Source organism: Colletotrichum orchidophilum, assembly GCF_001831195.1.
Source record: "Colletotrichum orchidophilum strain IMI 309357 chromosome Unknown Scaffold_150.1, whole genome shotgun sequence".
In the NCBI taxonomy this organism is placed as follows: Eukaryota; Fungi; Ascomycota; class Sordariomycetes; order Glomerellales; family Glomerellaceae; genus Colletotrichum; species Colletotrichum orchidophilum.
The window spans coordinates 1-104,560 of record NW_019173106.1 but is presented as its reverse complement, the minus strand read 5'-3'; the positions used below and the strand labels follow the sequence as shown (position 1 = coordinate 104,560).

Here is a 104,560-nt window from a genome sequence, read left to right as displayed (position 1 = left end):
TCCCAAACTCTTCTGATATCTCTTCTTACAAGACTCTTCTTTTCTTCCCATCTCTCTTTTCCATTCTCTCCCTCTGCCTCCTTCCTCCTTGTTCCCCTTCTCCTCGTCGGAGCCGCACATACCTCCCCCCCCCCCCCCCCCCCCCCTTCCCAAACTCTTCTGATATCTCTTCTTACAAGACTCTTCTTTTCTTCCCATCTCTCTTTTCCATTCTCTCCCTCTGCCTCCTTCCTCCTTGTTCCCCTTCTCCTCGTCGGAGCCGCACATACCTCCCACCCCCGTTTCTATTCCCATCTCATCAGGACTGACCACCCCCGAGGCACATCATCCCGCCCATCGACACTTCAGACAGTGCCTGTCGCAAGCTTGTCCATCATCGCGAATCGCATCGCGCCAGCAATCACCAAGCTTGTTTAGTCGCCAACCAGTTCCTGCGCAGGGTCATTCGTCGAGCTTTTCTACCTTATTGTTTTGCAATTGACGCCCCGTCTTCAACGACCCCTAATTCATTCGACCTCAAGGCTCCACCCCGAGACCAAAGGCGCCGATAAACAATCACCATCATCCCCTCGCAGCACCTTGACGGTCTTGATCTGCGAAGTCGAAATCACCCATCATTCGCTTGAGGTCGAGTTTGGGTCGTGCTGGTTTACAGCTGTGTGCCAACAAAAAAGTTATTTCCTCCGGGCTGGACTCGATTTAAGTCTCAAAATCCAACAAAAAGAAACTAGCAACATTCCCATCACCGGGCTCATCCATCAGGGCAGCGCCTTCAATCAGCTTTGCGAATCTCCGTCTCGCAAAAAAAAAAAAAGGACAACTCCACAACATTTCTTTGACTCTCCGTCACCTCTGCAACACTGCCGAGGCGAATAACCCGCGCGATCTCGCTCTCGATCCGGTCAGACGCGACCGACACCCGTCGTCAAACCCCATCACAGATCCAACAGGATGTACTCACAACATGCCGCCGCGGGCATGGCTCCCCAAAAACCAGAGACCTTCATGCTGAGCACCGAAGCCCAGCAGGCGTTACCCCATGACGCCCAGGTCGCTCTGCAACAGGTTGACAACCGTAAGTCAAAGATTGGAACGCCAATTTTGGGACTTCTCAATTGACACATCTCGCAGTGAAATACTTCCTCATTTCTGCTCCTGTCGATTGGCAACCCGATCAGTACATTCGCAGATTTCTCCTCCCCACCGGCGAGTACGTTTCCTGCGTTCTGTGGAACAACCTTTTCCACATTTCCGGAACCGACATCGTTAGATGTCTCTCCTTCAGATTCCAGGCTTTTGGCCGTCCAGTGAAGAACTCCAAGAAATTCGAGGAGGGCATTTTCTCGGACCTGAGAAACCTGAAGTCGGGAACTGATGCGTCGCTCGAGGAGCCCAAGAGCCCCTTCCTCGATTTCCTCTACAAGAACAATTGCATTCGGACGCAAAAGAAGCAGAAGGTCTTCTACTGGTATAGCGTACCCCACGACAGACTCTTCCTCGACGCACTCGAGCGGGATCTGAAGCGAGAGAAGATGGGTCAGGAAGCCACCACTGTCGCCGTCAGCGAGCCTGCTCTGTCATTCCAGTACGACTCGTCTCAGTCGCTTTACGAGCAGCTCACCAAGGCTCAGCAGGCCAACTCCTCCTCTTTCAACGCGCAACAGGTCACTTTTTCCCAGTCCCAGTCCACCTCGCCAATCATGAGACCTATGGACAACATGCCACCCCCGCAGATGATTCCTCAATCAGTTGCTCCCATGCAGGATGGTATGGAGTCGATGGTTCCGTACGGAGCGATGGGCATGCCTCAACAGATGCCTCAGCAGCAGATGGTCAAGAGGGAACCCGATTTCGCCCGCGTCCAGTACAACCAGAATGGCGTTCCCATCACCCAAGGCCATCAGAGACACACTTCGATGCCCGCCTACGGCCTCGAGTATTCTCCCGCCCCATCATTCGTCTCCTCTCAGTATGAGGACTACAGCAACCGGGGAATCTCCTTTGAGCCCATCACACCACCCCAGCAGGCTTTGGGCATGGCCGCGGAGCCTGCCTACATCGCCAACGAGGAGACGGGTCTTTACACTGCCATCCCCGACCACATGGGCGGCAATGTCAACGGCCTCAACGGCATGATCCAGCTCCCCCCCTCCAACCTAGCCGGCCCTCAGTTCTCGAGGGCCTACGGCTCGAACAACGTCTACTCTGTGATTGAAGGATCCCCGACCTACAAGCAGAGGAGGCGGCGTTCATCCATCCCGCCGTCAATGTCAGCCATTGCCGCTGCCACTGCCCAAGCGCAGGCACAGGCTGCCGCACAGCAACACCAGCACCAACAACACCAGCAGCAGCACAGACCCTCGGATCTCCGGCGGTCGGTCTCTGCATCTGTCGGTCCTGTGGCTGAAGGCGATGAATCTGCAGACAACTCCCCACCCGGCCTTGCCTACAGCAGCTCCGCCATGTCCATGGTAAGCCAGCAGCACAAGGAGATGCTGGACCTGTCTCGGCACGGCACTCCGCTGTCCACTGTCGAGGGCAGCCCCGCTCTCAACCCCATGTCCCTTCAGCAGCCAGACTACTCCCACCTCCAACACGATGATATGTCTGGTGATGGTTCTATGAACGGCGCGCCCCGGCCTGGCATGCAGGGCCCCAACGGCGTCGTTCGCAGAGCCCGCTCCGCGACTGTCATGGAACTTGGTCCCTACCCCCAGAAGTCCCACTCCTGCCCTATTCCCACGTGTGGTCGTCTCTTCAAGAGATTAGAACACCTCAAGAGGTAAGAACCAGACTCGATTTTATTTGTGATCAACCAACAAAAAAAAAACGACCTGCCTGAAATCTGACCAAACCTTCCAGACACGTGAGAACACATACACAAGAAAGACCCTACATCTGCCCTTATTGTAGCAAGGCATTCTCCAGATCAGACAACCTAGCACAGTATGCCCCAATTTTCCTTCATCTCGTTTCCTTTGTCATTTCCTTTGTCAAGAAAGATGTATTGTGGAGCGAGACCCCCAGCGATGAAAACCAACGTCCAAACCGCCGCGCCACAACACAGAATTCATCATCACTACTCAACCACCAACTCGGGGAGAAACAATCTCGTCGCATAACATGGACTGACTTTGATGTTTCCGCAGACACAAGCGTACTCATGACCGTGGTGAGAACGGTGAGGCTGCTCTCAACTTCTCCGGCGAAGAGGAGGAAGAGTATTCTGGCGAGGACCAGCTCGGTTCGCTGGAGCAGGCATCGCCCAACTCCGAGAACGCTTACGTTACCGCGTCGCTCAACGGCGTCGCCCATGGCTCGACGCCGCCGACATCGAACGGCATGGCGCAATCGTTCAACAGCTTGCAAACGCTCAGCATGCCGATGACCATCAGCCAGCCGACAGTGAATGCGAGCGCCATCATGTGAGAGACGGCACCTCACGAGCTCAGGCTCTCGTTATGACTGGAGTTACGTTTCCTTCGACACGGTGTTACTTAGAGGGCGGCATGGCTATGACAAAGGTTCGGAATAGGTCAGGGACGAGTTTTTCTTCATCCATCCAGAAGATGGATTTCGGCACGCGTTAGCGACTGGACAATTGTTCCTTTGGCTCCCGGCGAATTTTTATTTTTCAGTTTCAGTTTCATGTGCTCAGCATCGAGTCTGGCCGTTGGTCTCGGACACCAAAAGGGAACTCGCACACATAGAGGTACGTACGGAGAGACTGGGAAGATCTCGATGTATGGGCCGTACCCGTCGAAAAGGGAGATTTTATGCATGAGCTTCGGGTCGCAATGCGAAGAAGAGAAACGACTCGCACATGTATATATAGTTTGTTTCTTTTTTCTTTGTGCTGGAGAGGCATAGTCGGGAAGAGCACACTTGCCAGAAGGCCAGATGATACCAGGGGAGGAGAAGGCTGTCCAGCAACTCTTCAGAGTGCTTGACAGGGCTTGCCACGAAATAATAAGCAAGAGTCTCGAATGTTGATTCACATTGACTACAATTTTCATTCTCATGATGCTTCCAGTATTCAATTGTATGCGCGTGATGTTTGCACGTACTTGCCTCGGAATAGGTTTGCAACAGAGATGCCCTCGGCATTGGGTTGACCATCAAACCGAAGTGATTACTCTCAGACTCGCTCTGGCGTAGCTATGGTGGAAGTCAGGCAGAGCATACTCCGTAGACATTAATGTTTTGCATGACGCTCTGTCTAATTCAAATATGAGTCGCTGCCAAGATTTCCTACAATGCCCATCTCGTAGACGCAAAGGCTTTGTACTCTTGCGGCGTAGTATGAGAATCTACCTACCTCCGCGAGCCCCTTCCACCACCACCACTTCTCCCGCCCCTTCCACCACGACCTCCACGTCCACCGCGTCCTCCACCACCACCACCACCACCACCACCACCACCTCCCTCGATATTCTGAACATCCCTTTCACTCAACCTCAGCTCGGCGCCCCTCATCCTCCCGACATCAAGCCCGTCCAGGCCCCTCTGCCCAAACCGTCCGCCGCCGCCGCTCTGCTTCCCCGCCGTCTTCTTGGGCGCCTCCCTCTCCAGCACGATACCATTCTCCCTCGCCGTCCGTCTGCGCTTCTCCTCCCGCGCGGCGGCGTTGGCGGCGATGCCCTTTCGGAACGCCATGGGCATCTTTTCTTGCGCAAAGATGGACTTGACGCCCGCGACGCCCTGCGCGCCGGCGAGGGACTGCGTGCGCAGGTCCGTCTGGCGCTGGCGGAGTTTGCCTTCGGAAAAGGTCTTTGACGCCGAGGTCGGGTTGGAGAAGGGGGTGACGGCGTGCCGGGCGAGGAGGTGGGATTCGGAGAGGAGGCGTTGAAGGGCCAGGTCGTTTGCGAGCATGGACTTGTCGTTTTCGTCGTCTGGGTCGGTGGGGGGTTGGGAGGTTGAGGGGCTTGGGTCGGTTTGAGAGGGGGGTTTGGAGGACTTTTTTTTGTTCCATTGTTAGCGAGAGGGGGTTTTCCCTTGGTTTGGCTTGGCTTTGTGCGAGGGGAGAGAGGGAAGTAGAGGGAGACGCGGCATACCATAAAGGCCTTGAGTTCGCGCTTGCTCATGCTGGCGATGGGCTGGGTATTGGATTTCGTGTGGTCCACGACCTCGATGACGGGGTTCTCTTCGACGTCGTCGTAGGGAATGTCACTGTCGTCATCGTATTCGCCTTCTGTTGAAACTCTTGTTAGCAAACGGTCTCTATCATGGCATTTGGGTTTCGCATCCAGCGATGCGACCGACGTACCTTCGTCGCCAGAAAGACCACTCCACTCCTCCCCCTCTCCCTCCTCTCCGTCGGCACCCTCGTCCTCAAAGACGTCTTCCCCGCCGTCAACCGCCTCCTCGTCACTTCCGCTCCCGCTTGCGCTTCCACTGTGCTCGTCATCATCCTCGTCTCCCCCGGGACCAGCCTTAGCCTTGCTGCTCTTCTTCCGCTTCGGTGCCCCCGCGGCCTCGACCGGTTTGAACTGAGCCTCAAAGTGCCGCCTAAAAATCTCTTGCGCATCCAACATGGACGTGTCCTCCTCTTCTTCCTGTTCCTCCTCTTCGACCCGTGGTGCCTTTTTACCCTTTTTCGCTTTCGTCTGTAGGGCCGAGGTCTTCTTCGTCACGGCGGCGGTGGGTCTCTCGATGCCCTCGGTGCTCTTCTTCTTCTTCAGTGCTGGTGAAGCAGCAGTCTTCTTTGACGCCGTCGCAATCGGCTTGCTCGTCTTGGAAACGGATGAGGAGGGCGCCTTGCGTTTTCCGAGGACCGAAGCCATGTTTGCTTTTTTTTTCCCTCTTTTTTTCCCGACTGTGGATGGAGAGACCGAACTTTCTTCTGCCCTTGTTGTTCTCGATCTGCTGCTTTCTGAAAGAGGAATCAATTCCAAGGGGAAGAGTCCCAGCTTTTTGTTATGATTGAGAGGGTTGACGTTGTTTCGTTGTCGTGCTGCCCTTATTGCAGCGCTGTTTGGGGGAGGGAAAAAAAACGTGAATCTACCTAGAGAAGAGTGAGTACCTGCCTACCTTATCTTGACAATCTGGAAAATTTCAGCGGGTCTGAGAGGTCCCTCTTCTCAGCCTCGTCTGGTCTGTGGCTAGATGGTACCTTCTCATTGGCTGTAGCCTCTAGTACAACCATAGGGACCGGGTCAAAGAGGCCAAAGCTCCCGTCAGCCTTGGTGGGATACCCAAGTCCTGCGCATTGGATGCGACAATGCCCGGACAGTTGAACAGTGTAGACTACATGAGACTTCACCTCCCACCTCTAAACGACATGAGATGAAAGAAGAGACACATGCGCACAGCACTTGATCTCTAGAGAAATCAAATGACGAGAAGGGGTAAAGGGGAAAAAAAAAAAAGAAACTTCCTTGGTCTGACACGCCCTGTGACCTGAACTATTTCTAGTCCCCAAGTGCCAAGAATAGCTCACCTCCAATGGACCAGATGAAACAATCACCTGGACAGATTAGTAGTCAGTAGAGCCTGTCTATGGTTCATCACCTCTGATACCACGTCAATTACATGCCAACCAAACCTCCAAGAGTGTCCCATCTTCTTTACACCTGGGCAGTAATCTGACGCACCAGCCAAGCGCTCACACACCATGCACCAAAAAAACACGGAGAAGAGAACAAAATAGGTACTTATAACACCAAACTAACTCTGCTTGTGACAATCACTGCTTGCTATCCATCCCAAAAACCCCGTTTTCATCACATCTCTTGATCCCCAGATGCACACACCCCTTCTCTCTCTCTCGCACTCTCACGCCCCTGTAGACCCCCTTGGCTTTACATGATCTAGGTCACACGACATCAGAGGAGATTTCTAAGACCGCGCAGCTTCAAGTTCCAGCTCCAATTGTCTGATCCTCTCGCTCTGGTCCTGAGACCCGCCAGCGTTGACCTTGCGCTTCAGCCCCTCCACTTCATCCGACAGCTTGCTAATCTTGTCATTTTGCTTGCCGATGAGCTTGGTTTGCTGCTCGAGCATCTGTCTGATCTGATCCAGGGATGACTCAATGTGAGTTGAGGATGCAGGTGAGTTGGCGGATGCAGGCTTAACGGGCGAGAGTTGTGCGGGAGGTGACTTGACTCGAGCAGGAGAGGCGGCCTTGATGGGGGAAGGTATCTTGGCCGGCTCGGCACGGACGGGGGTGGGAGCCACAGCAGGGGCTGCGGCACGCTGAGCTGGTCTCTGTACCTCCTCAAAGCTTGAGTTGTCATCCTCTTCCTCAGGCTCAGCAGGCTCATCATCCTTGAACTTGTTGGCCATGTTAGACATGGAAGCCTGCTGGTCCTTCATAGAGGGAGGCGGCGAGCGTGCCACTGGAGTGGGTTCCGGAGCGGGAGCGGGAGTGGGCTTTGGCGCAGGCTTTGCAGCTGGCGGAGGGGCCGAGGCGATGACGGGCGGCTTATAGTCGGAAGCGATCTCCTTCGGGGCAGTACCCTCGTACACGCTCTCCAAGTCGATCTTGGATGGGATACCTGTCTTGCCATCGAGCCAATCCTTGGCGCTGACGGCAGGCTTGAGACCAGTAGCAGGGGGGAAGATGTCAGACTGGAAAGTCTCGGCTCTTCTGGGGACAGTGAAGGAGATGGGCTCAATGTAGCTGTCGTTGACCGTCTTGTAGGCTCTCATGACCTCATTCTCGTGTACCTAGGCAGCGTTAGAGGTGGCCTTTCAGATATTTCAGCATGCGCTTCCTGGAGTCGGCTTACGTTGATGCCACGGCGAGGAACGAAAGCAATGCCTCTCTGGGGTTCGGCGGACTTGTACTCGCTCAGGTATTCGAACTTGTCGTTCTCGTACTCGTAGTATCGGATGTTGCCGTCGCTACAACAGTGATTAGCACGACAACGACTATACCCCGCTCAACGAACCACGTACCCCTTGCCAGCAAGATATAAACAGTTGGATCCGTCATCTGTCCGGAGTTTAGCAATCGTCCCTGACGCGGCGTGAGCCTCCAGAACTGACCCCAGAAAGGCATAATAACACCAGAGATGGAGTCCAGCATGCTGAAACCTCCAATCGGCTCACTGCGACCAGGCTCCCACAGCGCCAGCTGACGCTCGCTCATGCGCGAAAAACCAGCCGTGGCGAAACGGTTGTGCTCGCCCATCCAGACGGCTCTGCTATTCTTGGCGCCCGGGTGGCCGGGGGCCTCGTGGACCGGCTTCTCGGCGCGCACATCCCACACGCGGATCTTCTTGTCGCGAGACGTCGTCACCAGCATGGAGCCACTAGCGTTCCACGACAGGCTCTGCACGATGTCGTTGTGCTTCAGTGTGTGGGTGGGCGAGCCGGTGGTGATGTCCCAGAGCTTGATCGTGAAGTCGCCGGATGCGGATGCGAGAATGTTTTCTGCGGCAGGGTTGAACTGGACCTGGCCGACCTTTCTGTACGCTGCATGTCAGCACCATGGTCGGAGACTATATGTGGACAAGGGGAAAACGAAGGTCGCGGGCGACGAACCGCGAGTGGCCAGCGAGCTTGCTGACGGGAGAGACATCGGCGGGTTCCTCAGCGTCGGTGTAGAGGGTGAAGTTCTCGGGAACCTGCCAGAGGAAGACCTTTCCATCCTCAGATCCAGAGGCAATCACGCGGTCGTTGAAGGGATTCCTAGTAAGTGGCCATCAGTATTATTGTCGCGTGCGCTCGCCGTCGTCAGGAAAGGTGCGCGCAGGTCGCGGGTCGCGGGGTTCGGCGTACCAGTCGGTATCCAAGACGGTGGCGGTATGACCTCGAAACAGCGGAATCTGGTCGGGGACCTTTCCCTTCTCGCCGAGGGGAATGACAGCAAAAGCGCCGCCGCCGCCGGCATCCCAATTGACGGAGAGGTAGTCGGGGTTGGCCTGGAAGTAACGAGTTTCTGGTCAGCCTCTCTCTTGTCTCCTTTCGACCCCGGTCTCCCCCCTCCCCCCGTCAATTGTCTCGGGAGGAAGGCAAAAAGAAGCAAAGGAGCACACCCCTTACTTACCTTCACCAAGTTGGTGTCCCAGGCATTTCGGCTGATATGAAGATTGTCGTAGCAGAACTCCTTCCGGGTCGGCTTGCCAAAGACATGTCCTGGACGAGAAAGAATCGGGCGTCAGCAAACAATTCGTCCCAGCGCAACGCGGCGCCATGCGACAAAAAACACCCACGATATTTCGACGCTCGCACAAAGCGGCCCGCCATTGGGGATGATGTATGGTTTGGAAGACCCGGGTGGCGGGAGGTAGGAGGGGAAGGGGTCGGTAAAAAAGAGGCAGACGATATGCAATGCTGCGTAGGAAAAAGCGACGTAGCCTGCGATCTCGTGGTGATCCAAAAGGGGAGGATTCGGTGTAATAAGATAGCTGGGAGCTGTTGCTGGCGGGCCCTTCCAAACTAACGACCTAACGGGAGGATGAAGTGGGTGCTGCCGCCCGCCTGCTGCTACCAATCCACTGCAATTCAGGTAGCAAGCAGCAATCCATTGCTTTGGATGGGTACGTACCCACCTGCAATTCGTCCCGCTGCACATTCCGGATGGATACCTTGGTGAAACTCCCCCGGCCAGCTGCGCCCTGTGGCTTCCCTCCTCCACTGACGAGAATATCAATGGAGCAAGGGTCCAGCAACTTTATGCACATCACGACGCACGTGATGCATTCATTTGATCCTCACCGAGGTGAACAGGGCGAACGTGCTCACTCTCTCGTGGGCATCATGTAGGGAACTATCCAGGAAACCTTGATCTCACGATATAATTGCAATAGCCAAACGTAATGATAAAACCTCCCATTTTAGTACAACATGATACGTACAATAAACGGGCTACCCGACTCCTAGAACGATGCTCAAAAGAAGCCGAGTGCGAATCTAAACAACAAGCTCTCAATCTCCGGAATTTCCTCCATCGCCATCCAACCCATGCCCAAACGCCATCCTGTCTGCCAGATTATTAGATATTGAGGCAAGGGCGCACGCACTCCAGCAGACACAAGCCATCGCAACAATGGGCCAAAGACACATGATTATGTGATCACGAACTCCAGGTCCAAGAGAATCATAGATCATGTCGTGTCCCCCATTACTTCGTGTCCCCTACTCGTGCCGGTCATGCCAAATCATGAAGAAGAAAACAAGGGGTATTAGTTGAATGTGCTCTTCGTCCGCGAGTGCACCCGTCGGCCCTCTTGCCGGCGTCGCAGCGCCTCCTCCCTCTTGAGAATGAGCTCGCACCATTTGCCCTGCTTGCGAGAACCACCAACATCGTCCTCGCCGTCGCCACGAGTGCCGATGAGGTCGGTAAGGGCCAACAACCAGCCTTGCTTGTCTTCAGCAGTGTCGGCGTAGAAGTCAATGGTCTCGCCGTTGTTGAAGCGGATGCGGAAGCCCTCCTCAACGAACATGTATCCTTCTTCTTCCTCAGCAAATGCTGATCGCCGACGTCTGCCGCCCTTGCCGGTCGTCTCCCGTTCCGTCAGGGCGCGCCGGTCGTCAATCAGCCTCTTGGCATTAGCCAGGTTGATCGTGGCCCGAGGTTGACGGGTAGCCTCATGGTAGGCCGTGAGCTTCTGGCCGACAAGCTTGAAGTATCTTCGACGCCAGTACTGTGGTGAGGTTAGCACGTGGTCGGCACGAAGCGAATATGATGAGGAACTTACAGGGCAGTCGCCACCCTGCTGGCTCAGGTGACCTTCCCAGTTCTTGGCAAGGCGCTCTTCAGCAGCCTTAAGCTCTCGGATACAGGAGTTCATGCTCTTGGGCATGTCCTCCTCGGTGGATCCCTTGGGACGCGGCACGAAGAGCAACTGAAGCTCCAACTTTCCAATCTTGTAGGGAGCACGGCGAACAACAGCAGTGTTGCCACGCTTGCTCTTGACGCTCGAGGCGAAAGTAGCCTCTTCAGTCGCCCACTCGTTGAAGCAAGCGACGTCGACGACGTAGGGGCGACCGTAACAGCGTGACTCATGCTCCTTGAGGCACACATACGAGCGAGCAAAGCTGCCATCCTCAGCCGCAAGCGGAGACAACAAGTCCCAAGCGGTAGGCGCAACCTTCATCTGTCTAGCCTGGGCCGCCTTTTGCTGCTCAGCGGCCACCCGCTCCTCCTCTTCGCGCTGGCGCATCTCCATCTCCTTGCGCTTCTTGGGGGACGCAAACACCCTGCTAAAGGTAGACGTCTTGGGCTTGCTAGCCTTAGTAGGAGACTGCACGATCACCTTCTTTGCAGGTGCGGGCTTCTCCAGCTTCACGTTGAGGGTCAGCTGGAACTCCAGGTCGTTGGGTACCACAAGCTCAAACTCCTGACCGACAGGAGCATTGCGAGCAAGCTCAAGCCAGGCTGTCGTGACACAGTGAACACCGTTGTCAAGCGTCAAGCTGAACCAGGTTCGCTCGGCTAAATATTGTCAGTAATCTGGGGGTGGAGACAAGGTAGGGTGAGACGTACTTCGGGGCATAGGCAGGTCGAGGTCCTTGACTCCAAGAACCTTGACAAAGAGGCGACCGCGCTCGCCGCTTTCCTCGGTTGCAAGCTCAGGGTTCAGGTCTTCCTCGGCCAAGGGGTTCAGAATCTGAGCGTTGCTCTCCTGTCCGGGCATGGGCGGGACAGGACCACTAGTGTTGGCGCGGCGTCTGATGCTCTTCTGCCTGGGTCTACCGTTCCAGGGTTCGACGGTCCATGACTGAGGGCGGTCTGTCTTGACGGGGGAGTTACCAGCGGATCGAGTCTTCCACATATCAGAAGACTCCTTGTCGCTCGCTGTAACAACCTTGGTGTTTTGGCGCATGAGGTAACCGCGCTGGTTTTTCTGGTTAGCATTCTGTAACACTTTCTCTGCTGAAATGACTTTGCTCGTGGTTGCGGTCGGCTTAGACGCTTGTCTGCTGGTACTACCACTTGCGATACTAGGAGATTCAAGTACTTGTTGAGAAAAAGCAACCTTTTGTTGTTCAATGACCCGATCGAAATCCTGATCAAGGCTGAGGCCAAAGTCAAGATCCAATGTGAGGCTGCGCTTCTTGAAGCTCGAGCGGCGGTCGACGAACTCTTCGTCATCGTGGATAGTGGGTTCTCCCTGCAAATCCCTTGAGAGCCTGTTGCGGTGGCGTTCGGGAATGGCTGGAATGTCGGGCACCTCGCGACTAACTTGGCGCCGGGCTTCCCTCATGGCAATGATGTCAGAGGGTGTGTTGGAGGGTCTGGTCTTTAGCTTGGATCCCGAGGCTTTGATTGTTGCCTGTCTCTCGGGGATAGCAGGAGATTCCAAGGGAGGCTCATCGAAGATTTCTGATTCAGAATCGGACATGGGTCGATGAATGACAGACTCGGGCGTACCGGGCTCGTCTTCATACTCCTCATCCTCTGGATCGCCCCAGCCGGAGCCGTCGTAATCAGGTTTAGAGAGGTGCTTCGGGGTCGTGGGCCGCTGCATCTCAGCCTGGAAGTCTGTCATCTTTGGCGGTGGCTGAAGTTCTTCGACTTCTTGGGCAGACGGCTCGGGGGGTGGAGGAAGCATGAACGACTGCATACCCTTGGAGAATTCGTTGTCTCTGCCCTCACCCCGGAGTTCAGGGAGGCTGTGCTTGCGCTCAGAGGTGACGTCGACGGGTGCATCAACTTGCATCTCCGGCGATGGTTCCCTATCGACCTCGGGTTCGGGTTGAGACTGCACGCGAGCCTCATCTTGGGGCTCGCTTGTAGGCTCGACAACCTCGTCAGCCTTCGCCTCGGTTGTCAGCTCCCTCGCTGAGAGGCCAGCCGGAGACTCAGCTCTTTGCTCGGGTGGGCTGAAAGCCTTGTCAGACTTGAGCTCCAAAGGTCTTATCTCTGAGGCCAAGTCAAATGACTGGAAGGGACTAGCAGCACAAGGTGTGAGGATGTCCTCGTTGACCTGCGTGACTTCGGGCTGTCGTGCCGGTCCGTCAGAGTAATGACTGGCAGAATCGGCATCGTTCTCGTCAATGTCAGACCGCGCATAAAAGTCTGTGATAGACTCAGTGTCGGCATCCGAAGCCTCGTCTCTGTGAATAATGACACTGCCCTCGTCGCTAAGCTCAGAGATGTCATCCAGAATGGAGTCCTCCGTTGAAGGAATCGGGACATCCGGGTCGAGAGGCAGGGGCAGACGACGCTCAGGACTGGGTCGCTCGGGGCTAGAGCTGGGCGCGGGGGAGGAGAAATAGTCGCCTCCCTGTTCATTGCCACCGCCATTGACGCGACGCATGATGGATTCGCGGGTGATACGAGTGGGCAGCTCGTAGTCCTCGAGAGCAGAGATATCTCCAATGGTATCGTCAGCCTCGTCTGCATCGGCGGAGATCATGCTAGAGTCCGCCGTCTCGGTATCGGATGATGGGCTCTGGATTTTATCACGCTGAGCGCCACGACGAAGTCTTCGCTCCCTCTGCTGCTCATTGGCAGATTTGTGATCATCCGAGAGCATCATAAGCTTCAGTCTCTCTTCGAGAGTCATCTTGCCATTGCCAATGCTCTGGATTTCATTTTTGCTTGCAACTGCCGGAGGCGGCGGCGGCAAGCTGCGGTGGGTACCCACCATTCTCTCAGCAGTTGCAGACAGGCCGGGGGAAGACCGAGAGTCGCTGAAGGCTGGTGAGCCGCGGGCCGGTGAGCCTATGCCGGGAAGAGGAGGCAGAGGGCGGTGGTCCGAGGTAGACGAGTCAGATCGAATGTGTTCCGCGTGACCAAGACGAGGAGGAGGTGCATCTGGCATAGGGCTGCCATCGAACGGATCTTCCATGCGCTCGGTAGATTGTCTCCAGTCATCAGGGCCGACGACAGGAGTCTTGTCTGTGTCCTCCAGCGACGCATCGAAGCTATCGCCCTCGATATCGTGATCGCCAAAATGGTAGTGTCCCTCCTCGTCATCCTCGTCTTCCATGGACTCGAAGCTGCCCTCGCGCGAGTTGGATCCTATGGAAGAGATATCTGGCGTGGCCATCTCATACTCGTTGATTTGAGGAGGAGCCGCGTCGAAAGTGACGCTCTTGGCGTGGCGATGAAGCGACTTTCCAGAAGGAAGCTCGCGATCGTCGAAAGAATTGTCTGCCGACCAAGTGCCGGTCTCGGGGTCAAAGCTGCTCTTGAAGTTGCTTCTTGAGAGGGACGACTTGATAGGGGATCCTTGGTCTTTGCCCGGGCTGCGCGGCGGGTTGGACGGGTTGGCTTGCATTGGTGTGGAAGCCTTTGTTGGGCTCGGTGCCGGGCTGTAGATGGGGATACTCGACTTGCTGTTGTTGCGTTGGTGACCGAGGCCTCTGTTCAGTGAATCAGAGGATCGGAGGCCATTGATAATGGTTGTTGTTCCGTCATACGAGGGTCCCGAATGCTTAGCGAGGGGACGCTCGATCTGAGGGACTTTTGTGGGATCGTATTCCTGCTTCTGCTCGAGAGCGAGGATGTTACTGTTCTTGACGCGCGAGGCTCTCTGGAGACGTTCAATAGAGGTGCGTCGGGTTGGCGAAGGCGAGCCGTGACGTGCGCCGCCGTATAACCCACTGTTCTCGGTGCTGATGGAGTCCAGGTTGCGCTTCTGCCAAAACAGTCTAGGGGACGTAGTGGTCTCTAGCGGGGATGACTGGAATGGAGAGGAATCGGTGTTGAGGGTCATTTTCTATACGACAGCTGTTAGTCGAAATTCTGGACTGGGATTGTGTCTCAGACACGGTCCGCTTACCTTGGAAGGCTGCTTCCAGCTCGGTGAGTTCCGTCTGTGGTCTGAAGGAGAGAGCTCGGAAAGGGGGCGAGGGATGCCGGTGTTTGCTTTGGTAGGAGGGGGAGATCCCGTAGTGCTGCTGCCTTTGCTGATGCGCAAAGGATGTACCTGGAGGGAAGGTGAATGTTAGTCGCGGTAGACGCGATGTCTAGGCAACGCTGCGAGTGAGAACTTACTGGATCCTCAGAAGACGCCATTTTGTGTGATGTTGTTGTGACTGCGCAAGCGCATTGGGGGGGAACAATGGCAGTAAGTGGTGATGGCGATCACTACTCGAAAGAAAATCCAGGATAGAGCAAACTCTGTTGCGGTGCGTTCCGGGATAATTGCCGCAAGGTTCGGAGCGGGTTCGCAAGATACACAAAGGGGAAAACGCAGCAGAAGGACGTCGTCTGCTAGAATGAATGTCTGACTTTTTTTTTTTTTCCTCAGTTGCCTCTCGGGGATGTGTGCTGTCAGATGCCGGTTCGGGTCATAATCGAAGGGTATTTCGGTATGGGTGGTGATGACTGGAATGGGCAGAGCCGAAGTTTGGGGATGCTGGGTGCCGAAGGGAGGAGGGGGGGCAGCGCAAAACAACAGCAACACACACGAAAAAATTAAATCAAAAAAGGCGATGCCGCCAAAGTGCAGCAACAGGTAATGGGATAGCGTTCCTGACGGCGGTCGTGGTGAGAAACAACAAGAGGGTGAACGGGACGGTGTGTTGTGATGCGTCGATGTGGTCGAGTGTTGTTTAAGGGCAGCGGGCGTTAGGAGTTGAGGTTGAGGCGGGGGCCCGATGATTGGTGCGCAGAGGGGAAGAAGTAAACAAACAAGGAAGGCAGCTCTTTGTCGGTGACGTTGCTCCTGGCGACATTGTGTTTAGTGTGGTTTTTGGCGTGGCAGGGGTCGATAAAAGACCGGGTACGTACCTTGGACGGGGGAGTTGGGACGAGGGGTTGCTGGCAAGCCGCAGCCAGGCGTGGAAAATGGACCACTGGGGAGAGGGGAACGGCCGACGACCGGGGTGGTTTTGGGCGGGCGTCTGCTGCACGTGCCCACTCTTTCTGTGACGCCGCTCAGCGGTTTACGATGCAATTCATGATTTTCGCGAGCGAGTAATGGCCAATCGCTGTATCTGTGCCGACGACGACGCGTTATCTAGCTATTACGGAGTAAAGAGGAGGAAAGTAAATATCTACCAAATATCCAGTTTTGATCGTCAGTCGCTGTAGCGTCTGCAGGGAGAAAGGCAGAGGCAAGCCAGAAAAGCAAGCATCCGAGGCGAAGGAAGGGGACCACTGGCGAGAAAAGGAAGGACAAGAGAGAGGAGAGGTATGGTTACCAAAAAGAACCTGATTTTTCTTTCTGTGCGCGCAAGCACTGTACTATGCACAGCACCATAGTGTGTGCTGATTGCCCGAAACCACCAGGCTTACGCTCCTTGTCTGATTCCCCCCGTCAATGTTGTTGTCGAACCATGAGAATTCTCCGGGCCAACAGCAGCTGAGGACATGGGTTCTTGCAGCTGTTGCAGTCCAGGTCAAGTCATCATGGTGACTACCAGGTATAATGCCCGAGTATCCGTACTTACCACGGAGGAGTCGAGGCCTTGCCCTGGACCTGGACAGTCCACGCTTGGTTCCCGCATGTCGTGCTTCTCTCCATCGCATCGTATCGCACAATCCCATCAGATGGTGGGTTTGGTGGGCTCTGCACATTTTAGCCCGTCGGCTGGATATCGATATGGAGCTCGTTGTTGCTTTAGACGTTCCCCCTCTGCCCGTGCTCGCCAGGGGTGGGCTGTGTTATGACTTCTCGTCATCCAATGTCACTCTAGGTTACGAGGAGAGAGGCTCTTGTTATTGTGCTTGCGGCCTGCTTCTGCCACTGATTGACCATGCAACTCTCCGTACTTTCTCGTTGTCAATGTTGTTATCGTTGCCTCTGGACCCATTTGGCCAACTGCTTATTGGTCACCGATTCGTATACAAACAGAGTCTATAAGTACTTTGCATGTGTGTATAAGAAAACGAAAAAGATCGCCCGCCGCCCGGACTTTGCTCCTAGGAGCTGCACCGTCTGGTCCCCGCCCCCGCCGGCGCGAAGCCTTTTTTTTTTTTTGAGTATATTTATTGTTGCTCACTGACATTTAATACTAGCTCCCTATCTAACGTCTCTTATACTATTCACTAGTTTATACTCTATACCACCACGTACGTAACAAAACTTTATTTTTTTTTTTTTTTTTCCCCTTTGCGAGAATGCCGTCCCATTGTGCAGCGCAATTGACTTCCTGGTGGTCCTGCCAGATGCGACCCAGTTTCCAGAAGACGGGCTCCGATCCATGTATCCTCATCCTCCTATCCTCCTCCTCCTCCCCCCTCCTTCCTCCTCATCTTCCGACCCCGTCCACAAGGGCCAGGAGCACCCTGTTGGTCCCCCCTCCTCTTCAGCCCCAAGAGAGGAGTAGCCGACGCACACCATCGTGCAGGGCACCTTCTCTCATGTACGATGCAATATACGTACATGTTGAAATAAGTTTATGTCGCGAATCGCCGCCGCCGCCGGGTCCTGTCGGCACGCAAGAGCGAGAGAAGAGGAGAGAGGAGAGGAGACGTTGGGGACTAGTGTCTGCCTGCGCCGACATCGCGCGTTTTGCACCACTTCCATGAGTCCATTAAGTCTTCTTGTTCCTTTGTCCTCGCTTCTTCTAGTGCGTCCCCCCACCGTTGCTCGTCGCACTGGCTGAAACAACATCGCCGTTCGCCTCCAGCCAAGTTGCACGGCCGCCCGCCGGATGTGACGCCTTTCATCCCGATCCAGCGAACGTGAATTGCCAATTCCTATTTTATTTACTGTTGAGATCTATTCCACTCAACGCACTCCTCGAGCTTGACCCCGTTGCCTCCGAAACAGTCCAGCGCGCTACCAATCGTCAGGTCCACCTTACCCTTACTCAGCTTCTTCACCATCTCCAGGTCCTCCAGGTTCCTGCCGCCGCCGGCATACGTGACGGGCAGACTGCACCACTCAGCCAGCCTCTCGACCAGCTTCTCGTCGATGCCCTTTTGCAGACCCTCGTTGTCTGCCGCGTGGATGAGGAACTCTGAGCAGTAGGGCTCCAGCTGCTTGATGGACTCTGAACATAACCATCAAATTTCAGTCAGACACAGACGCACGTCGTATCACCAAGCGGTGCCGCTAGAACATACCTTGATTGACCTCCATGTCCGTGATCGTCTGCCACTTGTTCATAGCCACAAACCAGCTGTCATCACCGCGCCGCCGGCAGCTGAGGTCAATGACAAGCTTGTTCCTGTCGCCTCCCAACGCTTGCAATACCGCATCTAGCCTCTCCTGGCTAAACCGTCCGTCGGGGAAGAGGTACGACGTGATGATGACCTTCTCTGCGCCGGCGTCAACCCACTCCCTCGCGTTCGTGTCGTTGATGCCTCCCCCGACCTGCAGCCCGCCGGGCCACGCCTTGAGCGATTCCCGCGCGGCCTCGGTGTTGCCGGGCCCCAGCATGATTACATGGGCCCCGGTGAGGTCATTGTCCCTGTACAGCCGCGCAAAGTGTGCCGGCGGGTGCGTCGACACGAAGTTGGTCTTGAGCTCGGCCGTCGCGCTGTCGAGGGTGCCGCCAACGATTTGCTTCACCTGCCCAGCGTGCAGGTCTATACAGGGGCGGAACCGTGTCATTTTGGTGTTTTGTTGGCGCTCTTTCTGGTGGTTGAAGAAGTTCACTCACCCAGAGTTCCACGGTGCGTCACTGCTTGACCCCTCCTGTTCAATTTTGTGTGGATGGTGGGGTTGCGATTGCGGTACCGGCCTAACTTTGGCGGATAGTCGTTCTTTTGTTGTGAGGTTTCGAACCATTGCACATGGCTCAAATTCAGTCAATGGAAATCATCAATCTAGTGCCGCTTTCCAGTCCCGTTATTTAAATCATCTTCAAGTCACAATGCATTTTCCTTAGGTTGTGCTGAGTACTTCGTTGGGAATGTCCACAGAGGTGTTATGTCGGTACTTCGGCCGAGTCTAATCCAGCATTGACCCAAACCCAATTATAACCATCGAGCTACCGAGTTTTTGAATTAAAAGAAAGTGATTCCCCAGTGAAACGGAAAAGTCTTATCAGAGTAGTTGCCTGGCTACCGGGTCACTGTCTGTGCCTAGCAAGGTCATTTGCGCAAAATTCATCGCAACATCACAGTGAACCGCCAGCTGATGATTCTAGTATTCACTGTCAACCAAATCTTTCAACATATCCGGCTGTGTGTTCTAGTGGTTATGATTCCTCGTTCACAATGTGAACACTTGAACTCCGAGGAGGTCGCAGGTTCGAACCCTGCCGCGGTCACAGTAATCTTTCTTTTGCCTTTTTACACCTTGAACTTTTTCCTTACACTTGCTTGCAGTTTGATATTCGGTCAGACAAGCGCAATACCGGTTGCCCCAAGGTTCAGGCGCCGATGTCATCCGTCGTACCGCGGTATAAATACCTGCCTTTCTTTGCATGACATTCTTGCTTCTCAAGAGCTTCCCATAATTTTGTCCACGAAAGTCGACTGCTTCAGCTGCTTCGTCCCAAAATCAGCACAAGACAGACAGGATGATGATGCAGGCGTGTTGTCTCTTTGCTGAACGCAATCATCAATTCGCCAGCAAGGCCCGTCGTGCTCATCCTGCACCATTATAGAATCAAGGCCTGGAGGACTGGAGATGGATGGGCAAATCAGGCGACCAACCACCAGGGAGTTGCGAATTACATCCGCGGTACCTTAAGTAGCATTGTGGAAGCATGGCAAGTGGGCAGCGTCTACCGTATCGCCAGAAATGCATTGCCATGCCAATAATCGTCGGCTTCTGAAGCGTTGCATACTTGCATTTCTGCTATAGCGATGCTCCTTCGCCTCCTTTGGAGTGTACATAGTGCTATTTCAGCTTCGTATCAAACAAGGCAACTGGCATTTGCACATGGATGGGGTTTGAGGTTGGCAAAACGGCTCACTGTTCACACTGACTGTGTATTTAGGTGCCAATGAAGTGTTTGCAACGTTGCTGAGGGGCTTTCGTGGTATGCACATGATGGTTTTCTGCTCGACGATGAAGCAAAGAGGTCAACGAGGACTAGAGAATTTCACCTCAGCTTCGAGCACCAAACCTATCGACGAGCCTACAACCGAAACTACGAGTCTGACCTCGAACAAAGCTAAGCTAGAAACCTAGAAACCCCAAGATTTAAATCAGCGAGTCCAGCTGCACACTGGAGATACGGTCCATCATCCTCATTATTGTAGCTTTGTTCACGGTCACTGCCCTTCTATCAAGGTATGAGAGAAAGCCACTGGCGACATGGTCCTTTTTCGTCACCTTCAACACAATCATCTCCATATTGGGCACAGTTTCTCGGATTACTCTTGCGTTCGCCATCGGCGCCTGCTTACTTCAAAAGAAATGGAACTGGTTCAAGCGGAAGGGCGATTACATGATAAGTTACGACAGTTTTGAGGAAGCAGGACATGGCCCCCAAGGAAGCGCCCGTCTTCTACGGTGTATCAAGCACAGGTAAGATGGTGTCTTCCAGCTGTGGCTATTGGGCTAAACGTGATATAAAGGCACTAGGTATCTCTTGGCGCGTTGGCAACCATCGTCTTGCTCGAATTCGAACCCTTGCTCCAGGCTGTCGTCAAATTCTACGAAAAAGAAGTCGAGTTAACCCAGTTCGATACCATCGCATCCATCGGCACGACAAAGAGACTCGACGTCTGCAAGGCAGGATTCAGCGGCGGCAGCCCTCTCCAGGTCATCCAATTGCCAGGACCGTGGACTATAGTCTCAATGGAACCAATATTCCTTGAGTACGATATCGGCTCGCTTTCCCCATCTGGACAGGATTCAATAACCTCAACTCTCACAGCAGCCAGCAGCCTTCCTTCGATTGCGCAATGGGACACTGTACCTGGACTACTTATGATTCGTTGGCGGTTTGCAGCGCTTGCAGCAACATCTCAAGCCATTTGGTGAAATCCATGGGTAACGCTGTCGCCTCGGACAGCGCTCTTACAGTTCCTTGGTCGATGCAGAGTGCATTGTTGAGCCCCAGCGAAAAGCTTTCTTATATCGAGTTCGAGCTGCCGACGATGAACATGAACATTTCCAATTTTGATGACGGCAGCGGGCAACCAGTCGAGCTCACAGCTCAGACTACAACGCAGCCCGGGAACACTCTGTCCTCCCAAGACTCGAGGGTATTGATCGTCTCGTTCGCCACGGTGAAAGCAAACACAGGCACCCCAGGAAACAAGAAGCAAGCCGGTGATGCTACTGCCTTTGAGTGTGCCCTACCGCTCGACCGTCACAAATGGTAGTCTGGAAGAAAAGTTACTCGCCTCATACTCGATTCGAAACCTCAACTCTTTCTCGTACGCACCATCTTCGTCACCGCAGACTGTAGACAAATATAAAGTCTATGACGAGATATCGAACTAAACCCTCGACTACAACGCGGTCAGAGACATGCGCCGAACGGATCTAGAGCTCAGCGTGCCGTCCCACGAGAACGTCGGGTGTGAATAGGCAGGGACGACCTGTTGTTCAACATCTCCCAGGCCGCCGCCGCGAATCTGTCGAGTGCGTTTGTGGAAAAGTTTGCCACGCGTTCCGGGTCGCTGGCGTTGAAGCAGCTCGTCTATCTGACTTTTGACTTACTCGAGGCCGAGCATCCTCTATAATCATCACTATCGGCACATGGGCTGGATGCAGAGACCAGGGAGAAGCTCAGGTGGGTGGAAGACATTTCAAAGCAGGCTAGGCGTGCCAAGATAAGCATGATCGACTCTGCATCTGGGCCCGAGCTGGGATTGTCCAACAGTTCGGACTCGATGGATAAGGCCTTCGGGACTCGAGTGACGGAGGAGAGCCTCATAAAAAGGAGCATTAGATTAATCGGTAGACTTGGGTGATGAGATTTGCTTGGAAATGAAGACCTATTCATAGTGACGGAATCCATTATCAACAATATTTTTCTCGTTTCGATTTAAGTACACTGGACTTGCTATATGAGAACCGACACGCCCCTCAACTGAAACCATCACATTGATAGTGATTATCGTGACCTCAATGTCTTGGCTCATAATGAAAGGCACTGTCTCCGAGAAGGCAAATTGCCATGAAACCGGATGCAAAGTGCCCGGCACCAATTGGCATCTCCCATGTCAGACAATGATCTGGCGGTGCAAACGTTGCCAATGAACGCGACAAGTCAATGGGGTACCGCAATCTTGAGAGACCTTTGTGAGTGTCGATTTGGGCTCATGGAAAGTCGGATTAGGAATCCCACATTCCTTGAGTTGAGCTCAATCACATGCGGATAGGTGGACTATTTCGCACTGAAATGAGGAAGTTCCGTAATGGATGACCCTTTTCTGACTCACTTACTGCTACGTTTGACTTCTATCGTTCAGCGGCAGCCCGGGCACTCAGTCTCACATGCCCCAAGAACTCGGACGATGAGATGTAGGTGAAAGTTGGTGCATTGGCAATCGGCGTGTGCGGCCGGTGAAGGAGTGCTCTTCAAATATGAACGGCACGACACAGTTGTTAAGTCCATTTAAACGTTCAAACATCAGTTCTCTTCATCATACAAAACCGCAGATATGAAGTTGCTCAGAGTAGAATACCCAAAGAATTTACCCCGAGATCTGGACAAAACGTAAGTTTGATGAAGTAGGTAACTTGTGGTAAGCTTCCGCGGGGTTTGAACAGCGAGTATGGGCACGTCTCATAGAATGGAAAGGGTGAATTTTCCGCCCAGGCTAGGCAATTGAGTACGGTGTACCTCTTGATCGTGTGTAGGGGAGAGGGATCTATAGAGGAATGTTGCCGTAACTGGCGGGTGCCCGGCTCACTTTGACTACCTACTAGGTACTTAATTACACTTGGCAACTTCGAAACCAAGACTCAAGAACCACCATGTTGTGCTAACAATTGTTAGGTACTAGTCGGGAAAGAATAGTCAGAGTGCTGAACTGCCAACGAGTGGACGACGGTGGTCTCCATACGAACCGTTCCGGGATTCATCATCTAGCGGCACTTGGTGATTATACTGCTACAGAATACTACACGAGAGAGTAAGAAAGAATTGGGGCAAGGTAGGAAAATGGGCTCACGCTGTCCGCTCGAGTCAGACTCGCCGCGTCACCTGAAAGCTTCTCAAGGTCAAGCACACATCGTACGACTACATGGAAGGGTTGGCCAACAAACTCTTGGTGACTGGGGCCACGCCTGACTATATAACGTCTAGCTCTAGCGAATGAGTCGGGCTTAATAGCGTGAGACTTAGGTAGAACCACAAGAAAGACTACATATGGCACAAAATGCAGCATGATCGGTCGAGAATGAGAAGTAGCCTGCTAATCCTTGAAGAGCTGTCTGTGCTAGTTTCGATTTAATGGACTGAGCTGAGAAGAAGTTGCTTCATTGAATGATGAAATATCACCATCTCGAACTTCAAATAAGTATCCCAGCGCCTGCGCCATGTTTTCGACCTTACCATGAAGCCTGCATTGAAAACAACAACTAGCTTGCTGTTCAGTCGTCATTCCTCAGGTGCAGAACGTAGAGAAGGATACGAGAGGTTGGGGTAGAAACCCTGGATGAACGCGGCGAATCTACGCGAGCTCGTCGACGGTTCTACGGCTGCTCCCAAATACACAACACAACGAACGAAACAAATCGAGGTCAAGCTTTTGTACTGTATCGCGGAGATGTACAGTCGCATGTAATACCGCTGCACAGCATTCCATTCCCGATGCTAAGAGATGATCTCAGAATATTTAGGGACATATGGTCCAAGGTCATGACCACATCGAGCATTGGCGGCAGGCCGGAGAGCGTCGGAGTTTAGTCCGAGACCGCCCCCACAGTCTCTGCCATAGAGCTATCATGGCGACGATCGGCGCCTGCAGATAGCCCATCTCTTGCCGTGGAACCTTGACCAGAAAAAGGAGCAGGCCAATGATCGGCCCAATCAGAAAGCTGCCATTGCAGTCATGCACGACACAACCGTCCAGGAAAGTCCCCATCACAGAAACGCCGAGAAGAAGCACGCCATCAACATAATTTTCCGAAAATTCATCGCTGTATCCGTAGGGTGGTAGCACTCAAGCAAGGATGAGAGTCGTTTCCTAGCATCGGACGGTCACACCCAGAATCATGGGAGCGACCCCCACCGTGGGTCCACCCCCGACCGCCGAGAGAGACCGGGGACCCGGACTCCGCTCCGAACAACACCGGCATCGCCGACATTTGTCATTTTGCCCACCTCGCCGAATCGTCCCTCCCATTAGGAACACCTCGCAAAGTCGCGGCAAGTCTGCAGAGCCGGCCGAAAGAGGAAGGGTGTGAGAAAAGTGACTATACGCCGTGGTAGGCCACAACGTGGTGGCATTCTCAAATCCAGATCCCGAGATGGGACCCTACAATCATACCTCGACAGGCTCATCACATCCCGAGAACCGGTTCTCATGTTCCTCTCCAGATCCCCCCCTCCTGAAAGGCAACACCTTGCAACGCGTATTTCAAATCGCAAGGTAACTGCCCGAGCAGCTGGCCCGCTCTCCAACCCTCCAAGAATCCTGCCTACACAGTAGGCAGTAGGAATGCAGCCTCCGCTACAGTCGACCTGAGTATACGATAAACCGAGACTACCCTATCTCGCATCTCTAACCACATCCCGCCCCTAGTTACGGACAAAGACCAACCACGTTTGTCCCTATCACACCTATAATTAAGAAACCATTCTTATCTGCCCAGCACCCAAGCAAACCACCACTTTAGCCTATCCGCTAGAAACATCGTGCTGACTAGGCAAAGTCCCCGACAACAGCAGATAAGTGCCTTCCTTAGGTATCCGTATCCGTAGGCCCATACCTACGGTAGGCATAACACGACTCGACGTGCCCCGCGCCTCACGTCATCACACACAATCACATACAATCTAATCCATCTCATCACACTACGAGCACAAGACCAGACCCTCCCCCCGCCCTGCCCCTCCATCATCGCTCGCTCGCTCGCTCGCTCACGCGGCCGCGGCGTCAAGTGCGCTTCAGCCGCCGCATCCACCACCCACTCCCATCGGTCACCTTGCCCGTATCCTAACCCGATCATGCTCACCTTTTGCCCAGCCCCCCAGCCCACCCACCCTCTCACTCACTTACATGCCACTGGTGTACACACCTACATGCGCACACCTTTCTTCACCATCTTTGATGGAAAGTTCCACCAGGACATTCCGCCGCACCGTACCTACATTACGTGCCTGACTTGCGTGATACTAGTCCCGGAATCCGGCATCACACACCTTCACGGAGTACTGGAACCTGCGTTAAGCTCACCGCCCCCGATCACTGGTACCGTCGCCGCCCATTCGCTCGTCACCATCGTTGTCACGTATTTCGGGTTCGAGACAGTGTCCGGCCCTGGTCCTCCCCCACCCTTCCTCCAAGCTCCGCCTTCATCACCTTCATCACCTTTCATCACGAGACCTCGACACGTTCTGAGACCATCCGTCATCGCTCGCCAATTCACCCCCGTTATGATACTTCCCTCGTCCTTCCGTCACCACCATCTCACAAGACAAAGTCCCATCACCTGCTCAAGCACATGACTCGGAAGAAACAGCCTCACTTCGATATCACCAAAAATCGAACATCGTGTGAACAAACTGCTAACCAAAGGTGACAACATCTGCTTAGAAACCTCCTAGAACCTCTCAAGAGGGAACCCCCACTGCCGAAATCCTACCCATAAAAACCTGTCAACGTCATCAAATGTCCCGACTCAATCAGCATCGATCGCATTCAAACCGGGTCGCCGAACAGAACAATGGTCACGATCCAAACCCCCCCCCCACTCAGCGCATTTATATCTGCCGCTAGTCCACTGCCGTAATTCTTCCGCGCCCGCTGAACCGCGAAAAGTACACGGAACCAACGTCTAATTCAGAAAAGGCATGATTGAGCAGGAATAGGGAACCCGTGAAAAGACCTTTGATTCAAAGTGCCGCATCAAGTTAATGGTCCAAAACCTCGGTCGAGGCCCGCGGGTTGAGATTGCCCCCCCCCCGGCCCGGCCGTCCCTCCTGTCAGGCACAGAGGCCAGCAGCCATCTATCTACCTACGTTATCCTCCGGCCTCTGACCTCACTTGGTGTAACCCCAAAGTAATCAAAATCCTTTACTTTGCACAGGGAGACAAGTCTAGACCCGGTCAGCCAAAAAAAAAAAGCGGCACAGCAAAGACCTCGTCAACAATGATGGTCTAGAACCCGAAACATACACACATGGCCCATTGGGTGTGTATGTGTGTGTGTGTGTGTGTGCCACGTACTATGGAGATGCTGTTGCATCTGTATATCCGTACGGATAGTTAGGTCTCTACCAAAAAAAAAGTCCTAAACTAACCCCCCGCGGGGAAAAAGTGAGCACCCCAATCACAAACAAGTAGACACTCTTATCACGGCATTCCCAGAGTTGCCTTTCCGTGAATCCCTCCCCTACTGTCGTCACAGCTCGCGTCGAGCGCGTGCGCGTCTCTCCATCTCTCACTCGTCCCGCTGACTTTGCACCGCTCGCCTCCCGAGTCAGTGCCGCACATCGCCAGGCCCCGCCCGTCCACTTCACGATCCGGGGAAGGCCGCACAAATGTGAAGAATAAAACGTGATCGACGTGCTAGGCACGTCCGGGGGAGCAACATTGCATAGGGTGAAGCCCGAGGGGTCTCGCATGTGTGGATCAGCCGATTGGATTTTGTTCATTTTTCTTTTGGCCGTCTCCGAGATATTCCTCCCACCCACCTGGGCCTTCCGCTATTGACTCGGCGGCGCCAGCACATTGTCATTCAGCCAAGTCGACTCAAGCAATTCTCACGCAGTAGTACCATCGAAGTGAATGACCCATTTGCTTTGTTCATTTGATTATAGTCCATGGCCCCCGCCGAGGCACGCTGATGCTAATTGCTGAAAACAAATATGATATTGACCCATTCGGAGGAGGGGGAGTACTGTATCCGCCATGAGCCTCCTCTGGGCTGAACTATAAACGTACGCCCGAATACTAGATCCGTTATGCCCTTAATGCTAGCTATTCCCGAATCCGTAGATGCTTGTCCTTCTATGTATGCTCAGATGGCTTTGAAGAACCGTCATGTGAGATGATGATGATGATGATGATGATGATGTGCCCCAACAAGATTGTGACAAAAGATAATGGAAAGAAAACAAGACCAGATCCTGTCAAGAATCACCCTCCCAAACCCAAAACACGGAGTATTTCGTAGAATTCCGTGTGTGTTTGTGTTGGGTACGGCATACCAAACGAGGTTAACGCGAACCATGACGGGATTAACCATCCCCAAATCGCCTTACCAAATACCCATTAATGCCCCATGCCACCGTGTCAATGCAACCCCCAACTTTTTTTATGATCCTGCCCGGATTTCCCATCTCTCACATCGCCGAAGCCATGGCGTTTCGCAGTCCAAAACCCTTGGCGAATGCGCAAATGAAGCCCCCGCAGCTTAGAATGCTAGTCTCTCCGCCGAGGCGCCATTCTTCGTTTTTCGTGGCGTTGGTTTGCGTGGGCCAAAAGAGGAGGAAATGGCTGGTGAAAGGTGTGCGGATGAGTCGGAAAGGTGACAATCCGGATGCCAATTTGGTAGAGCCTGAGATGGGTCACCTCCCCTTGTCGGCTCATTGCCTCCGTGGTTGCCCCCGCGTGTGCTCGAAATCGACGCTAACCCCGCGCTCTGGGGATGGGGCGATACAGGCGAGTACGAGTGGGAGACCCATCGAACCCGCCGCGCGCACGCACACCGTCATGCCCGTGGGGTGACGAGGTGTCAGTCCCTGCCGTGCGGTTGTGTAATGGTTGACTGAACCAGGTGAGCGGTGGTGTAACCTCCCGTCACAGTCCCCCGTCTGGCGGTGGTTAGCGACCGACCATGGGCGTCACCAACTCGATGCTTTTCGGCCTCGAGTAGCCCGGCCCAGTGGGTCTCCGGGTCGGTAGCGGGCGGTCCATGCCGCTGGAGCTGTAGTTGTAGGCGTAACCATTCGCCGCATAACCTCCGTCGTACGTGGCCGGGAAGAAGCTGTTGCTGCCGCGGTTGTACGATGTGCTGGGGCTGTTGGTGCTGCTCTTAGTAAAGGGCCATATGCTGGCGTGCGACGATGTGGGGGACGGCGGGCTTGGGGGTCGGATGCTGAGCGACCTCAACGCGGAGATGGCGGACGAGTATTGCGCGCCAGTGGTGGCACCTGGTGTTGTGGGCGGCGAGAAGTGCATGGAGTTCGGCCTTGACGGGGACGCGCGAGGAACAATGTCTCTCGGCTCGGGATTGCATGCGGCGTAGAAAGGGTAGTTGCCCATGTGCGGTTGGCTGTGACTTCTGCCAGTTGATGCGGTTTGCTGATCATGCTTGCGGCATCTGCGCATAGTTAGTGAGTCACTGCAACGTACATCTGTCCTAGGACTCGTTGGGGTAGGCAGCTTACGATTCTGAGCAGTACAGGAACTTGTCGTCTTGAGGCACGAATTGCTTTTCGCAAGTCATACTACCACACGCGATCAGTTAGCAAAATTGTCCAGTCACCGTGGGAAACATTGGCCTGAAAGGGAATCGGGTCCGTAGACACCCATCGGAAGCACAGCAACGCGCCGCGTTGGGCGTCCGTCGTGACACTGCAGAGCTCCTGAACGGGATGACAATCTGCAACAAAGATTGGATGATGGTGTTGCCAGACGGCATATTGCGGGGTTGGAAGGCTGGAACATGGCGGCGCTGAGGAAGCACAAATGAATGTTCAAGTTGAGGAGGGGGAGAGCGGGAGGGAAGTTATGAGAATGGAACGTGAATAGACGGAAGATAGACAAAAGACGGTAGTAGCAAACTCACCAAAATTGAGGGAAACTCTCCCGTTCGTCGTCCCACGAGTCTTGCTGTTCCCGTTCCCGTTCCCGGTCTCTGGGGTTCTTGCCCAACTTCTGGGGAGTTTGGCGTCTGGTGAGAGTCGACGGACGCTTGCCGTAGCGGGAGGGATCGGTAGCCGTGACAGTCTTCTCCGTCATGGAGGTGTTGCCCGACTTTCTGCGGCTGTGATGCATTGTGAAATCTTTCTCTTGGCGGATGTGCGACTGAGAAAGGGATCCAAGGAAGGGAAGATCGAGAGAAGAAATCAACAAGCCAACAATGCGACGAGGTTGGCAGGGGTTCTTCTTGTAGTCTATCGCTCAGACTCTCGCAGCTCACTCCCACAGGTAATAGGTTACCGAGTCCTCTGTTTTGGTGCCTGTATCGGTGGATGGACGGCGGGACGAGATAAGCGGGGAATGGCGGGTTTGGTGGAGGGGTAGCGCCGTTCTATACCCCCAAGAAGCGAAAGATTGACGACCTACAGCGTGTAGTGCCACTGCAGTTGCGAACGTCCGTCCTGTCTCGGCCGTCGGGTTTGGCAGAGGCGCTGTGAAGCAGTGTCCGACGATGGAACAAGATTTCCGGCCCTTGCTTTTCTTATTCCCCTTCTTTTCTGCCGCTGTGAAAATTTTTCGCAACAATCGGTGAGATCTGGATCTAGACTGCCTGCTGGCGGCCTTTGTATGGGAATGCAGGAAATTGGACCCTGCTCTCACGCGTTCGGAGTGGCGAATTCGACGCCCTGGGTTGAGTACCTGTCCGTAGAACAAGGTGACAAGGTAGGAGGGTGGTAGCGTAGGTAGGTAGAACGAGCTGTGGTGGTCTGGGCTGTGACTCCGTGTGTCTTGTCCGCCCGCTGAAGAGAATTTTTCTTCTTCTCTGGTTGTTAGTCTTCCCCCGCAGGTCAGAGCGGGTGCTGGGGGGATTAAGAAGGGTCTCGAGCTATCGCAGTGTGCAGGGGACGCCTGATGTGGTATGCCTTATTTCCAGTAGCTAAGGCGTCTTGCTGATGGATTGAAAGATAGCGGCGGGTTAGCCTGGGGGGGTGTGGGAGTGGATATGTATATTTGGCCGAGAGCTGATAAGTGATGGACGCCCGTGGGAGATGGATGTGGTGCGGGTTTGTGACCGTGACCGTCGCCGTGACCGTGACTGACACAGTTCTCCAAAAGAAAACTTGGAGAGAGCCCGTGTTCCCCCCTATTACCTATCAGGCCAGTCGGAAGTTTTTAATGCAATGGACAAGTCTGGAAGAGAGACAGAGAGACAGAGAGAGAAGAGAGGTGTGTCCAGGGGAGGACGGGATAGGACAGGATGGGACGGGAGGTCAAGGGGATTAAAGAGGCGTGCCGCCAATCCAAGCAGGTCTGATGTGGTGCTGCAAGCTTGCAGGAAGGATTGACCGGATGTGTTTTTTCGAGAGGGCTAGCTCGGCTGAGGAGAGACTGAGGAGAGAGTACCTGCGCTGACGGTTGCTATTACCGTGCTAGGTAGGTATCTGGTGAGACCCGGCGAAGTGGGTGGGGTGAGAGACTCAGAGAGAGAGAGAGACCGGGGTTTGACTTGCACCAGCGCGTGTTTGTTCTCGCTCCAGGGATGACCGGGGTCTGCAAGTCTAGGTACAGTTGGGAACTAGGAGCCTAGGAAGTACTCTGCTAGGTGCTGTACAGTGCAGTGCAGTGCAATGCTTGCTGCTGTCTGGGTCTCTGGGGGAATTAATTAAACAGCTCGTAGGAAGCACGATGACGCCAGACTTGAGAGCGAGTGCGGGGACCAGGGCTGGCTAGCTCCAAACTGGCCCGTTGTCCGTCTTCCGTTCGGGGGTGGGAATTTGCGAGAGATGGATGCGATTTGTGTATCAGCAAGGCGAAAGCCGAGCAGCAGGTGTGTGGGTTGCCCGTATAGGTACGAAGAAGTCGAGAGTCGACAGAAGGGACGACGACGGTGGTAGGACGTATGTATCCAGTGGATTGAGACGAAAGAAAGTGAACTGACGTAGTGATTACTGAGTCAAGACGAGATTGTCGAGAGAATAGGAAGGTGACAGGTGAGGCGCCTGGAACCGGGCACAACTGGAGTCGTGAAATATATGTCTTGCTGCAGGAGGCGCGCAGGTGGTTCATTAGACTCTTGCGTAGTAGTGTTCAATGGCTCTTTTTGAATGAATGGAGCCCGCTCAAGTGTGACTCTTTCCGTTGCCGTCCTTATTACTTGTCACTCCCTTGCAAGTTGAAGGATGGATATGTTTTTCTCTACCCTCTGTAAACTTCTCAGCCCGGTACCCAAGTATCCGTACAGGCAAGCCGCAAAGACGCAAGGTGCCTCGGATTGACGCAAGGACAGGCAGGGCTGTGGGCTCGCCGAAAGCGGAGATGTCGCGGTGCGGACGGACCTCCAGCCTTTGAGCTGGATGAAGCGCCGCCGATTCGTCCGTCGTCTCAACTCTGCCGATGACAGCAGCGAGAATACCACCCAAAACGCACAGAGTGTACGGTACTCCGTACCGCGCTGTAATTGTGTGTGGTTACAGGTGTAGCAACGACAACCGGAGACCAGACACCCTGATGAACCGAACCCTCTCGTGCTGGGAAGGGTATGGCGCGGCCAGTCTTGATATGCCTGTGTCCCAACCGAGCGGTGGGAAGCAAGGGCAGCAACCTAGGAATGGGCTCTGGCCTCTCGCTGGCTAGTCGCTGCTCTGTACGAGGACTGGCGGGTTGGCTCCAGCGTGTGAGACCGGAGAATAAAATGTCGTTCTCTGTACGGACAGTCTGTGTGTAATAATGGGTATGCAGCCGTGTCTTTTTTCGTATCCCGAGCTAATTTGGCGTGAAATTCCTTTGGGAAAATGTCTTCTTGCGCAATTTTTTTTTTGTTTGGATTAACCCCCCGTCTTCAATTCTTGTCTAGCCGCCGGTTGTGTTTTTCTTCTTCACCGACTTATTGACGTGGTTAAGAAAACGGGTTCGCTAGCGGAAGGGAAAAAAAACTGCCTTTTCTTTTCAGATCGAGAGTCTAGATCGGGGTCCAAGGTTTATATCGCCGTCGCCCCCTCATAGTCACGGGGATTATGGCATCACAGGTAGCCGGGCCTCTAGCCTCTACTACAATGTATGTATACTTCGTAGAGTGGAGAGGATGGCAGACCTGCGCTGGACGGGGGGAAGCCTGTCTGGTTCCCTCTGCGGGCGGCTCACTCGTTCCAAGAAGAGTAACCCGGGACCCCTGTCGTCAGCGACTGTGTGAGAAGTTGAGAAGTCAGAAGAGCGTGTTGCGTGCGTGGACGCAAAGAGTGGTGCTCTGTTGAGGTGGGGATGTGGTCAAGACAGACTAGGTACTTGGCGAGACGAGGGGGATGTGCGGACCAGGGCAAGCCACAAGCCGCAATACCTAGACCAGGCAGGGCTTTTAATAGTGCAAATATGGGGAAGCCCAAAGAGAGGCAGAGGTTGATGCACGATGCTGCCGAGAGAGTCTGGGGATGAAGCCAAAGGTCCCTAGGTACCTTGCCCTGCGGTTTATCTGCCTCTGCCGCCTTGTACCTCATACTGTACTTTCCTCGGTACTTTTCTTTACGTACATTCCTTCCCTCTCGACGTTCTCGGGCTCGAATTATGTAAGGCATTGCACCAGTACCTTAGTACGTGCCTTACTTATCCCGGACGGGGCGGCAGGCGGCAGCGGTGAACGGTGAATGGTGAATTCGTGGCTGCAATTACGAATCTACCGGTACCTTCCGTGCTTCGTTGGTGTGCTTGATGGCCAAGCACCCTCCACCATTACATGATCGAAACTAGAATGTCAGCATGTCAGGTACAGCTGCAAGAAGGGCATAACGGAGTGCACCCTCAAAGACACCACAGGCACCGGCACTACAGGCACCACAGGACCCTCTCTGAGACGATCATCAAGGGGGACTGGGCGGCCCTGCACCTCTGCACGGAGTACCTGCTGGACACAGGATGACAAGACGCAAACTCGCCAGGTACGAGTACTATAATTTACCTCACCTATGGGAAGCCGAGGACAAGGTGCGAGCGACGTGAGGTGAGGGGTGACCAGGTGACTGGCCATGCGAGAGCTAACACGAGCCAGGTCTGACGCGAACGAGGGGGGCTCAGTTGTCGTCGACCGATGGCGATGCATCATTTTCGCAATTCTGTCATCAGCTCACCCCATCGGTCCTGGTGCAGCGGTGCCTCTTTCATGCCGCCCTGAGCCTTGAGCCCTTGCTCATGTGCCGAAGCCCTATTTTTTTTTTTGGCGTCTCATTCTTCTCATTTGTTGCGCCCGTCTGTAATATCGCACATGTACATTCATTGCAGTACCAAGCTTGCATCATAACGACACCTTGTTAGCTAATAAGTCCAGGATGGGATCAACGTAAAACTAACTATTGCGCCTTATGGAAGGGAATCGATGTAGGGAACAGGCAAGAAACATTGCCTGTGTCCGGACACCTCATGCAGCGGACGCTCGAAACCTCTACGGCCTCGGTGCGGGCTGCCTCAGACACGCAATGTACCGGTCCACGTCAGATCGAGCCAAGAGGTACATCACACGCCGGACCGTCCAAAGTCCTTGGACGAAAGAAACAAGCACTTGATGCGCGTGGAGACACGGAACTTCCTGCGGGAAGAGAAAACGCAGGAGAAGAAAGGTACAGAGCCGCCGCTAGAGACCATCAGAGAGGATAACCCGTGAAAATGAGACTTTTTTTCTGAGCCAGTGAAGCGATCACGATCTGTTGGTTTCTGCTTTATGGTTCCATCCGCATGAACACTGCGACTGTACAATTCCAAAGGACCGCCGCCGTCTTGGGTGCAGCCAGTCGTCTCGCTCTGCTGTATGCAACATGCCTTGTTGCGTGCCCCGTATTATGGAGAGCTCGGTCTGCATGACCAGCCAAACAAGACACGGCGAGCGTTCAGGTACCTTGCAGCGGCAACTCACTGATAGGTACACCGATTTCGATGGCCGTCTAGCCCGTGTACGTCGACAGTACTCACTAACGAGATCAGAGCCAATGTGTTCTTGGTCAGCTTCTACATCGGGGATGGCCATTGAGGTATTTCCTCGTCTTGCCTTTCTACTCGCATCTGCACCGCCCTCATGTCTGTTTCTCCCGTTCCTTGATTTTTGAGAAACTGGACACGTCTCCAGTGAGTCCAGACCAAGAGTGGTGAGCACATGCCACGGCTGTCTCTGAGAAGAGAACAAGCATGATGCAATACAGCACAGCACGGAGGTACGGATAGAGAGGGCCGCAACACAGTCCCCGGTTTTCTCACTTTCGGCACGTCCCCTGGATCAGCATATGTTGCAATTTTCTACAAAGGGCACAACATGTTGGCTACGCCACTAACCCACGGCTCGAGTTAAAGTCCGGCGGTCGTTTGAGTCGGGTCGAGGTTGAGTGGAATATCCAATACCACGAGGTTGCTACGCACGCAGCAAGAGCAGCCGAAACTCAGACGTCTGCTACGTGCGGCGGCCCTGTTGTGGGCTTTTGCGGCTGCGACGGAGGAACCTCCTAAGCCTCCATCGAGTCCATCCCCCCGGCCCCGGTATTTCGTGATCCATACGTTTTCACATCACCTCATCCACTGCCCTGAGCACGTTTCCCCACGAATGGGCCCTGAGAAAGAAAAAAGCCACATTCGGGTGACCAAGAGGTCGTGCAGAGTTCGAAACAAACTCCACCGGAAGGCGCAACTGTTACTAAGGCACCACTGTAGAGACCTCTGACCAACATCCCCGCGAGCCCCACGCGCCCCAGTGCGAGAGGCTCAGCGGCTCAGAGACTTCAACGAATAGAGGGAGTCACCGCAAGCCGGATTGATTTTCGGCGGATGGCCCATATCCACATTGAACCACCTTACATATTACAATGAGCACATTTTAGCCCTTGGGCCCTTGGAGGCGTCATGGTCCCGAACGGCGTTGCGAGCTTGAAGCGGTCCGGTGCCATGTTCCCAGGTATGGGTAGATGTTGTCGTCCGTCCCACGTACTCAGCACTCCCTTTCCCACGCCCTGCGACCCGTGGAGCCTGCCCGTGGACCCGTGGGACCTCTCCGGCCAGCCGCGCCGCCGCCCGCCGCCCGCCGCAAAACAACTTGCTCCGGTTTTTTTTTTTCCCTCCCTTTTTATTTCCTTCACCTCCACAGAGTACAGAGTACAGACTACAGAGTAGCAAAGATACATATCATCCCTTGCTAGTAACAACAACATAATAGCAATGACACAGACAGACTCGACGCAGGGACGACAACCAAAGAAAAATGGGGATATGGGCAGAAATTTCCAGATTCCAGAAATTCCAGAGATTCCAGACCCTAGTGCTCGCAACCCCCTGGCAGACTAGAAACGACTTGAGAAAAACTTAATCCCCATGAGAAAAATGAGTGGGCAAACTGGAAGGATGACACAGCCCGGAGCCCCATCGAAAGGGTATCCGCTTGATTCCCTCTATCCCGGCTCCGTTCTCTGCAAGGGCTTCTGTTCAGAAGTCTCTTCACCACTCAAGGACTCTCTGCTTTCACAGACTTGTACGGCGGTGGTGGGCCTTTCTATGCCGCCCCTTACCTTGCCTTGTTAGTCAAGTCTACAGCGGCTGTTCCATCCACGTTGAGACGGTGGAAACTTGACATGAACGACGTCCTTCCCGACCGTCACAGAACACGTGTTTCCATCACGTTTGGTTAGAGAAATGGTCCATTCATGTTTTCATGTTCACGGTACCACAGTATCAATGCAACATATCTGCCTTGTTCCCTTGCTTCTATGGCGAAGATCCCAACCCATCGGGCATCGGAGAGGGCAGCCGACGGAAAATTTTCCTCAAGACCCCTCTCCTCCTTGCTCCCCGGTCCCCGAGGTGCCCAGTCACTGGTCAGTTACGAGTCTGTGACGGCAGTGAGTTTGATACTACTACATAGTACGGAAATGTACACACGAGCTATGGGGCAAAGGCATGGTTGAGCTACTAGCGGCTTGCTACAATCTACAGGCATGCGGGGGGCTCTGTGTCTGTACGGATACCGTTGAGGACTATTCATCGTGTCATCGTAAGTTTCCTCGTCCCATCTGTCACAGCCTGAGAGGATCGCATCATTCGAAATTCGTCAACCTCAACCTTGAGAGACAAATCAGTTTCTCTAGTTCCGATGGAACGCGGCATCCCACTAGTCCCCAAAGTATGCAACGTGGAAAGTCACCGGACGCCCACTTCAGTCGTAATTGTTCCCCGCCAGAGAAACACACCCGTCAAAGCCGCCGCCGTCGTCGATCTCCTCTGCATTAACACAAGCAAAGCTAAACAGTGCTCGATGGACGACCGACCCTCCCGCCTAGTCCGCAAAGCAGCAAGGTACTCTGTAGGTAGGTATGCTCTTGATACGTAATACGGAGTAGTTGGCCCTTAGGAGGGATAGGAGTAGGCGCAGGGGTACTATGTTGGTATGCTCATGCACGCTACGTCGACCGCCGTTGGCTAAGCAATTCTCCCCAGTTCTTACTAGGTACGTATGGCCGCTATATGGCGATTCCCCCGTCTAGAACCAGCGCCCAACACACGTGTCTTGGTGGCTGGGCTAAAGACGGTTACTGTGACACATCAAAACGGCGAAGGACAGGCCATCGCATTGGAAGTTTGAAACGGCGGGAGCATACCTAGATGCTCATCCATCTGTTCTACCCTGTCGGTGTTGAAGCTTTTGCATCACCTCAAGAATGCGGGGTGTGTTGTGCTGCTGTTCGAGCACAACTGCCGCTCAAACTACCTACTAACGGACAATGATGGTGTTCCTACATATCCGTACCTTGTCTAATGACACGCCATCGCCACTCGCCATCTCGTCACATTTCGAAATGCCAGTGCCTTTCAAAGTAGACATAACATGCGGCGCTACGGCCCTCATCATGAATCGCAATTGCACGACTGGCGTGGCCGCCAACCGTTGGCTGGCCAGTCCGGCTCAATCACACACGAGAGTGAAAAAGTGTTCGGACGCATTTCGGAGTGCTGTGTCGTAAGGCAACGCGCAGAATCGTCGTGTCGCTCTTCGCCCTGTCGTCGACATGATCGGGTGTCTGATTGAGTCGCCTGCAACTCGCAGACACACAATGTAACCGGGCGTACTCTTTGTCAGGTTCCAGAACGACCAAGGTGGCTGGGACGTGTACCAGAGGCATGTTTGCGTGTCGGCCTGTGATTTGAACTCAAGCTGCAAAAGGACCGGGCATCTCGAGACTTTCTCTTGCATGCTAGTCATGGACAGAAAGTCTGCGTGCGTCCGGCGGCATGCACTTAATCCGTCGTCCTTTTCTGCTCCTGCTCCGCGTGGGGGTGTGTTGCTCACGCTCATATCATCCGACCAGAGAGTTTGTTCCATGTCGATGATTTGGAGGTCTACGACCATATCCCACCAGCTTGGCATGGGAGGGTTACCTCCTACGCATCCCGAGATTTACGGCGAAGATGATAATGCTGGACCGGGATCCTAGATATTCTCCCTATTGGCAAACGTCACAACTTTTTATCGCAACGACGTGCCGTTCGGCATGCCTCTTTGGTCTGTGGCGGCAGTCTCCCAACATGCACGCCATCAGCTCTCAGGTTTCAACCCACGCTCACAACCGCCCTTAAGCTTCGTCACAGGCGGCAGACGGCAGACGGAAGACGACATGATATCTTCTGCCCATGCGAACCATGGCCAATCTATCTTGCCTGCCCTGGCCTTCTTCAGCTCCGGTGTCTGCCACTATCTGTGACTTGCTCCGGTGCCAGCCCACGAGCGCCCGCCATCAAGGTGAGCCGAGCAGCCGCGCCGCGCCTTACAAGCCCGTCCTCCCCTCCTCACCTTGATGGATCTCGGTCGCCTAAACACCGAGCAGAGTGGAAAACGGGCCAATCCATTTCGAGCTACCTTACGGAGTACCTAGACGCCTAAAATTCACAGACTACTAGGCAGTATGCGTTTGAAGCCATGCCATTGGTCGTCGTACGCGTGCTGACGGGTTTGCCTAGCAAGCAAAGCTGGCAAAGTCCTCGCTTACAAGCTGAAAGGGTTTTTGGAAGCCAAAGCTAAAAAAGAAATTGACAAAGAAATCTCGGCTTCAGCTCTGCGTACCCGCCGCACCCAACTCAATGAAATGACCCAATCGCTTCCACATCTCGTCCCACGCATCGCAACGCCGTTGGATGCCATACCATTCATCACACCCCCAAAACAGGATCGGAGACTTTCGGGATTGCAAGAGAGAGAGAAGAAGAAGAAAACCCCACGGACTGGTGGGGTTGACCTAACCTCCCATGACAGGAACCCAGAACCCTTTGGACGCCATCCTGACGAGGCAAGTTCGGTAGGGGGGAAAGCTCATGCAAGATAACACATTTGAGCCTCTCACAGGTTCGCGAACCGCACTCGCGTCTGTCAAGTCTCATCTCGGAGCAAACCCCTTCCCCCCATGTGCCCCCGTTCCAACTCCGTGGCCAGAACTTCGCGTAAATGAGGACAAGCTAGGAAGAGAGAGGGGGGGGGGGTTGTTGTTAAACGTGGGCGAACTCACGCAGAGTTCGCAAACCAACGGGGAAACCAAACGTGGAGCCTGTCCCGCCCGAAGCCATTCCTCATGAAGCTCCGGTTGCTCAAAGAGCTATCCCGTCTGCGGGTTCTGGGGCCGAAACGGCTCGGAATGTCTTCGGGCCAAAGAAAACACAGTACGACATGGACGCATCGTGGGCCACGCGTGGGTGCGACGACGATGTCTGGTTCGCACACGATTTAGAAAAAAAAAAAAAAAAATGGCCTACCTACAACAACGGAACCCTTGCTGTTCGTTCTTATCTATGGAGCTTTGCGGGCGGGCGGGAGCGGAGGCTTGCGGAGCGGACGAACCCAACCGCAAGAAGCTCGTCGCATCAAAGCCCCCCCCCCTTCCCCCTGTCCGCACATGGGATGATCCTCGACCCGCTAACCTTTTCCATGCTTTCCGGGGTCCATCCATATCGTGGGGGCCCTGATTGTTCATAGGTTTGACAGTAGCTTTTCCCGTGCAAGACGGGAAGGAGAGCTCTCTGGCAGACCATGGCCCTACCTACTGCTGCTGCTGCTGCCGCCTCCACGCTTCCGCACATCGGACGGAAATCTTGCCCCAGTCGCCGGGGCTTTGCTCGGGTGCGGCTCGGTGATGAGATATCCGTCCCAGGAGCTCTCTGTCCCGCGGCCCAGGATGTTTTTCGCAATATTGCCCATCCATTGCCATGTGGCGCTTAAGTGACTCGGACTTTTCTGGTGTTTGTGATAGTATGTTCATTACTATTGTATTATCTTCATGAATTAAACCCTCCTCGTTATTATATCCCTTCATTAGTTATTTTCATCTTGGTCGTCAAGTTGTCCGTTTCCCTTCCTCATTATGTCCAATACCCCTTGTCAAGAGACCGTTCGCCTCCATGAATTGGCCTCCCTTTGTTATCAAAAATATGTACGATGAAGTGATAAATCGAATCCGGTGGGTGCAAAGTCTGCCCCCAACAACAACTGCTCAGCCCGTTTCAGCCTTGTTGCAGGCCTTTTACGCGGTGTTGTAGTACATGTCAATCTCCTTGATCTTGAAGATGGCATCGGCGGAGACGGGCGGGCCGGCGCTCCAGCCCTTGTCGCCGTTGGACCAGTTGTTGAAGACCCAAGGGCCGGCCTGCGTGGGCACGCTCTTGGTCGTCTGCCAGGTCTGGACGCCGTCGACGAAGAAGCGGACGACGCCGGGCTGCCAGTCGATGCGGTACTCATGCTCCGTGGCCGTCGGGTTCGACGGGGCCAGGACCGAGAGCCACGACTTTGGCGAGGCGGCGCTCGTGGCCTGGTTCGCGAACCAGACCTGGCGCTTGCCGGCGTTGCTCTGGGACGAGGCGTCTGAGAGCCACTCAATATCCGTCTCTTGTTGGTCGTTCTTGTAGAAGAAGATACCTATCAATGATGTGTTAGTCGTTTAAAGTCCTTTGGTAGTGAGTGTAAGAGGTTTTGCAGAAAGAAAAAAAAAGACTTACCATTGCAGACACCAGCAGGCTCGGAAAAGATGGCGACGGTCCGCACAGAGGCGTACTTGATGTTCTGGACCGTCGTGACGACCTCGCCAGCCTTGTACGGCTTGACCTTTTGACCGCCGTCGACCTTGAGGTTGAGGTAGCCGCCGTTGATGTACGCGTTCTGCGTGACAAAGACGTGCGTGTTGCTGACGGGGTAGCCGCTCACGCGCAGGCCGTCGGGCACCTTGGCGCCGTTGGCGAGCTTGCTAAAGTCCCAGTATAGTCTGTTGGCGAAGGACATGTTGCCGATAGTGAAGACGTTCTTGACGGCCGTGACCTTTGCCGAGCGCTGGGGCATCGGTGCCGGGGCTGCGGAAGCGCAGACGGCCAGGAGGGCTGTCACGATGAGGGAGGCGCGGCGAGCCATGTTTGTAGATATACCGAGACCGGGTGAGAGAGAGGATGAGACCTGGTGAGGAGGGTGAGGGATGGGAGGATGTTGTTGTGTGTGAGGGTGAGGCTGTCTGGTCTATCCAAGTATCTCAAAATGGCATCCGGGGCCAGTTGTTTACTTATAACATTGCGTACCTGGGCTTTTCTCTTTCGTCCCTTGCGAGAGCATCACTTTTCTCTCTTTTTTTGCCCATATGCGCTGCCGTTCGTTCTACACGCAGAACGGCATGCACCCGCGGCGGACGACCTACTGGAAGAAAAGCCACCCTCGACGCTTGTCAAAGCCGCCGGTCTACGCCGCGACGGCCGTACGGGCCAGATTCTCACAAGCGCCTCGCGGCAGTGGCTTTCGGTGGCTGATGGGGCTCTTGGATGGGTCAAATCCCGACTCGCCGGAAGAGGGCTGGTATAGATGTGATGGGGGGAGGGACTAGTAGGGTTTTTTGTTTTTTTTCTTCACTTACCTTTTACCCCGCCATGTAAATCAATAGCCAGGTGCGGTGATGAGAAAGGGCATGTTCCCGTTCGCGAGCCTAGGCCTTGTAGACCAGACATATCTATAGAAATAAAGGGAGTCGAGAGGACTTAGAGAATGTGGGAGAAACACGGAGAGAGGCAGGACATCCCTCGCATAACTTCAACGGCTTCGTTGAAGCTTGACATGAGTTACCTAACCATTGGGATGATTTGACGCGCCTACCATAGTGTCACTGAGAACCTCTACAGTCTTTTCCAAACGCTTGGTAAGGTTATTGGCCACGGCTTCCAGGCCTCTGGACGTGGCGTCGCGTGTCTTATGCTTGCGGCTCACGGCAATTGGCATCCGTGCCTCGCTCTAGGCGGCGGCCGATGCGGGTGCGAGTTGGGCTCTGGGACGGGAATCCGATCACCGCTAGCCACTACAGTCCAGAGAGGCGGCGGCGGGATCGGGTTGGATAGGCGTTTTCTTGGGTTGTGGTGTTGGTTTGGTGGCCAACGACACATTCAGCCTGGGTTCGAAAGAGCCAAGGCCCATCCATGAGTGTAGCTAGCGTTGAGCTAAAGAGCTAAAGAGCCAAAGGGGGATAACCTCTTCGTACCCCGATTTTCTCTCTTCGGCCGGGATCTGTATAGGCATAGGAGGTGTCTTGGCTGTTGGTGTTGAGCGACTATGTCTGCATCCGGTCCCCTTGAGCCGCCGAATGCGGTCCTTCGAGCTTTGCACGTCGTCAGCATCGTGAGGGGTTCAAAGGGACGGCGATGGCGGTTGAAGAGAGAGAAAAGGAGAGGACAAACGGGAGGTGTCTCTGCCCACATGCCGTTGAGACATTCTCACTTTGATCTCCCTTCCCCTCCCCACCGACCTCTGAGAGATCGCACCGTGGTCGTTGAGACATTTACACAAAAGACAGAGGGCAATGTCCCTGGCACGACAATGGAACCCACAGTCAGTCAACGCGCTTCCCGACGTCGGCCGCCTTTGCCTCGCCCCTCTGGACCCTGCGATTAATTGTCACTCTCATTGGGGACTGAGACATACGGTCTTGGACTCCCCGCTCTCGCCGGTGCGGCTTGGCCCAGGTCCCTTCCAGGTCCTCCTCCTCGCTCGGTATTACATCATATAGAGGGGCGGGGGGCTTTTGACTACAGTAGCTCGCGGGACTGTCAACTAATTTTCCTCCGGATTGTGACTGAAAATATGTGTCCATGTCGGAAGAATGAGAGCTGCGGCAGCTGCCGGTGGGAGGATTCGGAAGAGAGATCTAGACTCGGATAGCGTGAAGGAGTGTTTTTTTTTTTCTTCATTGGTTTACCTTTCATGGAATATGCCATTCGTTTGTTTTGATTCTGATCTGCGCTAGTCAAGTTGTACAGTAAACGCTCCATCGGAACGTTATGACGACATGCCTTCTCAAGTTTCCTTCACTTGGAGTCGTCTCCTAAAGGGTAGAATACATACTAAGGAAGAGGCTTTATCTTGTTCCCGGCCGATAGGTGACGACACTGACGGCGCCACATCTTTTGACTACCTGGGACGGCTTAATTCTAAATGTCAGCCAGCCCCAAGTTTGCTCTATAACCCGTCACTATCACGGATCTACTCTTAGGATTTTCCAAAAGTGATGGTTGAAAACAACATGGATATATGGGTGCGGCCCAAGGTCGGAAGATCCAGCTCGACTGTAGTCAGTTGAGCCTTTTGTCCTTGCACGGATACAAAGTAGGTATTCAAGTTCATCTGTGAGCCTGTGAGATGACCCCGCCCGTCCGGCCGGAACCCGGGAGCAGGGTCCCAGGATCCATCCCCATCACCCCTGTTGAACAAATCTCCTTCACTCTCATATCCCAAGCTCCAACTGTCCCGACCAACAGTTCCGAACCAATAATAAACCAAATTCAAGAGCACAGACTTCACCGAACTGGTGGATAAGATCCCAACCCCGGGCAGGACGACTAAGACACAAATATAGCGAGCTTTCCGATATCGCACTCGCGATCTGCTTCAACGAGCGAGAGCGATATCGGGTGCTCCTCCATCCAGGTTCGCAGAGCAAGGGTCAAGAGACCGTTGTGTGCCTGTGAGATAAAAGTCTACGAGAAGTATGAACTGGTTGGTAACAACGGAAATCGTTTCTCGGCGCCGAAGCACATGGCCGCCCGCTGGCCTCCCCTCTCACGGTGGTTACACAGCATTGTGGGACCCTTCCCTGTTGACCGCTACAATCTCCTCGAAGGCACGGGTATGGTCGTAGTTGTGGATTTTCGACTCGGCGCTATCTGTATTGCTCCATGCATGCTTGCAGTGACGGAACCATGGGGCCGGTGGGTTCCCCGTGGAATAGACTTTCACGGTACGTTCATAATCACCACCAGGTTTCTTCATCGGCCGTGACGAGCAACCGTCCCTTGGATATGTGGCATACTGTGTCAGTAAAGAGAGATTGCGAATATCACAGGTAGTTAGAGAGAGAGAGAGAGAGAGAACTGGCGGGCAACAGTCTACAGGCTCATCATATCGCCTGGACTCTTCTTGGGCTCGGGGACATGATCGCGGATAATAGCCACTGTTCAGCCCCGCGGCTACCGGCATGCATGGGTAGGTGTTGGGGGCCAGAGGAGACCGCATGCGGACAAGTCACGCGACCTTGGCTACTGTTGATGTGATTTTGATCATCTAAACTAAAGGCTAGAGGTCACAACGCGTCGAACGTTGCGGCCGCTGACGTTGTATGCAGTGTTACCAATATCCAGGGTACCAGTCACAATAACGGATGAAGGGACTGACACTATCCAACTTTACAACGTTCTTACATTCGTCATTCTGAACCTTGATGGTTCTGGGACCTTGGTGTCTCAAGCTTTCCGCTGCTCGGTGTGCAAATAGCCCGACCGTGATCTCAACTCCGTATCCAAACTTCAAGTGGGAATCGTGGTAAGCAAAGGACAAAACTGATCAAACCAAGAAGGCAAACACTGAGGACTCTTTGAGTCTGTAAGCAACCATGCTCTTCCCACCCTGCCCAGTATCGTCGCCGATATGTCAAGTTTTAGGCTAACTAACCAAAGAACACACCACGCGCCTGCGAAACAACCCTATCTGTTGTAGTATGTCTGGTGCTCCTGCCTCGAACTCATCTCCGCCCGGTCATCTGGGTCCGCACTGAGCTCCTGCGGCTCCTGCGGCGGTGGTTCGTGTCGCACCTCGGCCGCCGTCGGCTGCGGTGTCTTTTGGTCGCCCCTCGCCGGCGTATACTCGGGCAGCGGCGGGCTCACCCCGGTGGCGACCTGCACCATGCTGACCTGCGGCATCCACATGTTCCCGTGGGCGTCGTACTGCGGCTGGTTCAGCAGCGTTGTTGTCTCGGGGAAGTACGCCTGCTGCGGCGGGTACGACGCCGTCGACGAGATGTTGGTCAAGGTCGTCGTCCTCGCCAGGGCCGCCGGCGTCGGCGTCGTCGTCGTGTAGGACGGCTCTGAGGGCAGTTCTACCGGCGGCCCCATGTGCGGCGGTACCGTGCGCGCGGACATTGGATGCGGTGACTGCGGATATGCGGAATGGGGAGGAGGCGTGAAGGGAGACGGGCCATATGGCGGCGAGTATGGCGATGCTGCGGGTGGCGACCACGCTTCCGACATGCTCTGGACGTGGTATACATGGCTTGGTCCCGGCGGTGATGCCCCGGTGTGGAATCGCTCTAACCGGCGCTTACGGACCAAGAAGAAGCATCCCATGGCGAGTGCGCCGATCAATACTGCAGCCCCTACCGCGATGCCGATAATGGCACCCGTAGAAAGGTTTCTTGTGGGAGTGGAGCCGCCGGAGCTGCCAACATCTCTTGTTGGCGTACGGCTCGGGATACTGGCCGTGAGTGTGATGAGGAGGCTGACGTCGGTGTAATCGAAACCGGCCGCCGGCGCAGTCTTTGTGGCGCCACCATTGCCGTTGCCGCCTACAACAGCAATGACCTCGTCCGGTACAGCGTACGTTGTCTTGTTGGGCTTATATAAATCCCAGACGACTTTGCCAGCATTCTGCTTTCCGAGGTCCACGTTGTGGGTTCCCCATTGCCCGGGTGAATCGCAGTCTTGGGAGAGCGGGAAAGTGCCTCCAGAGATGATCATCTGCGCCCGGCCGGGGACGATGTTGCAGGACAGGGAGTGGTGGGGGTAGTCTCCTGTCCCGTTGCGGCCGATGGGGTACATCTTGATCCAGGTAAAGGTCGGGATCGAGAGGATGTAGAGGTCGTCGAATCCTGCGCCAAGTACTCCTGGGATATTGGCGCCGCCGTACATGTAACTGGGCTATGTGTTAGATACGGCATAGGAGGTGACGGCGGACAGACTGTGCTTACATGTTGTAGGATGACTGGTCTCCCGCCCAAGTCACGCCCGCACAGAATCGTCGCCGCATTCCAGGAATATCGCCTGAAGCTTTCTGCGTGTACCACTTGCTGCTGAGCACATCGTATATGAATATTTGGTCCATGGGTTGGCCAATCGCGGCACTGCCGTTGGCAGACAAATCCTGGATACCCCCAAAGTAGATGAGCATTCCGCCGTCTCCGGCGGGGATATAATGCAGACTGCCCTCGGCGCGTCGTACATTGTCAGGACTACACAGCCGTCAGCTTCCCATATAGATTCAGTTGGCCAGAGTCTCGCTTCTTACCCAGTGCTGTTGGAAAAGCTGTTGGTGTCCATGGTATATCTCACCAAGCCAGTCGTCGCTACCCGTGGACTGGTACCCCATCCAGAGACGGAGGCGTTACTCAGCCATCCGCCATAGTAATAAGCCTCGCCGCGGGTGTCGACAGACACTCCCGCACCGTAGCTCACCTTGGAAATCAAAGCCCCCATGCGGGATGGCCCGAAAGAATCCCATTGGTTATTTAGGATATCATAGCCATATAGATTAAAGGGCATGGGGGACTCTCCCGCATTGCGCTCCCCGCCAAACAGATAGAGGCGTTTGTTGACATTGTCAGACCAAAGGGCACCGCCGGCTACGTTAGGAATAGATCCATTCTTGGAGAGGTTGGCGTAGAGCGGGGGCATGCCCGAAGCCGTAGACGAAGATAGATCTTGATAGAGCAGCCATGTATCTGAGCGGATTGTCAGTGAGAACCGGATATCGTGGTACGGCCATGATTCACGCAATGACATACTTGAGTAGTTGGAGGGAAATGTTGAGAGAGGGTTCCAATTTATGAGACCGCCATCGATGAAGAGCTTGTTATCGACAACGGCAGTCTGGTGCCCAAAACGCCGGCAAAAGTCGGTTACGGGATTTTGCTGCGCCAGAGTTGACACCGGGAGCAAGGAAAAGGCGAGAAGTGCCAGCAAAGGACTGGAGAATGCCATTGTGTTGCGTGATCCGCGTGATCCTCCCGCCAGCGGTATGTTGATCTTAGTCTGTCCGTGTACCAGGTTTCTGGTAATACTCGACCGTCGGTTGGAACGGGTCGTGCGCATGGCGTGTTCGACCGAGCAGGGGAGACCGAAGCAAGACGACAGGTTGAGAGGATGTTGATCGAGACCTCCCACTATAATGTATGTCTCGGGGAGATAGAGTGGGCTGTTAGTATACTGGAGGGCAATGATCGTCTAGTCGGCTACTTTGGGCCGAATATAATTACGGAAATTCTAAAAGGGCGGATGGAGGAAGAGGAAAGAGGAAAGCGACAGCAAGTAAATCTTGACAGAATATTGATTGTCAATGCCAAAGCTGGTTTACTGGGGAACGAAGGAGAAGGAAAGCTCAAACAAAGAGACGAACGGGGGGCTCCAAGAATGGCAAAGATAGAGAAACAGAGTTCGGGCTTGTCAACATGTCGCTTGTTGAACAGTACCAGTGGCAGCGTCCGGACCAGGCCGGATCCAGACGAGCTGGCGGGGGCTCCGTTCCAGACCAGAGCCGGACGGGTGAGAAAGCTGGGCCTCTAGTCCGAGGTCCGAAGCGCCACGCCAGGTCACGATTAGCTAAATACGAGTCTCGGAGACATCTCCTAGAGCGAGCCATCCTACAGAGACATTTCTAGCGACCTTGGAACTTGGTTCAATGGAAACGGCTCGTAGGCGTTGTCATGGTAAGCGAGGCGGCGTCCAGAACGCTATGTTTGCAAGAATATCAGATTCGTCATCCTCTGTAAAGTGATGTAGAAGCAGGGAGAAGCTATAGCGCATTGGAGATAGTGGAGAGTATCAGCACCCTTTCTCGACACGAAAACGGCGGAGAATGTGATGTGGAGTTGGACGGAAAAGGGAGGCGCTTGAGCTTGGCTTGTCGTGACTTGGCCTAGAGACCCATTGGGATGGCAGGCTTAGCGGGACCTGGTTCAGCTTACCCAAGGCTAGTCTCCTCTTGGTTGGAACCTTTGGCAAGCCACATGGCATTTGAGCCCGCTTTCGGCTGCAGGCATGGCAGGGCTGAATGGGGAAGGGCGTTGTAAAAAGTGCCAACCAGATTCGCAGGTTAGCTAGAAGAGGAGCAGTGCCACGTATATCGAGGAACATATCGAGCAAAGGAGACGTAAAGAATCCGCTTCTTAGTTCCCGTTGAGTGAATGCATAACAGCAGTGGGTATTCGGTATTTGACGGTGGAATTACCCTGACGGGGATTTTGGTATATCATTATCGATTTCCAACACTTGATCTTGGCCTGATTCCTCTCAGTCGGGTATCTTCCCAAAATATACACCCAGACCTTTTATATTTGCCTCCCACATGAGAGCCCAGGCGCTGGGCTCCGATCGGGATGAGAGTGATCCTCTAATACCCTCATGAGTCGGCTACCGAAGAGGCGAGACCCGCGCGACTTAGCAGCTGTGAGAACTGCTGCTGCAGTCCTTCGTCCTCGAGATGATGCTGCGCAACGAAACGGAAAGAAGCTGTGCTATGTTTCACCAAATCCGTTCCGAGCAGACGGCGGAGAATCGCTTCGGAACTGTCCAGAACAGAGGAGTGATTTGCCTTGCTCCAGCACCGATTCAGTGCTTCTACAGCAGTCTTCACATCGGAAGCAGAGGAACCCTCTCCAACCCAGTGGCCCTCTTTCAGCCCTAGCTTAAGATATCTCGCGACTGCAGGTAGCTGGAATGCCTGGGCAGATACGATCAGACAGATACCGCAGAGACCCTGGCCAACAGGCAAACCCTGATGTTCCTGGAGGGCAAAGATGCTGTTAAGAAAAGGCAAGAAGTCGGCGAGAGACTGAAGGTTTCCCTTCGGGTCGGAGAGAAGCTGAGATAATACGAGAGTGATGTCTTTGTCGGCTTGATGAATGAGCTGGAGTCCCTTGTCGCCATGTTGCAGTAGGAACTGGAGGTAGCGCTTGAGATTCTTGAGATCCTGCAGTCGTCGAATGAAGGAGCGAATGTCCCGTTGTCGCCTCAGTGGCGAAGACGTCATGGTGGACCTTCTTTGGAGCAGCCAGCTTAAAAAGTTCTTGTCGTCTTGAAAGGTGGTTGACGGAATTCCATTCTTCCAAGCAACCGACCTCAGAACACCGAGAGCTTCATTCTGATGCGGCCATTCCTCTGTTTGGCGTTCGTGAACTCTCGGAGGGCCTCTCAGAGCAGCCGTCATGATGTCGAGATCCGTGACCTGCCAGTGTTGATGCCAGGGATCGCCGGCGCTGACCTTGGCGAACCTTTCGCTAGCATGTTGGCGTTCTTTTTCGAAATTCTTGATTCGTTTCCACGTGGCGTCGATCTGGGGGTTCTGCTCCCATTTCTTCCGCTGAGCGGACATTTCATCCGCGTTGTACGGCCGTGCGATTGGGTTGTCCCAACTGTCCAGGTCGAGGACCACATCTGGCACTTCAAAAGGCTGCCATGAGTACGGTACTTGCGGATCTGCTGGCCTCTTCTTTTCGTGGACCCGCGGCCGCTGGCGAGCCAGCAATGATGTTGTAGTGTGAAAGCAGGCAGCTGTCGCAGTTGTCGCGGTTCTGCTAGAGGCGCCTGCGGCTCTCAGTGGCCGCATGGCTGAGGTGTGCGGCAATTCAGTTTCCGATAAGCTTCGTTCGCTTTTCAGAGGCTATTCACGGGCACGCGACGTTGCTCAGAAAAGTCGTCTGATCCTGGGGAGCCGCATATGGAGAGGGGGCCGTGTCGAGGTAGCAAGATGCAAGGGCACTCTCGGCGCAGGGGTGTTGGGGCAACGACAGGGATGGCCCGGCCGCACAGCCACGGGTGTTTCTTGCAGGAGTCCGTTACCCGTATGGATCCTGCGGGGGAGCGGTGGTGGGTCGATCTATTCTTCCGACCTCCAGCCACAGCTGTCTCTGGTACCAGCCACACCACCAGTGTTGAGGGAGAAGACGGGATAGAAGTTCGCATCTGTTAGGCAATTCGGCCAAGACTAAGAAATCATTACTATATGTTATTGAAAACAAATTTTCGTACTTAATTAGTCAGCAAATTTACATCGCTGTCTCGAGTTCAGCTTCTGTTTGCGATATTCGTTCTGGAGGAAGATGGTCAAAAAATTGTGGCGTCCAACGAGCGAGAAGACAGTGGGGTCTCCGGTCACGGGCTGTGGCGCTGGCTGGCCGTCTTTTCGGAGAAATGTCGGTCGAGTCGCTCTTGGACCTGCCGTCCCCCAATGATGTCCTACTTTCTCGTCACTTTACATCCCATACCTACAGCCACCAAAACCACACATCGCGAATCCCAACTAACCCACACTCGTCTATCTTGCGATCAGCAACCCTTCAACGTCACGAAACATATTTGAAATGCCTCCCTCAAAGAAGAGAAAGACCAATACCGGTACCGCCGCCGAGGAGGAAACCAACACTGTAGCGCCAGCAAACTCTGCCGCGCCTGAAGAGACCGAAGCGACAGAACCCGGCACGACCGCGAAAACCGCACCCGTGACAGCAGAGCCGACAGCAACATCGCAGCCCGCAACAGAAGACGCTGCGACAAAATCACAGGACCGCATGGCGCGCTTCAAGGCCCTCAAAGCCCGCGCCAAGAACTCATCCGACCAAAATCTGAAAGAGGCGACGCTCGAATCACAACGTCTCGCGACAGACCCCAGCCAGCTGACGGCCATTCACCGCAAACAGGCCATCGCGTCTCAGAAGCTACTCAAGGCCGACATCGAGGATGCAGGTGGTGACTTTGAGCGGAAGCGCGCATGGGACTGGACGATCGACGAGAGCGAGAAGTGGGACAAGCACGTGCGGAAGAAGGAGGCGCACCGCGACAACAATGCTTTCCAAGACTACACTGCCGAAAGCAACAAGGTTTACAAGCGCCAGTTGAGGAATATCGCCCCCGACATGGAGAAGTACGAAAAAGACAAAATGGCTGCCATCGAGCGCGCCGCTGCTTCGGGTGGCCTCGACATTGTCGAGACCGAGGACGGAGAGCTTATCGCGGTGGACAAGGACGGTTCCTTTTACTCGACAGCCGACTCAACCACATTTGCACAGAACAAGCCGGACAAGGCCGCCGTGGATCGACTTGTCGAGGACCTCAGGAGGGCGGAGGCGAACAGACTCAAGAAGAGAAAGGACCGCATGGCACAGAACGGCGACGATGGCGACGTGACATATATCAACGAGAAGAACAAGCAGTTCAACCAGAAGCTGGCGCGCTTCTACAACAAATACACTGCAGAGATTAGGGACAGTTTCGAGCGGGGAACCATGATTTAAGCGCGGGCGTTTGGGATAACACAAGATGATCGGATTGGAGGACGGATCTTCAATCCACAAGAGGCTTTGCATTGGGGGGGATGGTACAGTCTATGGCACATTACAAATACACTTCTCATGCATCAGAGCATGGTTTTTCTCCAGCCTTTGGTTGCCAACTCCTCCAGCTCGGGGACCTCAATCGGGCCCTGAACCTTGACATCATCAAGTGCTTCCACTACTGCTTCCGCGACGGTCTCGACTGGTAGAGGCTTCACGCCGCTCGCGCCCATGAACCCGCCCAATACCCCACCGGTCAGCCTGTTGAACAGGGCACCCGCGCCGGTCATGGCAGCCAGGGGCAGTGTGAACTTTCTCGAGCTGTCGTACATGAAGGGCGGCCGCGGGAAAATGCCCCGCATCCGCGGGAACTCGCTGGCGATGGTGCTCTCGGCCTCGCGCTTGGTGGTGATGTACCGCGCGGGGAGGACGGGTGCCCCGCCGGCGGCGGAGACGTAGACAAAGGCCTTTGCCTCCTCGGCGCTGGCCTGCTTGGCCAGGGCGATGGCGCTGTCACGGTTCATGATCTCGTACGAGAATTGGTCCTTTGGGTTGGGCGGCTTGAGATCCCCGCCTTCCTCGGCGGAGGTCTTGAGGGGATCAACGCCTCGGTCTTTGACGGGGGCGAAGGCCTTTTGCAGGCCCGAGATGGGGGACTCCTGGCCGGATACGACGCCCTTGTAGTCGGCCTCGAGGAGGATACCCATGCTGTGGACGACGAAGTCGGCACCCTTGAGGAGAGGGGCGTAGGTCACCGGACTGAGCATGTCGGCGCGCTCCCAGGAGACTTTGTGCGACCACTGGGGAGGGGACGGTGATGAGGTCACGGCGGACCATTTGGGCTCGCCTGAGCGGCTGTCGGGGGGCGTGTTAGAGGCTGACCGATGAGAGCCGTCGCCGCGCCGTGTATCAAAGTGTTCACGAGGAGAATGCATACCTGATGGAAGTGACATCCCAGCCTCTGGCGACGGCGTACTTGCAGATCCTAGACCCGAGGAAGCCGTTTCCTCCGCATACCACCAGCTTTTTCGCTACGGCTGAAGTTGACATGATGAGAGAAAGTGAGATGGACGGGACAATGTGTGAGATAGAAGTGAACCGAGCAACCAATTGGATGAGAACCAGCACCGGTTGGGGGTGACAAGTGCAGTGAGGCGAAGGAGGAGTGAGCCGGATCGACGGTGATGGAGTCAATTGAAATGCCGACCGGGTTCGGCGCTAGTTCATTGCCAGTTTTCTTCCGAAGGTGGTTCGATGCCGTTCCGGACGCGAATGGAAAGCTCAAAAAGTCATGAAATCATCACCCGCCCGGAAGCTCCCCAGCTCCCCAGTAAAACTTGCCAGGGGTCCTCTCTCTGTAAAGAGTTGCAGCTGCCTAGGTACTTGGGTTGGAGGGGCAGCTACTCCTCCAAGCTCCCCCATTGGCGCGGCGGGAGGGAGGGTCAACCTGCGAGGTGGTGGCTGCAGCCTCCACTATTTCGTGTGTGCTGAAGGTCCTCTCTTACTATTCAACCTGGTAGAGGTTCCCGAGATGACTGCTTATACTGATAAGGTTTGATGCTCTCGAAATTTAGGCTACACTGGTTCCTCGTTCTTCTAGTCATTCATCATGAGGGCTCCTGATTAACCATCAGAAGGTCCATCAATACTGGTTAGGATGAATAGCTTTTGCTCCCGAAAGGGGCCTAAGCAACCGGCTGATGCCTTTGTCAAAAGCAGTGGAGAGACAGACACCATAAGCCAGTTGCGACGCTGCAAGACTTGATTGGCAAAATTTTCTTCACCTGTAGCACCATCGGACGGGGACTCTTCTGGCGCACGAGTTAGGACCGCCTATTCTTAACCCTTCACGTCAGGAGATCGACCCCGGCTGGCTTCTATTTTTGAAGGTTTTGAGCTCGAGTTCTACCTGCGGCCCTCTTTTCTTTTCTTTTTCTTTCATTTCACACTTGTTATAATTCACTAGAAGCATTCGTAAGAGTTGGGCGGCAGGCTCTGCGATGCCGTATATAAGTCTCGCTTCTTCTCCCTCGTCGGTCGAGTTTGGCGCCCTACACTGAAAAGGCTGGTAACCCGCTGGTTCCTGCAGTGGACATATTTTGGTAACCTGGAAGGACAACCTAACCTTGGAACCTTGCAGGCACTCAACTACCAGGTGTTGGTGCTGCTCTGGGAGGAGCATACCTAACTCAGTTCTTTTCGGCAGGGGTTGACCCGAGAGTTGGACATTATTGACTGGCTCAGTCAATGGCCCACTTTAAACTTTGTTGTAATGCTGCCGATGCCAGGAACCATTATTCTTGCCGTCTTAGCTTGAGAACCATTTTCTAGAACCATTTCCTCCCCGCTACACCCCTCACAACCTTACTCACGCACTCTTATTCGGCATTGACCAGAACGCATCGCATCGCGCCAATAGACTATCTTTAATTCATCATCATGGCGCCGCCCAGCAGCCTCGGCAAGCGCGTCAAGGGCACACAGATCAAGCGACCCTTCATCTACGGCACGACTGCCCGCCCTTTCGACCCCGAAACCAATCCCAAGCCGGAAGGTGTTCCGGCAGACCACACCCACTCATGGGAGGTCTTTGTCAAGGCCATAGACGATATCGATATCACATACTGGATTCGGAGGGTTCAGTTCAAGCTACACGAGTCCATCCCGAACCACGTGCGTAGTAAGTCGTCCATGAACTGTGGCCTGTCGCAATCGTGCGCCGGCTAATCATGCAACAGTGATCGACGGCGAGCCGGGCAAGCCGTTCCTCATTCAAGAGACCGGATGGGGAGAATTCGAAATCACCATCAAAATATACTACGCGACCGAGTCAGGAGAGAAACCTCAGACGCTGTACCACAACCTTCGTCTTCACCCGTACGGACGAACCGACGCGGAGAAGGAGCAGATGCTGCGTCAGAACGATGGAGAGATCCGCGCTTGGGCCTATGATGAACAGTTGTTCAACGAACCTTACGAAGCATTCTACGAGGTCCTCACCTCTGGCACGCATCCCAAGGGCCACCCCATGGGAAAGGGAGGCAAAGGCAAGAACAAACCGATCCCGGCCTTGCCGGAGAAGACCTCAAACGTCCAGGTGGCGTGGGAGCGCAGCGCACTTCTGCCTGCAGTCAACAAGCCTGGTCAGCCGTTCAGTCTCGAGACGGAGCAAATCGAGGTGAAGAAGCTCAAGGAGGCCGAAACCACAGCCAAGGGAATGGCCAAGCAACAGCTGGAGATCCTCAAGGAGAAGGAGGCGCAGCTGGCCGCGCTCAAGGCAGAGAACGCTGCTGTTGCTGCTACGGCTGGTTAGAAACCGCCGAGTATAGCAGCTAGAAGACCTGCACGTAAGGTGACCGTGGCGACCCAGCTGCTTGCTTTGTCCAGGGACGAGGAAAAGCTGCGACGCGTCAAGGCAGAGCTGGAAGCCATTTGCAAAAGGGCCTAGGAGCGCAAACTTGGCGAACCGTGCGAAGACACGAGGCTGATACTGCGTATGGGATTCTTGCTGTTAATGATTGTAATCCGGTCGCGATCTTGGCCTCCCTTTGAGCTCTGCCACGCACTGTGTTGGCCCAGGCTGCGAGGCGGCGGCGAAGATGCCGAAGACGATCAGATGGACTGTGGCAGCTCACCCGATCGCCGTCAAAGTAGTGCGCGCCTTGGAACACCAAACCCCAGTGGCAATAAGGACATGGATGTCGCCATGGATGATGACGACTACCGCCTCGATGGAGACGACATTCGGAATGGCTCGACGCCTACGCAGCACGATGGCGTCACAGCTTTGACAAGGCCTCACGCTGAGGTCGATCGCGGCTCTGGCGATGATGCAGTGCACACCGGACTAGGACGAACATACTGTCTCTTCCACTCACACTACCCCTTGTCGGCACGCTCCCAATGTCGTTTGACACCAAACAGCAGCCTCGAAGAGATGTATCATTGCGGTACTCAAGTTCACGACTTCGCCTCATTGGGAAAGCCCGACGCCACAGAAGAAACGATATCACGGCATTCGCAAACGAGTAGAGACGGGCCAGATGTGCAAATGTCAGATGACACTTCGAGCGCGTCCGCGATACTGAGCCCTCCCGCACCACCCGATTCCACGCTCACGAAGCGGCGAGCATCGCCGACAGCAGAGGTGTCTGAGAGGAAGAAGGCAAAGAACGATGCTCCGACCGATGGACAGGGCTATCTAGGCTGAGACTCTGGCTAGCACTGCTTATACATGTCACATGGGTAGCAGCGCAACCGGAGAGGTCCCTTACCTCGACTATGAAGTTTCGTAGCGATAGTGGCACGATGGCAAGCGATGGAACAAGTGTGCATGGTAGATGGGAGTTTTTGATTCTTCAGACATGCCTAATCGACATGCACTTAGCGCCATGAAACTCGTCTATGAGCCAGGCCGAAAAAGTCGCAAGTGACAAAAATGATATCCACGATATTTCCTTCTTCCATCACCGCCTTCCTCCTCTTCCAAAAAAGGAATCCTGTAACGCAAGACTTCTTTCCCTTGTGTTGTACACACCAGCTCTACCCATCCGGTCCATCGAGGAGGTTGTTCGGTGGGGATGATTCGCAATAATTCAGAATGACAAAGGAAACAAGTTTGTTATGTGTGTATGTGTGTAAAAGTTGCCCGCCCGTCGTAGGCAGGCCGTTTGGGTGTAGTATGCCGATGACTTTTGATTCCGCGTAAAACAGCCGCCCTTTTCTCTCAAAAGGAAAACTGTTTGGTCATTGCGTCATCGCGTAAACTAGCATGGTTGGTGGCCTCTTTCTTCATCCCAACCCGAGAATCCAAAATAATCAGAGAGGCCGTTTCTCCGATTCAATTCCATTCTTTTTTGTATGATGCCCAGTACCCCCCCTTGTTTCCCTGTCGAACGCCATGTGGTATGTACACATTAACACTAAGTGCAAAAATGGAGGAGGAACAGCTGTGCCATTCTCATCCACAACCCAGAAAAAAAAATGAAGATTCCCCCTAACGCCATGCGAGGAGGAAGTGATGGAGCAGACGGAAAGGAGATGCAGTCCAGCAAAGTGGATGTATGGTGAGGTTTGCACATTATGTACAAATCACCTGTGATGAGCAGGTGATTTAGGTTGATGCCTCGTAGGCTGGTGGCGGGATATCTTCCCGCTCGTCCCAGAGGTTTGGATGGCGGCTCTTCTCGTCATAGACGCGACGAGCGATTTCGCCAGCCATCTTCATGATCCAAGCCTGCTCATATATAGATGACGGCTCAGACGGCACACCTTGGCGCGGCTTCTCCGCGGTGGCCTTCTCCGTTTGAGCTCGGGGTGTATTTTCGGCTTCAGATTCGCAAGTGCCGTCGAGCTTGATAGGCACACTAGGGCCATCCTCGGGCGCTGTATAGAAGTCCGGCTGCAACGGAGGTCGAGTGGGCAGCCGTGTCCTGTCCAGAGGGCTGAAACGAACCTTGCTAGGGGTCGATTCTGCCAGATTTGCCAGGGCTTCCTCGTCCTCGAGGTCTTCGGCAATGGAGCTGGTCATGAGAGGCTCAGTTGAGGGACCAGCCACGGAAGCAGAGTCGGACGCAATTTCTGAGAAAGTCTCACTGCCCTCGGGAGTTTCGCCGGCCTGGCTCTTTGCACGCCGGAGATTGACAACTCTTGTCTTCTTCTTGCGACCAGCGTACGACTTTGACCTGATACCGGCGCCCAGGGATAGACCAGTGGTGGCCGAGTTGAGGCTCACCATTGAAGGTCTGGACGGGAGATGGCCGTGAGCGGCGCTACCAGTATCAGAGAAAGTGTACGTGGTAGAGGTTCCATGGAAGGAGTTGGTCTTGGACAAGCTAGGCGTTGCTGTCGGTGGCGTGCTGGTTGGTTCGGACACTGCAGGTCCAGTCCAGGCACGGAACACAACATCGCGAATGCCCGGCGTGAAGAGAGAAAAGGTGCGATGGGAATCATTCAGCGCAGCTAGCCTCAAGAGGTTCTTCTGCGAGAAGAGCGACTGGACCTCCGGGCCACCCTCGAGAGATAGTGAGGAAACCTCATTGGCGTCGAGAAGGTTACCATTCGCATCGACGGGATCCAGAGGAGGGCTCGCCAGTGGGTCAACCTCGGCTTCCTCAGCGTCCTCCCTGGGTGCCTCCTCTTCCTTTGGCAGCGCATCGGGGCACCACAAGCGTAGTGACAGCCTGTGGATTATGGCGGGAAGCTCATCCATCATCAAATTCCTTAGTTTGGCCTCGATGGTGCGCTGTAAATAATCGCGCACAAACTGGATCGAATCAAAGGTCGAGGAGACTTTGAGCGACTCGAGCGGGTCATTGCGGAAGACCAGGGTCAATCCCTTTTGCCTTGAAAAGACCAAGATAATGAAGGCCGAAAGCTTGATCTCGGAGAGCGTTATTGACAACGGAATAGTGAGACCCGATGCGGCGGCCAGGGGCTGTGGCGATGTGAACCCCGGCTTGGCGGACAGGTAAGTGTTCATTGGATTTGCCTATTTGTTGATATATTAGCATTGCTATGACGCACGTCCATTTCGTTTCGCCGGAGCCAAAGATAGTAGTAGCCTGGGACGCGGATCCCGGCCAGGTAATTTCGACATCAATGCAAGCACGCAGGTAGTGAAGAAATGTTTGGTGAGGGAAAAACAAACACCGGGATGATTGAGCTAACGGTAGTGCAAAGCATCTGAAAGGGTGGAAATGGTTGTGGTTGGTGGAATGATGATGTTTTCGGAGGGGAGCATCACTTGGTGCTGTCTCGGCTCTCTGACGGAGGCCACAGGGCATTCCAAACAATGGTATGGAACCGTGATCGCGCCGCAGAAATGTCGGGGGCACTGTGATTGTCGTCGGAACAGGAATGATTCCGAGCTTGTGAGTATGTGTGATGTCGTGGTGCGGGCGGTGGTGAGCTCAATGCAGGCGGCTGCGAACCCGAGCTTCGCCTCCGGAGTTTGGGTGCAGGGAGGCGCCTGCGGGATGGCGAGGTGACGAAGAGGGAACCAAAAAAAAAACCGGCATACCTGAACCCTCGTTTTCAGAGTCAAGAAGGCGTCGCCCGAGTAGCACATCTTGAATATGCCACGAAATCTATCCTCTGCAATATCGCCGATCTCTAGTATTTCCAATTCCGGGGGCACGGAGCCCAAGTTGAACTCGGTAACGAGGATGTCATCGACGATAATCGGAGGCTTCGGGGATTTATTCAGGGCGGTGGTGAGCATTTCTCTGGCGCGCTGGTAGAAATCGGCGTCGGCCGTGAGCGGCGACCAGTTGAAGTTGAAGGCCATGTTGAAATGGCTTTAACTGCGGCCAACCATCGAAGGGCAAAGCGATGCAGGCCGTTCGGCCGGGAGTCGATAGGGAGAGGCCGATGAGTTGGTGATGTCTAGTGATGTGCTTCGGGTTCGATGACGAAAGGTCTGCGTCGATGGCGGGTTCGAAGGCAGTAGTAGAATGAACTCGTTGAGGAGCAGGTGCAACTATATGATGAAGTCCAGGGAAGAAATGTTGGATGGTTTGGGGCGGGAACGGAGGGATAAAGAAGGAGGGAGGTGTCGGGATGTAAATTAACCTGGAAGCTGGTGGTGCTGTCTGTGTAGCGGTAGACCGTAATGCGGGTGCGCGAGGTGTGCGTTCTCCGGCGAATGACGCTGGTCGGGTGCTACTCTGTATCTCCTTCTCCTTCTTTCGCTGCTCGGGAAGCAGAGGGAATACTCGGAGCTAAGTGGTGCGTGCGGTGCAGCCTTAGCGCGAAATTTTTCTTCCACCTGCAAAATTTGTGACAGCCTTTTTTTTTTTTTTCCTGTTCTCTTTCTTCTCGTTCTGTTTGGCTGTTTTCTAACTGGGCGGTGACCAGGTGCTGCAACAGATGCGACTCCTTGCTGGGGCCAGCTCCTGCGAGTGTCGCGTGTGGTGCGGGAAAGGGCAACTGGGTGGGGCCACCAGGAGGATGGAGCGTGTGCCAGCTTGAGAAGGGGGGGCGCTGAGCTGTCGGGTGGGCACTGACTTCCTCTGAATGGCGTGGGGCTCCCACTGCAACGGCCAGCAGTGTGACGGGCGCCCCCCCAAAGCCACGGCTTAAGTTTTTAAAATAAAAAAGGGAGGGACCGGAAGGCGGTGGGTACACTCTCTCCAGATTCGAGAGTTCACTGCACCCTCGCCCTGCTTTTTCGTGGACACACTGCGCACCTAGTGCCGCTGGACTGGTTGGCTCATTTGCATTTTGCTTGTGGAAGTTGCAAGTGAGCCGGACGGTCGCAGATTAGCGGTTAATGCGAGTCACCCGAGAACCTCCATAAGCCGTTCAAGGCAAAGTACACACTGCCATCTGAAGCCCCGAGGTATCACGAATGACCAGCACGAGACTCGAGAGATGCGCCAGCCGAATCCCGCACCAAGCCACCGGAACGAAAAGACAGTGGCCGATTTAGAGTTGTATCCTCGTTTCCACAAGCGCGAACCGTCTGGGGAACCGGATCGAGTGTCGCAAAGACTCTTCAGCGAGATCTGGGCCGGCCGTCATTTCAGCCCTTTGGGCCTGTTCTGGTCGGGGTAAAAACCCGCTTCTACGGTGGCATTGCGTCGTTTTGGTCTCTGATTTTTGGTCCGTTGCAGCCCGGGGCCGATCACGAGCGATGGGTTGTCAGCAAAGATGGGACGACATCGAAAGACATGTGGTGGATGTGGCCCGACATCAGGGCACTCTATTGCGGAAAGCGTACCCTGGCAGTCAGACAGGCCAATAATTGCAACAAAGATCAGGGCGTTGCTTCTTCCACTGCCCGTCCCATTTGGGAGGATGCGCGTGTACAGAAGCTGGATTCGGCAAACAAGATGACATGGTCTTGTTGAATCCATCTGCAGCCATGCAAATAGGTAACCCGTCATATCAGCATCCATTATTATGATGCACCTCGGTTTACACTTTACAGATGGATTATTCGTATGGAAGCGTTGTTGCCGGGCCGGACTGGGCTGGGTAGGGTTGACTGGGGGCAGAAGATCATAACATCAAGACGCTCGAATCGCTCTCGGGTCCATCATCCTGTCCGTTTTGCCGGTCTGCGGCCCCGTCCCCGCCGTGAACTAATCTTGGCTGACAGATGTGGTCTTGCGGCTTGCCCAGTGCTTCGGCTTCCTTTGCTTCTCCTTCCACCGCCTGTTTCTCTCTTACACCTTCCCCTCCTACTTTCTCCACGGACTATCACTCCTCCAGCCCCAGTCCCTTGAATGTTTCTCCGTAATGATCCGCTCTTCGGAGGAAAGTAGCCAACGGACGACGCCGGCCAGGGAGAATACGACGCCATGAGCTCTGGGCTCTTTGAACTTTTAAAGGTCTGCCGCCGGGCGGGGTTGGCCCTGACACGAGCGGGCGAGAGCCGCGAGCCTGCCCATTCACGCGCTGCACAGGCCAATTTTCGGTCCTCCTCCGGCTCAGTCCGGCCGAAGAATCGCGCGTCGCCAATGCCGCACCCAATCTGCACTCTTCCTTTTTCCTTCCCTGCATGGGGGCAAGCCGCACTCACGTCAAGCATGTGGGTTTGACGCGCGCGCCGCACCAGGCATTGGATGAGGAGTTCTTGCTAACCGTCTGGACCCTCTGGAATTCTGGGCTCCATCTGCAACCAGCACATGAAGAGCAATTCAACGTCTCACAAGATTCTGGGGTAAAAAACTTATGTAACACTCACTGGTGGCCCTGCGGTAGCTTCCTGTCCAACGCTCTCGCAAAGTCCAAATATGACAGACGAGCCGCGACTTGCGGTGGGAGGAATCATTGGCTACCCCGTCAGCCTCTCCCGCCCCAGGGAAGTTGCCTGTCTGCTGCCGTTGCTTTCTTACCAATAGCGTCAACAAAAGTAGGAACTCACAACTTGCCCAGCGCCAACTTGGCCAACTTTTTGCTCCACTCCCGAAGTGGAAAGTCTGTCGTCATCCCGGGATACCGCTGGCTTTCAAAGGACACGACAAAGGCGCAAAAACACAAAAGGGAGAGCCCGTTGCAGCACAGAGCAACAAGCACCAGATGGAGCCTCGTCGCCATCGCTCCCTCATCGAAAATCGGTCTTCTTACCAAGGGGGATTATAGATCGCGGGCAACGGTGCGCGCTCTTTCGATACTCGACTTCGGCAACGCTAACCAGACAACCACGAGTCGGCTGACGACGTACTCACAACTCTCGGGTTCCGTCCGCTCTGGAACGCCCTCCCAGTCTGTCTCACGTGCTCTCCAAGGTTGACTGACCGTGTTGTATCTGCAAAGGCACAGAGCCAGATCAGGCAAGAGCGGAGGCGGGAGCGAGAGGGTTGTTGGCGTGAGACACCACCACTCCGGGGAAACTACCCTCGCAAGCCTCGCTAGACCAATTGCTGCCACCCGTTGCGGCAGTAAGCCATCTTAGTTCAGCCGGGAAAAGACACATTCCTTCCACAGTACCTCTTTGCAACTTGCCATGAGAGTCTCTCCTCTTGTCACAAAAACATCATCAATTAGTACGCGAGCCTTGTGAAGCCATCCGGACGCCTTATCAGCCTCGCTCCAGCCGGTCACCAATAATATCTCGCCATCTTCAGCCTTTCATCCGTATAAAAGAGTCTACACTCACTGCCTACGTCAGACCTTCCACCTCGGCCACAGCCCGCACTTCACTCCGCTTTCCTCATCATGGTCAAACTCTTGATCCCACCCACAAAGGCCAATATAAGGCCAACTGCAGATATATCTTCCCGAGATGTCCCTCCTGAGCATAGCCCAGCGTCGGGCAAGGTCTTCAATATGGGGGTGATTGTCACGGGCAATGATGTTCACATTAGTCCCTGGACACACGCTATTTATGTCGGCGAGGGCGCCGCTAACGTTCTATTCATCCCGTTCTTATATGCCAAGCATGCGAGGCAGGACAAGAAAGACAGAACTGAGGACGACCTATTGACAAGTGGGTTCAGATGTCTCATTCATGCCCCGTCCTGTACTAGTAGTGCTGATATCACTTAGAATACCTCTTGAGAGTGCCCAAGCAACCCAAGGATGGCGATAAGCCATTCTATCCGCCACTGGAGCAGTGGGAGTATTTCTGGAACACCATTGCTCCTCTCTTCACCTACCGTGCGGATATGCTGGCGGACATGAAGTTTGCATTCCTCCCGAAAGATGCTGTCAAACACATGCAGAATGTACTAGATGCGTTGAACAAAGCACCGGCAGGAGCGAAACAGCGACCAGCCAAGTTCCGAGATAACAAAGTCATGAATCAAGCAACGGCGTGCTTGATCGAAAGCATGCGCGCGCGGAGCAGCGACGAGCGCGTCGTCGAATTCAAGCCAAAGTGGCTGGCCCAGTCGCCATCTGCGCCAAAGACGGCCAATACCTGTCGGTGCTGCGCCCTCGCGGCCAAGAAGTTCACCGATTCCAAGGACGCGGGCAGCGGCCCGCGCTACTACCCGTGTCCCCTCTGGCTGGATCCCCAGCGAGTGGCGCCCAAGGGGAAAGAGGAAGTGCGTCAGAAAGCTCTCGCTAGCTTGTTCCAGTACAGCATCTCTGGAGACAATAAGCACGCCGCCACCCTGTACGGCCTGCTGGAGAAGACGTCTATCCTCACCTTGCTGAAGAAGCACCAGACTCAGAAGGATCCCCGCGGACCTTTGAACGCGAGCAAGGATGACGAGGGCTTTAGCATCGCCATGACGCTGCGAGACTGCTCTCTCTACATGCGATACCGCGTCGAGAAAGACGGCCCGGGCGAGACTGTGGTTGCGGATTCCTTTGAAGCCAAACTTGCCGATCTTGATAAAAAGAACGTTTCTTGGAAGTTCAAAGAATGGCAAGACAAGGAGCGCGCCTTGATCGACGAGGGCTGGTACACCGGCCGCGGAAAGATGGTGAACTGCGCCCTCCAGGGCTGACTTGACGTCGAAGCAGTTGTACAGTAGTGTATACGTAGCGAATCAGAGCGTAATGTAATTTTTAAAACACCTCTTCCCGGGCTCTCCTGACCCGATCAGTTTCGACCCGTTTCTCTTAACTAGCATTGTCTTTTCTTCAAGAGATGTCCTAGAAATTTATTCGTCCATGGTCAACTATTATCGACTGTATTTATGGTTATTCTCATATCCCATTCTCATGCCATATATCCTAAAACGCCGCCTCGAGACCAATACCGTATGCCAATGAAAGGAAAAAATGGACCCTTACGCCATACACATGCAGATACCCTTCCTCACCCCTAAATGCCGCCGGCCGTGAAGCTCAGGAGACTACCCGTTGTCAACCCAGCAACGAGGCACAAGCCCATGAACCCGCCCGTCGCCTCCCGCTCGCCGTCCTCGACCCACTCGCCCGCGGCCATCATGCAGCTCGAGCCCAGCCACCCGTTGGTCAGACCAAAAAAGAACTGCACGACGACGAGGTAGAAGAAGTCGCTTTTGATGACGGCGCCGCGGCCGCCAATGTTGCACAGCAGGTACAGCGGCAGGAACCCGATGCGGGCGAGGCTGACGCCGAAAAGCGCCGCGGGCCGGTGGCGCAGGGAGAAGGGGAGGATGGTGGCCATGCGGCCGGACAGGTCGCCCAGGTTCCAGGCGAAGAAGGCGAGCGGGATAAAGGCCGCAGGGCGGAAGAGGACGCCCGTGGGGGACTTTTCGTCGCCGGGGTACCGCACCGAGACGATCTTTCCCGTGAAGACGGGGAAGAACATTGCGACGGAGAAGCACAAGAAGATGGCGCCGGCGAGCCAGTGCAGCTTTCTAAGGAGGCGGAGTGGGGAGACGACCTTGCGGGCGGCGCGCTCGGCCTCCTCGACCGAAGTCAGGGACTCGGCCATGGTGTTGACCATGCGGGCCTCGATGATGTGGTTGTGCCTGCGGACGAGGGGGATGAAGGCCAGCAGCGCCGAGACGGAGACGACGACGGCGGCGAGGAAGTAGACGAAAGCCGAGGAGCTCGAGGATTTGACGTCGCCCTCTGCGTCTGTGGACCCGCTTCCGTCCTTGTCGGGCACCACGAGGACGGTGATGACCTGCGCGATGGGTGGGAGGACTCCCGCTACGCCCTGGCCGGCCATCAGGGCCTGCATGTACTCTGGGCGACCAAAGGAGGCGGCGAAGGCGAAGGCGCCGTTCTGGATTAGCCCCGTAGCCCAGGAGCTCGAGGCGACCATGATGAGGATGAAGGCGAGGTATGCACCGGGGGAGGCGTTGAGGGCGATAGAGGTGGAGGCTGTGAGGAAGGAGAAGATTACGCAGTTGAGTATGAGGGCGAGGTTGATGCGGAAGGGGTAGGAGGCGGTGTATTGAATGTTCGTGAGGATCAGCATCGCGGTGAGGTTGGTGAGCGTGGAGACGGTGAGGATGGCGGATTGGAAGTTTTGGGAGATCCAGACATCGGATTGGAAGCGGACTTGGAAGTAGGGCGCGGCTGCGAGGAACATGTTCCTGGCGATGGAATGTGTTAGCAAGCGTACTCTAAACATCACAAGAGGCTTGAGGCAAGGAGGGGGCAATGTTCACGTACCATGCCCATAGCATCGCCATGCCCAACCAGGCGAACATGATATACTCTATCCATGAGAACGGCACCTCCTCCGGGTCTTCCATGGTAGGGCCGACAAGTTCCCGGCCTTCCTCATCCAGGGGCTCATAGTCTTGGCGGTCCGGCTTGTTGTGCTTCCCCAGCAGTTCCCTGATGCGCTCCATCTTGTCCTTTTCGTCTTCCCGTCGAGAGTAGCGGCGGAGAAGAGAGATGTGATGGCGACCCTGAGTCAGCTCTGGATCGGTGCCGTCCAATTCCGTCGAGCTCCGGGTATTCGTTCTCGAATTCGTCGTCCGTCTCCTGTTTGGAAAGAGAAGCGCAAGTGTAGTGTGTTGTCGGAAGAACAAACTGCGTGGAAGGCCGCCGAAGCTAAGAGTGTCGGTTCGTCGTTAAGATTTCCCGTCAGTGTCCGCCCCCTCCCATTCAAAGTTCCCGAACGCGCCGGCTTGTTGGGGCCAGTTGAACAAGGCTTGAGCCGTACACTCTCCGGAGCTCTTCAAGATGTTCGTATCACGAGGGCGCACGTGTACGCAAAGCAATCCAAAGCAATGTTACTGGCCTTGGGGGGGGGATGAGTAGGAGAGAGACAAGCAATCATGCGCCGCGTTCACCGGATCGCCGTCATCCACTCAGATGGGTGGAGAAGTCGATGACCACGCGCCGAGCATCTACAGATCTGGGCAGCTGGGGTCAGGCAGGCCGCAGGCGTGGGGGTTTGGGCTGATTACCTCAGCGAGATCCGGCATGCGTCCGGGCCCAATGCGGGTCCCTGCGCCTGCGGTACAACAAGCTTACTCCTAGGCGTTGTAAAGCCACTACGCCCTCACTTCAGCTGGTTTCAACGACATTGGTCGACGCACCCAGAATGAGAGGGGGAAAAGGAGAGTTGCAACTTCTTACGTATGCATTGAGCCGAAGCCATCGACCTACTCGGAACTGAATATTCACACAAGGATTTAGATCCTCAGCCTTACCAAGCCATAATCCCAAAGGGGGTTGGGCGTTCAACAGCTGGATTCTACAGTCTGACACGCAACAGCAGCATCGCGACATGACAGCTTCAGGCCGTCCCGAAAGCGGATCTCGAACGAACTCACTGTCATCGACCGCTGCATTGCACCCCTGTTGGCAGCGTAAAACTTCCCATTTCGTTGCGAGCTGAGAAGGCTGCGGTGTTGGAGGGCAATTGGTGAATGAACCCGAGTATCCGAGCTCGCCACGTGGCTATGCGATATCAAATGCCATTATCAATTAATTGTCATGCAAAGTGAAAGTCTGAAGATGTTTGGAGTCTGTTTGCCTGGAGAAAGGAGAGAGCCTCTCGTCTCCCTCATTCGGCCACAAGAGGGCAGTCTGCACGAACGTCGACGATTATCCCTAGACCCTAATGACACGCAAGATTTCAAAGATACAGAGAGGTGACTTGAACCCCGTATACTCAATGCCACATCGGGCCAGACCAGAGTTGTGCTTCAGAGTGGTTTCGCGACGCCTTCGCTGTCACACATACTAGAAATACTGACCTAGGCTAGACTTGACGACCAAAGGACTTCATACGAAGTGTACGAATGAACGTTCAGCTTCAGAGCTGTCCTTCAAAATACGCTCAAAGCATGGAGTTTCCGCTCACTATACCGTCTATTCTACAATGTGCACGACTCGATCCACAACCAAACGAAGCTCGTCATCCTTGAGAACCGGCCCATGGCCCTCCTCGCCGTCGTGGTCCACGTCCAGCCTCTGGTCGCCACCGCCATCATGAACCATCTCATTCACCACGAATTCAGGCTCGGGGCAGACCTCATGCCGAACCGCGAGTGGGACAACTCGGCCAACCTGCTGATCCAGTTCGCTGCCAAGTTTCTCAAAATCATGATCATCGGCTCGCTCACGACCATGATCTTAACCTTTATCCGCCGAGAGGTGACGCTCAGTCAGGGAACGCCGCTAGCGGTCTTCTTTGCCGGCAACAACTTCAGCTCATCCAAGTTCCTGTGGTCGGACGAGTTGACGGCCATGATGAGGGACCGCTTCTTGACCGTCGAAAAAGGTCTTGTTCGTTTCCTTCCTCATCATGTGCTACGTCCTGGCGGTGATCATGGCACCTGCGACGGCTGCCGTCCTGACTTCCCCCAACGACTGGTGGATGAGGGCGGTTCGTTGGTGTACATTGATAAAAAATTGTACAGACGTCTTCCCCATAATACTGACGCCGACGGACAACATCGACGGCCACGTGTGCGAAGGGGCCGGCGACGTCGACTGCCCGTCTGCCGGCTAGGACTCACTGACGCATCTCGTGAGCTACCTCCCGGACCAGGCCATCCTTATCGTTACCTAGACGTCGTACATCCGAATACTGGCACTCTTCCCACTCGCCACGCCGGAATTAATTCTGCAGTTGCCAATGTCCATTCGCAGGCCGGGGGGGAAGCGCGGCTGGGCAGAATCTCGAGTGACGCTGCCGCATTGTGTGACGGGTGCCACCTTCGCCGCGACGACGATGCTGTGGCTGGACGCCCTTATTATGATGGATCAAAAGGAGAAAAAGTAGTACCGCGGGTCAGACTATCGGTACTCAACGTTCCAAGAGTTCGCCTCTATGGAAACTCGATGCAGAGTCACCATTCTCGATAGCAACAACACCGACATCACGGCCTTGGAGAACCCGACCACACAAGCTTTCTTGGCCAACCTCGACAGCACGAGCCCCCCGTTACCCTCCTTTGGCATTGATCCGGAGCTGCCAACGTCTCTATCGGCGTCGTCATCTCTCTCCCAAGCCAAGGGGAACTCGCAGTATACGGGTGCCTGATGGAGGCGGAATGGATCGGGGCCAACAGGATGCCCTCGAGAATTTTGAGGAGATGAATTCTCCGAGGGAGAGGTACTGCATCGGCGCGAGCGGGTCGGATGTCCTCCCGAGGCCGATGAACGACATGGAAAAGGTGCCAGAGGAGAGGAGGGTGAAGTTGGTCTTTGCGATGTAACTTCTCATCTACACCGAACCACCAAGGTAAGGAGGGCGTCTTGTAATTGGAGATCTTGAGTATTCGTCTCAGACGAGAGATCTGGCGTGTCACTTCAGCCTCGGCAATGAGCACTGCCGCCATAACCTACCTGTCTGGATATTCATCCCAAGGTCACAGTCTCAACCTCGGGGAGGCCCTCATGCACGATTCGTCTCATGCCTTATCTTACTACCCAAAACGGCAACATTGGCCCCGGGCCAATTCTGCGACCACCACGTGATGGCGAGACGATGCAATGCAAGTATGTCGTGCATATTTGTGATATTTCGAGGGCATTTGGACTCCGCTTCTGGCGGTTTTGCGGTATCGGCCGTAGCATTCAGGCCCTCCAGGCCCTCCACGTGATGGGTTGTTGATGCGATGCAGGTATGTCGTGCATTGTTTTTTTGACCTGCCTCTCGTGAGTCTCGGTCTAGACGGCCGGCTGGCATACCGACTCGATTCATGGGGTCTTTGTTTTTTTTTTTTTTTTATAACTACTACAAACTCGGCTTTTGCCCGATGGAGACTATGGCAAAGAAATTCAGAGTCGGTCAGGATATGTGTAGAGAATGTAGACGAAGGCGGCGATCTCTGGCTGCACGCATCAGCTCGTCTTCCCCAAAGCAGCGCTTTTATTTCCTGCATCCTTCCCGTTCTTCCCGTTCGCCGAGTACTTCTGCATAGGTAGTTTCTGCAGTCTTTCCAGAAAAGAAAAGAGTTGACCAAGTCTGGAACTTGACGACCTGACGCCTGAAATGCATTACAATTGAGGCGAATCCACTTTACCGATACAATCCAACTATTGGGGATTCATATCGGCAACTGAGGTGATTTCCCCAAGGTAAGCTACATGCTCCCTTATTGCCGACCACTGCCGGTCGGGAAAAGAAAGAAAAGTGGCGTGGGCGCCGCGCAGAGACATGTGTCTTTGAACGCCTTCAACGTTTCTGGATGAAATGATGTTTTGGCCAAGAAGAATCTTGGAGATCCACAGGGTCACACAAAGGTGGCTCAAAGAATCGAGCGGGTCAATGACTTCCCTCCAGTGTCCCCCACAACCCGACCATATCTCTGCGAAAAGTGAGCAAAGCGTCTTTGTCTCCATTCCAATTATTGTGTCTCAGTCCGACTAAGAATTGCGCTAGTCGCGGGCGAAATTCCGGAAAGCTGGTTCTTGTAACTTATACTTTTCAGGGGGGCATTCCGAGTCGCAGGTACCTGACGGTGCAAGGGACCTGACATAGTCGTAGCGCTGTCAACTTGAGGTACCTTGGTATCTCACAGCTCGTCGCCTTGCTCTAAATTGTCTTGCATACCCAAGGCAGTACCATGAGTCCACCTAGCAGTCATGGAAGCGTCATGAAAATAGTCCATCATACCCACCTGCCACCAAGCTTCCCAAAAGTCGGGGCTGGAAGGAGGCTCAATCTCTCAGAGGCCTAGCCCCCACAATCTCGAGGCGATCCTGAACTAAGCTCCTTCCCTGTCCCAAGCATGTCCAATTATGACCCCTGTCACCTCGGCACGGCGCCACCACTCAAGGTAAGAATAGGTCCACGCACGCGCTGCAACTTTCCAAGGTTCTAAGCCATGTCCTTTTCAGGCGACTTTTAGGGGCTCGTCAACCACAGACTTTCATTCTTAGGTAAAGTACCTTAGCGTCCGCCGGGCCCAGGCCGAAAGTCTGCCCTGGCACTTGCATCCAATGGGTGAGCACATGCACCACCAAACAACACCACCACCAATACCACCAACCTAGCCACTAGGGCACTTTTCCTTTATCCACGACACATTACGAGCCCTGCCAGTCAATTCTCTTCGTTGGGAATCTATGCTTACTCCTGCAATGAGGCCCTGAATCCATTCCGTGTTTCTTCCCTCAACCTCATCGACGCAAAAGGGTGACCTGCGAAAACTGGCCCTCCCCCCCAAAGCACCCGACCAAGGATCGAGACAAGCGACGCAGCCCGCCGCCACAAAAGGGGCAGGCTGACAGCCAGCAACCAACCATGCGCCGTCGCCAATGGACGGTCGTCATCCTCTTCGTCTTCCTGTTGATATGCGCATACACAGTATTCACCCTCCCGTCCGAACCGCGACCGATAGCCCCCGTCACAGGCTCCCAGAAGCCCCCTCCGCGCCCGCAAGATCAACAGACACTCCGTGACGATGCTGCCGCCGCCGCGGCCCCTCCCGACAGACGACCCAAGTCCGCTGGCGGCACCGGCTCGCACCCCATGTGGCACCTCATGACGAGCGCCGAGAAGGAGTTTTCTGAGATGCTGAAGCGCCAGTCCAAGACGCTCGAGGGCGCCGTCGAGGAGTACAGGCGCCGCTACGGCATTCCACCGCCCCCCAACTTTGACAAGTGGTTCGAGTTCGCAAAGGCGAGCGGCGTGCAGCTAATTGACGAGTTCGACATGATACACGAGATGCTCACGCCCTTCTGGGGACTAAAGCCGGCGACGATACGGGAGCGGGCACGAGAGGCGCTGGGGTTCGACAACAAGCTGATCGGTCTCCTGATTCGGGACCACAAGATCAAGCACATCCAGGGCGGCTCAGACTGGCAGCGCGATGCCACCTCTGGCATGATGAAGAAGTTCATCCAGCACCTGCCCAGCATGGACATCGCCTTCAACATTCACGACGAGCCGCGCGTGGTCGTCCCCCACGAGGACCTCGCACGCCTCGTCAGCCGCGCCAAGGACGTCAATATGCCCAAGGCGAATGCGGTCCTCAACCCGGAAAACGCCTTTACGAAGCGCGCGGCGGGGCTCAGCGAAGGCAATATCATCGAGGAGTATAAGCGCACTCGCTTCAATGTCTTTGCCCACCAGCCTACCTGGACGCACTCCCGCATGTCCTGCCCGCCCGACAGCCCCTCGCGTGGCCTCGAGGACGACGAAATGTCTGACGACAGGAGCAAGTACGGCGTCAGCGAGCTCGGCTTCGTCTACAACATCACCGCCATGTCAGACATTTGCCTCTCGCCCTCCTTGAGTTCGAATTACGGCTTCTTCGACCGCCCCAACGCCTACAACATTGTCCACGACCTCTTCCCCATCTTCTCCCAGTCAAAGATCTCGTCCTACAATGACATCCTCTACCCCTCGCCCTGGTACTGGTATAAAAAGGTCGCCTACGACGAGTCAAAGGACATGTCCTGGGAGAAGAAGGAGGACCGCCTCTACTGGCGCGGTTCCACCACGGGTGGCTTCTCCCGTAATGGCGGCTGGCGCCGCCAGCACCGCCAGCACCTCGTGCAGAAGCTCAACGCCGCCGACCAGGCCAAAATCTACGCTAACCGCGGCGACGAGCAGAATCCGCAGTGGGAGGTGAAGGAGGTGCCCCGCGGCGACTACCGCGAGATCGTCGACGTCTTCTTCTCGCACGTCGGGCAGTGCGACCCAGGTGATTGCGACGCCGAAAAGGAATTCTTCAAGATCCAGGGCCACGCCGAGCAGCAGGATGCCTGGAAGTACAAGTATCTCCTTGACATGGATGGCAACGCCTTTTCCGGGCGTTTTTACGCATTTTTGCAGTCGCGCTCCCTCGTCTTCAAGCTCGCCATCTTCCGCGAGTGGCACTTTGAGTGGCTACGCCCCTGGGCGCACTACATCCCCATGAGCATGCAGGGCGACGACTGGCTCGAGAGCGTCCGCTTCTTTGGCGACGGCGCACTGGGGCACAATGAGGCTGAGCGTATGGCGCTCAGCAGCCGCGACTGGGCGAACAAGGTGCTTCGCAAGGAGGATATGGAGGTTTGGTTCTTCCGCCTCCTCCTAGAGTGAGTAACACACACACGCACACATCCATATAACGATGCACCAATTTGCTAACCCTCTTCGTCTTAGGTACGGTCGCGTCATTGACGACAAGAGAAACACCATTGGCTTCGCCGTCGAAACCGTCCCAGAGCCGCCGGCGTAAAAAAATCTTTTCACTGAATTCATAGCCTAGCAGGTTTACATCGCCGTGGGATCATTCCATGTTGTAATTTTTCTCTTCTTCTCTGGGAAAAAAAAAAAAGAAAAGGAGTTCTCCGGGTAACCTTTACGCTATGAAACGGGAACGGAGGGGAGGGGGAAGGAAACATGAAGTATTGTTTGCGGCGTGTTGTTTTTTTCTTAGAACGCCTGTTCCTATACCACATTGGATGTTTTTCTTCTCATGTCTAGTTTACTGCATCGTTTCCTTTTCCTTTCGAGATTTGCCTCAAAACAACCAGAAATTATACGACGGGCGGGAACGAGCCAGGAAAGATACCTAACCCGCCGCTGCATCTCATAAAAGTCACTGGATGAGAAAAGATCCTACATAAACCTAATTCAAAGTCATGACACAGATGGTTCAACGCATTCATTCTCTGATTAATCGCGTGAGAGTATCTTATCATTGGGACAGCCTAAAATGTAGATGGCCACCACCACGGCTGCCCTATTTTTGTTTTTCACACCCAACGCCAAATGGTCTGCGAAAAGAACTGATGTTACAGCGCCAAATTGAACCGCGGGCCCCCCTTACTAAGGTAGTCATGCCGCCCCTCAATCTTCATCTTCCTCATCCCCGTCAGCATCGCCATCGGCATCCCTGTCCGACGGGGTGCCAGGCGCGCGAGTCTCATCAGCGGGCTCGGCCTCTTCGACATACCCGATGGGCTTCTCCTTGTATCGCTTCATGTTCTCGAGAGGAGGCCCCTTGGGGTCGGTGATGGAAATCTCCACCTCGTTCACAACCTGCGTCTCGTCGTCCACCTGACTCAAAGTACGCGCAATATTCTTGGCGCGCTGAGGACGAATGGTCGTGCGTTGAATGACTGGGTAGTAGTAGGCCGCCTTCTGCTTGCCGACAGAGGGCTCGTCATTAAAGGCGAGAATAACCTCTTCGCTGTACTTTGTGTTGTGATCGAGCTCAATCTCCTTTGTCGTTTCGTAAGCGCGCAGGCGGGAGAACTGGAAACACGGGTTGGAGCCGCTCTGGTACGTGTAGAGCGAATCATCATCGCGATCGGGATTCTCTGGGTCAAACTTGGCTCGGAAGTTGTCGCCCGTGGTCTTGGTTTTGGGAAGGAAGAAGCTGTAGTCCATCAGGTTGGCGGGCTTCGGGTGGCGTGCGGGATCGCGTTCGTGAGCCTCGACCGCAGCCTGGAAGGCCTCGTTCTCCTCGGGGCTCCTGTCCAGTGGGCGGAGCAGACCGCTAAGCAGGCGACTATCGTACTTGTTAGCACTCGCCACGGGGTTCGTGAGGAGCTTGACGGTGACGTAGGCGCCAGAGTCGGGGAAGGCGTCGTGGTCGGGCAGCAGCGGCAGAGACTGCGTGAGATGAACGTTGGGTTTGCTCGGATGGCGATGACGGGTTGGGTTGCTGAGGAACCGCTCAGCACTCTCGAAGCTCTTTTCAATCTTGCGTCTGATGGCGGCTGGTGAGTCTTTGTCCGGCTCGGGGGAGCGACGCTTTTCTGCGCGTTTGATCTTTGGGTTGATGAATGCTCCCGCCGCAACACCGGCCTTTCTGGGTGCTACGGAGGAGATGTATTCTGTTCTTCTCAGGAAGGAGACGGATGCATCGGCGTTGTTCTTGGCTCGGCCAAGGGTGGAGAGTGGTCTGAGGAGGGCTCTATCGTGGGGATGCACGGGAGGCGGGTGCGACGAGGCTTGGATAGCTGCATCAACGTCAGTACTGGGCTCGCCTTGGGCGCAACGCGGCCGCGCTTACAGCTCTCGTCTCCGTCAAAGATGCCCGGCATGCCCACCAAGTCCAAGGGCATGCCGAGCTCCGCATCGACTTCAATGTTGAGCGGTTGTTCTCTCGCCAGACGCGACGCAAACCCGGGTGTTGTGTACTGGCCGCTAGCCAGACCGGTGTTCGGGATGTCGAGGAGCTTGGGAGGATTGGGCGGCGGCGGTAGGGCGTTGGAGTATCGGATTCTGGCAATGAAATCCTGATGGATCATGCGCTCGCCGCCACGAGGCGCGGAGGACGACATTGTGGCTGACCAGGAGTGTTTGCTGGCTCGGTATCTCCGTCACAATTGAGGTTTGAGTTGGATTGACGAGGAAAAGAGGATGATTCCAAAGGTTGTCGGCGCGGAGCTGTGGGCGCGGTCGTGTTGACCAAGAAGGTACATTTGGCCCGGAAAAGTTCCACGAGGCTGGAGTTCGGGGTAGTTGCGCCAGCCAACGCCCGGGCCTCGAGCCTTATCAGCTCTATCAGATGAAGACACAGCACCCCCAAGCTGTCAACCTGGAAGCTTGACATCAATGGAAACCAAAAAAAAAAAAAAAAACAATTCCTTGGCGCCGTGACATGGATGAAGAATCAGAGACAAAGTTTGTCCTCTCTATTACAATACGTAGTATGAGATGAATGATTTCAAAGCAAAACCGTCACTCATCAACGGGGCAATGGCTCCCGACTGTGCAGTAGGACCACCTCCTGATGCGCCCCGTATAGTTCGCCGTCGCAACCATCAAGCACTCATACCCGTGGCCTCCCTTTCTATAGGTACATACAGTTTGCCTCTCCTATCGTCGCCATCCAGACTGCATCAAAATGTGTATTCATCCTCACGTACTGTCTAATTTTCTGCGTGACTAGACTCTTACATTTGCCCCGCCTCGATGAGCGTGACAACCTCGTCTGTCTCTCGTAAAACCCGCTGATTCCGTCGCGTCGTAAAGTTGCGTGCCCCCTTTAGGAGCTGTTCTTGGCGTAGTTCTTCTTGCCAAAGGTGAAGGGGACGTAGCGGTACTTGATCATGTGCTGGATCTGCTTGCGCACTGGAAAGGGGGTCAGCTCTGCGCCAAGGTAAATGCCAGGGAGACAAGGAGTGCACGTACTCGTCAGGAAGAAGAGGATGAACCAGTACATGACCAAGACGGGCCAGAAGACGGGAACATTGAAGATCTCCCACCAACTGCAGAAGAAGGCGATGGCGATGGCGCGGGTGGCCCAGTACCAGAACTTGAACTCGGGGAGGCGGCGGATGAAGGGCTTGAACTCCTCGTCCTGCTTGGTGGGGAGAATGCCCACACCACCATCCTCCATCTCAGTGTCCATCGCCTCGTTGGAGGGGTCGAACTTGGGTTGCAAGAAGGCCAGGAAAAGGTTGAGTAGGTAGATTCCGAGGGCGTAGGCGACAATGTACCAGCCTTGCGCCACGAAGATGCGAGCAAAGAAGCCCAAGAGGCTGACGCCCGTGGCGATCCATCTGTACAGCACGAAGGGGGTTGACTGATCAAGCAGCGCTTGATATTGCTGCAAAGGGTGTTAGCAAGATGCCGCTGACAATTTCGAGGATTTCATCGTCGCCGTACTCTTTGCAGCTTGGAGGTGTGGGCCGTGACCGATGAGAAGGCAGTCTGTTCCGGTTCAACAGAGTCCATCTTGGGCGATGATTGCGCGAATGAACTCGTGGCTTTGGTGTTCGTGCAATGTGCTTATCTGACGATATGCACGTGTGTTGACGCGAATATCGAGCCGTTAACGAGGGTGCGAGGCTGGGATGATGGTGCTGTGGGAAGAGGCCGCCGCGCGCTGTCGCAATCTGTCCGAACGAGTTTTTGGCTTGATGGGATCTCTGGAAATAGGTTCAGCCACGTAAGGCTTGCAACAAAGTGTCCCTTCTTCCTAATGAGACTGGCAGCACCGCGTCTGCTTTTTGGCCCGAATCTTATCCGGCCCAGTCATTGGATTGCGCAGGTCAGTGATTGGATCCCCTGAGAATGGCCCCGAATGAGCCCCTGTGGCGCAGCCTGCAGACTGGAACCAGCCAGAGCGTGGGAAGATCCATGGATGGGTCCAGTGTCTCCCATCTGCCGGGATCCCGCTGCTACGGGTGATTAAGACCATGGAGCCTGTGACGCGGGGGAAGCTGTCACAGTGCGCCTCGAGTGTCTGTGCCCCTACCAACTGTATCCTCGGCTTTAGAGAGCCGATGCTTTCCAGCTATCCCTCGAGCTTGGATTACTGTAGCTGGAGCTCAACCTACCTGCTACATCACAGCTCCATTAGCATTTCGTTTCAATTAAACCCGAGCTCTTGTACCAACTGTGAGGCTGACTTCGATTAAAATTGATATTACTTGAGTCGGTTTATTCTGGTCATCAAAGATTCCATCCCGTTCGAATTGAGAGTGTCCTCGAGCTCTCTCTCACCTGCTTCACCATGAACTCACTCAGATGCCTTCGGCCAGTCGCCTCGCGAATGCAGGCGCCGACGCTGCCCAGACTCACACGTGGATTCGCCAGCAAGTCGTACGAGTTCATCCAGGTTTCTCAGCCCAAGCCCGGTGTTGGTCAAGGTAATTGCTCCTCCAGCTGCATTCATCGCTCTGTGACGATGCTGACCACGGTCCACTTTAGTGACGTTGAACCGTCCCAAGGCTTTGAATGCCCTCTGCACTCCCCTCATCCATGAGCTCAATGATGCGCTCAGGGCCTTCAATGCGTCGGACGAAACTTCTGTCATCGTCCTGACCGGCTCCCAAAAGGCCTTTGCCGCCGGTGCCGACATCAAGGAGATGGCCCCTCTCACCTTTTCCGAAGCATATACCAAGTCCTTCATCGAGTCATGGTCGCTCCTCACCACCGAGATCAAGAAGCCCATCATCGCTGCCGTCTCCGGCCACGCGCTCGGCGGAGGCTGTGAGCTGTCCATGATGTGCGACATCCTTTACTGCACAGAGAATGCCAACTTTGGCCAGCCCGAAATCAAGCTCGGCACGATCCCAGGTGCTGGAGGCAGTCAGAGGCTGACCCGGGCCATCGGGAAGTCCAAAGCCATGGAGTTGATCCTGACGGGCAAGTCCTTCAACGGTGCCGATGCCGAGAAGTGGGGTCTTGCGGCCAAGGCATTCCCTTCGTACGAGATCCTCATGGAGGAGACGCTGAAGACGGCCGAAACCATTGCCGGTTACTCGAGGGTGTCCATCAACGCGTGCAAGGAGGTTGTGAATAAGAGCCAGGATCTGCCTCTGAGGGATGGTGTCGAGTTTGAAAGGAGAGTCTTCCACAGCTTGTTCGGCAGCAACGACCAGAAGATTGGCATGAAGGCATTTGCCGAGAAGAAGAAGGCCGAGTGGACTCACTCTTGAGACGTCACGTCTGTCAACGACTAGTGTATGCGAAATAGCCGAGACTGAAAAAGACTTAATGTTGTGCAACCATGGGCTTGGGCGAATGAAAGGGTGTGTATGATTGGGAAAACCCGGCAAGCTGCTCGGCATGAATAAGACCATGTAAGAGCACAGTCAGCCCAGCGCCAACTTTGCTTGGCTGTGCTCCTCGGCAGGAAAGAGGATGACAGTCTGTTTTCGAGAGTCTCTCGTGAGGCACTCGCTTTCTGCATGACACTTTAGTCCCGGAATCCCCTACGTAAGAGACACTAAAACCCCACAAGCCAAGTAAGCCTAGTAAGCCGACTGGTTCTCCTGAAGACTCACCAAGCCCCAGAAGCAGCTCATATGCATGGCTTAGAATACGCTATGTCGACCATGGGTTTGAAAAATCCAGAGAGTTGGTCGCCATTGAGTTCGTACTCCCAGGAGCTTACAGGGGCTAGCCCGTCCCCAAAGGCAGCGGAGGGGTTGTTACAATGATCTCAGCGTATTGGCTCCACGCAGTAGTTGGGATGCTCTTGGAGCTAGGGGCAGGGGTAGGGGTCGGCGGGCGGGAACTGACGTGGGGTTAACACCCAAGTTGGGCAGCGGGCGGCCGTAGCATCCATCCGTCGGGTCACCTCATAGGGCGGTTTCTGACCATTTCAACACCCTTCCACACCTTTTCCTGAGCTTGTGAGCCTGTGAGGTGCTTCTGCACCAGCGGCCACAGCGCGCCTAGCCTTCGGCCCCGCCGCCCATGCTGCCTGACAGCCAGTCTTAAACCGACATGTCCCCTTCCGATCCCGCTGGACAAACCTCCTCATGACATTGTCTTTGTGTCCGGCATTCCAGGGATCGCGCGGAGCGACAGTTCCTGCATGGATTCCCCAAAGCCCGCACTCGACCTGGAGAGGGAGTTGACGTGCTCTGTAAGTCGTCCGCTATCTCGTCTGATCCAACGCCTGTAGCGCCTCCCTAGGAGAGGGGCAGGTTTTTTTTTTGTTAATCCCAACCTGGAACTTGCAGGACTCTAGAAATCTATGTGCGCTGACCGACTTTTCCTCTTGGCTTCCTCTAGATCTGCACCGAACTCCTCTACCAGCCTCTGACTCTTCTCGACTGTCTACACACATACTGCGGTGCTTGCTTGAAGGACTGGTTCTCGTTCCAGGCGCAACAAGGCGAGAACTCGCCGACCCCGCCCACACCAGGGACAAACATCTTCACCTGCCCGTCATGTCGTGCGCCGGTTCGCGACACGAGGCACAATGCCACCGTTGCAACTCTCCTCGACATGTTTGTTGCCGCGAATCCAGACAGAAGGAGATCTGAATCCGACGTGGTGGAAATGGTGAAGAAGTACAAGCGGGGTGACCAGGTGCTGCCGGAAGTCAAGATTCCTGAGAGAACGCCGGAGGAGAGGCGCGCAGAGGAGGAAGAGAGGAGGTTGCTGGAAAATGTGCGGGAGATGAGTCTCAGAGACGCTGGGGTTGACTCTTCCTCGGGACCTCGACATCGACGGCGGAGAGAAGATAGCAGCTCTGCCGATGGCAGAACCAGACGCAGCCGAGATCATAGTCGAGACAGCCGTCACACCCACAGACACGAGGGCAGTCGGAGACCGCGAGACGACGAAGGGAGGCTTAATGGGGATCAACTGCAACCGGACTCGAGGTCGGGCGAGCAAAGGAGACGCCAGAGGAGTGAGTCGAGACACCGTGCTCAAGAGTCATCCGACATGAGGCGTCGGCAAATCGAGCACCAGTCGTCCCTGCGATCGTTGATCAGCTCGAGCGACTTGAGCGAGCGCGACGTTCAGAAGGAGATTGAGGATTTTGCTAGACAAATCCAAGAAGAGGGTCTGTTGGATGGACTTGATCTGGACAATATCGATCTGAGCCAGAACGACGAGCTGAGTCGAAAGATTACAGAGGCTTACAGACGAAGGCAACGAGAGCGAGAACGCACGAGGGCCGAAGGAACAAGGAGGAGGGATACGAGCGGGCAATCCAGACACTCTCCAGATCGCGTGCAGGAGATCAGGTCAAGTGCATCGGACAGCAGTAGACCGAGTAGCAGGCAACGGCCGCATTCAAGGTCAACCAGTGCGACTGGATTTCCCGAAGATCGCAGCCGGCCGCCGCTCTCACAAAGCGCGCTCCATCTTGAAGTTCGTCCAGAGGAGGGGCGGAGACGGAGGCGAACCTCGAGCGGCGGTCGTAGCGCAACCACACCCCTCCCAGCGACGCAGTCCGAGAACCGTGTAGCCACTCGATCGCAGACCGACCTCTCATCACGGACAAACTTTGGTGAAGCGGTCGCCCCGAGAACCGTTTTCACCGAGGCGAGAAGCTCGAGTACACCGTCGGTACCTACCACGATGCAGTCTCCGACTACCACCTCGCCAGCACCGCGCGAGCTTACCTTTGCCAACCGCATGACAAATTCTTCTGCGGCAGTGCCTTCCAACTTTGCCGCGTCTCCGCCCATAGAGCCGCTGTCGCCTCGCCTGCAGCGGCCGAACCGGCCAGCGGACTTGTCCATCATCAGCCAGGTCACTTCAGGCCCGGTAGGGCTTGGCTTGGGTTTGGGAATCGGCAGTCCAACAAACCCCGGCCATCAACGTACACGCTCGCAGCTTTACCCTGAACCCTCAATCACGTGTGCCCGCTGCGCAAAACAGCACATCGAGTACGAGCTACATTACAACTGCGGGGTCTGCGCCAGCGGTAATTGGAATATCTGCATCGACTGTTATAGGTCAGGCAAAGGCTGCTTGCACTGGTTTGGCTTCGGGTACGGAGCGTGGGCCAAGTGGGAGAAGGCTCGGCACACGGCACGCGAGGATATTCCCACACCTCACATGCTGACGGCAAATCGTTACCTTCAGCCGAAGATCATCCCGGGTGGAGCGGAGGGAAGACGAACCCTCACGACCGATGACCCGATGAAGCGGTTGGAGAGCGGCAACTTTTGCGCTCGATGTCTGACCTGGGCAAACGAGTGCTTCTGGCGCTGCGATATTTGCAATTTCGGCGACTGGGGGTTCTGCAACAATTGCGTGAACCAGGGGCGATCGTGCACGCACCCCCTTCTACCTCTAACTTATCAGCCTCAGTCGTCGCATACACCACCGGCCAGCCCCAGGTCGCCCCAGCCGCCTCACTCAGCCGTTGTGCTGACGGGACCTAATATTCATAACATCGGCCCCTTCAAGCCCCTGACATTTACGACACACTGCGACGTCTGCCAGGACCCTATATCTCCTAGTCACAGCCGATATCACTGCTTCACTTGTACCAGCTCCATCGAGCCTGACACGCTACCGGGCGACTATGATATTTGCACAAACTGCTACGCCAACCTTGAAGCACGTGACCAAATAAGCCCAGAGAACGGACACGTGGGTTGGCGCCGGTGTCTCAACGGTCATCGCATGATCGTAGTCGGCTTCCGCGACGGACCGGGCGGACAACTGCGGCACATACTATCCGATCTCGTAGGAGGCCGTAATCTCCGCATCACGCAACCAGAGGGCAGCGACGAGCAGGCCCCACAGAAGTGGTGGTGGCACGAGGGCGGGCAGACGCGGGAACGCTTCGTCACCAGGGACGTTGCGGCGGATGCGCCGATGGGGGATGGCCTCGCTCAGGGGTTCCCGGCAGACGGGGGTGTCGGGATGAGGGCGATAGCGACGTGGGCTTGGTATCCCAAGGCCGAGGACGAGCTATTGTTTCCCAAGGGGGCTGAGATTCGGGAGATTGAGGATGTGAATGGGGATTGGTTCTTTGGGGTGTATATGGGCGCCAAAGGGCTTTTCCCATCGCCGTACGTGAGACGGCTTGATGATCACGCATGATATGGAATTGGCCCATGGTTGTGGGGGAAGTTTGGCTGGTAATGCGATATGCGGCCGTGATGAGTGCATCGGCGATTTGGGCAGGCACTATTCCTGAGGGTTAGCTATGCGAGAATGACCTCCCTGCTACAGGTGAAAAGGATGGCTATTGACTCCTTGATGAATTTTTAATGAGGTACCACTTTCCTGTACTACTCGTCAACCCGGATCCCTACGTTGCAGCCGTGACTATCAACATCTTGAGAAGCCGGCGTATTGACTGAGCTCGTTCGGCTCGGCCGCCGCGACGGCCGCCGACTGCCGGTCACAGCTCCGGTTCCGTCACCCGTGCGCCCCACAAGCACGGCCGCTAGCGGCTCTGACGTGATTGTCTAAGCTGAACCCAATTGAAGAAACCCCACTACGGAGGCTGGGTCTCTCTACAGTCTTAGAAAGCCGAATGCCGGAGCCCGTTTCTTCAACACCTCTGATCTGCCATTTCACTCAGTTCCCCGAGCTCTTCCCGCTACACATCCGCGACGGGGCCATTGCTTGAGGAAACTTGTAGCTTCCCAGTCCTACCCCACCATGAGCCGCATCGCCGTGCGTCGCTTCGCGACGACGGCCGCCCGCGCCATCGACCCGCCTACCGCCTACTCCCTCAACCTTTCCCGCGCGCAAGGCGTCGTCAAGGGCCTCACCGGCGGTATGTTTCCCACCCTATCCAGATCCTCGCGAGGAAAGACAAAAAAAAAGGTCCCTAAATAAACACGGCTGACTCGGGAGTTTCCTTTAGCAATCGGCAACACCCCCCTCATCCGCCTGAATCGCCTTTCTTCCGAAACCGGCTGCGAAGTCCTCGGCAAAGCAGAGTTTATGAACCCGGGCGGCTCCGTCAAGGACCGCGCAGCCCTCTACGTCGTCAAAGACGCAGAGGAGCGCGGCCTCTTGAAACCGGGCGGCACCGTCGTGGAGGGCACCGCAGGAAACACGGGCATCGGCCTCGCCCACGTCTGCCGCTCCCGAGGCTACAAGCTCGTCATCTACATGCCAAACACCCAGTCCCAGGGCAAGATCGACCTGCTCCGGCTCCTCGGCGCCGAAGTCTACCCCGTCCCCGCCGTCGCGTTCGAGAACCCCGAAAACTACAACCACCAGGCCAAACGCCACGCCGAGGCGCTCGACAACGCCGTCTGGACGAACCAGTTCGACAACACGGCGAACCGCCGCGCGCACATTGAGACGACCGGCCCCGAGATCTGGGAGCAGACGGCCGGAAAAATCGACGCCTTCACCTGCGCCACGGGCACCGCCGGCACGCTGGCGGGGACGACGCGGTACCTCAAAGACGTGAGCGGCGGCCGCGTGAAATCCTTCCTCGCCGACCCGCCCGGCAGCGTGCTGCACTCGTACGTGTCCTCCGGCGGGCAGCTCGTCGAGCGCAGCGGGTCCAGCATCACCGAGGGCATCGGCCAGGGCCGCATCACGGACAACTTGAAGCCCGATATCGACCTCGTCGACGGCTCGCTGACCATTGCCGACGAAAAGAGCATCGAAATGGTGTACAGGTGCCTCGACGAGGAGGGGCTGTACCTGGGCGCCAGCTCGGCGCTCAACGTCGTCGCGGCCAAGGAGGTGGCGGAGAAGCTCGGCAAGGGGAATACGGTCGTAACGATCCTGTGCGACGGCGCGTACCGCTACGCCGACCGGCTGTTCTCGCGCAAGTGGCTTTCTGAGAAGAAGCTGCTGGGCGCGATACCCAAGCATTTGGAAAAGTACATTGTTCTGCCGTAAAGGCGTGGTGGGTTTGTTAGAGCGGACCTTGTTTTGGTCTTGATGCTTGTATACATAGATAATTTTACATATCAGCTGTACATAGCCCCTTTTTGGAGCCTCTGATTTCTCTTCCCCTTCCTTCGCTTCTCAACCTCTCCCTCCCGTTGCCTTCCCCTGGCTTGCTATTATCACACGTCTATCCCAGCACATCAATATATTCCAGAAGTCAACATCCTACTCGGATCCAAAGAGGGCGTTGTAAGTCTTGAGCCCACGCTCGGCAGGGAAGGTCTGGTTCTCGGCGACATCCTTCACTTCGGGCCCCAGCGCCGCGGCGATGGCGTTGAGCCTGTCCGCGAGCGGCTTCTCCACCACACGAGCGGCCAGGAACAGGCCGTGCAGGATCGGGCTCGCGTAGGAGAGGTACTGCGTCCGGCTGTGCACGAGGTACGCGACGCCGTCCACGCGGTCGGCGTACGCCTCCTCCGGGTGCAGCTGCAGCAAGCCCTTACCCGCGGGCCACCGCTCGATGAGCTTCCTCGCCAGGGCGCCGACCTTGCCGTCAACATCTTTGCTGTCGTTGTGCTTGACGGCCAGCACCGCCGACAAGTGCAGCGCGGCGCCCAGGATCTGCGGGTCGTTGTAGAGGGGGAACCTCTCCTGCGTTACCGCGTCACCGGCTTCCTGCTGCGACAGCTGTCTCTTCCTGAGCTTGCGGGCGTTGGGCGCGTGGCCCTTGTCCTCGAGCATCTCGAGAACAATCTCGGTCCACCGCAGCGCCTGCTGCGTCTTGTCCTTGTCCCACCCGCTCTCGACGGCGCGCATCTGCACAAAATGCAGCACCTCGTTGACCTTTTCCGAGTTGTCCAGCTTCATCCCCGTCTTGCGGACCTGCCTCGCCGCCTCGATGATGGTGTAGATCTGGCCCTGCTGCCCCGCGATGCGAATCATCTTTGCAAAGTCCGTCTGGCTGTAGTGGCGCCCCGCGGTGCGCATGCCTGAAAGCAGGCGGCCGAAATTGTTCCAGTCCTGCGGGGTCTCCATGGCGCGCAGGGCCTTCCAGGTGATGTCGCGCGAAGGGGGGAGGGCCTCCTCGTTGATGTGGTTGAAGCGGTGCTCGAGGCCGTCGATCTCGAGGTACACGGGGTCGTTCTTGAGGCGGTGCTTGAGCTTCTCGGAGAAGACGCGCTTGCGCTGGTGGATGGGCAGGTGGTAGGGGAGGATGATGTTGGTCTGGATCTCCTCGAGGATCGGGCCGAGGCCGGGTGTGGTGGTCTTGTCGAAGAGGACTTGGGGATCTGAGAAGAAAGGAGCTGTCAGCCAAATACATTTTCCACCCTCAAGAACCAATGTGAGATTTATCATGAGACGTACTTTGACGGGCAGGCGTCTGGCCAAAGGACCGCTGCTGCTGCTGCTGTGCCATGCACGCCGGCTGATCCCATACCGACGCCTTGGCACCCCTGAGGGCCCTTCCCATTAATATCCTCGACATGATGGCGATGTGTGTGGTGTATGTGTTCGTCGAGATTTCCCTTTCTGCACAACCCTTGACCGTCCTCGGCGAAAAGGGAGCTACTCGAAATGGCCTGCATCGACGCAGGGTGCCACCCGAAATTTTGGATCGCAAGTTCCCGGGGGCCCGCGGCTCCGCATCATTGATGCACCGAGCCAATCACAGCTCGCAATTCGTACCTCGATCTTCAACTTTTTGAACCTTTACCTCCTACGAAGCTCTACATGTTGTCGCCCCAGCAGACGTAGCTGCATCGTCCCACGACAAGCCCCCGTCAACATGAACGCCACCAGTCTCTTGCGGCCGATGGGCTGCTTGAAGATGGCCCTCCGCCAGACGCGGCACCAGAGACTCCTCGCCCGGTCCATGGCTACCGCTGCCACCCCCGAGCCTCCATCAACGACACCCTCACCGGCGACGCCCTCAGTGAAGCCGTCCTACTGTGAGCTCAGCCCACCTGCAACACCATGACATCCCTCAGTCGCCTAGAAGCTAATAAATACTCTCAACAGACGGTCCCCGCGACAAGCCAACCTTTGCAGTATACCCGTCCCCTCCGTCAATCCGCCAAACCTTCAAGAACCCCATGCCCTCCCTCGATGCCGCCCAGCGCACAACCCTCGACCCGACCGGCGCCCGCACCCGCCTCTTCGACCCGGCCCGCCCGGACGCCGCAAAAGTAGGCGACGTCCTCATGGTCACCACCAAATCGGGCGAGCCCTTCTCGGGGGTCTGCATGTCCATCCGCCGCCGCGGCGTCGACACGGGCATCCTCCTCCGCGGCCAGCTCATGAAGGTTGGCGTCGAGATGTGGTACAAAATCTACTCGCCCACCGTCATCGGCATCGACATTGTCTGGCGCCGGCCCAAGCGCGCGCGCCGCGCCCGCCTCACGTACCTCCGCAAGCCCAAGCACGACATGGGCAACGTCGATCACCTCGTGTTTGCGTGGAAGAAGGAGAGGTACGGTACGCGCAGCAAGGGCAGGCAAGGTTCTAGGTTTTAAAGATGGAGAGAGGGGAAGACTTTCCGTTCTTTTCGAGCTCCTGCTTGTTTCAAAAGAGACGGACAAGCTACGGACTGAAGAGGACGGACGCAGTTGGGGCGGGAAGAGGCTACACAGTGGGTGTAATGTACGATAAGAAAATGGGCGAGCCGTACAATATTGGCCTGTGTAGAGTTGTGTACATGAACAGAATAACCATGATCACCAGGCTCGCTGATGGGAGTTCGAACATCGGCTCAAGTGATTCAGGGGCTGAGTGACAGTTGGGAGAATTGAAAGATCTAGTAGATCGGCCGTTGGAGGGTGCACATTACGTGAGCATGGTGATGTGCCCAGTAGCAGCTGTAGCAAAGTCCAAATATGCAGTGGTTGTTCATCAATCGTCATAAGTGTACAGTATTATAAGAATGTACAGTGAAAACAAACGCCAATATCAAAAGTCTGTCCGCGGCCTGAGCCATCTAGTCCGCCTTGGTTTTATAGAAACGACTGATCACCGCACCAATGAAAAACAAGTATCCGCCCTGGTAACTCCATAGTACAAACTCCGTGCAATGTATGCCCCCTTTTCGTTTCTCACAAGTAGGCTAATTCGCGGTCCTCCATTGCGGCAGCCTCTAGCGTGCGGGTGTGGTTACCGCTCTTCGTGGAGCTGCTGTGTTCACGTCGCTATCGGTTTCCGTGGTCTCGTCATCGACGGGCTCTGTATTGCGCCTCCTCATATCCTCGCCCATCGGGGGATGTTCGTCGACTCCAAACGACCTACTCCTTCTAGAAAGATTGGTGAGGCTGTCTTCGTGTGGGATCATCGGGCCAGGGTGAAGGAATTGAGTAAAGATATTTCCTTGACCCCTGTTCGTGCTCATCCTTCTCGATCTCAGATTGGACCTCGTTGCGCTAAGCGCAGTTCCTGTTGATGCGGCAGTAGCAGACCGAACCAGAACCGGCTGCGCCTCGGCTGCCTCTTTTTCGAACCGAGATTCGCTGGGCAAAATAACAGCACGATCCAACCCGTAGGGTAGACCACGATGGCGGCCACGGATTTGCATAGCAATCATGATAAGCTTGCCTCCGGTACTGAATTGAGAGCAGAGGGAGGCGTTGACGTTTGGATAACCCAGACTCAACCCGACTGTGCCGTACGCGCTTACAATTTCGAACAGAACCGAGTAGACGTCGAAATCCTTGTTTTGGATCTTTTTGCCTTCGGTGATGGCTAGGATGAAGAGTCCCAGGAAGACATACCACAAGTCGAAAGAAAGTTGGCGCCGCAAATGGGTACCGACGTATGACCAGGCGCTATTTTCGTTGGTGCCTTCCATGTCCTCGTCATGGGTGTGGTAAACGCCCAAAGATTTTTCTTCGTACACGTTGGTGCGACGGATCGAGATGGCGATTGGGAATACGGAGATGTACATCATGATCAAGTATGACACTTGCACCGCAGGATGTAAGAGCGAAATATTGACAACCGTGAAACCTGCAGTTCTGGTCGATGCAGCCTGGAAGATACCATCCACGATGCGCACGTGCACCGGCAAGCCGCTGACGGCGTTATCGTTAAGCTACAGCCATTGTCAGCGCAGTATGGCTATGAGGAGTAAATAAACTTACATCCAGTAGGACAAAGAACAACAGGTCAAGGACATTAAGGCCGATGAGAATGATGAACAGCCACCAAGTGGCGCCTGCTGGGAAGAGCAGAGTGAAGCAACGACGCGGGTGGTCCAGCAAGAAGCGTAGTTCCTCCCAAAGTCCCGTACGTTTCGGCACAATTTTGGACATGATCCAAATGACAACTCGCAGCATAATGGGGAAACCCGTGTTGCCAATAATGATCAGGAAAGACATGATCAACAGAATAAAGGTTGCGTCGTTGAACGAGTTCATGCTGTCTGGGGTGAGGGTAAGTCCCAAGTCGTTAAAGGCCGAATTTGCCGTAAAGATACCCCACCAGGCCTTGCTGACACCGGAGTTTTCCACAATGGCAGCATACTTGGAATTGGAGCTGGAGTAAATCCAGGGAAGTAAGCAGGTGATGGCGAAGAGCGAGAAGCCCCAGAAGTAGCAGATCAATATGACAGCTAGTGTCCTCAAAGACCGGTATTCGATGCCACCCAATTCCTCGCGTTGTTCAATCGTCAAGCCCGGGAACGCCGAGTTGCGTCCCATTGTCGGCGTGAAACTCAGGTACGGCATGTCCTCGACCTTGTCGCGGGTCAATGCCGTCCTGATGGTGTCGAAGGTCTTGCTTCTGACCCTTGCAACAGGGTTTTCGGAGGTGCCTTCGTCGTCGCTGCCACCCTTGAAGAACTTCTTGGGCTTGCGAAATGAGAAGGGAAAGATGGTTCTACCAATCGCCTCGGCTTCTTCCGCGATCTCGTCCTTGACCGTTCTCTCGGTTTCCCTGGGACGCTCGGGTTCCTCAATTTTGATCGTTTGTGGGCGGTGGACGTTGTTACCCATGTCATCCGACATCTTGGTCGCTCCACCGTTGCTGACGTGGATACGCGGAACACTGCCGTCTCCCTCGTCTTCGGGCTCGGGTGCCGTATCGTCTTCGACTCGCTTCGGCTTCATGCCCTTCTCTGCGTCTCTTGGGTTCGGAATCCGAAGCGTCTCCTCAGGCCCATTCCGTTGGCGCTCCAGGATGGCCAAATGTGCGGGCGAGTGTGGAGATGGGAGCTTGACCTCCGGTTCCGTGCCGTCGCTTCGGAGGACACGCTGGGCAAACGTGATTCGACCTTGGGTGATGTCCGTTCCGAGCTCTTCTTGGGCTTCGGGTGCTCTGGCTGGCGACTGCTCTCCAGAGTCATGGGCTGGGGTGTTGGGTACCGGAACAAAACCGTTGCTCCCCGGCGAGATGCGGCCGTCTTCGTCCTCCTTCATGTCGAGCAGAATGCCATCATTGGTCATTCTCGAGCGATGACCATTCGTGTGCATGACCTTGATATTGCGCACGTTCAAGCGGCCTCTCTCGGCTTGGTTCAGGTCGTCCCTTGCACTGGACTTTGATTTAGAAATCGTGTTTCTCCGTTGTTGGCGAGCATCGCGGACGAGTCCCTGGAATCGCTTCTCGAACCAGTACAGTCGGAGGAACACAACGGAAGAGTGAATGGTGATGGGGTTCGAGGTCATGGTAAAGAAGTAGAGACATATTTGCTGAAAGGTGTTGAGTAGGTTGACGTCGACCGTGTTGAGACCGGCTTGTGTGTTGGCGCCACTGGCAAAGTAGAGGGCATCAATGTAGGCCAACTGACCGCCGGCCGTGGCAAAGATGAGGATCGAGCCAAGTATGGTGAGACTGCAAATCCAAAAGTCTAACGTGCGAGCACGGTGCGCAGATTAGTGCTGTGCGCTGCGCAAGGTCGAACGCGACGGTAGTTGGGATGGTGAACTTACAGTGAGCCGAGATGAAGTTGAAATGAGGCTTCTTGGATATGAAAGAAGGCTTGGCTGCCCGGAGCTGGGCGAGCAGCCAGCCGCGCGCGGTTTCGAGCATTTCTCTCGGATCGCGAAAGTGACAGCGTTGGTATTGTTGACGCAATGGAGGAGATTCCCCTCCGGCTCAGAACCAGAGCAGACGAGACATCGGCCTCGGGGGCAGTAGGTATAAGAGAGACGGTGCAGTGAGAATGGGCGGATGGGCCAGGCCTTGGCTGTGGCTGTGGCTGTGAAGCTTTCTAGTCTAACCGTCCTGGTGTAGAGGATTGGACGGCTAAGCTGGAATTCATGACGGTCAATTGGTACGGCGGAACGTGGATGGGGTAGTAGTAGCCGGGCGTAGTACGAGTACGTGTGACATCAGGTCCGGTCGTCTGTAAAACGTTGTAGGGCAGGAAGGTTTGGTTGGAGGAGGGCGCAAGGAAAACAGGATGGGGAAAGAAGAGTCGAAGTATCGACCTCTGCAATTATCCGTAGGCGGGCAGGTATGGTGTAGGGTACCTCTGTATGGCCTTGATCAGACGGGCTCAGTAGATTGCAGATGCCGACGCCAATGGGCCAGGGAGCACCACTACCACTCGAGGGGCACAACTCTTGGCTCTTCACAAGGAAGAACTCGAGAAGCAACCTGAGCTGCTGGTGACTGTTCGTATGACAAAGGCGAGAGCAGGAAATGGGAAAGAAACGACGAATGGATTAGACACTAGCTAGGTAGAGATTTGTGCTCCCCCCACGGGCCTGGACGAAACGAAGGCGTCAATCCAAATTTTCCTCGCTGTTATTTTTTTTGAAATCAGAAAGGGAGCCCGTTGCGGGCGTGTCAAGGGGGGGGGTAAGCTCTGGACGCTGCCCTGGAGTGTGAGGTGTGGAGTTGACAGTTGACCGCGGTGAGGTCCTTGTGGTCAGTAATCCAGTCGCGGTGCATCCAGCTGCATCCACAGTCTGAAAAGTCCACTCTTATCCTTGCCGTGGAACTGGAGACGCCTAGCCGTCCCGTCAGCACTTTCATGGTGTCCAACTCGACGGCCTGACGGCGATGCAGACCCTTGCCTTGCGGTGCCTGGAGGCCACCCCGAGCTAAGCTTTTCCTGGCAGTATGTACAGCCCCGCTGTGGATGGAACAGGAAAGATACATTGTCAGAGGCACCGTTGCCAATGCAGACGAGAACGAGATGCATGGAGCTTGGGAGGAGGGAGCCGTGGCTCCTTCCCAAGAGAATCGAGATTGGAACGGGCAGCACCTCGCCTCACCGCACCTCACCTTGGAGCATCCCGGGAGCACCGCGGATGCAGCTGCAGCCACCTCACGTCAGGACTATCGGAGCTGATCACCTCGCACTGCCTGCACGACTTTGCCATGTCCATTCCCTCTCGACCGCTGCATGGCTGATCGCGCCGATGCCCCCCGGTAACAGCAGATGGCTGCAGCAACATCTCGAAAACTTGCCGGAATGATTGCCAATCATCTTCGCACATCATTCATGTGCTGCTATCTTTTGGCGACACCCAGCATCGGTGTCCGCCCGCTTGAGTCTGGAATATTCAAATTCCCAGGACTAAACATGGCAGCTAGCACTTAGCCTACCATCCATCCCAAAGGTAACTCAAGGTGAGATTGGTTGCAACTCGTGAGATCTGTTTCGTAGCGTGCCATTCCAAGACACTGCCAGAACAAAATCCCCTAACCAAGCTGGCGGAGTGCCAAGTAACTTTAATTCGCGGGTGGGTCTGCAGCACCTCAGCTGTCTGTCCAAGCAGCTTGCTTTCCACGCCCAATGCAGCAACGACACCAGCTACGTCGCGACAGGGGCACCACGTCCTACCCTCCCTCTCAGGCCGGCCTGTAGTGCACTGCATGGCTCTAGTACGTCATTTTGTGCCAGCACATCTCTCTATGCACTCTTTTGCTACCTCTCATGGTTTTCTCCCAGGATGCTCATCCTTGGTGTTCCTGACTGGTCACCTTCTCATCAGCAGTCAACACAAGACCAACATGTGAACACATGCCCAATACATCACCCAAAGGACCAGCCAAGACATGTCGAAATGTTTGATATATAGGTATAGCACTGGTACTGCTACGACAGACTCAAGAAGCAGCATCCGCCACAATGCTTATTGGCGTCCCTCCACTGGCCATATCCGCGCGTTGCAGATGCATAGAGTCAAATCCGTCCGTTACCCGCAACGTCGCCGCAGATCCGGAGGTTTACCATCGAACAAGCAAGCGTCTGGCATGTTTACGACCGCCTCGCAATCAGCGAGAAACTAGCTAAGCTCCCGGACACGCGCCATACCCATTTCCCCGAGGTCACAATACCACCGTCGAATTATACCTCTCTACCCCTATACATTGAAACGGGGTGGCGCTCTGTTGCGAACAAGACATCCCGGCCGATAGGACCTTCCACCCGACCAGGCTCCTGGCGAGTGGTCCCCCGCTAGGGAGCATCGAGCCCTTACCAGAAACACCTGTCGCTGCCCATGGTTATGGTAATGTTCGTTAAGCAGGTGCCGATTACAAGCCACGGCGGTCTCTGAAACCCGTCGGCGTCCCCAATGGCAGATCCCTCATCCAGATGCCCATTGATTCTTCTTTTCTTTCTTCGGCGCAACACATCTCTTACAACGGGGGCCTTTCAGTCGTCCGCACAGCCCAACTGATAGTCGACGGATGCTCGCGTGGGGGACGGTCCCGTACATTCCGTATGTCCCGTACATCCCGTTCGTTACTTTGTAGAAAAATTCGCCCCAGAAGGAATCCGTGACCAACAGCCTGACCACACTGGCTTATCCCAAGGCGATTAAGAATTCGTAGAAAGGCAATGCACCTCTAGTGCGGCTTTCTGTCGTCAATCATAACCCTGGCTCGCGGACTGCCGGTCGCTTCTTCCGTCCGTCACATCGGCCGGGTCCAGACCTAGCACAACATACACCGAGGAGAGAACTGAGAGCCATTGCTATTTGCCAAGCACTCTCCGAGATGCCAGTAATTTCTCTCCCTCACCACCTAGACATGACTCCGTCGCCGGCTGTTTCCACCACCACCCTCCTCTGCTGCTTCACCGCCACGTCGCCAACAATGCGGCCGCCACGAGATGTGCACCACGTCCGGCGTAGCAAGTTCTGCATGCGATTTGTGAGATGGCTACGGTACACGGGACGCTCATCTCCCAACCCGGACGCCAAGTCTCCCCTCCAGTATGAATACCCCAGCCGCGCGGAACAATGCCCAGATATGCCAGATAGGGAAAGCAAGATGATGGCAAACGCAGCAACCCGAGTCAACCCGCTGTCTTCCAAGATCACACCCATCCGCCTCTGATTCATTCGTCCCTGCGGTACACGTGAAGGACTTGGTAGGTTCTGGCTGAAAGACCCTATTCGTATCCGTAGATGGGTCTAGAATCCAAACCAGACAAGGTGTTGTTGCTACCATAAGGTACTTTCATCACCCAAACAACCACCCCCTTGCTTGTGTCTACAAACAGTAATAGGGGGCCGGCATCATGGCGACTCGACTCGCACCCGGTTCGCCTTGCTTTCTCCCAATCCAGCCGCAACTGGACTTACACCTTGACACCCCAAAGATACCCGGGAATGAAACTCGCCAAAAATAGCTGTGCACCCATGATAGTCCAATCTTGTTTGACGAAATATCAACCGTCACAACCAACCTAGGTTTGCTTGTTGCCTCTGGGCTCTTGTTTGCCACTAGCAGTTATTTAGTCTGACGAACTCTTTTGATCCTTTGAACGTTCGGGCAAAAAATGTCACTCGGCTAACGCAATCCTATGAATGATGTGTCGCCACTTGCTAGCTCGTTAATGGCAGGTCAAGACCCGACTGCTATTATAGACCGACATTTCATCAACATCATCCCTGGTTAGAAAGTGTCTGTAAAGTAGTGTAGATAACCTCATGGCCTGCAAGCCGTCACGGTAGCACACATAAGACCAGCATCGGCCATTCCTCAGTATCGAGTATTGTTGTATCATGTACAGATTGACATGATCTTCCCCCCGCGCCACGAGCCTCGAAGGCGTGTGTGCTTATATTACAATGAAGCAAATTCGCCGTTTGCCTGTCCCAAAAACCCAAGAAAGGTCCCACCCCACCGTGCCAGACGCCGTAACCCTTCGTGATGCAATCTATCGCTTGGCCTTTTCTCTCTGGATCTTCTTGAAGAAGGCACTGCTCTCTCCCTTGGCCTTCTTCAGTTTGACCCTCTTGTTTTGCTCCATGTAGGCCATGTCCTGTCCACCCGACAGGTCGCCCAACAGACCAGCCGTCCTCCTCGCGGCGGCCTTCTTCTTGCCCCTCGCCGGCGCGCGACCCATCGTGCCGCTGTGGAACAAGTCATCAATGACTTCATCTTCGCCGCCGGCTTCGTTCTCGATGAGGACCTTTTGCAACAGCTCTCTTCTCTCGCTCGCCGCGGCGTACGCAAGCCCCGGCGTCTTCTCAATGTTGGCGAGCTGCGTGATGACCTTGAAGGCATATCCCTGGTCAACCAGAAATGCCTGTCTCTTTGAAGAATAGTACATCTCCTGAGTATCCTTGGACACCAAGGAATAGAAGAATGCATTGAAACCCTCGTCGTTTCTCCTCTTGGCCCGCAGGATACGACCAAGTCGTTGCGCTTCTTGACGACGAGAACCGTAGTGGGACGAGATCTGAATGAGGCAGGTAGCCTCAGGAAGATCGAGTGACGTGTCGCCAATCTTTGATAAGAATAGAGTGTTGACCTGAGGATTGTGCTGGAAGTTCTGCAGAATGTTCATTCGTTCTGCCTGACCAGTACCTCCGAAAATGTAGGCCTTCTCCAGCTTCTCGGCATACGTCTTCAGGGCATAGACGTTGTCCGAAAAGACAATAATCTTGTCACCTCGAGACTCGTGGTAGTTGATGAGATACTGGGCGGCCTGGAACTTGCGCGGGTTCATGATGTAAAGCAGAGCTCGCTTCCTAGCTGATGCTTTCAAGTATTCGTCGTAGAATTCGGTAGTCATGGGGCACCAGACCTCAGCACATTGGACCTTGGCTATGTGGCCTTGCTCACTGAGCTCCATCCAGTTTGCCTCGTATAACTTGGGTCCAATCAAAAAGTTTAGATCCGAAATCTTGTCGTCCTCACGAAGGAGTGTGGCGGTCAAGCCAAGCTTCGAATGCGTCTTGATGGACGACGTAACCTTTCTAAAGATGTTGGCGGGGACGACGTGGACCTCGTCCAAAAGCATCAGACCCCACTCTCGCGTCTGCAGGAAGTCCATCATCTTCTTGGCCTCGTGAGAACGCTCTCTGGTCTGAGTTACCATGGAATATGTAGTCACAATGATACCGGTATTACCCGGGAAGATTCTGCCCTTGTTGTCTGACGTGAATGCTTCGATATCCTCTGGCTTGATGTTGGACCACTTTAGGAACTCGTTTCGCCATTGCACGACAGACATGGAACTGGTGCAGAGGACAATGACGCCCTTCTTGACGGTGCAAGCTGCGGTAATACCGACGAGCGTTTTTCCAGCACCGCAAGGGAGGACAATGAGACCACTCTTGGCTCGACCGTTACCAAACATCTTGCTCAGACTCTTTTCTTGGTAAGGTCGAATGAGGGTACCCGGGCGCAAGTCGATCTCCAGGTTCGGGTTGGCCTCATCTCGTCTGAAATCATACTCCTCCAACACCGGGTACTCCAGTTCAAGACATCTTTTCTGAACAGTCTCGACTGCTTCGTCCCCAATCTCGAAGGCGTGCGTAATCTCCTGATCATCGTCGTCGTCATCGTTCAATGCGGCATAGACCTCGCCCTCCTTCACTTCACCCTCACGTCCCTTGGCCTTTTGCTCTTCTGCCTGTCGGACACCAGCAGCGTTGGCGGTGCCTGGAATAACTAGAGGTCCCTGTTTAGGGGCCGCAGTTGTGGTGATTTCCTCTGTGCCGTGTACCCGGAGAGGCCCGATGACGGAGTCTTTCAATAGCTTTTGCAAGATCACCGGATCCGTACTCTCGACAAAGTATTTGGTGTTCTTCAGCACCAGCTTAACCTTGCCAAAACTCTGCGTACAGCCTTCAATGAACTTGCGAATGCTGTCGGGCAAAGGCATCTTCAGGAACCGATCGAGAGTGTTGATAATATCTTGGGGTGACAGGCCCACCGAAACTGCAGCGTATAAGCTATGTGTCGTGAGCGCATATTCGTGGACGAAGGACGGTCGCGAGATCGGTTCGGCAATGGTGATGAGGAAGTCCTGCGCTTGCTCGGCCAGCGGGTTGAAGCTTTCGAGGAAAATGCGGCCTTTGGCAGGGTCGATCCAGAGCGGGCGATTCTGATAATCGGGCTTCAGCTGAAGAAAAGAGAAGTCGCGCTTCTTCTTGAAGAGTCCAGTCATGGATTCGTGGCCGTTCGTTTTCGGCCTATCCAGGTAGGCTTCGACGGAGAATTTGTCGACGTTCTTCTCGAGATTCTCGTCTTCGGACTCGCTCACAGGATCCACTGCCGACGACTCATTGTCGCTAGCGATGCTCCTGGGGGTGGCGCCTCCAGGTGTCGAAACTACAGAGCCCTTTCCTGCCTTGAAGCTGCCGGCGACGGCCCCTTGAGCCTTCCTCTTCGGTGGCATCGTGACAGGAATGTGGGTTGTTGAAGGTGAAGACAAGTAATGGATGGTTGTGAACAAAGATGGATGATGTAGGCTGCAGCAGTGGAGAAAGATAAGCTGCTCTCAGCGTCGGCGTTAAGGTTTCAGAAGCAAAAGTAGCCAAGCCAGTGGAGGCAAATAAATAGGTACGTGCGAGACAAGCAAGGGTGGCACCTTGTTTCGCTGGGAGGTCGGCAGGTCTTGGTGGGGGCCCACCACAGCAGCCAGAGAAACAGTCAGAGTGAACCTAAGCATAGCGTGTTCGCGGGGTGTGCAAGGTGCACCAGGAAAGAGGCCGGGGCGACAAATCCAGACCCCGCCAAATTTATCAGCACCGCCAAATCTTTGATAGAAGATTCTCCCCGTCGCCTCGACTTGCCGACTCGCTGTCACGACACAACAGCAGATAGATCCAGCAGACCAGTTGCCCACGAATCGCCACCGGCCCCCATAACATACCTCACACCCCTGCGCCTCGCAAACAGATCCGTTGCTCTGTACCGCGAAGTCAACCCGCCATGTGGTGAGCCGTACAGAGAAACCACAGCCCCTGACCGGCAGCTAACATGCCACCACAGCAAACACATTCTCAACGCGCAAGTCGCGATTCGGTCGCCCTGCTGTACGCCGTGCCTGTCTGTCCATGTCAATCCCGTCTGACTAACGTGATCGTCCCCAGGCAAAAAATGGTTCGATTGCGCCGAGTGTCACCATGAGCAGGAAAAGCACCCCCTGCTCCAGAGCCTCGAAATGGTCTTTGCCTGCAAGAAATGCAAAAAGTGCTTCCGCAAAGACGCCCAGGAATTCGAAGATGCCGACGAGTACTGCCCACACTGCGACAACCACTTCGTGATCGAGGCAAAGACGCCCAAAGCGGCCATCTCCGTCGAGGGCGAGGACGCGCGCAAAGACAGCCGTATGATCAAGGATGAGCGTGTCCGCCAAATCGCCGGACGATCAATATTCGACCCTACCGACGATGCGGACAAACTGGGCTAAAATGGGAGGTTGGCTGGTTTATGAGCATCAGTGTGGCAGCAAGCGATTTCATGGACACCGTTTTTGTAGATTCTCCACGGTCTAAAGGTGGTAATACATTGGTATTTGGTCGGAATACCCCCATGAGTGTCGTCTATCCGCGAACCGCAACGCCTGATCATTCCCTTACTCATCACCGTCACCCGAGCCCGAGCCCCTCGTGAGGATAGCCGCGCTCCCGGTGCCGGGTGTACGTCCAGTCTTCTTCTTGGCCGCCTCCTCTTGCTTCTCCTGCTCGATGCTCTTGACATGGTTCTCAATCTCCTCCACGGGGAGCATCTCAATCGTCTTGCCCGGTGCCATCAACGCAATCTCAATGTTCTTGGCTCCAGTCTGAACAACCTCGAGAAGAGACTTGATGGCGAGTCGGATGGTGGCCTCTCTGTCCATATCCTCCTTGTAGTTGCGCTCGAGGAACTCGCGAACGGTCTTGCTGGAACGGCCGATGGCGTTGGCTTTCCTGCGAGGTGTTAGCAAGGTACACCACGTTCACACAATGGGAGGTCGTCGCTCGTACCATGCGGAGAAGATGCCAGAAGGCTCGGTCTGGTACAGGCGGGGGACCTTGCTGCCGCTGTCGAAGCCGACAATCAAGGTGCTGATGCCAAAGGGACGGACACCACCGCTCTGTGTGTACCGTTGCTGAACACCGGCAACGTACTTGGTCATGTACTCGATGGAGGCGGGGTCTTCAACGGTCAGTCTGTGGGACTGGGCCTCTAACCGCGCCTTGTCTACGAGGATACGAGCGTCGGCGTTCAAGCCAGCGAACGCCAGGCAGACATGGGTGTCGAGGAGCTGGATCTTGGAGGGGGTGATTCGGGTATCTTGCAGCTTCATCGCTGATCTCTTTTCGCATCCGAGGACGACGACATCTGTACCCTTGACGCCGACGGCACATGTTCCTATGCTACTGTTTAGCCGGTTCCGCCCTTGACTGCGGCGGGCAAGCAGCATTACCTCTCTTGACAGCTTCGCCAGCGTACTCGACCTGGAAAACGTGTCCATCAGGACTGATGATGTTAGTTGGGAGTCGTGAATTGTTTTCTGAGCAGGGGCAAGGGTGACGAACCTGAAGACTGTTTGCAGGCGCATGTTAGCTTGGTACAGTGGAGCTGGGGGGCAAGAAGGAGGGGGGCCTTACCGGACAACGCTCTGTCATATCCTGAAGCCATGGTGACTGACTGATTGAGGATCGGATTATCGGGGATATGTGGTGTGGTATGCGGATTGGCGATTTGTTTGGATGTTGCGGGACAATCGCCGTGATTGAAGAGGTGCGGTCGGTGGGTGGTGGATGGTGGATGCTGGATGGAGTAGTGAGGTAAGGTCAGAGAGGCAGGCTGCAGGTCTGACGAAGCTTCGGCGCCTACTGGCGTGGGAAAGGCTGAAAAGCTTCAGGAGCTCCTGCACAGCCGGGGAAAGTCCGGGTAATGGCCACTCAAGCTTGGGCGGTCTGTGCACTTATCCATGTCGCCGGCTCTTCTACATGAGCTCAAGGTACCCAGTTCAAGGTTGCAATTGACTACGGATGTTCTACCACTGCTGTCCGAATCGCATCTGGGACTTGAAAAGCAGTGTTGCGCTTTGTACATTTCCAACTTCGCCGGCCACCAAAATCTTCTACACACCTTTTAGCACCCCCTTCACAAGATTAACGATATAATTGTCAGACACGAGTCTGCCCATGGCAGTTCACTCATACTCCAGATCAGAAGCAGGGTCGAACAACCAGCGCTCTTAACCTCTGTGCTCTCTAAAAATGCAATGCGCCTGCGCCAATCCGTACCTCCCCATCACCAGTTTTCCAAGTCCATTGCTCTCGTTGTCAATCACTAGGTAGGCGGAGTAAATAGCCAGCCCACTCAAAACCTAGCAATATCGGCCCACGATCTGCTCTGTAGGACGTTGGCGATGTCGTGGCCCTTGGAGATTAAGCGCAGCTTGAAGTTCTCGCACCACATGATCTCCAGTTCGCCGTCCCTTGAAGACGCGTTGATCTCGCGATAATACTCCACGGCCACGGCTAGCGGAGCAACCAGCATGTCCGGCTGAACGGTGGTCGATAGCGCAAAGTCCAATGCCCTGCAGATTCTTGACGCAAACTCCCGCCGCTGTTGATACCTGGCCAGGTTGATCTGCAGATTCGGAGGCAGGTCAGGGTACATGTTGGGAAAGTCCTCGATGACGGGCTGGAAGATGGTATGGTGCAGGCACTCGATGCAGCGGTGAAGGAGCAGTAGCGTCATCCAGTGATACAGAAACATGACAGACGACACACCATCCTTGAAGGCAAAGTTGTCTGCAAATGGTAGCTGCTGTACGTCTGGATCGTCCGGCTCTTCTATCCAGTACGCGTAAGGGTGCTCGGCCGTGGGTGCGCGGGCGTACGACTCCCACTCCTCCAGCCTCCGTTCGATTTGCAGGCAGCTCTCCAGCAATTCCTGGGCCTTTAGCCGGCGTTGCAACGTTGCAGCAAAGGGTATCGTTTGGTCGACTCGGGAGAATATGCCAGGCAAGCCGGCAATTATGTCAAAGAGCCTGTCAAGAAACGTCTTGGGGTGCTGCTGCCATGGTATGGTGCACCATTCAAACGAAGACAAAAATGTCGTCTTTCGGTGTAAAAGAGCGAGTACGATCTTGTGAATGGGTCAGTCTTGAGGTCATCTGCAAGCATCATGGCGCGCTTCTTACAGCGTTACACCTATACACTCTGACAAAATAGTGGTGGGCCGGGAATTGGCGAAAGTGTCCCGGGCCAAGTTTTTTAACGACGTCCATATGCTCTTGCGGAACACTCCAAGAAGTAGTGCCGTTGGTTACCAGGAATGCTGGGTTTTGCTGCAAGCACAGTTAGCATATGCTCTTCCGAAAAGACCAAATAGCCTCTGACCTCGAACAAAAATACGCAGATGCCTTCCGGGACTCCGTTGTCGTTCCCGGATGGCAGCAGACTGGCCATGTTCTGCGCGTTCAGGTCCATGTCACACCCATTGTCCCACGTCTCCATGTCAACGGGCGAGTATGGTGGTAGGGCCATCCGGAATTTCACTTGGCTCTGCCCCTCAGGTCCCTTCATGATATTGTGAAACCTGGTATGCAACGCCGCGATCTGTATCGAGTACACGATGCCGTTGTCGGATACGGAGACCAAATCATCCCACGCCGGCATCAAGGGCTCTGTCGGTACCAAGCGGGGAACCTCGTCTCCCACGTTTTGGCTCCTCTCGGTCCTCCTCGAAGATGACGGCTGCACCTGGCGCGGCGGATGTGACGAGCAGCGGCCGGCGTCGTCTATGGTCGCGGTGATGAAGACCATTTCTCGTTCGTAGCCAGCACACTCGCGGCCGCTGTCGATACATTTCCGGCAGTGTGGTCGTTCGTTGTCGCACTAACCGTTGACACGTCAGCCCTGGGGGCGTTCTCCTGTCGAAGCGCCTTTAAAGTGCTTACCTTGACTCTGCGAGCCCTGCATGTCTCGCACCCCTTGTACTTGCCGCGGACTCCTACCATCTTGACAACACGGACATTCGATGGGAAAGATGGTGCAAAAGCAGAATGGCCATAACCTGGGATTGCCTCTCGTCAAGTCCAGCAGGGAAGGATAAGTACTGGACGGTTGATATATATCACATCAGGGAGCCGCAAGGGGGGAGCAGGCATCAAACGGCCCCCATCAGAGAAGAGGGCGCGGATCAGGAGCTTCTTACGTTGGCCACTGCCGGATGGGCTGTGGGACCCCAAGTAGACCATACACTTACTTCACAAGACCCCCTCGCGGGAGCCAGTTGATGGTGTGATGCAGCCTTACTGCCGAGGGTGGACCGCGACAACGTATGAGACGGTCCAAGGGCGCGGGAATCACAAAGGTTTGGGTCGCCCCGGGACGAATTAGACGGCTGCGGCTACGGCATGCAGTCAGGCGGCCCCGAGACGATCAACTATGCAGACAGTCCGTCTTGTCGTAGTCTCAGGCATGGTGCGGGTAGATTGCGCCGGGCGAGTTGCAGCCGAGATGCGATGCGCAGTAGGTCAAATTTGAGGCCATCATCCATCTTTGCTCCTTTCCCCTTACACGAGTGGAATCTGATCGATATCTAGGCATTCCTTTTTGCAAAGCCCACGAACGCAAATCAGTGGGCGAGACAGGCTGTAAGAGGAAAGTGAGCGCGATTAGCACCGATTGTGTGCATTCGCATGTATGAGATGCTCCGAGATGCCTCGGCCATTCGGAAGGGATCGTTGCACCCTGTCCATGACACTGAAGCAGAGACTATCGATCGATGCTAATCAAAGTGTAAACAAACTTGATGAACGTCTCTCCCTCCATCCCCAGTATTACCTTTGTCTGAGTTGAGCATCCCCGCGGGCGAGTGCACGTTCCAAGCATGGCCCCGTAGGGCTGCATGCCGTAGCAGACCGAACAGACAGGGGTTCGGCTCGGAGGGCCCACCGGCGGAGCAGCGGATCCTCGCAACGGGATTGGCTGTGATGGGGCTGACGTCGGTGCGGCCGCTCGAAGTGCCGCGTCAAAGTAAAGCAGCAAATGGGAGCGCAGCAAGTGAGATTCGTGCCAGGGCCGCCAGGGCACCTGTCCGCCAAACGGCGACGGAAAGCCCGGTCGGTCCAGGGGGCCGCCGAGAGACAAGTGGACAGGGGTATTGCAGTCGGGTTTACTAGTTTACCAAGCACTCCTCCCAGAGCCCACGCAGACACGAACACCCCAGAGACGGACTCTGACGATCACACCGCGACCACCGGACTGGGACTCGGTGACGACACCATGTCATTGGGGGGTTTGCAGTCGACCTCGTTTTCAGGATCGGAGGGCTGGGACGTACCGCAGCCAATCGATTCGTTTTCTGGTGCTCTGCGACCTGGTACTGCATATCACCCCGTTCGTTTTTTTTTTACCTTTTGGGATTTATTTCCTAGCCTACTGGAACCGGGAACCAAGAGATCGAGTCACCGGTATCCAAGGCTGCGGGGTCGCTGACTCGAAAATGGAGCTCGGAACCTGCAGAATCCTACCTATAAAGCGACGAGAACTGCTGCGGGGGCCTTGGGGCTGAGCCTGGGGGGTGGTCTACAGTCACTACAGTTCGTCCGCTCATTTTTGTTCAACATGCGATCTGAGATGAGAGCGCCTTGGCGACATGTTGAGGGATCGGAGGAGAGGGAGGCCACCACGAGACACAAATCCGAGAATTGGCCATGTCTCTTTTTCTTTTTGGTATTATGCGGTACAATGATGTGATATCCTACTAAAACGCTCCTTCTCCGCACCCCAGGTGAGACCCAGATCTCAAGATATGTCCGGATTAGGAAGCATGTCTTTCCCTACGCAACGAATGTGGTTGGGGTTTTACTTGGAAATGCCGTCACGTTACGACAAAACAACTCTTCCTCATATTACAAAGCAGAACTCGTTGCTTGACATATCTCTCGTGTGGATGAGTGGGTGGAAGAGCAAGAGGGAAATGGGGTGGGTGGGTGAGTGGATGATGTGCGTGGGAGGGAGTGTGATGATGTTGCCTTACTCAGTCACACGAGATCTAAGCCTTTCCGCCCGCTTCCACGGAACCGAATCTTACGCGGAACGGATATGAGTCCGGTTATCCCAGGCTTACCAGTTTCTTGCTGCTCCCCTCCTGTATACTCTGTCCAGATATGGGGGTATCGTATCTTGGCGCTTCCTTAGATATATTTGTAAGGGTTCATGATGCCGTTCTAATTGGTTCAACGTCAGCCTTCCTTCCGGGCTCCGGGCGCCAGGCAGGGAACCCGGGGATGATTTCTTTGGGAAGGGTGTCATGGTGTGGGGACGTAGAGTGACGCAACGTTGTTGTCGGTGTGAGAGAGGACCGGACAAGGGGAGTGAGATTTGGACGTGAGATCGGAGGAGGCAGCAAGCGGGGAAAAAGAGGGAAGAAGAGAAAGAAGCAGGGGACAGACAAAAGTACTTACCGGGTCATAGAGATTCTTGATCTGCTTCATGAGCCCGACCATGGTCTCGTTGCGGCTGTAGCCGATGAAGTTCTTCTTCGCCACGCCCAGGCCGTGCTCGGCGCTGATGCTGCCGTTGCGCGCCTGGATCCACTCATACACGAACGGCTCGAGGATCTTTTCGATGCGCTTGTCGTACCGCCTGACGGCGACGTTGAGGTGCAGGTTCGAGTCGCCCATGTGGCCGTACCCCACGACACCCACGGCGGGGAAGTCGTCCGTGTCGCCGACGAGCCCGGCCTCCTCCAACTTGGCTTTCGTGTCGTCGACGAGCAGGTAGAGGTCCTTGAGCGGGATCGACACATCGTACTTGTACGTGCCGCCCCAGTGGCCGAGGCACTCGGGGATGCCCTCGCGCCAGCCCCAGAGCGCCTTGCTCTGCGTCTGATCCTGCGCGAGCACGCCGTCCGAGACGATCTCGTTGGACATGACGTCCTCGAGGAAGCCCTCGAGCTTTTCGTAGTCGTGGTCGCCGTTGGAGCCGCTCGTCTCGATGAGGCAATAGAACGGGTGCTCGCCCTCGAGGGGCCGCTTGTTGCCGCGCACCGCGTGGACCAGGTCCTGGCTGAGGCCGTCCATGAGCTCAAAGGCCGAGAGGATCTCGCCGAGCTGGCCCTTGGCCGCCTTGAAGGCCTGCTGGGCCTTTTCGTACGATTCGAGGCCAAAAAAGGCCACGTTGACGGCCTTGGAGCGCTGCGGGCAGATGATGGACACCTTTGTGATGATGCCGATGGTGCCCTCGCCGCCGATGAAGAGCTGCTTGAGGTCGTAGCCCGTGTTGTTCTTGCGCAGGGTGCAGAGGTCGTCGACGACGGTGCCGTCCGGCAGCACGGCCTCGAGGCCCAGGACATTGCCGTGCAGGCTGCCGTACCGCAGCAGGCGGAGACCTCCCGCGTTGGTGGCGACGTTGCCGCCGACGTGGCACGAGCCCTTGGCCCCGAGGTCCAGGGGGAAGATGTAGCCCCTCTCGGCCAGGTACGAGTCGGCGACCTCGAGAATGACGCCGGCGTCCACGACGAGGGTGCCGCTGCCATCATCAAAGGAGTGGATCTTGTTCATGCGGCTCATGTTGATGACGATCTCGTCAAAGACGGGGACGGAGCCGCCGACGAGGCCGGTGTTGCCGCCCTGAGGGACGACGGCGAGCTTGTGCTCGTTGCAGTACGCCAGGATCTTGCTCACCTCCTCGGTGGAGGTGGGCTTGACGACGAGGCGCGACTCGCCGCGGTACTTGCGGAGCCAGTCCTCGTTGAAGGCGGCAATGTCGTCTGCCGCATCCGCCGTGACGCCGTCAATAACGCCAGAGGCGCCGAGGAGATCCTTAAAGTAGGCGACGTGGGCGTCGGTCACCTCGGCGAAGCGGGCGTCCCGCTTGATGTCCGGGTACGCGGCCGAGGTGAGCTTGATTTCCTTGAGGCCGTCGGTCTTGGACAGTCTCACGGCCGTCGTCGCAATGCAACGGGTGGCGGCGGCGGTGGCGGCGGCGGCCGGGGCCGAGGCTTGCCGCAAAACGTGCCGGCCACCGGCGGACAGGAGGGATTGCCTCCGTGCCGCTGTCCGGAGCAGCGGCTGGATTCTTGATCTGGAGGCCATTGTGACTGTGTGGTTGGACGCAAGGAAAGGGAACAAGAGACTGGCCGAATGGGTTGTGAACCTTTAGTCTTCTTGGTTTTTCCCGTCAGACGTCCCGGCGAATTGATGATTTAGAAAGAAAGAAAAAACGAGCAGTGACAGTTGGATGGGAAACCCCGATTTCGGCTTAAAGTCACTAGGCTACTGTGGAATTCCTACGAGAGCCAGTCGCTTTGGCGGAATTGGCAACCGATGGCGCGACAGATGCTGCTGAACCGCCTGTAGCTGCAGCCGCCCCCGTCTCTCCACGGGGAAGCAGTACCAATAATATCATTCGGCGAAATCGAATTTTTACCCGTCGGCAAATTTGCATTATCCGCCGAGAGTGTGCAGCTCACACCATTCTCTACCTCAGAGCTCAGCTTATAGTCCTCGCGCGAATTGCCATTTTTCGGCTGGTCTTATTAGGGACCGATGACGGAAGACTCGCACTTGACTACTTCATCAGGAATGCCCCAGGAGTAATTCTTTTCAAGCACGAAAGTTTGAGTCCAAACATGCCCCCGAATTCACTGAGACGGCTATTGCTTAGTCAGCACACTGCTGGTTCTGCATTACGAAGCCTTTTCTATGGACAGCTCTTTGCCATCACAGTGATGCCAAGAACACTGAAGACATCCAAATTACCAGACTGGCATCAAGTTCTATGGCTAACTAGCAGTGAGGCTCCCCAGTAAACTCAAGCCGGTCTCGTCAAGATTGTGACGCTGCGTCACACAGAGTGCATGCAATCGAGTTGCCAGATGGCACCGTCTCCATCGCAACTGTCGAGACGCAACAGCATCGGGAACAAGGACAGTCCTCGCAAGATGACGCTCACCAGCACTTGCTCTTGCATGTCGAGTTCCGAGAGTACGGGCTGCATGTCTCACCCGTCCAGTATGACGACGCATTGAGAAGCATTCTTTTTCCCCGGAGCCGTTGTTTGGAATAGTAGACAATCTGAAGGCGGAGCATCAGAAAGGGCACCTCGTCCCTCGGAACCCGCTCACACCCAATTACTTTACGCTGCATGCCCTCTGGTCTTAGCTCCCGCGAGCTGCAAATTCCTCCCAAGCTTGGGACAAAGCATGGCCTCATCATTCTTCATCTCGAGCTATTGTCTCGGCTAGGGCCGGGATGTGTCGCAATATGGCCGGGACACTTGAACGGATTGGAACCTCCTGTCTTGCTTCTGGCCGGCCAGGGGTTCAAGCCCACGGGACATTGGGCAGCTAACTTCAGTCAAATCAGCCTTGGGCATTGAAACTGAAATACCTCGAGATCTGGGCCGATCGTCCTGGTTAATCTCCGTCCAATGTCTTGACGCGATCCTCGTTAGAGTTACCGGGCTCTCATTCATGCACTTTTTCGGCGCTCCTCCATTGAAGAGATGTCGTTACGGCCTTGGCTCGGTGCGGGTTTACGGGCGATGTTCAGGATAGACACGAACGTGACGCGCGGGGGGGGGGGGGGGGGGGCGGGGGGGGGGGGGGGGGGGGGGGGGGGGGGGGGTGGGGGGGGGGGGGCGGGGGGCGGGGGGGGGGGGGGGGGGGGGGTCAGGGGGGGGGGTTGGGGGGGGGGGTTTGGTTTAGAATGTTGGTAAATTTTGTTCCTGAATTCATTATCAGGATTCATTAACTTACTGCGCAAAGTTACTACTGCCATGCTATCGCCTAAGGCCG

General features: G+C 55.1%; 37 protein-coding genes across 37 annotated transcripts; 17 read left to right on the top strand and 20 right to left on the bottom strand.

Annotated features, from left to right (window-relative positions):
• Positions 1-951: 951 nt before the first annotated feature.
• On the top strand, positions 952-3,429 carry CORC01_12366 (STE like transcription factor; the record flags this gene model as incomplete). Its single annotated transcript, XM_022623987.1, has 3 exons — positions 952-1,075; positions 1,132-2,782; positions 3,150-3,429. The coding sequence occupies 3 exons, from the start codon at positions 952-954 to the stop codon at positions 3,427-3,429; spliced, it is 2,055 nt and encodes a 684-aa protein (XP_022469540.1).
• An 885-nt stretch (positions 3,430-4,314) lies between these two features.
• Positions 4,315-5,783, bottom strand: CORC01_12365 (uncharacterized protein; the record flags this gene model as incomplete). The annotated part of the gene is made up of 3 exons (XM_022623986.1): positions 4,315-4,956; positions 5,055-5,191; positions 5,267-5,783. 3 exons carry the CDS (start codon positions 5,781-5,783, stop codon positions 4,315-4,317), a joined length of 1,296 nt encoding a protein of 431 aa, XP_022469539.1.
• A 1,054-nt stretch (positions 5,784-6,837) lies between these two features.
• Positions 6,838-9,192, bottom strand: CORC01_12364 (WD repeat domain-containing protein; the record flags this gene model as incomplete). The annotated part of the gene is made up of 8 exons (XM_022623985.1): positions 6,838-7,668; positions 7,731-7,845; positions 7,900-7,936; positions 7,990-8,411; positions 8,488-8,634; positions 8,725-8,867; positions 8,993-9,081; positions 9,159-9,192. The coding sequence occupies 8 exons, from the start codon at positions 9,190-9,192 to the stop codon at positions 6,838-6,840; spliced, it is 1,818 nt and encodes a 605-aa protein (XP_022469538.1).
• Positions 9,193-10,130: 938 nt separating this feature from the next.
• On the bottom strand, positions 10,131-14,917 carry CORC01_12363 (PH domain-containing protein; the record flags this gene model as incomplete). The annotated part of the gene is made up of 5 exons (XM_022623984.1): positions 10,131-10,592; positions 10,647-11,383; positions 11,435-14,618; positions 14,682-14,828; positions 14,897-14,917. The coding sequence occupies 5 exons, from the start codon at positions 14,915-14,917 to the stop codon at positions 10,131-10,133; spliced, it is 4,551 nt and encodes a 1,516-aa protein (XP_022469537.1).
• A 2,640-nt stretch (positions 14,918-17,557) lies between these two features.
• On the bottom strand, positions 17,558-18,407 carry CORC01_12362 (phosphoribosylformimino-5-aminoimidazole carboxamide ribotide isomerase; the record flags this gene model as incomplete). The annotated part of the gene is made up of 2 exons (XM_022623983.1): positions 17,558-17,844; positions 17,918-18,407. 2 exons carry the CDS (start codon positions 18,405-18,407, stop codon positions 17,558-17,560), a joined length of 777 nt encoding a protein of 258 aa, XP_022469536.1.
• Positions 18,408-20,740: 2,333 nt separating this feature from the next.
• Positions 20,741-21,079, top strand: CORC01_12361 (uncharacterized protein; the record flags this gene model as incomplete). Its single annotated transcript, XM_022623982.1, has 1 exon — positions 20,741-21,079. One exon carries the CDS (start codon positions 20,741-20,743, stop codon positions 21,077-21,079), a length of 339 nt encoding a protein of 112 aa, XP_022469535.1.
• A 6,621-nt stretch (positions 21,080-27,700) lies between these two features.
• CORC01_12360 (uncharacterized protein) lies at positions 27,701-28,876 on the bottom strand (the record flags this gene model as incomplete). The annotated part of the gene is made up of 3 exons (XM_022623981.1): positions 27,701-28,199; positions 28,267-28,326; positions 28,668-28,876. 3 exons carry the CDS (start codon positions 28,874-28,876, stop codon positions 27,701-27,703), a joined length of 768 nt encoding a protein of 255 aa, XP_022469534.1.
• Positions 28,877-29,794: 918 nt separating this feature from the next.
• On the top strand, positions 29,795-30,025 carry CORC01_12359 (uncharacterized protein; the record flags this gene model as incomplete). The annotated part of the gene is made up of 1 exon (XM_022623980.1): positions 29,795-30,025. One exon carries the CDS (start codon positions 29,795-29,797, stop codon positions 30,023-30,025), a length of 231 nt encoding a protein of 76 aa, XP_022469533.1.
• A 3,065-nt stretch (positions 30,026-33,090) lies between these two features.
• Positions 33,091-33,291, top strand: CORC01_12358 (uncharacterized protein; the record flags this gene model as incomplete). Its single annotated transcript, XM_022623979.1, has 1 exon — positions 33,091-33,291. The coding sequence occupies one exon, from the start codon at positions 33,091-33,093 to the stop codon at positions 33,289-33,291; it is 201 nt and encodes a 66-aa protein (XP_022469532.1).
• Positions 33,292-39,264: 5,973 nt separating this feature from the next.
• CORC01_12357 (uncharacterized protein) lies at positions 39,265-40,142 on the bottom strand (the record flags this gene model as incomplete). The annotated part of the gene is made up of 2 exons (XM_022623978.1): positions 39,265-39,656; positions 39,737-40,142. 2 exons carry the CDS (start codon positions 40,140-40,142, stop codon positions 39,265-39,267), a joined length of 798 nt encoding a protein of 265 aa, XP_022469531.1.
• Positions 40,143-40,362: 220 nt separating this feature from the next.
• CORC01_12356 (uncharacterized protein) lies at positions 40,363-40,602 on the top strand (the record flags this gene model as incomplete). Its single annotated transcript, XM_022623977.1, has 1 exon — positions 40,363-40,602. One exon carries the CDS (start codon positions 40,363-40,365, stop codon positions 40,600-40,602), a length of 240 nt encoding a protein of 79 aa, XP_022469530.1.
• A 3,139-nt stretch (positions 40,603-43,741) lies between these two features.
• CORC01_12355 (cell wall anchored protein) lies at positions 43,742-46,009 on the bottom strand (the record flags this gene model as incomplete). Its single annotated transcript, XM_022623976.1, has 4 exons — positions 43,742-44,945; positions 45,001-45,261; positions 45,318-45,750; positions 45,814-46,009. 4 exons carry the CDS (start codon positions 46,007-46,009, stop codon positions 43,742-43,744), a joined length of 2,094 nt encoding a protein of 697 aa, XP_022469529.1.
• A 462-nt stretch (positions 46,010-46,471) lies between these two features.
• On the bottom strand, positions 46,472-46,621 carry CORC01_12354 (uncharacterized protein; the record flags this gene model as incomplete). The annotated part of the gene is made up of 1 exon (XM_022623975.1): positions 46,472-46,621. A coding segment is annotated over one exon (150 nt), but the record flags the coding sequence as incomplete, so codon positions are not given.
• Positions 46,622-47,426: 805 nt separating this feature from the next.
• CORC01_12353 (uncharacterized protein) lies at positions 47,427-48,632 on the bottom strand (the record flags this gene model as incomplete). Its single annotated transcript, XM_022623974.1, has 1 exon — positions 47,427-48,632. One exon carries the CDS (start codon positions 48,630-48,632, stop codon positions 47,427-47,429), a length of 1,206 nt encoding a protein of 401 aa, XP_022469527.1.
• Positions 48,633-49,386: 754 nt separating this feature from the next.
• CORC01_12352 (SYF2 splicing factor) lies at positions 49,387-50,316 on the top strand (the record flags this gene model as incomplete). The annotated part of the gene is made up of 1 exon (XM_022623973.1): positions 49,387-50,316. One exon carries the CDS (start codon positions 49,387-49,389, stop codon positions 50,314-50,316), a length of 930 nt encoding a protein of 309 aa, XP_022469526.1.
• A 122-nt stretch (positions 50,317-50,438) lies between these two features.
• Positions 50,439-51,405, bottom strand: CORC01_12351 (NAD dependent epimerase/dehydratase; the record flags this gene model as incomplete). Its single annotated transcript, XM_022623972.1, has 2 exons — positions 50,439-51,210; positions 51,293-51,405. 2 exons carry the CDS (start codon positions 51,403-51,405, stop codon positions 50,439-50,441), a joined length of 885 nt encoding a protein of 294 aa, XP_022469525.1.
• A 1,389-nt stretch (positions 51,406-52,794) lies between these two features.
• Positions 52,795-54,565, top strand: CORC01_12350 (YEATS family protein; the record flags this gene model as incomplete). Its single annotated transcript, XM_022623971.1, has 4 exons — positions 52,795-53,035; positions 53,094-53,663; positions 53,743-53,764; positions 53,935-54,565. The coding sequence occupies 4 exons, from the start codon at positions 52,795-52,797 to the stop codon at positions 54,563-54,565; spliced, it is 1,464 nt and encodes a 487-aa protein (XP_022469524.1).
• Positions 54,566-55,468: 903 nt separating this feature from the next.
• Positions 55,469-57,643, bottom strand: CORC01_12349 (mitochondrial distribution and morphology protein 34; the record flags this gene model as incomplete). The annotated part of the gene is made up of 2 exons (XM_022623970.1): positions 55,469-56,845; positions 57,377-57,643. The coding sequence occupies 2 exons, from the start codon at positions 57,641-57,643 to the stop codon at positions 55,469-55,471; spliced, it is 1,644 nt and encodes a 547-aa protein (XP_022469523.1).
• Positions 57,644-58,728: 1,085 nt separating this feature from the next.
• CORC01_12348 (uncharacterized protein) lies at positions 58,729-58,911 on the top strand (the record flags this gene model as incomplete). Its single annotated transcript, XM_022623969.1, has 1 exon — positions 58,729-58,911. The coding sequence occupies one exon, from the start codon at positions 58,729-58,731 to the stop codon at positions 58,909-58,911; it is 183 nt and encodes a 60-aa protein (XP_022469522.1).
• Positions 58,912-61,020: 2,109 nt separating this feature from the next.
• Positions 61,021-62,258, top strand: CORC01_12347 (inositol-pentakisphosphate 2-kinase; the record flags this gene model as incomplete). The annotated part of the gene is made up of 2 exons (XM_022623968.1): positions 61,021-61,291; positions 61,351-62,258. The coding sequence occupies 2 exons, from the start codon at positions 61,021-61,023 to the stop codon at positions 62,256-62,258; spliced, it is 1,179 nt and encodes a 392-aa protein (XP_022469521.1).
• A 320-nt stretch (positions 62,259-62,578) lies between these two features.
• CORC01_12346 (nucleoside transporter) lies at positions 62,579-64,250 on the bottom strand (the record flags this gene model as incomplete). Its single annotated transcript, XM_022623967.1, has 2 exons — positions 62,579-63,785; positions 63,865-64,250. Coding segments are annotated over 2 exons (1,593 nt in total), but the record flags the coding sequence as incomplete, so codon positions are not given.
• A 1,336-nt stretch (positions 64,251-65,586) lies between these two features.
• On the top strand, positions 65,587-66,697 carry CORC01_12345 (uncharacterized protein; the record flags this gene model as incomplete). Its single annotated transcript, XM_022623966.1, has 2 exons — positions 65,587-66,037; positions 66,474-66,697. 2 exons carry the CDS (start codon positions 65,587-65,589, stop codon positions 66,695-66,697), a joined length of 675 nt encoding a protein of 224 aa, XP_022469519.1.
• Positions 66,698-68,806: 2,109 nt separating this feature from the next.
• CORC01_12344 (uncharacterized protein) lies at positions 68,807-70,829 on the top strand (the record flags this gene model as incomplete). Its single annotated transcript, XM_022623965.1, has 2 exons — positions 68,807-70,686; positions 70,754-70,829. Coding segments are annotated over 2 exons (1,956 nt in total), but the record flags the coding sequence as incomplete, so codon positions are not given.
• A 614-nt stretch (positions 70,830-71,443) lies between these two features.
• Positions 71,444-72,885, bottom strand: CORC01_12343 (uncharacterized protein; the record flags this gene model as incomplete). Its single annotated transcript, XM_022623964.1, has 2 exons — positions 71,444-72,561; positions 72,615-72,885. The coding sequence occupies 2 exons, from the start codon at positions 72,883-72,885 to the stop codon at positions 71,444-71,446; spliced, it is 1,389 nt and encodes a 462-aa protein (XP_022469517.1).
• A 707-nt stretch (positions 72,886-73,592) lies between these two features.
• On the bottom strand, positions 73,593-74,284 carry CORC01_12342 (Rer1 family protein; the record flags this gene model as incomplete). Its single annotated transcript, XM_022623963.1, has 3 exons — positions 73,593-73,678; positions 73,739-74,156; positions 74,216-74,284. The coding sequence occupies 3 exons, from the start codon at positions 74,282-74,284 to the stop codon at positions 73,593-73,595; spliced, it is 573 nt and encodes a 190-aa protein (XP_022469516.1).
• Positions 74,285-75,065: 781 nt separating this feature from the next.
• CORC01_12341 (enoyl-CoA hydratase/isomerase) lies at positions 75,066-75,993 on the top strand (the record flags this gene model as incomplete). The annotated part of the gene is made up of 2 exons (XM_022623962.1): positions 75,066-75,201; positions 75,263-75,993. 2 exons carry the CDS (start codon positions 75,066-75,068, stop codon positions 75,991-75,993), a joined length of 867 nt encoding a protein of 288 aa, XP_022469515.1.
• Positions 75,994-76,877: 884 nt separating this feature from the next.
• On the top strand, positions 76,878-81,631 carry CORC01_12340 (uncharacterized protein; the record flags this gene model as incomplete). The annotated part of the gene is made up of 5 exons (XM_022623961.1): positions 76,878-76,928; positions 77,078-79,827; positions 80,123-80,185; positions 80,251-80,543; positions 80,634-81,631. The coding sequence occupies 5 exons, from the start codon at positions 76,878-76,880 to the stop codon at positions 81,629-81,631; spliced, it is 4,155 nt and encodes a 1,384-aa protein (XP_022469514.1).
• A 216-nt stretch (positions 81,632-81,847) lies between these two features.
• CORC01_12339 (uncharacterized protein) lies at positions 81,848-83,108 on the bottom strand (the record flags this gene model as incomplete). The annotated part of the gene is made up of 2 exons (XM_022623960.1): positions 81,848-82,911; positions 82,988-83,108. The coding sequence occupies 2 exons, from the start codon at positions 83,106-83,108 to the stop codon at positions 81,848-81,850; spliced, it is 1,185 nt and encodes a 394-aa protein (XP_022469513.1).
• Positions 83,109-83,408: 300 nt separating this feature from the next.
• On the top strand, positions 83,409-84,135 carry CORC01_12338 (ribosomal protein L19; the record flags this gene model as incomplete). The annotated part of the gene is made up of 2 exons (XM_022623959.1): positions 83,409-83,571; positions 83,642-84,135. 2 exons carry the CDS (start codon positions 83,409-83,411, stop codon positions 84,133-84,135), a joined length of 657 nt encoding a protein of 218 aa, XP_022469512.1.
• Positions 84,136-84,752: 617 nt separating this feature from the next.
• On the bottom strand, positions 84,753-87,637 carry CORC01_12337 (trk family potassium uptake protein; the record flags this gene model as incomplete). The annotated part of the gene is made up of 3 exons (XM_022623958.1): positions 84,753-85,700; positions 85,750-87,455; positions 87,538-87,637. The coding sequence occupies 3 exons, from the start codon at positions 87,635-87,637 to the stop codon at positions 84,753-84,755; spliced, it is 2,754 nt and encodes a 917-aa protein (XP_022469511.1).
• Positions 87,638-88,734: 1,097 nt separating this feature from the next.
• Positions 88,735-89,034, top strand: CORC01_12336 (uncharacterized protein; the record flags this gene model as incomplete). Its single annotated transcript, XM_022623957.1, has 1 exon — positions 88,735-89,034. The coding sequence occupies one exon, from the start codon at positions 88,735-88,737 to the stop codon at positions 89,032-89,034; it is 300 nt and encodes a 99-aa protein (XP_022469510.1).
• A 1,561-nt stretch (positions 89,035-90,595) lies between these two features.
• CORC01_12335 (uncharacterized protein) lies at positions 90,596-90,904 on the top strand (the record flags this gene model as incomplete). The annotated part of the gene is made up of 1 exon (XM_022623956.1): positions 90,596-90,904. The coding sequence occupies one exon, from the start codon at positions 90,596-90,598 to the stop codon at positions 90,902-90,904; it is 309 nt and encodes a 102-aa protein (XP_022469509.1).
• Positions 90,905-91,730: 826 nt separating this feature from the next.
• Positions 91,731-94,202, bottom strand: CORC01_12334 (DNA repair helicase rad25; the record flags this gene model as incomplete). Its single annotated transcript, XM_022623955.1, has 1 exon — positions 91,731-94,202. The coding sequence occupies one exon, from the start codon at positions 94,200-94,202 to the stop codon at positions 91,731-91,733; it is 2,472 nt and encodes an 823-aa protein (XP_022469508.1).
• A 536-nt stretch (positions 94,203-94,738) lies between these two features.
• Positions 94,739-95,219, top strand: CORC01_12333 (CHY zinc finger; the record flags this gene model as incomplete). Its single annotated transcript, XM_022623954.1, has 3 exons — positions 94,739-94,743; positions 94,799-94,842; positions 94,900-95,219. The coding sequence occupies 3 exons, from the start codon at positions 94,739-94,741 to the stop codon at positions 95,217-95,219; spliced, it is 369 nt and encodes a 122-aa protein (XP_022469507.1).
• A 165-nt stretch (positions 95,220-95,384) lies between these two features.
• CORC01_12332 (proteasome A-type and B-type) lies at positions 95,385-96,433 on the bottom strand (the record flags this gene model as incomplete). Its single annotated transcript, XM_022623953.1, has 5 exons — positions 95,385-95,718; positions 95,776-96,163; positions 96,219-96,271; positions 96,331-96,337; positions 96,403-96,433. The coding sequence occupies 5 exons, from the start codon at positions 96,431-96,433 to the stop codon at positions 95,385-95,387; spliced, it is 813 nt and encodes a 270-aa protein (XP_022469506.1).
• Positions 96,434-97,123: 690 nt separating this feature from the next.
• On the bottom strand, positions 97,124-98,771 carry CORC01_12331 (uncharacterized protein; the record flags this gene model as incomplete). Its single annotated transcript, XM_022623952.1, has 4 exons — positions 97,124-97,897; positions 97,953-98,099; positions 98,152-98,649; positions 98,712-98,771. 4 exons carry the CDS (start codon positions 98,769-98,771, stop codon positions 97,124-97,126), a joined length of 1,479 nt encoding a protein of 492 aa, XP_022469505.1.
• A 2,184-nt stretch (positions 98,772-100,955) lies between these two features.
• Positions 100,956-102,857, bottom strand: CORC01_12330 (FAD linked oxidase domain-containing protein; the record flags this gene model as incomplete). Its single annotated transcript, XM_022623951.1, has 2 exons — positions 100,956-100,988; positions 101,226-102,857. 2 exons carry the CDS (start codon positions 102,855-102,857, stop codon positions 100,956-100,958), a joined length of 1,665 nt encoding a protein of 554 aa, XP_022469504.1.
• Between the last annotated feature and the right edge of the window lie 1,703 nt (positions 102,858-104,560).